The sequence below is a fragment of the Uranotaenia lowii genome, chromosome 3 (assembly GCF_029784155.1).
Source record: "Uranotaenia lowii strain MFRU-FL chromosome 3, ASM2978415v1, whole genome shotgun sequence".
Lineage (NCBI taxonomy): Eukaryota > Metazoa > Arthropoda > Insecta > Diptera > Culicidae > Uranotaenia > Uranotaenia lowii.
The window spans coordinates 366,778,507-366,900,402 of NC_073693.1; the positions used below are offsets into that span (position 1 = coordinate 366,778,507).

At 36.7% G+C, this 121,896-nt stretch overlaps 7 protein-coding genes across 11 annotated transcripts; 4 read left to right on the forward strand and 3 right to left on the reverse strand.

Moving 5' to 3' along the window:
* The first annotated feature begins 28,166 nt into the window (after positions 1-28,166).
* On the forward strand, positions 28,167-49,881 carry LOC129755477 (uncharacterized). Of its 2 annotated transcripts, XM_055751991.1 has the most exons (4): positions 28,167-28,365; positions 28,447-28,992; positions 29,052-29,207; positions 46,515-49,881. In XM_055751991.1, the coding sequence occupies exons 1-4, from the start codon at positions 28,222-28,224 to the stop codon at positions 46,959-46,961; spliced, it is 1,293 nt and encodes a 430-aa protein (XP_055607966.1). In that variant the 5' UTR covers positions 28,167-28,221; the 3' UTR covers positions 46,962-49,881. The 2 variants fall into 2 exon arrangements, with proteins under 2 accessions (XP_055607966.1, XP_055607965.1); XM_055751990.1 differs by having other exon boundaries at positions 28,167-28,992.
* An 8,779-nt stretch (positions 49,882-58,660) lies between these two features.
* On the forward strand, positions 58,661-92,451 carry LOC129755538 (uncharacterized). Of its 2 annotated transcripts, none has more exons than XM_055752085.1 (4): positions 58,661-58,679; positions 80,520-80,961; positions 90,270-90,553; positions 90,631-92,451. In XM_055752085.1, exons 2-4 carry the CDS (start codon positions 80,712-80,714, stop codon positions 91,423-91,425), a joined length of 1,329 nt encoding a protein of 442 aa, XP_055608060.1. In that variant the 5' UTR covers positions 58,661-58,679; positions 80,520-80,711; the 3' UTR covers positions 91,426-92,451. The 2 variants fall into 2 exon arrangements, with proteins under 2 accessions (XP_055608060.1, XP_055608059.1); XM_055752084.1 differs by lacking the exon at positions 58,661-58,679 and adding an exon at positions 58,784-58,887.
* Positions 92,452-96,693: 4,242 nt separating this feature from the next.
* On the forward strand, positions 96,694-99,485 carry LOC129751729 (protein Pixie). The gene is made up of 5 exons (XM_055747395.1): positions 96,694-96,842; positions 97,104-97,317; positions 97,380-98,710; positions 98,775-99,009; positions 99,076-99,485. Exons 2-5 carry the CDS (start codon positions 97,105-97,107, stop codon positions 99,124-99,126), a joined length of 1,830 nt encoding a protein of 609 aa, XP_055603370.1. The 5' UTR covers positions 96,694-96,842; position 97,104; the 3' UTR covers positions 99,127-99,485.
* Positions 99,486-100,294: 809 nt separating this feature from the next.
* On the reverse strand, positions 100,295-102,451 carry LOC129754523 (signal recognition particle subunit SRP68). Its single transcript, XM_055750649.1, has 2 exons — positions 102,230-102,451; positions 100,295-102,160 (listed from the first exon to the last, which is right to left on the reverse strand). The coding sequence occupies exons 1-2, from the start codon at positions 102,348-102,350 to the stop codon at positions 100,446-100,448; spliced, it is 1,836 nt and encodes a 611-aa protein (XP_055606624.1). The 5' UTR covers positions 102,351-102,451; the 3' UTR covers positions 100,295-100,445.
* Positions 102,452-103,259: 808 nt separating this feature from the next.
* On the reverse strand, positions 103,260-104,935 carry LOC129754720 (hsp90 co-chaperone Cdc37). The gene is made up of 3 exons (XM_055750934.1): positions 104,764-104,935; positions 104,070-104,696; positions 103,260-104,003 (listed from the first exon to the last, which is right to left on the reverse strand). Exons 1-3 carry the CDS (start codon positions 104,794-104,796, stop codon positions 103,539-103,541), a joined length of 1,125 nt encoding a protein of 374 aa, XP_055606909.1. The 5' UTR covers positions 104,797-104,935; the 3' UTR covers positions 103,260-103,538.
* Positions 104,936-108,853: 3,918 nt separating this feature from the next.
* Positions 108,854-114,020, forward strand: LOC129754515 (gustatory and odorant receptor 24). 3 transcript variants are annotated; one of them, XM_055750638.1, is made up of 7 exons: positions 108,864-108,962; positions 109,023-110,016; positions 112,020-112,197; positions 112,254-112,403; positions 112,461-112,901; positions 112,957-113,397; positions 113,836-114,020. In XM_055750638.1, the coding sequence occupies exons 3-7, from the start codon at positions 112,027-112,029 to the stop codon at positions 113,941-113,943; spliced, it is 1,311 nt and encodes a 436-aa protein (XP_055606613.1). In that variant the 5' UTR covers positions 108,864-108,962; positions 109,023-110,016; positions 112,020-112,026; the 3' UTR covers positions 113,944-114,020. The 3 variants fall into 3 exon arrangements, with proteins under 3 accessions (XP_055606611.1, XP_055606612.1, XP_055606613.1); XM_055750636.1 differs by lacking the exon at positions 109,023-110,016 and having other exon boundaries at positions 108,854-108,923; positions 111,876-112,197; XM_055750637.1 differs by having other exon boundaries at positions 108,858-110,016.
* Positions 114,021-114,746: 726 nt separating this feature from the next.
* Positions 114,747-116,147, reverse strand: LOC129754063 (uncharacterized). The gene is made up of 3 exons (XM_055749924.1): positions 116,131-116,147; positions 115,337-116,066; positions 114,747-115,163 (listed from the first exon to the last, which is right to left on the reverse strand). Exons 1-3 carry the CDS (start codon positions 116,145-116,147, stop codon positions 114,747-114,749), a joined length of 1,164 nt encoding a protein of 387 aa, XP_055605899.1.
* Positions 116,148-121,896: the final 5,749 nt, after the last annotated feature.

Genomic DNA, 121,896 nt, shown 5'->3' on the forward strand with positions numbered 1-121,896 from the left:
CGGTTGCGCCATTCTTCGGCATTCGGATGTCTACGATAATGTCTGTGGTGATATCGGATGAATCAACCCATAGTCATGGTTCAATGAACGAACGACTTAACCTCTCGTGACCAATTGGCTCGTCGCTGAAACAGCTGATTGGTTAAGTGGTTGGTGGAAGAAAGAAGATGATGATGAGCCTCATTTGAGTGGCAATGAATCGGTGATATGATGCAAGTGAACCACAACAATTTCATAATAACTATTTTCACATTCAACCCGTTGGAAATTTCCCACAGCCCGTAGACAAACGAAGCGGGCCACTACTAAGTAACTTAGTAAATCCTCCCCCGCAGTTGACTTTTAACTCCTGGGATCAGCCAGTCAACGGAGACTGATGATGGAAGACCTCAAGCAGCAGCTTCCTTCTTCATCCGGTTTCGAGCGATTTACCTCTTCCATGACGGGTTTCTTCAGTCTTATCCATAGCGAAGGAAAAAAAAGACGAAGAAAGATCAACAGCAGTAAAAAAAACCGGCTCAGATGCTGCTTCGTCGAAGATGACATATCAAAAGCGTTCGCTGGGATTGACTATAAAATCCGCACATGACAACATTAAATTACTCAACCGAGCGCTTGAAGTTTTGAGGGTAGGATGATGGAAGAAAGTGAAAGTGATATCCGTTTTTATGTCGGTGTTTCTTCAAGTGATTTATCTATTCTGGGGCTCTGCTGCTGGAGCGGGATCAGATTTTTTTTCAACGCTTCACTTTTATATCGTTTTCTGATCCAATTTTGATAGCTTGCATATTTCGAGCAAGGTAAATGGATTTTTTTTTCGTTTGTTTTAAATGGTTTTATCAATTTGCTATGATTCTAGGTGAACCAGTTTGCGTTCAAAACATCTAAACGCTTACTATTTGTTCAAAAATAATTTTATATCGTAAATCTGATAATTGATAGATTCTCAGGGATATTAATTTTTGCTTGGTTCCAATACTCAAACCTTCTGTTCAGGGCCGTAGGAAGAACAGACTCATGGGGGGGGTTTTAGTGACTGATTTTTACATATGATTTTTTCCCCAACAATGCACGAATACAAAAAAATAACACAAATTATGTTTGTAACTATATGATTATTAATATTTATATACTTTTACATTAAAAGTTTTCGAATTAAATCGTAACTTTAGAAAATTGGTACTAGTTTAGGACTCCTAAACCTAAAAAGTGAGCTTAATTCGATCGATGGTTGAAATCTTTAAATTTTTTCAAGAGTTCAGTAGATCAAACTTTGTTGATTTGAGCATGAAATTAGTTTTTTTTCGTTTTTAAAATTCAAAGATACTACACTTTGATCAAAATAAATCCTTTTTTTTAATGCAAGAGATAACTTTTTTTTGGATCAAATCTGCATGATGCAAATTTGAACCAAATCGATGATTTTGATTTGCAATTTAACTTTAAAAAATATTGCAATATTTTGTGGACCAAACACGAGATATCTCGTTTTTTCGCTGTCCTCAATAAAAAAAAGCATAATTCAAATGTTTTGAATCAAAAAAACGATACCTCATTCTACCAAACTTAACTCAACACTGTTCGTTACTCAAATATATTGAGTAAGCAGAATTTTGTCAAATGGTTTCTAAAATATAAATTGCCGAATTTTGGTGCCTGGGGGCTCAGATTTTCTCGCGGCCCTTAATGTGTTAATTATGTTAAACAATACACTGATAAAATATGGAATTTTGTGCACATTTTTGAGGTATCATCATCAGGTACATATTTCTATAACATCAAATATTTTGCATAAAGAATCAAATCCATAATAAAAATCCTGTCTATGATTTTTTTTAAATAAAATTTGGGTTTTTTGAACAAAAAAAACAAAACTAAGAACATTAACTCAAATTTTACTTTTATTGTAATTTTCAGCTGAACTGTGTGTAGAAGCTAATCTTGGATGAAAATTTGAAATCTAGAAAATTGAATTGACAGGTTAATCTTAAGTTCACGATATCTTGAATTCCTCAACAATTTATGTAGATTGTAAAATTTATTTACAATCTAAATCTTTTTCTGAATTTTGAATCTACATTCTGACACTGAATTTGGAACCTGAATAAAAAATTGAGCTATGAATCTGAATCCGAATTTCTAAACGATTTCTGAAATGTACAAAAAATACGATTTCCAAATATTAATTCCAGATTAGAATTTTATGAGCCAAAAGCCTCCATTTAAGAATCTTTTATTTAAATTCGATAGTTTAGGTTTAATAGAAATTCACTTATTAAATTATTTATTTTAATCTGTATTGTGAATGTGATTAATATATGAATGTTATATGATGAATCTGAATCTGGATTCAGGATTCAATTTGGGTTCGACATTTCGAAAAGCTTTAAATGTTAGAAGAATTAAGTATAGGAACTTGAATTTGAATATAAAACAAAAAATGATTCAAATTTGTCATGAAATTTTTTTCTGGAGTTTTGTGTTATGAAATGCAAAACTCAACTTGAACCAGGATTTAAAAGCAGTTTTTCATTTCTAACTTTTTATGATTATTCGAACTGAAAATCAAGAATACTGAACTGGATTTTGGTTATGGGAATCATAAAATCAGAACCTCCTAAGTGGGTTTGATTTATTTTGAAATTTAATACTCAGACCTAAATTTTCTGCACAAGTGAGAAAATTCTGAAAAAAGTGTGGCAGAATTTTGAACTTGGGATGGCTTTTTGGCAATAATTTTAGTTTAGATTGTTACTCTTGATTAACCTTACTCTATTATCATAATTTTTTTCTAAATTTAAAGTTTTGAGTGTAAAGTAGAATACCTCGCTTGCTTTTTTGGATCTTCATGGGGGGGGGGTTTAACCCCCAAAACCCCCCCCGTTCCTACGGCCATGCTTCTGTTGTTCTCCTAAGCACACAATTTCAATTGACCGGAATAGTCACAGCAACTAAAAATCAACAACATATTATCTTCATTACTCTCCCCAAATCAAGGCTTTAATATGCGCAAAAACTTTGCACTTTAATATTTTTTTCCTTTTACGGCAATCAAAGCATGCTGCCGAGCTCTTCGCGTCAAGAATTTCAAAACAAACCCATGAATAAAAATCAATTTTTTCGTAGAATAATCACATGGTTGCAACTTAACACTTTTTTTAACATAGATTCTTTCACTGCATCTGTGCACATATATTTTCCATTTGAACCCACCTAACACGGGAATGTTTGAGAAAATGGTTTTACCAAAATTGCTGCGAATGCCATCCCCAAAACCATTTGTTTTCAATGTTTATCTTCACATTTTATACTTTTATTAATCGCGAACCTAAATTGCTGAGTGTCAATTTTATGTCTGAACGAGATCTAGATTATTGAAGGAATTTTTCCGACCTCGCAATTTTCTCATTTGTTTTCGTGAAAATACAATGATTCTTATCTGTTATAAATATAAATCAACCCATGCTGTCTCCTTCCCTGATCGCCTATTAATGGACTTAGGTGAGATTGTTTCATTTTATTTTAATTATATTTTTACATATTTTGTCAATCCTATTTGCCTTGTAGGATTTTCCACTTAAACATCCCTTCCCATTCCTTTCTGAAACAGCTTTATGGGTCGTATGAGTTCTCTGCACCTAAAGAGTTATTTTTGCTGTTTCAGATAATCCCTTCTATGATTTCATTGACTTGTCACGGTGTGCATCATGCTACCACACTGATCTTCAAGAGCAGCACTTGAAATGAATATTGAATCCAGATACTCATTTTGGCATCTTGCGTTGCTCTTGATTATCAGTTGTACCTCGTGTATCAGCCAATGCAAGATGTGTGTAGTCACCCTATGCTATGCTATGGTATGCTATGCTTCTTAATCGCGATCCTAAATTGCTTTCACTGCCCAATTTTCCGCATATCACACCAGGCAAGAAAAAAAACTCCTTCCCCACAACATCGGATATAATGTATTATCAGAATGTGTCACGTTTACCACTCTACCTAACCAGGCATTAGTATTCTTAAATACACCAGGAAAAGCTCTGGCTAATTTCACCGATCACTTTTCGAAACATTTATCACTTTTATTTTGAATTCATTAAACTTAAATTTCAATAAAATTGTAGACGAAGGAAAAGAACAAGTTGTGCGTCGCCAAAAAGTCATGGCTTACTTCTCCTCAGAACTTCTAAATTCAAAGCTTGAAACACAGACTCAAAACTTTGAATTTTGAATTTTCAACTCGGATCTCACATTTCGAAACAAGAAACTCCGTGGTCAGAATAATTTCGAGCTTAGAACTCAGTAATTGAAACCTAGAACTCGACATTTAAAATTTTGAACACCGAACTTGAATTTCGGATCTTGGAATTTGCATGATGGAACTTGAAAAATTGCACTTGGAATTTCGAACTCGGACTAAGAACTTGAAACATAAAACTTGGAACTTGGAATCAGGAGCTTGACACTTTTTACTTGTTACTGGTAATTTGAAAGTTGAAACTTGGAACTAGAAGTTAGAAACTTCGAACAATAATCTTGGAACTTGTAACGTTTAATATGTTCGTATTCACGGAGGTTAATTAAACACTTGTTGATTGTATGAGGATTCACAAGGCAATGCCCGCATCTTTTGTGTATTTCTATGTCTTCTTAAACTCGGGCTGTTTTAGAACACAGTGTGCCCAGTTGGACACAACAACTATGACATCGGAATTTGAAATATGGTACTTGTATTGTAGCTATAAGCTATTTAACTTTTCTTCGATTTCCCCAAATGAAAACACTTTTATTCACGTTAACAAATGTCTTCAATCTGGTTTTTATTTTCCAAGCTTACTATGACTAGGCAATGCAATTTTTCTTCAAACTTATTGCTATCTCTTTTCCTTTTCAACTGTCCTCATTCCTAAAAGCAAGTTCACCCGTGTTGGAAAAAAGTGGTAGGAATTTCGACAGTTGTAGTACAGATTGGAATTTTTCTATCTTGAAAAAGTGACCAAAAATGTTGGCCGTCCACCGGTGTGATAGAAAACGGAGGTATACATAGAAAGCAACCAGCGATGCCAAGTGGATTTAGTTTTTAGTATTTTCACTGGTTTATTTGTATTTCGAATTAACCGTTTGAAAATTCAAATAAAATTCTCTTTATTTGATCATCATTTTATGTAAATATTATATTCAATTGTGAAAATCTCGGATTTATGTATGAGCGCATTACGTTGTTTTTCGCGCACTCGGGCTTAACACTTAAAGCTGGCTTGTTGCAGATGGGCTTCGAAGCAACTTGGCGCTTCTTGCTGAGCGAGGCCAACTTCTGGGACAAATCCGAGCAGGAGAACTCCTTCGGTTTGGGCGTCCCGCCAGATCCTTGCTCTTGAGCGCATTCGATCGGCCTTTTCCTTTTTTGCTTGAAGATGAAAACGGGTGACTTCTGATACCAGGCTGCCTCTAGTTGCTTTTTTGCCTTGGAACGTGTGCCCTAATGATGACCTAAAATTGAAAAATGTTATATGTTTTTAGAAAATTTTTACATTTTTTCAGCTAAGTTCGGTTAATTTACTTGACTTGCTGTGAATAAAGTACCAGTTTCTCTGATCAACACTGGCTTCCCCTAAAACGCGTTGTTCTCCCGCAGCGACGGATACCGGTAATCATCTGTTGCTCCATCATTGTTCCCGACGATAATTTTTCCGATTCCTGTTTCAATGAAATTAATCAATATCGCAATGTCGTGAAGTAATCCAGCTATCTGGCATCTCTGCGCCTCAGAAAAGTTATTGTGTACGCGATTGGCTATGGTATCAAAATAATTGACTGTAAGTTTTAAAGAGTTGATTTTTTTCTTTGTAATTAGTATCAATTTAAGTGATGAATGTATTTTTTAAACATAAATATACCATTTTCTTTTAAAATCCTGAAATAACTCAATTTATTGTTTTTCCCCGTAATCGAGATTTCAAACATAAGAAAGGTGGCAGCACCGAAGCGTTTCACGGACGAATACTGTTTTGCAACGCCGGCTCTATCACTCGGTTCGGTGTTGCAAATTATTGTGTTTTTCTATCACCCTCAGCCAAAAAGGGTTATACGATAGAAATTTTGCAGCGCGAAACTGTTAGAATATCAGATTTTCCCAACACCGGTGTACGGGAAAGTGTTGTAAACCTTCAAAATTTCCAACTCCATATCAACCAGTGAACTTGCTCTTACAATTTCCGTTCGATATGTACTCGCTTTTCCATTTCTTAGATTGCATCGTAATTCAAACCTCGCTCGGCTTGGTGATTTTCAGTTTTTTCCCTCGGGTATTTTTGTTCTACATTATTGCCCAGTTTAAATCCTACAGAACTCAGAATTCAGTATTTCAGTAACTCTGAACTCAAAACTTATGATTGATATTTTAGAACTATGAACTCAGAATTAACAACTCTGAACTAATAGCGCAAAAAATCTGAACCCCAGCTCAGAACCTAAAATTTGGAATTCAACACAGAGCATACAGAAAATGGAATTGAAAACCAAGAAATTAAATCACATAACATAGAACTCGAAACTCCAACTAGATATATTCCGATTTTGAACTCTGAACTAAAAACTCCGGTCATAAAAACTCAGAGCTAGGAACTCAAAACTTGGGACTAAGAATTCAAAACTCAGTATTTGGAATTAAGAGCTCAGAACTCAATCTCAAAAACGAATAACTCAGAACTTATAATTCAAAATTCGTAACTTCGAATTCAGATCTTAAAACTCAGAACTCAGTACTCACAGCTCAAAACTCACAACTCAGAACTTCGAACACAGATCTCAAAACTCGTTATCCACAACTTATAACTCAAAGCGCTCAACTAGGAATTTGAAGCTCATAACTCAAAACTCGGAACTCGGAACAATGAGCTCGAAAATAATCTTACAATGTTTTGTTTTGGTTGAAATTTTTCTAGATTTAAATATAGAACCGGTTGATCTATGATTCCATGATTAAAAAAAATATTCAATTGAAACACACGCTTTTTTATTGGATACAATGTATTATGAGTTTGGTTCTAAAGAAAAAATTTGAAACAAAGGATTTATCGTTTGAATTAAAAAATACTTTGAATCAAAGAATTTGTTTTAATTTCAAAGGGGGAAAATTCTTTGAAACAAAGGAAAACAAACAGGAAATTCCTTTGTCCCAAAAAACTTGTTCGCTGAGGCAATGTGTCAAAAAGATCTAATAAAACGACGAAAAATATCAAAAGTCATACAACAGCTTACAGACTTTTTTTTAAATAAATACAAAGCTCGAAAATAAAATGTATTTGGTAATCAAAACCAAGATTATTAAAATCTTGACGAATCCAACCACAGAACCTTTTAATAAATAGTGTCAGGCCCGTGCGAAGGGAGGTTTTTGAAATTCAAATTTAGCCAAAAATAATAACAATACCAAAAATACACTATAAATTAGGAAATTGATTTCTAACCTCATTTTCTCACTTATAATTATCACACATACTCAAAAATTAAAAATTCTACTGATAAATCAAATCAAAATTTACAAAACATATCATAATGAAAGTTTCGAATCAACGCTATTTCCCGTTAGTCAATAATATATTTTTTTATAATGATGTTCCTTATTCTGAACTAGAAATTTGCTTCAAAGTAAATTCTAAGCAGACTAGTTTTCAAATTTGCAATAAATGTTTTCAAAACACAAATATCCAAAAATTCAAATTCTAAGAAAAAATGTCAGATCAAATCAAACATTATCCAAGATTAAAATTTGCTAGAAAATGATAATAATTGTTATTTATTATTCATCTTATTTTACATGTCTTTAATAAATTTCCAATTGAAGGGTTGATTGTAAAATTCTACTGGAATATTTTGAATATGAAAAACAATCACGATTTGATGATGTAGTTGATGATTGAATTAAATTTGATAAAAAGAAGAAAATATTTTATACTACTTCAATAATGTTAGTGATCAATGCGAGAGATAGAAGCTTTTCGAACCATATAATTCTTCCAGTTATCAGAACAAAAGGTATACAAGTTCATTTTTGGAGTTCAAAATAATAAGTTACTGTTGATTCTCAACACTGTCGGTCGCTCTAGAAACGAACGTCACACCAATCTTGTAAACAACGCGCGAAGCGTTTGTTGTTTATTTTTTTATTAAGTGTTGCCAGTTTTAGCTTTAATTGTTCGTTTTGTACCACAATTTGCGCGCGAAGAAATGTAATAATGACTAAAATTGACTAGACCTTTTAAGATCTAGTAGTTTTCCAATACTACAGTGAAAATTTCACTCGGAAAAATCTCCATGCGGTGGGGTTTAAACCCCTTAAATCTCCCCCGTTGCACAATTCCAAAAATTAAGTTTTAAATTTGATTGGTCAAAACTTTTATTAGACATAAAATAACGGCATCAAACTCGTTCAGTTGTGTTATTCGAATTAAGATAATATTATTTCAATGAATCAAAAATGCTTCTAATTTGGAAAAAGTCCTGCATTAAAAGGTTAATTTTCATAAATTTATGCCATATATTATGTTTGTTTGGATGCTTTAAAAATACTTTATCACATTAAAGAAAATAAAAATGTCAGAAAATTTTAATCTGGGTCATGCAAACATTAGAACCCATTATGTAAGGAAGCTAAAACCAAAGCATCATCTAAAGGCGAGATGAAGTAACTTAAAAGTATGTTAAACTTTCTAAGTAGCGTAATTTGTTTACGTCATCGGAAGATTCCTATCATTACCGGAGTCTGCTTGGAAATGACTGAGATTCTACGAATGGCACACGGATAAATTATCTCTCACGGTCTTTTTTCCTCCATCTGGCTGCCTTCAATGCTATATTAGTAGCTTTATCGCGGCTCATCTCCGTCGTTCGGTACCTATTAGCTTCTGTCTATCTGTAGCCATGACTGTGAACTTGGAACAGCACCAGAAGGTAAGCTCATGGATCCCTCAACGACTAAAACAACATCAACAAACACGTGCCTAACGGAGCCCATCTCTCGAGTGTCACGGGCAGGTGAAAACTCTCACGGAGGCCTAGGGCCTAGGCGATACCTCAGATGAAGATGGGGCTGATGATGCTGATGACGATGTTGATGATGATGATGCTGCCGTTGCCGTTTGTCTTTATCTCTTCGTCTCTGATATGGGTAATTTGAGGGTGATGCCAAGTGTAAGTGATGACATTACGCGCGCGCTTGCTCGGAGATTTTTACGAGTAATGGCGTTTGGGGAAATGAGCATGGGAGGGGGGAAATGTTGTAATGTCTCCATAAGTGGCAAGGTCTTGCGTTTGTCATGGGTACGGTTGTTGGGTCGTTTATGGATGTACACATTCATTGACATGTCAGTACTATGTTGAGCAAATGTCATATGGCGAGAGAGAAGGTGGAGATTAAATTACAATCAACCTACGGATTAACAATGAACTTTGGAGATGCTATTTTTAGCAAATCTCTGTTAATAGATGAGCTTAATGTTGTTTTCTTCTGAGTCTAATTTTCTTCGAAAACTGGTCTCAGGGGTAAATCTTAACTCGCTAAAATAAAACAAATTGGGGGTTAATTTGTAAATTCACTTATCTTTTAATGCTTAGTGTTTAACGAGTAAGATCACTAAGGAAGTATATGCATAACTATTTGGTATGATTTTTCACCTGCGATTTTTTTTATTTAGAAATCAGGCTCTTAATAAGTTCCGAACACGGATACCGTATAATTTTCTAAGCTCCAATCTATCACACGGATTTTCAAATTGAACTGAATTAATGCCAGTGAAAAGTTGTTTTATTTTTTCACAATATTCTATGAAATTTAGCTTGAAGCTAACATGAACATATTCAAAATGAAAAAAATAACTTTTTAATTCCTATTAAGAAATTCTGAAGAAAGCATAATCAACATTGGATTAGGATTTTAATTCTTTCCATGTTTAGTATTGATGTTGGTGCAATCAGGTGAAAATGAGTGTTGTAGCATTTTGTATTTTGTACAAATATTTCCGAGCACTAATCATCTTTTATTTTCGAATCTTTATACTTAAGAATGCATAACTGTTGCCAATTAAAATCCAACTCAAGTAAAACTTCAGCTTTTCTTTCAATTTACGTTCTTATTTTGTACTGTCAATTTTTTTTTTTTCAATTTTACCCAAAGTTACATGTTTTTGATTATGAATCACAAAAAATCCTCGAATATTTTTGGTTAAAAAAATCCATTACGTCGAACTAAGGAGTGTATTCGAAATTAAAAATGCTACACTTGGTTTTGTGAATAACTTTTGATTTGAGATTTTGAGATAACGTTTACAAAAGAGACTTATTGACAAAAATGTTTGGGCGGGGTCGAGCAAAATTCAAGAAAATCTCATTAGGGGACCCAAAAACAGCTGGATTCCAGCTATTCGACCAAAGTTGATATGGTAAATCATTTACCCTAGCGGATCTAACAGCGAGCTAAAATTTGAATAAAAATGAAGATGATTGATCCCATGATGTTCAGGAATGTGAGTGGTTTTATAGAGTGAAATCTGAAAATTTCAATGAGTGAAGTGATAAAAAAGCTAAATTATTCCAACTGGTTCATCTAGCTGACTAATAAACAGGCCTGCCTTTATTCCTAAAAGGTAGAAAAGCTGCCCACTGAAAAAATAAACAAAATCCGGTGGTCAAGCCGTGCGCAAAGTATTTGGACCGCTAGTGTGGAGATATTTTGTTAAAAAAATGTAATGGAAAGCAAAACGAACTCTTAAGCCGGAAACAGAAACTTTTCGTTGACAAGTCTCGCCTTTATTTTCCGGAGTTAGACAAAGAGAAAAAAAAATTGAAAAAAATTATGTCTAGTACATTATGTCTGGTACAAAGATGTACCAAGACGAATTCATAACATTAGTATTGATTTCAACAGAGCAACACCTCCCTGTGTAACTGGTCTGCTCGAAACCTTGAGCAACACTGATTGCTTCTTCATCTGACTTGACCGTAAGTAGCGGCAAACCCGAAGCAATCGACCATGTGCTCGCTCGGCTAAAATCCCGAGTCGATGAGTAATGATCAGAGATTTCAATGTTCCATATTTTCCAGGATTTACTGATTTTTGAAGGTCCAGCCTGATAACCTGATAAACCTAGTTTTTTTCCCTGATTTTGCCTGCTTATTTTTTGATTTTCACATAAAATTTGTACATATCTGTTCAAAATTCATTAGAAATTCAGTGCTTGCTCGTCGTCACTCCAACCTTGAACTTCACACTTCATTGGATTCAAATGTTCTTTCAATGTAATATAGCTAGTTTCAGAAAATTTTGGCGTCCTGAACTCGACTTTTTTGTCAGATTTTGTCTATCGCATCCAATTTTACTGACAAGATGTTTTAAGAAAAACAGTTTTATGATAAATCATTCATCTCTAATTTATTGTTTACTTCTTTGTTGAAGACTGCAAAGAGTTTTAACTTTTATTTGGAAAAATATCTTGTTACTCATTTTGGTTTGAAATTTCACAGGAATTCCATTTTAACAGAGCGGAGAAAATGAAAAACAAATAAAATTTCTATAACTTCAAAGTCAAAATAACTTGATGATGATCATTGCGTAAAAACTTTAATTTTTAAAATCATGTTTTATTCTACAGTTTTGCCGAAAAAGTGCACAGTTTTTTTTCATAAATTTTGACCTTCTTTCTAAAGTAGTTTCTAAAATCAGAGTTGGTAGAGAAAAAAAATACATATTAGCATATTTATTAAAATGTCGTCTCCAAATAAATCAAAACATATTTAAAAATTAAAGGCTCTCAGTTCGATCATTTGATTTTAGCCTGATTTTCCCTGATTTTTATTTTCAATCTCCCTGAATTTTGGAAAAAAAAATGTTAGCAACCCTGGTCGTGATAGAGAAACAAAAGAGGTCAAAAGTGTGAAAGATGACATGCGGGATCATGATGAATCTAGATATGGTGGTCTCACTTTGGCAAAAAGTAGACGAGGGTTGGATGCGGCGGGGGCGAAATGCAGCCGAAATTTGACAGCTGGCTGTTGGCTTTGCTGCTGACTGGCTGGGATGCCAGGTGCTATGATTTTTGTTAAACACGGAGTTTTGCCAGTCATCAATATATTGCTCAGATAAAGATTTCGCCATGATTTTTGCAAATATAACCCATAAAAGCAAAAAAAATCTTCCGGCTAAGTTCCGGGCTGGTAAGCAAAGCTGGAAGACGTTTAACCAATAGACGACGGTGTCAGTTTTGTCGGTAGCAGGGAGTAACATTAATTATCCATCACTTATAACATATTTATGCTTATTCAACACTATTTTCTTCCAAGAGCTGTCTGGAAGCAGCAGAAAGTCATCGAATCGGATGGTAACTTGGCGAGGTATGACATTCCATCGTCCGAGAAGCGGCTGGCCTGCCTGCAGGAACATCTGATCTTCATCGAGATGAAACAGCTGCTTCAGGAAGACCCCCGTCTGTTGCCATCACTGCTCCAGAAGATCCAATCGAGTAATCCGGATCTGATGGGTATCATTTGGGAAAACCAGATGGAGTTTTTGGCCCTTTCGAACGAGGGAACCGGTGGCAGTGTCGTAGTGCATGATGTAGTCTCGACTGCCGCTTTGATGGTGAACACCCTGAGTCCGACCTTGATACTATCAATCGGACAAGCAACATCCGGTTTAGGAATATGGTTCTTTGGTGCACTCTCAAAAGATCCTTCCTATTATCATGGTTAATCACAGTTATTTTGGAGCATCCGAAAAGCGCTGAGTGTATTGTAATTAAGGAAATAAACTAAAACCCAATTTGTTTTTAAACCTTTTGATCTTTGGGTCTACGACATGCACAGACATAAATAGACTTTTTTTTCTTTGATTTTGTGTTTCAAACACCTGGCATCCCTGGACCCCCTTTTTCGTAAACACTTCAGCCAGCTGTCAAAACTTTTTTCAATATGACTGGACGTGCGATTTGACATGTGAGACCACCATACTAGATTCATCATGTGCGGGATATACATGCAGGGTTGTCAACTGTTTTTGGAAAAAAGTCTGGAAGCTTTTGAAAAAATGTCTGGAAATGTCTGGATTGCCAACTTTTGCAGGTGGTGACCTTTTTTTTGGTCGCCAGAAGTCAATGTTACAGATAGCCACTAATCGTATGTCTCTGTCATCATCAGTTACGTTTCCTGCCTGGCTCTCAATTTAACATACATCTTCGAAGCATTTTCCATTATTAATAGCTTTCAAACACTTCTAAATTCATAATTCATACATTTTTATCATTTCCTACCTTTTTTCTATATTACCTTTTTGAATTTTCATAGTTTCTCAAAACAATTTTAGTTCTAACCCAAAAGTCTCGAATTGTCTGGAAGAAGTGTCAAAAGTCTGGAAGTCTGGAAACCTAAAAAAATGTCTCGCAGAAGTCCAAAAAGTCTGGAAGATCCAGACAAAATCTTGAAGGTTGAGAACACTGTATACTTGGTGTTCCGATAAAAGGTCCAGCAGTTGATCGGTGGAGCTCGACATGAATGCTCGTGTCGGTCGATTTCATCATGTTTTCCGTGGTGAAATTGGCTAACGCGTCGTTGTACTGAAGCGGAGATTGCAGGTTCAAGTCCTACCGGTGAGCCGTTGTATCTTTTTCGAAAAAAATATGATATTTACGGCTTATGTTCATTCTTTCTTTGATAGCTCATGTTTTTCTAATTCTTTCCATAACCTTCGAAAATTTGATGTTTACAAAGTTTTACAATGTTTTTCATTGTTTATGTGTTCAATATTAGAATCATTGTGTTCAACAATTGCGACCAAAACAATTTTGAGTAAAAGGCATAAACAATGGTTTTAAAACCAATTTCCACGACAAAATCGTATCGATTCAAAGCTGCGGAACAAGCTTAAGCTACTCTATCGAAATTTCACCAAAAAATTCTTTCGTTATTTTAAATTGGCCACGAATTCTCCGAATCCCAAAGATGGTGTTCAATATATAGTGGTTTTACCCTATTTTAACATCCCACGAGTACTAATTTAAAATATCTCATTTTAATACGAAAAAAAATTTATGTCAAAACATCTCATCTTGAAAAAATTTTGTTTTTCTCTTCTGATCGGCATGGTATTCGGAAATTGTCACTGATTTAACAAAATTTCAAATATTTTCTATTATGTTTCGTAAATTTAAATATTTAAAATTTATTTATATTTCTACTTACCGATTGAAATTATATTTTTGGATTTTGATTCATGAAAATTTTATGAAATTGTGATTGTTTATCGATTTTAAAAAAATAAAAATTGATAAACATTTAATTTGCTTTTTAGGTACCTACATATATAAGACAATTTTCGCAGATTTATTATCGCCAAATTAAGCAATGATAATATTTTTAAACAAAACACAGATTGTTTTTTTTCTAAAATGATACAAAGTCTTAAAAAAAGGTGAGATGATGGTCAATCGAAGAATAAATCAGTTCTGGTCAAGGTTCCGAGCACATCGGTCACACAGAGAGGTGTTGCTCTAATCAAATCTAATGTTCTGATTCTTTTTGGTACATTTCGTACCTGAAAATAATCAAATTTACAAAGATGGTGGATTGAGAATTGAACAGCAAACTGCGCGTTCAAGACCCGTCGGTGAGCCCCGTTGTATCTTTTTCGCACAATCTATTATTTTACGGCTTATGTTCATCGCTACAAAAAATATTTCTGTGATTTTTTGAGACTCCTCCTTCTGTCCAGCGAAAATATGGACAGGAAAAAAGAGGAACTCATACATATTTTTTGCATAACTCGTGAACTTATCAAGCAAAGAATTACGAAAAAAAACTTTTATATGTATGACCCCATTTGTCATAACTGAGAAGTTAAATGCATACTTTATAAGCAAATAAAGCAAATAAAGCAATTATGTGGAATTAATTTACAAATAAATCAAAATGTATCCAGTTTATGGAAGGTGTAGCAAATTACTCCGGGTCCGCTAGTTATCAAATAAAAGTAAACAAGTTGAAAATGTCTACGATGATATATAACAAGTTCCATCCTCGTGATATCAACTTTGAATGTGTCGCTTTTCGCTGTTATGATGGCCATTAACAAACCCTATCACAGATAAAATATTTGAACTTTCATTGAACTAATTGAGGTTGTCTTAAATCACAACTGCAGTTGTCTCTAATCTTTGAGTTAAATATCATTCTGCGAAAAATGAAGATTAAATCTTGTTCTAATGAAATTGGTGAGCATAACGCGAAACCGTTTAATTGAGGTGTCATTAGCACAAGCGCCCTCTGGAGGTATTATTAGAGTTGCTAGAACGTGATGGTATTTCCGAGTTTAACTCTTCGAGAAACCATCGTCACCGACAACAATCAACACCACACGAGCAGCATGAGACCCCCGGCAGCCACTATGAGTAAACAAGATAATGGAAGCAGCTATGTATAACATCATCATCTGCAGTTAGTTAGTAGGAAGAAGGTATTTGATGACTAAAAGCACCCCCCAAGAGCAAAGGGCGCGCTCGCTTTAGGTGTCAATAACCACATCGAGACCACCCGGGGCGGCAGATCTTTCTCCTCGCTGTTAATGGATCCTTGTTAGACAAAGCTGCGCGCCAGTAAAATTTGTGCTTTCCCATGCTCCGGGTTGATTTTCGGAGAGGGGTCGATTTCAATTGGCTGACGATGGCTGATAATGACGTTGCTACTGGTGTTATCCCTGACATGACAGCATTAGGCACATCTCATTATGTTTGGAACAAACGTGGTCTCACTGGAGATCCCTGGGGAACGAATGGGAAGGGAAAGATGTCTGGTTGTCATCACATCAACGACCGAGCTAATGACTACGACTTGTTCATCCTGCTTGGTGGAAATTTTTCCCTCATTCTTGTTTTCGATGTTTAATGTAGTCAGCAGAAAAAAGTTAGTGCACCCCAAATCAGTGTTTGTTAACAACGTTCTTGCGAATCATCTTATTTTCCAATGTGCGCTATTAGTTAAAATGAGAATATTCTTTCAAGAATTCACTGTTTTGTTATTTGCATTGTGTTAAACAAAATCTCATCATAAAACTTCCCAACCAACACGTTGTGGTTATAAGGACGTGCTCATGAATAATAAGCTGTCTACGTGAGTATTTCTCAGAACAGATGTTATCATGACCATTACAGCCCAAATTGTTCGCTGCAAGCTTTGAAATAATTTTCAGATTCCCTACCCACCAGGTGGAAAAACAGCCAACCAGAAATTAGATGTTTCCACAAATTCCAATTAACACAAAGCGCTAAGGGTCGAATTTTGGGGATGACGAGAACGAATGCAATTCACTGACGAAAATTTCTGATGCTGCTGATAGTAGTTTGGAAGCTTCCCAAATTTACCGTCATACGAGCGAATGTTATTGCAATCTGTTTACTGCATCTGCCTTTGTTTGGCGTTTAGTTGGACTACAACCAAAACCCAGCAGAAAAAAACTGTCACCGAACTAAATAATCGAGTTTGGAAAGGGTTGTTCTTTTTTCATTCAACCTCATCCCCTAAGCTGGTGGAAAACTTTGGCCAATTTTCACCGAGCTGGGTGAGGTACACAGATACACAATTTGTAAATCCCATTCTGCAGCAACCCCGGACAAACGATGCAAATGTCATGTGGGACGTTTAATCGAGCGTATAGCGGAACGATGTTGATACAATTACCTACGTTTATCTACAGGCGACACCCTGTCTGGTAGAACTGATCGAACATGACATGCATCGACTATTGAGGGTTTAAAGTTTTTTTAAACTTGTCTGGATACTATCCAGTCTAATTGGAAAAGCACAATCTAGCAAAAAAAAAAGCTGCCATCAATATTCATTCGGTCATGTCTATGAAAGTAATCCGGAAGCTTATTTTTGCATGTCTTGCAAATAGGATTTCTCCTCAAAATTACTTCAAAATGGCGTTGAAATGAATCTAAGTATTATCATGATTGGTTTTTTCCGTCTCCGGAGTAAGACCACGCATTTTGAAATTTAATCATAATATTTTTCATGTTATTACGTACAGAAATGTGTAAACAAAAGGACGCAACCAGTAGAATTCGAAACAAAATCGATTCAAAATGACCATTAACATTAGGTGTACTTAAAATTCCTGGAAAAGTCTATATACATAATGAATTATTGTTCAAATTTTGGTGGATATCGACCAACTGGTTTTGCTCGTCAGGTTAAAATTTACCTAGGTCTGAAATCCATTTTTTCCTGATTTATCAAGTGAGTTTTTGTATGTTCAATAATTTGAAAAGTTTTCATTATTATGCTCAATAAAAAAAAAGTTGCTATGGAAGTCAAGATCAAATGCATTGTTACAAAAACTCATCATATCGATAAATAAAATTGTGCAAAAAAAAGTTTGGTCAAAGGCCGCAAACGGGAGTCGTCCATATGAAAGTACTAATTTTAATTTGATAAACCACCCACGTAGAAGATTCACTTAAACCAGCAATGTTGATTAACTGGTTAATCGCCGCGATGAATTGTTTGTTGTTTTCATTGACTTTTTTCGGCGAAAATAAAACGAAAATACTTGCCAGTTGGTCCAAACGTTTCGAGCTACTTTTGGCGTTTCGCTCCTCCTCAGTGGACTTTATCTAAAGCATGGATCACTACAAATCTGGACGCATTAAAAAGGGGTCTATCTCGGAGCTATATAAACGAAATAAAAATGTTTTGTACTTGAAATGTAGGGTGTTTATTGCACTTTAAAGGAAAAATAATAAAAAAAATTATTCCGATGTTGTTTTGATGAATTTTCGAACTTTTGGTTGAGTATCACTCATTATAGTTTGAACACCCTATTCGCTGACCTCAGCGGCCATTTTGTTCCACAATCTCTTCATCTCTGTTGCTTCCCGAGTCGTCCTACCATTCTTCTTCATCTTCTGCTTGACAATTGCCCAAAATTTTTCGATAGAGCGGAATTGAGGGCAGTTGGGTGGGTTGATGTCCTTTTCGACAAAATCCACCCGTTGGCTCAATACCACTGTAGAGCCTCCTAGCTGTAGTGGCAGCTTGCCAAATCTGGCGAAAACTTAACTAGTACTTTGTGAGATCTAATGTACGAAAAAAAAAGTTTTTCAGGCATTCCTCCTTGTAAATTTCGGAGTCCATGGTCTTGTTTTTCACAAAAACCGGAATTTTTCGTGTCCAAAACCCAGCACCATTGCTTCGTGTGATCTGTTGCGGATGTTAGTGTTAGTGTTTATTTTGGATGAATGTTTCAATAATCTCCAAAACTGGTTCTAAATTCATAAACTTGAAAATTGTATAAATTAACTACAGATATTCCGGCATCCGTGTACGTACCTGGCCAGTTTGCAGAATACTGATTGGGCAAATTTGGAAAAAAAATCATAGGAAATATTCAATACAAATCTGCCCGTCTGTCTGTCTGTCTGTTTCCTATACACTCGAAAACTACTGAACCGATTTGAGTGAAACTTGGCAGATGGGGGTTCTCTCCCTATCCCCCCTCCCTATCCCTGGAAGGGGGGAGAGGGTCTCTCAAATAAATGTAATAAGTTTTCATAATTCGAGAACTGATCATGCAAATAATATCTAGGTACGAGGAATGTTTCTATGATTGTTTGGTACCCCTCCCTCCTTCCAATCGGAAAATAGGAAGCGGGGCTCTCATACACATTTTTGAACAATTCAAGAATTAATCAAGCAAATGGAACCAAATCGGGTATGCGAGGGTATATGAGTAAGAAGAATATTTTAAAGATGGTTTGAGACTCCTCCTCCTTTCCAGTGTGTTTATAGAAAAGGGGGAGGGGTCTCACATACATTGAGAGATGTTGTCATACAATATTTTTGGATCGCTTGAGAACTTATCCTTCAAATAATATAGCAGAGGGTATTTGAGTAGATTTTTTTTCTATGTTTGCTTAAGGCTTCTTCCTCCTTTCACTGATTAGATTGGAAGGGGGAAGGGGAGCTCCCATACACTTTTTTTATTAACCTGAGTGCTAATTTAGCAGATGGAAACAAATTGGGAAAAGTATCTCAATAAAGAAATATTTATAAGATGATTTGGTTCCCCTCACAGGATAGGAAAGAAAAGAGAGGTGTCATACGTATGATTTGATAAATTCAAGAGCTCATCAAATAAATTTAACCAAATTTTACAGGGGAGAGAATAAGGGTACGAGAAATTATTCTATGGTTATTAAAAACCCCTTTTCACCTGCCAGTAGAAGAGAATGGAAAAGGAATTCCGCAGAATTGTTTGTATTACTTGAGAACTTATCCAACAAATGAAACCAAATTTGATAGAAAAAGTATTCGAGTATGAAAAATGTTTCTATTTTTTTATGAGAAATTTCATAAAGTGCATACAGAGTCGGGAATGGGAGAGGTTTTATCGCATAGTTTTCAAAACTTTTCAAGCTTAAGAAACCATATTTTACATGAGAGGTTTTTCTTAACATTTAAGAGCTTTCCCTCTTCCAGAGGAGAAACGGGAAGAAAGAAAGTAAGTTTAGCTGGAAAACTTATCCAGCAAATGGAGCCATATGTAAAATTTGATGTTAACTGGTTACAAAAAATGCTGTAATAGCAGTTCGTGAACCCTCCCCTTATTGCAGGGAAAAAAGGATAATAAAAACGAGTTCTCAATATCAAATATAAAACTATTATTAAAAAACAATTGCAGATTCAGTTAAAAAAAAATCATTTCAAAAAATCTAATTTATATGAAAGATCTTATTTTACAATATCGAAAATTAATTCATAATAAAATGATTTTCACGCAATTTATTGATTTTTAGAAGGTGTAGCAAAGCACACCGGGTTAGCTAGCCAAAAACTAAAACGCTTGAAACATTCTATTTTTTTTTTTTTCAAAACACATAAATCGATTTTTAATTGCATTTTTTGTTCGTTTCTGCAAATAAAGTGAAAAAATCCGGGCAATATCCGGACAGACTGTTCCTAATTTTTGTCTTAACCTTACCTGAACCAGAATAATTTTCATGAATCTTTAAAAAAAAACAAGATCACCACTTTTTGTTTGACAACATTTCGGGGAATTCAAATTGGAATTGACTTTCCGAATGTTGCAATAGACACTTCTGTAATTTTTATACTTTTTTGTTCTTAATGGCCTCACCACTATAGCAATTATTCTCACACTGCGTATAATTTTTTTAACACTTTTTTTTCTTCACTGCCTTTCCTCCGGAAAACCACAATGTACCAAAATGCCCTTGTTAAAAAAAAATCATCTAACCTTAACAGATCTGGTACCCCTTTTTTGTTAACGTATAGCAAAGATAGCCCTTATATTTGTTTTAAATTTTCGGCTTGAATTTCTCCAATTATGCGAGCATTTCTATTAAAATCGCTATACAACGTGTGTGAGCGTCAGGCGCTTTTCGGTATTTCTCTATTCCCACAGTTGACTCGTATACCACAAGCTTGCCAAAATTGGATTTTTTCAATTGACACGAAAAACCATGATCAAGCTCGATTCCACAGAAGAAATACAAAATTTGGCATTCAATTTTCCCATAAAAGCCTAAAAGTTTAATTTTACTCATGTAAACATAACTTAAAAATTCTGCAAAAAATCATTGATCAATTTTGAACCAAATTGAAGATTTTTAGACTCCATGGTTTGAGAAATTTCAATACTGATCCCAAATCGACCCAGTCCAATGTTTATGCATCGTCTCTGTGCTAGTTGAAAATGAATGAAAACACTAAAAGTAAATTCACTCATTACCTATTCGGTTTCAACTTTTTGGTTTTCGAACGCCAAAAACAGAACAACATATAACTAAAAATTGCATGAAAGTAAATAGGAAACAAGTGTTACAAGGAAACAGGAAACAACGATAGCGTTATTGATTTCGTTTAATTTTACTTTTGAAATATCAAAAATTTCTGTTTTGCTTTATGGAAATAAAATGGACAACAAGATTATTAAGATACAGTTCTCGAGCGTGTGTATCATCAATGAAACGGAAGTTTGTATTCACGAGGTGAATGATATTTCCATTATAATGAAATTCAACTAGCAATCATGAAAAAAGCATCAAATTTGAGAAAAACTTCGAAACAGAAGGGAAGCACCCTCCAAATTTACCGATACGAAAACAAAAATAAAAACATAAAACAACACAGAACTTCAAACTTTCAGTTTGGAGTTCGGAGTCATCAAAATCGTGAATCGTGGGTTCAATATTGGAAGTTTAGAATTCCCAATCCAGGTATCCAAACGTAAGTTCAAACAATACACTATTTTGTACACAAATTGAAAGCAAATAGGACTAAACGAAAAGCCGCTCTCTGAAAACTTCTCTGTTGTCCTTCCGGCTTCAAACTTATTGTTTGAACTGAAATAAACTGCAGCCCTAGTTTTACTTCGGCTTTGTTCCTTGCTGCTCGCTCAGTCATAAATCGCGTAGATGAAACTGCTGCTCGTTTCATGATTTAAAGTTCCCTACTTATCCTTTCTGCTAAGCTTAACTTCTGTGCCGACTTTCGAGTGGGTGGGTTGGTGCTTCTGTTTCTGCTACTTTTATATGCATCTCGTGCCACTTGAGAAGAGATGTGAATTTTCCGAAAGTGACTTGTGTTTTATTCCAGATGGTGAGAGGAGGGGATGGAACGGCATGAAAACTGGAACGAGCAGGATCAACGACAGTCGGATGGAAGCTGAATTAAAGCCAAACAATTGAATAAACATGATGCAGCTTTGTGCTGTTTCGGCCTGTTCGTTGTTTTGCAAATATCCGCCAATCGAAGGCACCCAAAGCTCAGAAGTTTCTTTCGAAATTCTGGTTAATTTTTAACCGTCTTCACATTTTTAAGTTTCAAAGCGTTCATGTTTTGATAATAGTTCACACACAGTACAGGAAAACAATACCCCAATAATGATTTTCACAGCGTGAGTGCAAAGAGGACATATTCTGAAAAATGGAACCGGATGCTGTTCCTAGTTTGGGTGCATGTTGCCATCAACGAACATCCGGGAATCGCGTCGCTTTGACTCGAACTTGGAACAGGAGAAAGCAGGCAACAGAGTATCTACTAGTTGGTAGTAAGCTTTATAATCGTTTCTTGGCACTTTATCTTCGGGCAGCTAGTCGGCTTCAGGTCTCGCAAATCTGCTCCTTGCTCTATGGAGAGGAACGGATACTTGAAAAGGCTAACGTCCTCGGTCGCGGTCCTGGCTTTGATATGCGGAATCAAAGAAACAGGAAGAGGTGCAGACACGGGGTGAATGGTGGCAACCGGCATGGCACTTGAAACACAGCTTTCCTACTGTGAATTATAAGCCATGCAGAAAGCGGGATAATGTTTCTCCTTCTCGGAATACCTACTTATCATTGCTTCTAGTCAGAGAAATAAATTGCAATAATTTGACTTTTTAATTCAAATTGTTGTTCGAGATCATCTCAAAATTCACACTAAAACATGATATTTAAGATTTTATTAAAGTTGATAACAGAGAATTATGAATTAAGAATTGAGAACTGAAAATTAAGAATTGAGAATTTAGAATTGAGAAATGAGAGCTGAGAATAAATAATTGAGAAATCAGAATGACAAAACTGATAAAAATGACAAAAATGACAAAAATGACAAAAATGACAAAAATGACAAAAATGAAAAAAATGACAAAAATGACAAAAATGACAAAAATGACAAAAATGACAAAAAGGACAAAAATGACAAAAATGACAAAAATGACAAAAATGACAAAAATGACAAAAATGACAAAAATGACAAAAATGACAAAAATGACAAAAATGACAAAAATGAAAAAAATGAAAAAAATGACAAAAATGACAAAAATGACAAAAATGACAAAAAGGACAAAAAGGACAAAAATGACAAAAATGACAAAAATGACAAAAATGACAAAAATGAAAAAAATGACAAAAATGACAAAAATGACAAAAATGACAAAAATGACAAAAAGGACAAAAATGACAAAAATGACAAAAATGACAAAAATGACAAAAATGACAAAAATGACAAAAATGACAAAAATGACAAAAATGACAAAAATGACAAAAATAACAAAAATGACAAAAATGACAAAAATTACAAAAATTACAAAAATTACAAAAATTACAAAAATTACAAAAATTACAAAAATTACAAAAATTACAAAAATTACAAAAATGACAAAAATGACAAAAATGACAAAAATGACAAAAATGACAAAAATGACAAAAATGACAAAAATGACAAAATGACAAAAATGACAAAAATGACAAAAATGACAAAAATGACAAAAATGACAAAAATGACAAAAATGACAAAAATGACAAAAATGACAAAAATGACAAAAATGACAAAAATGACAAAAATGACAAAAATGACAAAAATGACAAAAATGACAAAAATGACAAAAATGACAAAAATGACAAAAATGACAAAAATGACAAAAATGACAAAAATGACAAAAATGTCAAAAATGTCAAAAATGACAAAAATGACAAAAATGACAAAAATGACAAAAATGACAAAAATGACAAAAATCACAAAAATGACAAAAATGACAAAAATGACAAAAATGACAAAAATGACAAAAATGACAAAAATGACAAAAATGACAAAAATGACAAAAATGACAAAAATGACAAAAATGACAAAAATGACAAAAATGACAAAAATGACAAAAATGACAAAAATGACAAAAATGACAAAAATGACAAAAATGACAAAAATGACAAAAATGACAAAAATGACAAAAATGACAAAAATGACAAAAATGACAAAAATGACAAAAATGACAAAAATGACAAAAATGACAAAAATGACAAAAATGACAAAAATGACAAAAATGACAAAAATGACAAAAATGACAAAAATGACAAAAATGACAAAAATGACAAAAATGACAAAAATGACAAAAATGACAAAAATGACAAAAATGACAAAAATAACAAAAATGACAAAAATGACCAAAATGACAAAAATGACAAAAATGACAAAAATGACAAAAATGACAAAAATGACAAAAATGACAAAAATGACAAAAATGACAAAAATGACAAAAATGACAAAAATGACAAAAATGACAAAAATGACAAAAATGACAAAAATGACAAAAATGACAAAAATGACAAAAATGACAAAAATGACAAAAATGACAAAAATGACAAAAATGACAAAAATGACAAAAATGACAAAAATGACAAAAATGACAAAAATGACAAAAATGACAAAAATGACAAAAATGACAAAAATGACAAAAATGACAAAAATGACAAAAATGACAAAAATGACAAAAATGACAAAAATGACAAAAATGACAAAAATGACAAAAATGACAAAAATGACAAAAATGACAAAAATGACAAAAATGACAAAAATGACAAAAATGACAAAAATGACAAAAATGACAAAAATGACAAAAATGACAAAAATGACAAAAATGACAAAAATGACAAAAATGACAAAAATGACAAAAATGACAAAAATGACAAAAATGACAAAAATGACAAAAATGACAAAAATGACAAAAATGACAAAAATGACAAAAATGACAAAAATGACAAAAATGACAAAAATGACAAAAATGACAAAAATGACAAAAATGACAAAAATGACAAAAATGACAAAAATGACAAAAATGACAAAAATGACAAAAATGACAAAAATGACAAAAATGACAAAAATGACAAAAATGACAAAAATGACAAAAATGACAAAAATGACAAAAATGACAAAAATGACAAAAATGACAAAAATGACAAAAATGACAAAAATGACAAAAATGACAAAAATGACAAAAATGACAAAAATGACAAAAATGACAAAAATGACAAAAATGACAAAAATGACAAAAATGACAAAAATGACAAAAATGACAAAAATGACAAAAATGACAAAAATGACAAAAATGACAAAAATGACAAAAATGACAAAAATGACAAAAATGACAAAAATGACAAAAATGACAAAAATGACAAAAATGACAAAAATGACAAAAATGACAAAAATGACAAAAATGACAAAAATGACAAAAATGACAAAAATGACAAAAATGACAAAAATGACAAAAATGACAAAAATGACAAAAATGACAAAAATGACAAAAATGACAAAAATGACAAAAATGATAAAAATGACAAAAATGACAAAAATGACAAAAGTGACAAAAATGACAAAAATGACAAAAATGACAAAAATTACAAAAATTACAAAAATTACAAAAATTACAAAAATTACAAAAATGACAAAAATGACAAAAATGACAAAAATGACAAAAATGACAAAAATGACAAAAATGACAAAAATGACAAAAATGACAAAAATGACAAAAATGACAAAAATGACAAAAATGACAAAAATGACAAAAATGACAAAAATGACAAAAATGACAAAAATGACAAAAATGACAAAAATGACAAAAATGACAAAAATGACAAAAATGACAAAAATGACAAAAATGACAAAAATGACAAAAATGACAAAAATGACAAAAATGACAAAAATGACAAAAATGACAAAAATGACAAAAATGACAAAAATGACAAAAATGACAAAAATGACAAAAATGACAAAAATGACAAAAATGACAAAAATGACAAAAATGACAAAAATGACAAAAATGACAAAAATGACAAAAATGACAAAAATGACAAAAATGACAAAAATGACAAAAATGACAAAAATGACAAAAATGACAAAAATGACAAAAATGACAAAAATGACAAAAATGACAAAAATGACAAAAGTGACAAAAATGACAAAAGTAACAAAAGTGACAAAAATGACAAAAATGACAAAAATGACAAAAATGACAAAAATGACAAAAATAACAAAAATGACAAAAATGACAAAAATTACAAAAATTACAAAAATGACAAAAATGACAAAAATGACAAAAATGACAAAAATGACATAAATGACAAAAATGACAAAAATGACAAAAATGACAAAAATGACAAAAATGACAAAAATGACAAAAATGACAAAAATGACAAAAATGACAAAAATGACAAAAATGACAAAAATGACAAAAATGACAAAAATGACAAAAATGACAAAAATGACAAAAATGACAAAAATGACAAAAATGACAAAAATGACAAAAATGACAAAAATGACAAAAATGACAAAAATGACAAAAATGACAAAAATGACAAAAATGGCAAAAATGGCAAAAATGACAAAAATGACAAAAATGACAAAAATGACAAAAATGACAAAAGTGACAAAAATGACAAAAATGACAAAAATGACAAAAATGACAAAAATGACAAAAATGACAAAAATGACAAAAATGACAAAAATGACAAAAATGACAAAAATGACAAAAATGACAAAAATGACAAAAATGACAAAAATGACAAAAATGACAAAAATGACAAAAATGACAAAAATGACAAAAATGACAAAAATGACAAAAATGACAAAAATGACAAAAATGACAAAAATGACAAAAGTGACAAAAATGACAAAAATGACAAAAATGACAAAAATGACAAAAATGACAAAAGTGACAAAAATGACAAAAATGACAAAAATGACAAAAATGACAAAAATGACAAAAAAGTTAAAGACTTCCAAGTTCTGATTTCAAACTTCTCAAATTTGTGTTCGAACTCTTGACTGTTATTAGTGTTGAAAATTACCACCCAGAAAGGGGCCTACAAAAATGTCTCAGATGGGTATGCAACTCGAGATTCTGATTCCGATTTGCCATTCCTTGACAAATGACAGCGTGCATAGGAATAAGGAAAAAAAAAGCTCCTGCATAAAAATGACAAGAAGTCAAGTAGCAATGATGCACCACACTCTTTCCGGTCGTCAATTGAATGTGATGCAGGAATGTGGGAGGGCTGCTGGGCTGAGGGTGGTCCTACACCACATCACAATTTGTCTCATGTACTCATCCTTTTGCTGTCGCCATCGTCGTCGTTGTCGTCTTTAGGTTAAAGGATCCTCCTGGATGAGGATGACTGTCCTCGGATTGCAGCTGAAAAAGCATGGTGGATGGCGGCTCGCTCTCGGTTGAAAGTGAACCTTGCAACAGAAAAACCGTTAGATAAGAGCCAACATTCTCTGACTGACGACGACGATGGCATACGTATAGAAGAACGCTGAGCTGAGCACTTTGTTACCCGATTATACGGTGCTTTATGATAAATTTCGTACCAAAACGAGTGACAGCTTTATGATGCTGCCATTTTCACCTTCGTTAGCTTAATTATCCTGGGAACAAGTGGAGAGCCTGTTTGCCTGAATGTGACTCTGTTTTAAGGAGATATTTATGCAGACGAACGATTTTGTATAAAAGTGCACCTCTGCTGCTGACGATGCATGCCGGTGGAGTTAGAATCGGAAGGTTGAAAAATTTATGACATTTTTATTCACTTTTTCTTGGAGACTTAATTATCTGTGCCTTTTTTCAGGGTTCATTCATTCACATTGAATGACTTGATGCGCAGTTTAAACTTCCATTTGGTTTGAGACTCTTGAGAATTTACACATTTGACTTACACTAAAGCTGCAGGACAACATATTCCTTGAAACTGTTGAAGCTTAAAATAAAAATAAAAGCTTTTGATTGGCTTATTTATCCTAGAGAATTTGAAACCTACCTTCCTTCTCTATTTTTGTCAAGAAAAAATATTCTTCTATTCTACATTCTAAGCTTCAATGGATCCTTCCACTGTGGAAAAAGTTTTGAACAGTTTCATGAAGTTGATTAAACTGAATTTTGCCTGCTGAATATTCATCCTTCAAAAATTATTCCAATCGTTTGCTGCTCAAAGTCAAACTTTTCTCTCCTCATTGAATATTATGTTGATGAGGACGATGAAGACGATACTGGTGATTTGTTGTCCATTTCAGTTCTCGAAAGAAGGGAAAGTTTTTTGAGGAATCAAACATTAATTTTGTTGAAAGAGGGTGGAGAATGGAGCAGCACGAGTATGGATTATTTCTGGCTAGTGGAGTAGTTTGAGCAATACATTATTTTGTCTCGATGATTTTGTCTAATCAGTTTCATATATTTTGAGTATAAATACACATGTCGAAAATTCGCAGTTTCACATGCTCTTCACATTCTTTCAACTATAGATTCAGAAATACTAATTTATCATCTCCTTCCATATTTTCCAGAGCACCTATCAAGCCGCGATACAGCAAAGCCGTCCAGTAGCCGTTACAGTACGTCCAGTGATGAAAGTCGCTCCCAATCCGGTCCCACCACAACGACCGACCGGAACTCCCGGCTATGTATCGCCAGCCGCACAGCTGATGACCAAGGCAACCTCGCTTCCGCTTGGTGTTCCAGCCTTCAAACCTCTGCCAAGCGTCGAACCGGTGAGATATGAACCGACGGCGACCGCTCAGACTAGCTTTTCCCCTTTCATAACCCCTGAAACCCCTGACATCTTCTTCCAGAACCAACTGATGAATCAGACATCCTCCTTCCATCGACCTTCTCGAATCACCGCAGCCGCCATTCCCTCAACCGCATCCACCGCTCCCAATCAACACATCATCTACAAAGACTCGGCCATTTCTGTCCAGCAAGTCCCCGCCTTCCACGCTATGCCTGAATCGGTCTCGCGAATCTCCACCGGCCCAGTGATCCAAATCGATAACAAACTATCATCGGAACCGACCATCAAGAACTCCATCATGACTATCCCACCACGCCATGACGTAACGAAGGGATCTACCGTCGTCGATGGAGTCGACCTGCAGGGACATACGGTCGAGGAACTAGCTGCTGCGGCCAACGTCAGCGTCGAAGTCATCAAGGAAGCCATCCGGGTACGCAAACAGGAAATCCTCGCTCAACAGCAGTACCAGAAGCAACAGGCTGCCATTGTCCAAGCACAAATTCAAGCAGCCAAGAAGACCACTCTAACGACACCAACCACTACAACGACCACCACGACCACTCAACGACCCCGAAGGTATCCCACGCACAATGGTCACAAGGTAGGTTTAGTTCCTTTTTTAAGGACTCTTTATCTAAACAAGGTGATATTGAATTGCAGGTCATGAATGCCCCCAAGGAGTACTATCCGGTCGGGTACGATAAGAACTTTGATGATAACTTCACGTCCAAGGTGGATCTGCCCTACACGACGTTCAACTGTGGCGAGCAGAAACACTTCCCTGGACTCTACGGAGATGAGGATCTCGGGTGTATGGTGAGTAGCGATAAAATCATTTTAACAGAAATGTAGAATGATCAAAAACATAAAGTGGCTGAGCCTGCCGTGTTCCTGAAAACGCAGAGATATCTGGAACACAGGAACAGAAACAACGTGGACCACCAGTACCATATGTTTCAAATGGGCAGTATCGTTGGAAGCATGCTAAGGAAAATTCTTCTCTATGAAAAAAAATGCATTAATTCATCAATTTTCAGGACCATTCTTCAACGGCTGGAAATGATTTAAACTGTTTTTAAACTGAAATCACAAAATTTCTATTGCTAGGAATTTTCAAGAATTTAATGTAATCTACCATTTTTTTTTAATTTAAATGCTTACTTCTTTGCGTTTGATTGTTTTGGATTTCATCATGCAATCATTTCTGGTCATCGACCAAGCATATAGCGCCTTTACTCGCTCTTGGGAATGATAAGAAAAACGGAAAATATCAATAAAACATACACTTATTTGAGATCTGTTTAGAGCTCGGAAAGTTTTTCATAATATAAAAGAGTACAATAAAAATTTACTCGTTAGATTACCTTCAAACTGTTTAGTTGAAAATCGATAAATTATTTTGAAAATTGCTTTTTTAACCGGTTTAACCCTTCGAGCATCTTGAGTACAGCCACCACAAAACCTATCTCTTTTGAAAAATTGTGTGGTGAAAACGATCATCATGATCAGTAAAAATAACCTTACGACAATTGGCTGACCGATTTAAAACATAAATGATTATGTACATATAATTCAAATGAAATTACAGTTAAAGTAAGGTTGCCAGATTGCTCAGTTTTGCCAGATTTATGTACAAGAAATTATGAACAGTTCGGCCTGTCCGGTTGTCTGGATTCCGTTGAAAAATGTCCGGATTTTCTTGGATTGATTCACTTTATTTGGCAAATCAAACAAAAAAATGTTATGTAAAAATTTTTCATTCATGCCTCCATAACGAAATTTTTTAAGCAGGTTTTATAAAAATAATAATGAAAGATTTTTTTGAAGCCTAAAATACGATTCAAAATCTAGTTAGTCCGCTAACTTTTTGTTAGTGGTTTTATTTTGCCGCCAAGTTTTGATTGATCTAGCGAATTAAAAGTTCCGCTATTTTTTATTCCGCTAATTGAAGACCGCTAACTTTCATATATTTGTATCAATCTCTTACATTATTAGTGACAGAATAATTTTTTTGTTATTTATCAAGCTGAAGTGACATTGGGCATCATCCTGATTGCTTAATTGGATAAGTTGGAGGGATGTGTACTCGAGTTAGAGAAAAGATGTATTTTGTGCTAATTTTCTCTCTTTTAGCACTATTTTCGCAAAATTTACAGAAGAAAATAACAATAAAAGGTGTTAAACGTTATAACACAATATTTAACATCCCTTCATCAACAACTGTTTTCAAATGGTTGAAATATTTACTTTTCCCAATACAGTTTTAAGAGATTTTACAGATCAGTTCATATAAAATAAGATAAAATTACCATTATAGCCTTCGTTTAAAGTTCAAATACAAATTGTATATATGTTTACGTTTGACAATGCTCCTGCAAGTTTGGAACAGAGGAGAACAGTTGAATGATTTTAAATGATGATAATAATGCAAAAAACAACAAAATGAAATGAATTGCACAAAAGATTGTTTGCAGCGAAATTGCATAGTATCTACTTTGCACAAAACCGATAAATCGAGTAAATTTTTAACCAAAATTTAAATAAAAAAAAACAGATATCTCCCATCTTCCACATTCTGTTCTTTTGCTCTTGTAATTGTTCGAAAATTCGTTTTTTTAAATAGTAGAACACAGAGAGTTGTTAAAATTCCCATCTTTGACAGTTTTTGTTTTGCTCATATAATTGTATGAAAGTTCGATCAATTTATCTAATTTTAAATTAAATATGTAATGTTTCAAACATTATTTATTCCCCCTTATTCCTTAGGTAGTTGGAAAAATCGAAGGGGGAGCGGCGTGACAAAAGAAGAATTTGATATTTGTTCCGGCCTTTATGTTGGCCAACAGTTAGTGATTAGCGATTAGCGCATTAAACTTAAAGCGATAACTTTTTCGGCACATTTAGCGTATTTTATTCGCGACCGCTAACTTTGAATGAGTTAGCGATCTAATTAGCGGCGCTATTTTTTCAGTTAGCGATGCCGAACACTGCTTTAGCCTCTTATGAAACCTAAACTTGGTCTAGTAGCCTGCTATAAAACTTTAAATGTTACTTGGGGTTATTTCTTGTTCTCCATCCATTAGTTTGCGAAACCAATAGGTATTGCAGAATAGAATTTCAAAGTAAAAGTTGCTTTTATCAAAAATTTTACGAAAAATCCGTTAGACATCCTGGTGCTTCTGGTGGAATTTCAGACCAGTTATCTGGGATTAAATATCAAATATGCACTGTGATTTTTCTTTACTTTTCTGTCTTAATCCTATCCAAAAACAAAAGACTTTTACAAATAGTTTTTCCATTTTGATGTGCTTACTGCCGATTTTTTTTTCACAAATATCACTCAAATTTTTCCACAACATTTTGACCACTTTTTTTATCAAAACAGTAGCAAATTATTTCTAGATTCATAAATTTTTGAAAACACTTCACGCAAGATTGGGAAAAAAATCTCAATGCAGGGATCTGATCCTCGATTAGTGGTTTTCCTCACAGTTCACAGGAATGTATTCGAAAAAAATGCAACACTTTGTTTTGCAGAAAAATTTTAAATACAATGATGAAAATTGATAAAATTTTCAGTGAAGCTACCTAGTAATGTATTGTATATGTGTACAAAATTTTTGTGACAATTTTTCATGTGGTTTTTGAGATAGGTTCCATCACGGAAGTTCATTGACAAAATTTTTAGGGGCAGGATCGAGAAAAATCCAGAATAGTCTCAGTGGGAGACCTAAAACCAGCTGGAAATTAACTATTCGACCAAAGTTTATATGGTAAATCGTTTTGGAAGACCAAAAATATCCAACAGTGAGCTAAATTTTCAAAAAAAAAGTGACAATGATTGATTCCATGAAGTAAGCTCAATCCGAAAATATGAATAGAGCAGGTTATAAAAAAAGTCATTTTTTTCGGACTGGCTCGTCTATCTGATGTATAAATTGGTATGATTTCATTTCTAACAGGGTACAAAAGTTGCCCACCAGTAAAATATACAAAATACGGTGGTCTAATCATGTGCAAAACATTTGGATGGCTTGTGGGGAGATATTTTGAATAATTTCATAACGATCAGCAAAACGAACTCTTAAGCGGTCACCTGGCAGAATTCCAACCAGAAACTTTTCGTTTATAAAGCTTGCCTGTATTTCCCGGAATTAAACAAGGAGGAAAAAAAGAAAAATTTAATGTCTAGTACATGAAAATGCAAACGACCTGTGGAAACTCCAAATAACTCATGCTTTCATAAAATTCAAAAAAGACTGCCTCCAAATGCGACCGTTTTACCTGAAAAGCACTTCAATAGGTCTCACAAAGTTTAAATATAATCTGTTTTAGTTGGATATGGAATCGTGCTATTTTTAAAAAACGATGGTGGAGTGATAGAAATCGAAATATGTTCTTTTGTGCCGAAGGAGGAGCATCGGCCAAATTTGTTATAACTTCGATCAAATTCTAATTTTTGAGTTGTTTTGAAGGTCAAGCTTCGAAAAAAAGAAAACGTAATCAAGAAATAGCCTTGATTTGAAAAAAAAACGGTGATTCATTGTATGCATTATAGATGGCGCACGTGTTGCCTAAAAATTATGGGAACAAAGTTTCTTAATTGGACGCTAACTCAAAAACCACTGGCCAGAACATCACAAAAAATTACAAAAGTAAACACTACATTACCAGGTAACTACACTGAAATATTCATAAATTTACATTCATGCATTCAAAAGTTATTCACTAAAAAAGTGTTGCATTTTTTTTTCGAATACACTTCTTAATCCTAAAATCACCATTTATAATTTATTTTTCGATAAAATTTTCCTTCAATGCAAAGAAAATCGACAGCAGCGAATAAAAACACGACCGCTTTCCACCAAGGCTTGCTTAGATCTTCGCGAGGTTCCCTGGTTTTACTATGCTGACTTCGTCTATCTTTGGTAAAGTACGTCTAGAAAAACCTTTTTTATAGTTGGCCGGCCTTCGACCAGAACGAACTGAGCGCCATTGGAAAATTTAAAAACAACAGAAACTAAATCTCGAGTTATTCATATCCTAGATCGCAAAACCGAATACAAATGATCAAAATGAATTCCTTGAATTATAAACTATTGATTCTAGCTCATAAAAATCGAAAATTTTGTTTCTAGATGAAAATATTTGCACATGAAGTTCAAGTGTCTCGAAAAAATGCTGTTGGCGTTCAGTTCGGTCTGGTCGAATCCCGACCAGTTGTGAAATGAAGTTTAGCCTGAATCGAGCAAAAAAAAGGTTACAATTTACCTATAAAAAAGGAAAATCCACAAAAAGGGAAAGTTTACCTGAAATTAGTTAACTGATGATGGTACAATTCACCTTTTTCGTAGATGAATGAAAAAGGGTTAAAATTTACTTCGTGAATTTTTTTTGCAATATTGGGGATAATCACTGACGTTTAAAATTTTCAGTGATTGGCTTGTGAAAGCTTGAAACAAAATATTCGAAAAAAATGTGAATAAATCCGTCAAAGTTTGTTAGATATTTCAATTGCAAAAAAAGATACTGATTTATAGATTAAGTTTTATAATGTTTTTGCCTCAATTACTTGTGAAGTTGTGTACATATCAACGGTATAAGTGCTATTATTATGTAGAAAAATTTGATAAGCATATAACGTATTTTGTCAGCAACTTGCGTTGTTGTTGCTAATCACAATATGAAACAATTCTTAAATTTTGCGTCGATTACGATTACTTGAACTACATATAAGCTATAAAAAATGGATGGAAAGCGATGGTCCAAATATTTGCCACGAAAATGATGCAAATTCGCGTGAGTGTTCTTTTTTATCTATATTAAATTAAAAGATTTCCAAAATTGTATCTGTCAATTAGCTTAGTGCAGCTATGTTAACTTCCTTGATCATTTTTTCGCTAGCAATCAGAATTCTAAGCTCAGGAAAAAAATTGAAAAAAATCATAAAAAGAGAAATAGATTCCAAAATTTGTAAATTATTTCTTCAATTACAAAATAAAATAGAATACTATTCAAAAGTGGAGAAATGAATAGGAATCTATGTATATAAATATTTATATGAGTTCAGAAATGTAATTCTTACCAGTAAATAAAATCAACACATTAAGGGCAGCAAAGACATCTAAGCCCAAAAACACCTAATTCTGGCATTCTCAATCTCAGATACCACTGAATAAAATTCTCTGAATTTTATTTTTTTTATTTATTTAACAATCTTTGCAGATGCTTCAAATTATTTACAGAGATTAAACTAACTTATCCTAGATTTAAACACAGATTTCGACAAATTAAAATCAAATTCACTAGCAATTTCGTTAAATTTTGCACAACATACATCTAAAGGATTTTTCTGACTATATAGAGTTCGTCGGTGAGAAAGTCTTAACAATTCCTGCGACCGGGTCGTTCTTAAAGGAGCATTAAACGGCAGGAGCGACAACAATTCCGGACAATCCACGTTATTCTGAATGATGTCGAAAATGAAGAGGCGTTGTAGGAAAACGCGCCTTGATTCCAGCGTCGGTAGATTTAGTAGTAAGCACCGTATTTGTGAGCTATCCAATGGAATGTGTTGTATACAATTTTGTAGAATGAAGTTTCTTTATAAAATGTATCACATTTGAGTTATGCTTCTCAGATACCTATCTAGTATTTGGTTTGCAATCTATTAAGATAAGATAAAACAGCCATAGCCCTTGGACAAATAATACAAAATCAGATTCGAAAAAAGTTTTCAAAAATTGAAAAAAAAACACAAACAAAGAATTTTGAGCTAAAATTGATGTTATGAGCATTACGTGTTACAAAAACAAATTCAAAATACTTTTTCTTTCGATTCAAATTTCATCGATTTGGGTCATTCTTCTTCACAGCAAAAATACGATGTGTTCCGATCAAGATTCAAATTGTAGAGTGGAGATCTTTTTTTTGATTTTTTTTTTAAGTTGATTTCAGACATGGATTGGAACAGTTTATGAATAAATTAAATTTAAATAGAGTTAAATTTTTCTCGAAATGTAAATCCAGTGACTCTCATAAGAATACCTAATGCTATTTCAGTCCTACATTATTTTTTATTTTTACTCGTTTTTATCTGTTTTCATCTGAACATTGTCTCATTTTAAATGTCTTTCTCTGGTTTGCTTTTGTCTTTTTTTTTTGTTAAATGTTGAAGTATTTTTTCTCATTTTTTTTCACATTTTCTAACTGTCTTATTTTTGTCGTATTTTTATCTTTTCAATTCACTTACTTTTATTGCTTGTGATACTCCCGAACTAAGTTAAGAAAGAGTGCTATAAATTTTAAGCATTGTTGGTTAGTCAATCTACTTTTCGGAAAATAAATATTTTTTCCTTATGAATGTTTGAAAAGCAAATAAAAAACGTTAAAGTTGAAGCGATTCCATATGTTTTAAGGTTCAGTTTGGTCCTCCGGATTTAATATAGTGAAAGATTCTTTGTAAATTGTCAGAAAATAACCAAATACAACCACTTTAATATTTGAACAAGCAAAACGTGATATCATATTGTTTGTACAATCGGCGAAATGAATGGTTTGTTCCCTTTATCTTGTTTAATGTTTCACACAGCTTGCCAAATTGTTATAATCGGGAGCTTGAAAGCAGGCAAAGTTTGTTCAGGGAATAGAAAACGTACACGGTCAAAATGTAGCAACAGCCGAAAATAAATCAATTTGAACTCGAACTGTTAAAAATCTACGATTTCATAGATTCAACTTTTTATCAGAAAGGTATCAACAGTTAATCATATTTTTCAATCTAATTTTTGAACCATACTGTAAAGTTTTCGGCCCCGAACAGTGTGCAACCCCTAATGAAAACAGACAAGTTATCCCACAGCATAAACGAAAGTCACGTCCTCTCGTAAGCAGGGCAACATTCTCGGAGATGCACCACGAAAAAGCATCCAGCACCAGTTTTGGAACCGCATTCCGAGCTACCTTTTCAAGAGGGCGATTTAAGAAAAAAAAATTGAAAAATAAACTTCATTAAATTTATTCAAAATTTAACTTTTATCTAATAACACCATACAACAAAGTTTTTTGAATTAATTTTTTTTTCAACATTTTTTTTCAGAAGTTTTTAAAACTGCTCCTCGCACGTTCTGACCACAGAATATTTTCCAGGAACGATCAAATAAAATCACCTCGAATGCATCCGGTCGAAAATGTGACACGACCCCAAAATGGTTTGCAATTAGTGGAATTGAATTCAACTTGGGACGAAATTAAATGGCTTTTGGTGTGAAAATCGCGTTTTGGATCTGTTTTTCCTGCGATAATTAAATAGATGGTAGTGTATTCGCGGTCGGTTGAATTACTTTCAAATAGGAATGGTTTGTGTTCTGACCAAAAATGGCTTTCCAAAACATAGAATTTTTCCAAAAAGAAATTTAATTGAAGAATATGAGATTCTTAGTTATTTTTCAATGTTCATTAAAATTTCCTAGCTATGCTGATAAAGCTTCAGCAGCAAAAGTTTCAGGACGCAGTCAATAACTCAAAAGCTTTGATGTTTTTGCCCCCGAGGTAATTGGTTGTATTGCTTCACGCAACTTTTTCCTCTTTTCATAATTTTATGAGAAGAAAACAAATCCCACCAAGTTGAATAGCCAATTTCCCGGCAGGGGCAAAAACATCAAAAAGCTTTGATTTATTGGCAACGTAATGAATAAACTCAACAAACCATAAGCAAATCGCCCGAAGCGTAACGTCCAATTTCGGAGAGCTGACCAAACGCCTAAAAGGAAAATTCAGCTCGGAAGAGGTTCTCGAATGAAAGCCTAATTTCCCTTTTGGCTCGGACGAATCGGCCCAGGCGGAAATTAATCGAACGTAACGTGATCGAAAACAGAACGAGCGATGACGACCTCTTCTGACCTATGCTGAACCTGATGCTGTATTCTATTTGCTTTGGGTTTTTTAGGATTCCATCATCCAGCTATTTTTTCCTTTACTTCACTTTTTGACAATCATCTCTAGGACATTGTGTTCAGATTTTCCAGGAGCGCTTTCATCTTTTTCTCTCTCGCACTCCCACTGTTAGGCATATTGGAAACTCATTCCGCGAAACATGGGGGAAGCCAATTTTCCTGACGATGGCCTGTGGCCTTGGGAATGTTGACCGTTTGAGGGCTTCCTAGGGTTACCAATTGGGGAAATTGTTAAACAGAAGGCCTGATTATTTTCGCTATCAATCAAATCCAACAGCCACGGTATAAAAAAGCAATAAGCGAACGTACTTACTAAGGCTTATTTAACTTGAGTGTACTCGAAAGAATGAAAGGCTGATGAAATTTCAAAGCGTTTTGAAGTGCTATTTTATGATTTTCAATTGAAAACTGATATAATTATGTAATTGAGAAATATATTTAAAATAAAAATTTGTGAACACTTATGTACATCTAAGAAAATGGAACCTTCAAACCTGTGCCAAAAATCATTTGTTTTAAATCGTCAAAATGAACGAGAATTATTCTTATGCTAAAGCGAACATATTTTGTGTTAAGTAATGAAATTATTGAATTCAGAGCATTTTTCCAGACTTCGTATTTACAGTAGAAATTTAATATTTAGTATTGCTTCAAATGTATAACATTTTTTATGTTTTTTACAAGCTATTTTGGTACTTCATTTTTCGAAAGTATTCATGAGCTAAGGATGTCCACTAGACTGGTCAGTATCGGGTCAAAAAAAATTAAACGGGTTTAGGTTCTTTTTGGGCCCAGTTGCTGCTGTAACTTTTGAAGCTTGTTGTGTTCAGTCAGGGCCGTAGGAAGAACCGACTCATGGGGGGGGTTTTGGTGACTGACTTTTACCTTTAAACTCTTTTGCAAGTTCCAAGTTTCTCACTTTTGATGAAAATAAATAAAATTTTCCCAACAGACAGTAAGAGATAAAAAATCGGATGAAATTTGCTTGATGTAAACTTGAACTTAAATTATGTTTTAATTTTGAAACTTGGCTTTTAAAAAACTGCAATATTAATAATGTTAAAAATACACCGTGAAAATATTAGAAAAATACAGCGAGAAAATATAGAATTTTGTGCAAATATTTTACGTGAAGATCAGGTACACATTTTCTTAACAGCAAATATTTTTCATAAAGAATCAATTCCATTATGAAAATCGTGTGGATGATTTTTTTTTTAAATATTATTTGGGATTTTTTTCATAAAACAAAACTTAGAAAATTAACTCAATTTCTACCTTATATTTACGATCTTTTTTTATAGATGTTTCTCGGTGATCATTAGTAAAAAAAATAAAAGGAAGGAAAAGGATCATTAGGAAGTGCGGTGATCAAAACAAACAAAAATAAACATTATACCTAATTGTGATTTTATGATGATTAAAAAACTCATTCATAAGCTAAATCTTTTTTTTAAATTTTAAACCTGAATTCTGAACCTGATTTAAAAATTGAATCTATTTCCGAATTTCTGTACGATTTCTGAAATGTACAAAAAATACGTTTCCGAATCTTTATTACAGATCAGAATTTTTTGAGCCATTTTAAAAGCACTCATTCATGAATCTTTTATTTAAACTCTGTTGAGCACATTTAATCTTCATTCATTATTTCAATTATTTATTTTTAATCTGTTTTGTGAATCTAAATAAGAATGTGAATTTCAAATGATGAATCTAAATCTAAGTTTTCAATTTCGGATCGCCACTTAAGAGCTTTAAAAACTTCAAATTTGAATGTAAAACAATTTTTGTTTTCATATTCGGAAATCTATTATCTAAACATTGAAAATGCATACGATTTTCAACATGATTCAAATTTGATATGAAATGCAAAACCAAATTTGAACCAGGATTTAAAAACAGCTTTTCATTCCCAATTTCTTATGATTATTCGAACTGAAAATCAAGAATCCTAAAATTGATAAAGAATCCGAAATACGAAAATATGTATAAATACAATTTTGGCTGTGGGGATATGAAACCAGAGCCTCAAAAATAGAAAATGGGTTCAATTTAAAATTTAGTATTCAGACCTGAATTTCTAAGACAAGGTTGCCAGATTGGCCAGTTTCAATCGGGTTGGCCTGGATGATTAATATAAAATTAGGGAAAAGTCCGGTTCGACCCGGTTTCCCGGATCACATTAGAAAAGTTCGGATTTGGCCCGGCTTAAATCTCATTCTCATTCTCAAATCAAATAAATAAAAACAAATTGTGTTTTAATTTTTTCCATTTATGCGTTCAAATTTTTAATTTCTTCATCTTTTTCTTTCTTCTTGATTTTTGATGAGTAATTCCTAGGTTTTGTCCAAAATTGCCCGGATATTGCTCGGATTTTGGTCGACAATTTTTCAATCCACTACCCGGATTTTGCAAGGTTTTTATATAAACTAGCCCGGATTTATCTGGCCCTAATACGTGATGAAAAACCTGGCAACCTATGAACAAGTGAGAAAGTTTTGGGAAACTGTTGCTGAATTTTGAACTTGGGATGGGTTTTTGAGGTTTTGGCTATAGGCTTTAGTCTAGATTGTTTCTCTTGAAAAACTTAGCGATATTATTATAATTGGTAATTATTTGTAATTTGGAGTGTAGAGTGTAATACCTCGCTTGTTTTTTGGACGCTCATGGGGGGGGTTTAACCCCCAAAACCCCCCCCGTTCCTACGGCCATGTGTTCAGTGCAACAGTGAGGCTGAAGGATTTTTTTTAACAAAACAATCACTTTTCAATACAAGTTTGAATTATTTGCTACAGATAATTTCAAATCCTAGAGCCACCAAAATTTGCACAGCTACCAAAAGGTCCCCCCCCCCCCATGTTATCCTCGTGATATGTGTACGGCCCCTTTTCTTTTTAACTTCATTAGTGGCCTTTCAGTTTTGTCACGAACGAACAATTCTCACTACCAAAACCATTAATTGACAAACAACGAGAGTTTGATAACGAATGAATCAATTCGATACACAAATTTTGATGCAGTTTTTGAATATCTTGTCCCAGAGATCCATTTTTTACGTAATCCACGCACAATCGAATCAAATTACATCTAGGTTTTTTACACGGTATTTTTTACACGGTTTTTGAGAGAAAATATTCTAAGTCCTTTTCAAAGGAAAACACTTAGAATCTTTTTGATGTTGGGAAAATCTTAGCTTTGAGACTAAGAACGTGAAACATGAGACCTGAGACCTGAGACCTGAGACCTGAGACCTGAGACCTGAGACCTGAGACCTGAGACATGAGACTTGAGACCTGAGACCTGAGATCTCAGACACATGTCTCATGTCTTATGTTTCATGTCTCATGTCTCATGTCTCAGCTCTCAGGTCTCAGGTCTCAGGTCTCAGGTCTCAGGTCTCAGGTCTCAGGTCTCAGGTCTCAGGTCTCAGGTCCCATGTCTCAGGTCCCGTGTCTCAGGTCTCAGGTTTTGTGTCTCAGGTCTAATGCCTCATGTCTTAGGTCTCATGTCTCAGGTCTCAAGTCTACGGTCCACCTGCGGCCCCTCCTGGTCAATGGCTAATGGTTGCACTCCGTGATTAGTTCGAGATAATCAATTTTGCACAATGAACCAAATTAAAGATGACTGGGAACAAACAAAACAATCTCACTTTTGAGGATTGTCTACTTTAAAATGAACCAATAAAGACGCCGGCCAAGTCCAGCACACGTGATGATTTGATTTTTCTCAGATTGTACAGATCATGTCAAGTATAAATTCTAGTTGGCGTTCATGTTTGAATCACTTTACCAATCGCAATAGCATTTTTAGATATTTTCACCACACACACACCATTGAGTTTCTGAGAACAAAATTTACATAGCCGGAATAACTCAACTCTGCTTAAAATTATATGTTGAGGTTGAAGATAATTCAATATTGTAATTTTGTTATCTTATTTTAATCGCCGCCGGGATATATTCTTATTTAATTTTTGGCATTTCGGCGAGTTGTGAAAATTCAAGGTAGAATATTTAGAAAGAACATGAAAGTATTATAGGTGGAAAGATCAAAGCTAGAGCGCTTTGGGTAGAAGAAATTGAATAGTTATTTGATTATAGCTTTGATCTTTCCACCTATAATACTTTCATGTTCTTTCTAAATATTCTACCTTGAATTTTCACAACTCGCCGAAATGCCAAAAATTAAATAAGAGGATATTATGATTTTAGAATGCAAATATTCTATCAAATACATTGGAACGAGCTCACCAAAGCAGGATAACAAGATTCATTTTCAGCGAACATTCATCATCCAGTTCCATAAAGTGTCACAGCGTCAATGCTCAATTAATTCAAAACAGATACACTTCTTGAGGGAATGTTATCAAATCTTCATATCCGGATTGCTAATGCCCTTCAAAACGAGAAAAGAAAACTTTCGAGAAAATTTTTGCGGAGCTGTCATAAACACGGTCGGTCACTTTTTTTTCATGGCCAACCACAATAAGATGGTTCGGCTCATTTTCGCATTTCAGTACAAAATGGTCAAATTTCATATATTAATCGCAGCGCCCTAAATTGGACTGCGCACTCATGACAGCGACATTTGTGCGAACTTGTACATTCATGCGACCTGTCAAATCAGTGTAAAATCTGTCGGAGTTCTACACGCTAACCTCTTTTCAGTCAATCTTTGCACGGATAACTGCGACTGCAAATCATTGCACGAAATCCAATGTTCAATGAAAGAGATAATAACAAAATAAAAAATAAAATTCACTCATGTAAACGTTACTTCAAAGTTTTGCTACAAATCATGGATGAGTTTTGTGGGGCCAACCTTGTGATGTCCCGTCCTGTCACGGTCGCCAAAATGTGGGGCCGCTCCGGAGTCTATCGGAGAACCCGCACGACGATCCGGATTCCTTTAGTCGGATCCACCGTATTTTGGTTGTTCGCGGCGTGGTAAAAGCGCACGACTGTTCTGGCGCACGACAGACGAACAGACTGACGACGAGCCGACCGGGCCTGTGACCATGCCCGTTGGAGGGAATGAGAGGATGGGGGCGAGAAAGATATAATTCATGACAGATCAACAATGCTGGCAAATACTGGTGCCAGTTGTATTGTTTGACCTAAACTAACATTTGACACATGATTCCTTTTCTCATATCCCATAAGTTTCAACCAGAACGAAGCTTTTAAGACCTCCAAATTTGAGATATCCGAAAATGACTATAAATTGACTCAGTCTATGATTAACTTGTACCGTCTAGTTTCTTTCCAGAGTCTGGAATAATATGGTAAAAAAAACTTTCAGCAAACAATAATCCTTTATTTTACACCCACTAAACTTTTACACCCACTAAACTTTTACACCCACTTCGTGAAATGAGAAAATAAATCTCTGAGCAAAATTTGCGCAAAAAAAACCTCCAGCACTTAAGCGCCTACAACTCTAGGAGTTGATGTGCTGAAGTCGCTTTTAACCCGGACTGGGAAGAACCCAGGGGTGGGCTTCCAACGAAACTAAACAAAATGGGGTTGGCGAAATGAGAGTAGGTCGTGCCGGCTGGGTTGTCAGGTGCTCTGATTTTTCTGTAAAACTTTTGACCCTTCGTTCAGATATTGATCAAATACAGATTTTTTCCAGATGTTTTCAAAATTGAATGATGAAATCAATATTCATGTATCAGATTTGATCCATAAGCGCAGGATTTTACTAGAAATCTCACTTATTTGCATTGGTATTTCACAATTGTTTATTTTTATTTATTTAGTTTTCCGTCTCACGACATAACCTGATGAACAATATTCCTCCAATTCACTCGGTTCATGGCAACCGTTCTTCAATTTCTCGGACATCCCACATTCGCCAGATCACGCTCCACTTGGTCTAACCACCTCGCTCGTTGCGCCCCCGCTCGTCTTGTTCCTACCGGATTCGTAGCGAACACCTGTTTTGCAGGACAGTCGTCCGGCATTCTAGCAACATGTCCCGCCCAGCGTATCCGGCCAGCCTTAACCACCTTCTGGATACTGGGTTCGCCGTAGAGTCGCGCGAGTTCGTGGTTCATCCTTCGCCTCCACACTCCGTTCTCCTGCACGCCGCCGAATATGGTTCTTAACACTCGTCGCTCGAATACTCTGAGTGTGCGCAGGTCCTCCTCGATCAATATCCACGTCTCGTGCCCGTAGAGGACAATCGGTCTAATGAGCGTTGTGTACAGGTTATGTACACTTTCTGCGGGGGCTAAAGACCGCCTCACAATAGCCCGTCAGACGTCGCGTCGCGTTGACATTTTGTTGTGGGAATATTATTTTCCGCTTGAGCCACCACAATGGTGCGTCGCGTCAGTGGAGGCATCGTACTAAAACGCAAAACTTGTTCTAAACAGAAGCGTTCTCTAGCGTCGACGTCCTGTTTTTAAAAATATTCAAAATTGTCGCGCGTCAGCAAATTTCCGAATGATCCGTCTCTCCGCGGCTGATCGCGATCGGCCACTGAACATTCGCAAATCGACTGGAGGACGATTTTTATGATATGTTGCATACCCTGAAACAGAAGAGAAATGCATTTCTAAAACTTAACTTGGTTTAAAATTCTCAATACTATTTCAGATCCCTCACCTGTAACAAACAGCATGCTGTTCGTTTCCCATTTGTATTAGTTTTTTATAAGTACATTTTCCTCATCCACAGGTTTGGTTCGATTGGCGTAAATCTATCCTGCCAAGTCCTCAGTCGTCGTCGCAATACTTTCCCTTTGGAATTTCTCCATGCAAACCTTCCTGCTTTCCGATGTCCTTCAAGCAGCAGAAATTCTGGGAAAATTAAATTCGGGTGGTACCGTTTCGTGACAACAACAACAGAACAAAAGAAGCGAATCCAAACAAACTTCTGGTTGCTATGATTCGTAACGTGGTATTGTGATGCAAAAATCGTTAGGTGCGTCGCTTCAGCGTTTTAGTACTTAACGACGGCGTTGACAGCTGACGCGACGCGACGTCCGACGTGTCGTTGTTTGCGGTCTCCGGTGAGCCGCGATAGACGAAGTCTTCGACTATCTCCAGCTCGTCGCCGTCGATCGTGACCTTGTTTTTACTGGACAAGCGGGTTTAGTCGATCTCGGATCCGCAGGCCAGTATGTACTTTGTCTTGGACGTATTTATCATCAACCCAATCCTTCCTGCTTCGGGTTTCAGTTTGCGGTAGATCTCCTCCACCGCCGCAGATGATCTGCCGACTATATCAGTCTGATCAGGTTCCCGGAAAAGCCGTTCTCGTCCATGATTTTCCATAGCTCTTTTCGGTCGATCGTGTCGTATGCGGCTTTGAAGTCGATGAATAGATGGTGCGTAGGGACTTGGTGTTCAGGCAGCAAATCCGAATTTTCCAGGAGAAAAAGCGCCGTCTGGAGGAGGAGGAGCTCGAGGAGCTGGAGCAGCTGCATCGTTCCCAAGAAACACGAAAGTTCTATCAGAAACTCAACGTATCCCGCAAAGGCTTCGTACCGCAAGCCGAAATGTGCCGGGATAAGGACGGGGGCATCCTGACGGACAATCGTGAGGTGATCAAAAGGTGGAAGCAGAACTTCGATGAACACCTGAACGGCGCACATGTAGGAGATCAAGACGGTGGAGGAAGGAACATCGCCGGCGTTGCCAACGACGTAGAGGAGCCACTCCCAGCGATGAGTGAAGTTAAGGAAGCCATTCGCCAGCTGAATAGAAACAAGTCGGCTGGGAAGGATGGCATCGCAGCTGAACTCATTAAAATGGGCTCGGACAAGTTGGCCGATTGCCTACACCGGTTGATAGTCCGGATTTGGGACATAGAACAGCTACCGGAGGAGTGGAAGGAGGGGGTAATATGCCCCATCTACAAGAAGGGCGACAAATTTGACAGTGAGAACTACCGAGCGATCACTGTCCTCAATGCCGCCTGCAAAGTGTTGTCCCGAATCCTACTCCGCCGCCTAACGCCACAAGCAAACAGATTCGTTGGGAGTCATCGGGCCGGATTCATGGAGGGACGGTCAACGACGGAACAGATATCCACATTACGACAAATCCTCCAAAAATGCCGTGAACACCAAGTCCCTGAGTTAAACGTTATTAAAATGAAACCACGGAAGAAAGGGCCAGCGCAAACCGGAAAATTTTAACTATCTAAGCCATATAAAACTTTATTGTAAATATTACTTTTGGGATCAAAAATTGACACGTTGAGTCAACCTGCTTTCTTTACTAGTGGATCCATCAATACTCCAATTGGTAAACTCCAAGTTGCTACTTCGCTACACGGAACCAGCTGACATTACCATATGGACTTCCAGTGTTATCGATATTCAACTTGGTAACCCTACCCCATATCCGCAACAGCAAAACGCGTCTTTTTCCATGAACCATGGTCCATGACAGACCAAACAAGCAATAGGTAGGCATACCTATAGTTTGGTCCATTCTGAAAAGACCTCAATAACGACGACGACGGCCAACAAGAAGGATGCCGGCTGACGAAAACATTGACAGGACAAATCAATCCTATGGGCCTTAAAAATTGGCCCCAACTCGTCATTCCACCATCAAATCCCAACACCCGAGTTGGTTTGGTCAGGATTTTTTTAGTTTTTTGCTTTGTTCTGTATTGGTTATGTTCCGTTCGTAGTTAGATGATGCATGCCAAAAACCGACCGACCAACAAAATGGCCCCACACACAACAACCGGAACCGGCACACATCTCCACACACTGATTGAGGGGGTCCAACTTTCGAATGATATCCGAATGTATGTATGATGGTTGAAAACTTGCTGGAAAAATTCTTCTGCATTCTTTCGACTATCGAATTTTAAGCCAGGGAACGAATGATGACAGTCAGGTCATATGGATATAGGTCCGTACGATGATGGTTTTGGAAGGATTATTTAAGTGACGAGTCATGTCCTTTAATGAATGCATGCATGGACTGGGAGAATTTTTGACTCTTGACCGAAATTGGACATTCGAGTCACAATATGAGCATTTCGTATGCATTTTTCGGATTCAATCGAAAAGGAAAATTTCATTAAACACTTTTGTCGTTTGAAGCGTAGACAAATGTTGGAAAATTCTCAAGAGGCTTATTGAAAATTTTCTATAGGAAATCATAATTCAAACTTCCTCTTTTCTCTTCCTTCCTCAGGTGTTCCACGTGTGTGCCCTCACCGACGACGGTCTCATCATGAAATCGTTCTTGTGCCCCGAGAGCACCCTCTTCGATCAGACCATCTTGAAGTGCAACTGGTGGTTCTACGTGGACTGCAAGAACAGCAAGGGCCTGTACGACTCGAATCTGCCCGTCTCCAAGAGCTACCAGCTTATGAAGGCCCTGTCCTTCTTTTCGTCCAACTACAAAAACCCCCAGAGTAGCAACGGCATCGATGGCGTTGACGTTGAGGCGCTGAAGAACAGCGTCGGTGGATTGGGGGCGCTCACGGCTTTAAGCAATAACAGTACTAGCAGCAGCATAGCGACGGAGACTGGTCGATCAGCGTCGTCTTCTTCGTCGACGTCGACGTCAACTTCCGGTACCGTGGAGATTGACGGAAAATCGTCATCCTCAGTTCAATCGACGGCAACCAAAGCGTAGACTGGCGGGAAGACAAAAAACACGCGGCCACTAACCTACCTTGAGGAAGGAGCCGTTCTCAGGCAGTGAAATTAATCTGGGGGGAAAATCAAGGGGGCGCAAGGGTACTTGAACTAGTTTTCAGCTAGAGTATTTAGTTTCTATATAGATTTATCGAGAGTAGGGTTATTGAATTTTTAATCCGTAAACTTCTAGCCTCACTTCTGGTTAGATCCCATATTTTTTGTTTCTGTTTATTTTTAGTTCATAGCAAAACTTCCTCCCCATAGACTAGTAGTTTGTGTAGTTGTGTCCTACTCTGTCATATTTCTTCCCATAAGCTTCCGCTGGGGGAGGGGGACTGCGGAAACTGCGCGCCGAGGACTTTTGATGAGATTTCTCTCGCGAGGAGAAAGATAAACGTATTTCCCCGGACTAGAACGGAAGGAAAAAGTTATTTATTATTATTAGTTTCTTTTGCCTCAACTCTCATCCCCTTTTTCGGAAGGTGCGCTCAGTGCTTGGGTGGATTGCTAAGGCGTGGCGGAATATCGTTGGTTCGAAAAAATCTTAGAAAATTAATTTTTAGTAAACATTTAGGCGATTAAATTATACTTGAATTTTCTATGATTACACTGGGGTCATAAAAGCGCCTGACAGATATGCAATAGTGTAACCAAAGGTGTCTTCATGTCCTCGATGAATAAATTAGAGTTCCGTTGAATTTAGGATTTTGTTTTTAAAATTCAGAACTTCAAATCCTTATTCGAAAACTGAATTCAAATAACAAAATTCAAAATGGGAGTTATTAATTTTTTTGGTTTGTGAAATTTTACTACAATATTTTTAAATCAGATACCTATTAGTATTTTGAACACACGGCACTTCAACTGTTTCGAATCGACATGCCCTAGCTTTGAATGCTTCCGCTAGCCAACTATTTATTAAAATTATTCGGTTAAGGAAGAAAGACGTCCATATTTCAGTCCAGACAAGTAGCAAAAGAAAGAAAGCAAAAGAGGAGGGTAGTTTATGAAAAAAAAAAAACGTGGATCGCTGAAGGTGTAGAAAAGACGAATAAGCAAGAAAAAAAATACTAAAGTCATAACTTGATAATGAAAAGAAAAGTACGCAAACCACCTCTGGAAGAGATAGAACAGTATAACAACAACAAAAAATAAAACGTAGCTAAATCTAATTTAAATCTTCATCTCACACTCAATCTCTATCAATAGTAGAAGTAGGTTCACTGGCAGTGGCCAGGCATTGTGGGGGGCCGAGGCAAAAGCTACAATCTGTGTGTAAACTCAGATGGAAACTGTAGCGGCGAGCGACCCGCATTTAAACGCAAAGAAAGACGAAACAAGAAAAACAAAATCAGAAAGGGATGAATTCCACACAAATCCACCCGCTTCCGGGGAGTTAAAATAGCAACCGTTAGAAGCCGTTCTTTGTTGGGTGCTTTTGAGTTTAGATTTTTTTTTATCTGTTGTTGTTACTCAAATGAAATGGACGGAAAAAGATCAATCCGGTTACTAGGACAGAGGTATTCTGTTGGGGATTGTACTCCCATTTCGAACGAACTGATAACCAGATTGGGATGTTTCAGACAGAGCGTAAAAAATTCACCGTCATCAGTCATAAAACTGTGACTGTGAAAAAGTTAAAGCAGTCGCATTCATAACAGACGCCTTCAAATGAGTAACCAAGCAAACAATCTTGCCTCAACCTTCAGTCAAATGAAGCGTCGGAATAATCATAGTCGCCTTCAGCCCGTCGTCGTCTTTTTGACTGTGACGGAATAATGTTTAGATAAAAAAAAAAACATCTTAAGACGACGCCGAAAAACACAAGTTTCGTTATGGTCGTAGCTGAAAAAAAATCTGAAAACAACGATCATCGTTTCCGTTTTTGGAGATAAGTCCAGGATAGTTCGGGACCGGGACATTTTCCAACGTAACATCAACTGTCACGACGGATGTGAATTCGCAAGGGACTAGAAGGACAATATCAACTACGCGTAAAAAAATTGCCTTTCATAATTATTTATACAACAATTCCTTTACAATATTGTAATTCCGCAATTGGTAGTATTTTTTTAATCCGAATTTTATTTGTTTTCGACACTGGCAAATCGCCCAACAAGCAATCCAAATATACAAAATTTTTCGAATCATACATTAAAATGCTTTGAACCGACGCCGTCAACTTGCTTGACGACCGTCGTTTGAAAAATAACATCCGTCCCGTGAACAGAAATCCATGACGATAGTCAAGCTTTTCCAGTCCCTTGAAGCTTGACTAGTAGTCAAATGAGATTTGAATCGTGACGATGAAGGAAAATCAGCAACCATGTCAAGTATGATGCTTGAAAAATGTCTGCTCTGGTTTCAGATACGATTGTTCAGTTCCATTTATGGCTCAAAAGAAAAGGGAGCCAAAGTTTGAAGCAAAAATTTTGTGAAAGGAAAGCTTCGGCCATGAAAGCGCCCGGATGGTATGCAACCGTTGAAACATGAAGCATATGGCGAGATTCTATCTTAGTTGAAGACAAGTTCAAACTACTGAAGCCAGTCGTTTAATGAAGATTTATTAAACAACGTGTATCAGTTCAGATTCAGAAAACCACCCGGAAGTGGAAAACAAATAACGTTTTTTCCAGGATTTTACACCTTCCAGCAATTCATCCTTAAATAACAAATAATGAGATTATTGCAATTTTTTAAAACTATAGATATAAGTTCATTGGAATCACATTTGAAGGCGCCACATTTCAGTCTTGAAAAAAAAAAATTAACGAAAAACCCTTTTGGAAACGAAAAAAAAAAAACAAAAAATAAAGCATTCCTATTAGAACTTCTCAATTTGCCAAAATGCACACTTTTGGGATGAGCAAGAGTGCATTAAAAGAAATGAAAAAAAAAAACACACAAGCATGCATCTACATCTTCCCTATTAGACTGTTTAAGAATCAAACTGGTTGGTTTAAGCACTATTTATTTCTGTACACTTAAGGAGCGGTTACTAGAAAATGATTAGTAGAAAGTGAAAGCGAGCGAGCGAGCGAAAGAGAATTAATCAAAAACGGTGGAAACATAAGTTAAGTTTACTAACAAAACGGTCATTGTGAAAACGGATTCCCGTTTCTTATTTAAAATTATAAAGAAAAGACTTCCAGTGTTATGATTTAGTTATGTTAGAAAAAAAATAGCAACTAATCTCTGCAACTGTGTAGAACTTGAAATTGTTTTCGTCAGATCCGGGTATTATATTTGTTACAAAACTAAGGGTTATGTAGGGAAAAAAGTTTAGCTAAATAAAATCGGGTTTTACAGTTCTTAGAGCCAAGTTTAAGCGAAGTAAAGACGAAAAGATTTTGAAAATATGTAGAAACTTATTAAATGAAAAAGGGAAAAAAACTAAACTGATACTAGCACAAACCTACAGTAGCTCATTAGCAGACTCATCAAGCACACCTAAAATTTGCTCATTGTTTTTTTTTTAAATAACTGTTTTATGTTTTTCGTTTTCTAATACAGCAATATGCATTTTGTTGCTCCGGGTCAACTCGAAAAAGGTTTGACTGTAGTTTTTTTTTTGTTTTTCAAACCAAACATTGCTGTTGGATTCAAGTGAATAAAAAACTGTGTAGAGGAAGGAAATAAATGAAAAATAAAATGAAAGCCAGTTGTGTTTTATTCATTACGAACATCCTGCAAAAAGAGTTTGACATTGGTATGAGGGGTATTCGTATTAAATTATTCGTTGCTTAACATAATTTAGAAATTGTTAGACTGCCTAAACTCGACAATCGGGAACGTTGGTCTTAAAACAGTCTACAGGACTAGAAAGGTTATAACGAAATGCAAAAAATCTGCTTGTGAAAAATTGTTTCGAGAAAAAAGTAGGACCATCAACGTTACGAACGATGCTATTGCCTACAAACAGGCGTTTTTTACTCCGAGACCGTAAGCAAAAGCTACAAAGCGCAGCACCAGTGTGCCATGAACTTTAAAGATTTTTTTTTATGAAAGACGTTTACACGAAAGAAAATTGATCTTCGAGGGACTTTTGGCTAATTAACTCCTGAAATTCGTGATTATTTCTGACAAAATTGTCAAGAGCCTGTTCCGAGATTGAGCAGAAATCTGTCCGCTGCCTGAGTGCCATGTGAGTGCTTTCAATTTAGTGTATAGATACTTACAAATTTTGTTTTTGTTTTTAGGATAAATCTTTTACCTTTTTTTTTAAACCTTATCAAATTGGAGTTACCAATGTTCATCGCGGCTGGTAGATTATTGTTTCAATGACAATTCTTGATCCAAACTACTTGGAGATTATGAAAACTCAACTTTTAGAAGAATTTGATCTGAATTAGGCTACCTAGCTGTTAATAGATGGTGAAGAAACGATCCGAAGATGTTAATGTTTTGCAAACATAAGCTAATCAACATGCAACGCAACGAATTGATGAAAAACTTCAACTGTTTCAACATATGGTACAAAATAACACGTGGTTCGGAGCTTGAACAAAGCACATGGGAAGCGCACAAATTCCTGAAAGCACATGTTCAACGACAGATAGCACAGAATGGCTCAGACTGTTTCGTAACAGTACAATTACCTTTAATTGCTCTAAGAACAAATAGCAAAACATAAAAAAAGACCGGAACCCAAAATAAGTCGCGCTCAAAACAGCTTCTTATCATCACTGACACCTCGAAAACCCAAATAAAAAGCACAAACAAACAAAAAAATCCTCCTCCCGAATTGCAGCATCCTAGATTCGCCGTTCAGCGTCCTACTAGGTCGCTGCAATCGGGTGCGTATTGCTCGCTGCCTGCCTGTGACATCATTTTTGATGTTCCAAAATATTGCCAATACGATTTATGAATGGAAACACGCTCGATGCTCCCAAAACGACCGAAAAATGATCAAATTGGGGTCCTGTTATCAAACGTGCTCCAGATTGGCCTGTTCGTTCGAGTGATACTATTTTTCTACAAACTTCCAACGAGACATACCTATCAGTGCAATGGCTTGAGCTAATTTTTGGTTCAGGATTTTGAACTCACACGTCCGTCGTTATCGGAAAATTTTCAGTTGGATGTCATTAATAGTCAAATGCGATGACATGATTCTGCAATCCAAGCTCCGCAGCCACATTTCGAAGCCAACAAAAATCACACTGCTTTTAAAATTATTTTCAAACATTGTTTTTAATGATACCTACTTAACATATCTTGTCAACTTATTTATGGGAAAGTAAGCTTCGACATTGTTACATTTTCAGAAAAAAAAATTAAATCACATATCAATCATCATTTCATCAAGAGAAAACTTTTGATATCAAAAAAATACGCTTAAAGTTCTGAATATATACAGGGTGACAAAAAAGTCCTGTCACACTTTTTTTTGGAGTCGCCTGTAGCCTATACGTTGCATCTCTCGGGTGCCATCTATATGTCAAATGAAAGGGCTAATTTTGCTGCAGAGTTTCGTTTCTGTGCAGTTTGTGTACATTAAGTTGTGAGTGGCAGAGTTGAGAGCAGCTGTTATCGCTGAATATGTGAGAAAGTCCATAAATCGATACCTAGAGACCAGATGCACCGAGGAGACACGATCTGGACGACCAAGGTCGGTGAAAACTCCAAGGTTGAAAAAGATTATACGAGACCGGACGTGCGCGCCGCTTGCGACGACTTTCCGAGACGTCTGAAGCTGGTTCGATCAGAGGAAGGTGGTGTAATTCCGAGATATAATCTGTGAAGTATCTTGATGAGTTACTGAATAAAGCTATGAAAGTCAGATTCTGATATTCTTCTTATTCTTTGAAATATTGAGATTTTTCTGTGTGACCGGACTTTTTTGTCACCCTGTAGATATAACTTTTTGTTTCGTACGGAATCAAACGTAAATTTTATTCACGATTTACTGTAAAATGGTCTGAAAATTAGCTTAGATTGCGATATTTTGCCAATATGATGAATAATGAGGTTTTCATAAACAAACTAATGAAGAATCTTTAAATTTGGAAGAAAGACTTTTAAAAAGTTTGATTGTTTCAATTATTCAAAATTGGTTTTAATTTTAGTTTTCGACAGTTTTGCTTGTTTTGTCTTAAAACCACATAAATAAATTAATGGACTAAAGTTTTTCATTTCAAATATGATTGGTTCTATGAATCAGACTTTTTTTCTTTATTTTCTACCTTATTTTTTAAAAGTCTCAAAACAAAGTTTTTATTATCTTTTAACTTAAACCTCTCTATGGTTTAGTTTTTGACATTCAATTTGAGTTTTCGACACCAAAAGTATTATTTTCGACAATAACATTTCTACTTTTTTTGGTTGCAATAAAGTATGAATACTACTAACGTTTAAGTTAATAAATTACAAATAACTACTACTAAAACTACTTCACGGCGTTTTTACACAATGGAAACAGTATAAACATTAGACTGCTGCAAGCTTTGTAGGGATTGTAATTTCTCGAATAACTAGATTCGCTTGCACATTTTTCGACCGTCAAATAATTGTAAAAAATCTTCTTCTCACCTTGTTTTGTATGTTCGTGAATTATTTGTTGACAAATGTCCCCTGAAAACTTTAAAATGTGACAAAGTTTGCTTCAAGAAATTTCGGCCGCGATATCAATCTGTAGGAGAGAGTGGGGATACTTGACCCCCTTTTCTTATTTTCACCATATCTTTTAGGAAAAATTTAGCAGCTCAAACTCTTTTACATTTTCTGACAGCGTGTAACTTCAAGTTTCTATGCTCCTAAAATTAGAACGATACTGGAACCCGTAGATGAACTAGAAGCATTTTCGTGGGAGTCAAAAAATTGCGATATTTTTGAAGTTAAGGGAGACTTGATCTTTTATTCAGGAAGCCCTAATCCACGGAAAAAATCAAACAAAACCCCAAGATAGAATGTTAATTGACTATTTTGGTCATGTTCGTTCTCATTTCACAATCTATAATTGTCAGAAAAAAATTCTATAGCTTATTCTCAACCCTTATGACATTGCATACTTACGGGCGCAATTTTCTATAAACAAGAGAAAATCAATTATTTTAGCCGTTTTCTTCAGATAATTAATGGATGAACATTAGCTATTGGATAAATATTAGTGTAGTGAATTTGCCTAAATATTAAAACTATGAATTAAAGAGTTTTCTTCCGATTATTGAAAACACAACTTTTCGTGTCAACAAACGTCTTAAATCTGATCTTTTGTTTTCAAAGCCTCCTATGTCTACCAAGAATATTTTCCTCATGCTATCTATCTTCTATTTCATTTTCACTCCTTTTTTTCATTAGCTATCAGTTTCAGTAAACACCGTTATTATTTTTTGCCATCTCTTTTCCACATAAACTGTACTCATTTCTAACGGTACATGTTAGTTACGTTCAAACTGTACCTGTAATTCATTTTATTTTTGCATCTCAATTCAAACTTCGCTCACTGTCTTCCTCGATTTCTTTCTTTCATTTTCTATTCATTGATTTTTCTAAATACCTTTCCAACCTACATATCTTCCCACTGCATGTTTTATGTCATTTACTAGTGTTCTCTACAATTAGTAATCTCGTAATCAGCAATGACCACGATCCATTGAGAAGAAGAATATACCAGGATCTTCTGTACCCATATATAAGGGCTCAATTGTACCCATAATCCACATTTTAGAAAACTTTTTCTGAAGAAGTTGGGAGTTTTCCATCGCTTTGAAAATATCTTATTTTAAGTTCATATTACACTCGAAAGATTGGTGAATTGGAATAAATATTTTTGTTATAATATTTCCATATTAGGAACATTTTAAAATGATGAAACAAGATCTTCAAGTCACATTTTGTGAAATATTTCAAACAAAGTTCAATAACCCAAAAACTTATTTTGTTAAAATTTTTTGAGCTTCAACCATTGCTGTTTTGTTCCATTTGGCACATTTTTTCTAGAAAATTTGATCTTTGTACGACATTCCAGTTTCGAAATATAGCTGAGGAATCAAGTATCCCCAGGGATCAAGTATCCTCATTCTCCCCTATCCATTTCAAATGAAGACATTCATAAAAAAAAATCAATCTGTATCCACCGCCCGCCTTTGCGTTAGCCGATGCTAAGTTGATAACAAAGTAGTATTTCAAACAAACAAACAAAAATCCGCGTATTTGTAATGCAATGTTTGATCATGTTTGAGTCAATTTTACGAAAAAGTAACAATAAATCCATATAAATTCAATTCTATCGTCGTATTCCAAGGACCAAACGGTATAAGAAAGTTTTTCAAAACCGTAAAATAAATATTCGAAATTTGTTATTTCAAATGTTTTATTATTTCATCATTTTACCAAACTTCCACTTCCGGTGTGGATTAACACAATCTGCGAGCTCTTGAGGTAATTGATTTAGATCTGATGTGGTTACTCGAAGAGATCTACGTTTAAGGAACCATATACCTAAAGACCCACCATCACATTTGGGAGTGAAACTAAAATACGGTGCTACTTCCGAGTTTCCGACAGTCGGATGACATTTGCAGGGTAGTCAAAAATCAGGTATCAGATGAAGCCCTCTGTTTTTATCCAAAGAACCTTTCCTGGAATGCAAATGTTACTAAATAGTGGTCCATAGTTCAATTTAATGATACCTACCCAACATTTTGAGCCTAGATATGAAAGTTTTTTACTTGTTTTCGTCGTAAAATATTCTTACTTCATCCTTAGCACACACTAAGATTACAATTTTCCGGCTCGGAATAATGACTGTCCGAATCATAGGGAAATTGCTTAATTTTAACGAAAGTCGAATGGAAATCTTCCCGAATCACGTGACGCTTCATGAATCCTGTAATCCGGGATAAAATTCTTACGAATGCACAGGAACTCGAACAATCGTTCTGAATTCGGGACAGTAATGACCTTTATTATACGTGGAGCTCATCAGCTATCGCGCGTTCCTTGTCGTATCCTTTTCTTTCCATCCTTTTCTACCGTGTGAGAACTGCCATGTTTACTTTGCCTGTTCTGGTAGTTCTGGAAGAAAAAAAGTGGCGTCTAGCAAGATGATCGAGTTCTCCATGGAAATAAGCTTGCGGAAGTGTAGTGTTGAAACATTTTTCAGTTAAATCATTTGACACAAGGCCATCGTCTTGTACTTTTTGGAAAATGGAGCTGGAACTTTATCTGAGAAACGTGAATGGTGTTGGCACATAAACTATATCGATCAGCATCGGTTAGAGACAGTCGGTTCTTCTCTTAAAGGACACCATCACCCGAGGGAAATGCCGCTGCGGACTATGCAAATTTGTATTGAAATGTGAAATTTTTATACTTATTGTGAGTTTGATTACGTAAAAATATTTGTGTTGCATAATAAAATAAAATTATCAAAGTATATCTCTGTGTTGTTCATTTCATTGAATTAAATACATTTGAAATTTGAAAAAAGGAACAAAAACAAAAAGAGGAAAGCTACTGAAAAATCTTAATTTCCTGTAAATCTCGCGAGGAACCCGTTTCGAACTTACAGGACAATTTGACAGTTCGTTTTCCTGAGCTGTTTTTCTGTCCCGAAATCGTCCTGTAATTTCAGCTGTTGAAAATACAGGAAGAAATCGTTCCGACTACAGGTGAAAAGATTAAGTGTGCAGTTTGTTATTAAAGCTGAGAAAATTTGATTTAGTCATTGCCTACCAAGATTGCCTCGAAACGTATTCAAGGGGCGTACTAATATGACGGTGAGAGAAATAAGCGAAATAGTAGAGCGAAATTTGAGATTGACGAAATTTTGTGTGCAAACTCTAGCGCGAAAAGAAAATCACAATATTTATTAAAAATAACTTTTAGCATGAAATTCTTAGCAGCTTGTCATGTTAGCAAAAAAAAAAAAAGAAGCTTAAGAATAGTCAAAACAAAAAAAAATCAAAGATCAACTTCATTTCATGCTTATTTGAATTTTCTGGATGATTTATTGAGCAAAAATTTCTTCTTCCATACAAATTTCCATACGAAATTTAAACGCGTTGCGTTAACTCAGGAATCACCCAAATAATCTCCAATTTTACACTGATGCTTGGTGACCCAAAAGGCATCGAAAAAACGTATGGGAGCAAAAAGTTATTTACTGCACCAGTCTAATAAACATACACAGGAAGATGGGTGTCAAAAATAGAATTTTAGATTAGATTAGATGAATTTTCAGCTCTAGTTTTCAATATGTTTAATATACAGTTAAAATTTCTTAAAATGTTAACAAAAATATGAAATTAATACTGAAAACACTTGATTCAGAAACTTATCCATCCATTGATTCCTTATATGTTGGTTTTATTCGAATGAAAGATGAAGTTTTTAATGATTTAAAATCATTCTTATTTAGAAGGTTACTTTTGAATTTATGATTAACTACTGTTAAATAACTTATTGAGAAAACAAAAATCATATTCAACATATGTTTAACTGGGAGCGTAAAAATAGAAAAAAAAATGAACATATGCATATAGCTTGAGCAACCAAATAGAATGATAAGTCTTTAAATAAAAATCTGCCGAAATCTAGACATGCACCAATGAGAGGTAGTTGGTATTTTTGGCCTAGAAATTCAAATAGTGTTCTTTAAATATTTTTAAATCTAAGAAAAAAAATGATGAAGTGTGAGAAAACTTCACTCGAAAAATTAGGTCTGAAAGTCATGTTCCTTAGCCCATGTGGTTATGCAATATTAAAAACAAAATTTCAAATTTCCTTTCTAAGTGGTAAAGTTTCTCGTTGAACAAAAGTTGCTTAAAATCTGAAAATAAAGCTTCTGTAAATTTATCAGTGAAAAATGGGGTTATTGAGGGTTAATTTTCCCTAAAAGATATAATGAAAACAGGAAACGAGAATTAAGTTATATAACGCCTGATCTACTCTCCAAACTATCATGTGAATTTTATCCACATCCAATTATTTGAAAAATTCTAAGATTGTTCAATCTAACGCAACATTAAAAGTTGAAATCGGTTATTATTTGACGAAATGGCATGCATTTCAAATTGAGTGATGCGACGACGTTCGTGGTCGAGGCGTGGCGAATATCATCCTTAAAAATGATAGCCCAATTTTGAAGCCTATTAAATTTTGAAAATGCGGTCTTCGGATGAAATATTTGACAATTTAAGGTTAAATAAAAAGCATATACAAAAGAAATTGGAAGAAAAATAATATTTTAAAAATCATTCACAACACGCTGGGTAACTCAAAAGTATTGTTAAATTTGGTCCATTGCTTACATATTAAATTTCGGATTACCCCCGATTGGTTTAATCCTTAACGTGATAGACACAATTCTAGTTCATCAATATAAAAGCAAACCGGCATTTTCATCAATATTATTAGGTGATTTGAAAGCTTCGCTCTAATACATCCTAAGCTTACGCGAAAAGCACTCACCCGGCTTAGCTAGTAGATTCACAACCACTGAGACACCCGATGAGTATACTCGTTTGTTATGTTGTTTTTTTCCTGCTGTTCTCCTACTCTTAGAATCCGAGAATGACTTCTTAAGCGCCGACTACTGACTACTAAGTTCAGTAGTCATCGATCGGTGTTCACGAGCAGCGCCAGCCAGCTAGTCTGTGCGCTCTCTTCATCTGCGGCAATTTGTTCGCGTGCTAGGCTCGAGTTCTTGTTTCTGTACGCTTTCGTCGTGAAACGTCGTCGCTTTAGGTGGCTACTACAGCACTGGGTGGTTGGTTGCTAAATCTAGTGCAAGTGCAATCATCTTCTTCCCCTGAATTACCCCTACTGGTAGGAGATTAGGCGGCAAGATAAGGGGTCGAGTGTTCAAAATCTGGAACAAACGGATTACGGCCCTTGGCTTGAGGCTGAGTGAGCTGCTCTACTGACCTAGAATATCTTGTGAATAGCGTTGTGTCCACGTGAGTGAAAGGGGGCAGGTATGAGTCGATTGTCGGTCAAAAGTGTGCGCTCCTAACCATCTGTGCACATATAGTGATAACGATAGCACAGTGATAGTAGAACGCAATCATAACAATACCGCGCCTTTGGTTGCGGACAAAGTGGACTTTCCCGCCTAAGACCGGTGGCAAAAAAGAAACTGTGAATTGAATTCTTAGCCGCTGTATGGCTAAATCAGGGACATGTACCAACGTTATGTGAAAGGAATCTGTTGCTGATTGGGTGCAATTTGTGCGTGTTGATTTGGCGGTTAGTTTCTATCGCCCGCGTCGCGCTTGACTTTGGCTTAGATGAATCTGGCAGACGATGCCTACGCGTTGCGTTGAATTAGGATCAAGGAGAGCAGTTATGCGTTGACTAGATTGATTAATGTACCCTCAAAACGTCGCGGGAGCTCAGAAGATTTCAAATCTTTGACTCGTAAATTGAACGTTTTACTTGTCTTGTGGTATGTTTAAGTTGTTTTCTACAGTTGTACATCGAGCTCGAAATGACATCTTTCGAGAGCAAAGCAAGATCCTTATGATGATCAATATTCTATTGCCAGTTCTAAAATCTTTGTTTAAGTATACAGAGGCGTTTAAGGTGCAATTATTTTTAAAGCTCATGTTTAAGTGAAAAAAGCTTTTTAAACGAGAATCAATTTTCGTAGCTGATTGATTGCTTGACTTGTTGGCAAACTTTTTAAAGAACCGTTGCGCTGTCATATTAGAAACTAGCTTTTTTCGGCTTGTAATGAAAATAAAAAGTGAAAAAAGTTATTAACTACCTCTTTACAAATTTTCAAGAAAAATACTGAATGTGTTATTTTCTACAGCGTTGTTCCAGTGATGCAATTTTAAATCAAGTAAGGTGAACTTTTGCTTTCTACAGTATGACACAAAAAAATGCGAAAATCTGTCATCAAGGTTCAAAAACACTGATTCAATTTTATTCAATCATTTAGGCATATAGATAAACATATTAGGAAACAGTTTCTTGATGAGTCCACTTTCGTCCTCAATTTCTCTCTCCCGGCGAGATCTGAATTGTGAGCAAACTTTCGCAATATAAGCATCTGACATTAAAGCTCACGCCTCAAATATAGAACCCCTCAGGGAATCCACACTTAGGTGAGAGAATTCACAGGTTTTTTTTATGAACATTCGCCCAAATCAAATATTATGCGCCAGCACTCAATTTTACTTCGGAAGTCCGGAGACTTCCGAAAGACTTCCGACAAAGAAAAGTGAAGTACTAGGTAGATTGTCGAAAGTCTGTGTTTTGTTGTCAGTTCACCAGCGACATTTCTAAAAATTTTATTGAAATTCACAATAGTCGACGGGATTCAAATCCAGGCTGCTAGGAGGCCAAAATTCCTTCATACAAAATAATTTAGAAATAAGTTCTACGGGATTTTTTATGTAAACTATGTTGTTACATCACATCGATTTTTCGAGTGTATTGCAGCAACTCCTTTGCTTCTACGTAACTAGTGCATGATGTTCACGTAAAGTCTAAGTGAATCCATTTTTTGCATCATTTTTAGCGTGCGAATGTAAATACTTATTAGAAAAGGCAATTGTCAGCCAGTTGATTTTGTTAGCTGTCGTGATAAAAGTTTTGTCTGTTGACAAACGGATTTGTTATATTGTCCGGAAGATGAACCGTATTGCCAAGAAGGATTTTAAGCTAGCTAACCTACATATAAGAGAGGCTACATCTGAAATACAAATTTGAATTGATACAAAATAACTCTCAAAATCTATTTCAATTGATTTCTATTGTGATTTCTGTTGTATTTCAAGCAAATAATTTTTAAGCTCGTCATATGAATGTATGATTAGGAGCAATTTTTTTCACTGCTTTTTTCACTCCTGCTGGTTCGTATTCGAAGTTAGAAATGTATCTTACCAGAACCTAGGTCAGGTAAATTGAAATTTTGCTGCAGCATTTTTGCATCATTTTTTACTTTTCGACAGAAAAATGAGCACTTTTTGAAAACATTTGTAATCGTTTATGATAAAAGTTCGTGCCGGAACCAAAAAATATCAACAAAGCTGTTGTTTCATAGATGAGGTATGCTCAGTTTGGTGAAACTTGTAAACTTGTCCAATGCAAAACTCTCTCTACGACTTAAAACAAGTTTTAAGTATGTTCATTCCAATGAAACAAAAGTTGATGCCTGCTCACTGGTCGATGATTTAATCAGATCAATTTGATTTGAACGCTTTTTTGTATTTTTCTTCTGTCTCCACCCCTGGACCAGAACCAGAGGCTGAAGCCTTTTACGCTAAGACGTAGACTACCGTTGCGTCAGCTTATCTAGGCCTTATCTAGGAGTGGCACAAGAACAAACACGTTGGTTTTCCAAATTTCTTGGCTGTTGGGAAACACATCTGTCTCGCATGAACGCCGGAAGAAAAAAAAGAAAGCCAAGAGTCAAAAACCCTTTTCGGCGCGACACTCCTTCCTCCATCTTCTGCATTCAAGTTCTTAAGGGCGTGTTATTGCACCTTGCATGCAACCTACATGCATTCGACCTTGCAACCCGTCTTGGTTGCAGACTTGCTGACGAAAATACCACACACCCAACTTAAATCAATCAATAATTGTATTTATTAAAATCTATCTTCTAAACATTTATTTAAAATTTCTCTAATAATAACTTAACTTAAGATGAGAAAAAACAACAGTTCAACACAATTAACACAAAATGGAAAAATCATCTAAAGACTTTGTAACGACTGTTACATAGCTCATCAAGGAGAGAACGTTTCACGCTGTAAACAGTCCCTAAATAGATTAAGGTTGCCAGATTACCCGGATATTTGACACCAAATTCCCGGCCAGCTAGGTTTTCCGAATTTTGTTGTAAAAAGTCCGGATTTTGTCCGAAATAATTTACTTTATTTGTAAAATCTAACAAAAAAATCGAATGCAGATATAATTTTTTTTTTATTTTTACGTCCAAAAAGGAATATTTTATTGCAAGTTTTATCCAAATTCCCATTTGCTGATGTGTCTGGTCAAAAAAAAAATTACAAGTGTTTTTTTTTTAGATTTTTACTGAATGATTCCGTGGTTGACCAAATTCGCCAGAATTTTACGTTGAAAATCGTCATATCAAATGCCTGGATTTTGCCATGTTTTTGGATATATTCGCCAGGTCCGGATACGTCTGTAAAAACCAGAAACTCAAAATTTTTCCCATAACATTTTTGATTGAAAAATACATACACGATAAATAGTAAAAAAAGTGACTAACTAAGTGTATCACATCATTCGGATTTATGATCTTTTATATAATTAGTTTTCCATTTAAAATCATTGATTTCGAAAATAAGTCCTGAAAGGTTTTTTTTTTAGCTTTAAAAAATAAATGAGGGATCTTGAAGGCTTCATTTGAAAGAAAAACTTGTTTGGGGTTAAAATCAGATTTTTTTTTTCAACTCTTTTAAACTCGATACATTCAGATTTTAGTATAAATCTTTTTTTTTAAGCATCTACAATATTGAAAATATCAAACAAACCAATAAAATATATTTCCTGCTGAATTTTCCTGAACTTTAGGATTAAGTACGAGTTATCAACAATAAATTAATATTAATATTTTATTTAATTATAAAAATCCTTTAAAAAAATTGAAATTGGAATTTAGATTTTTCAAAGAAAGCAATTTAGAAAATGAGTTCAGATTTTATTTTATAATAGTGGTTTTCATATGTTTTGCGTTTTGTTTTGGGCACTTTTAAATTTTAATTAACCTGATTTAAAAATTCAAATTCCTTATTTGAAATCAATTTCTGAATCTATATTCCAAACAAAAATTCCCAATAATTATGAACAGAACAGACAAAATCCTTAACCAGAAATCTTTTATTTGAATATAGAATTTTCGATTTTTTATATGAATTTTTCTTTCAATTATTTACTTGTAATTCAACTAGTGAATCTGAATGAAAATTTCGAATGATGATACTCTGATATTTTATCTGGTTCGCCATTCTAGAAGTTTTTCAAATTTCGAATTGTTCATTAGAATTAAGAGTAAAAATTTAAAATCTTAAAAATGGTTTGTTATTTAAATATTGTCTTTCAATATTCCGGAATGATGAGTTTCGAACATGGAAAATGAATATAGTTTTAGTTTTAAATGCAAAACCAAGATTCGAATCAGGATTTTGTCTCAATGATGAATCGAACTAAATATTCAGAATAATAAACTGGATACAGATTCCACAAACTGGCCACAGGCTACAAATTTAGATTTAAAAAAATGAAACCAGAACATCGGTCATGATTCAAATCGAAGCTCTCCAGATCTTTTTTCCAAAGGCAAATCCGGTCGATTTTATCTAAAACTCTTGTAAAATCCGGGAAAACGATTTCAAAGTTAACAACCCAAAATCTGGGCAATATCCAGGCTAATTTAAGAATTCTTCAATAAAAATCAAGGAGAAAAAACTCGAAAAGTTGTTTTTTTTTTGTTCATCAAAACACTTTAGCCAGTTTATTTGGATACACTATGTTAAGAAAAATTGTTTTGGACGCAAAATACATAATTTTTATCACACAATTTAAACATTCGAGCAAAGTCCGAGCAATCAGGCAACCATAGTGAGTTTAATGTTATTGAAAATCGATATTCGAGACTAAGGCCTGTACCCAAAATTCATGCACCAACTTCTTTTGTGAATAACTTTTGATAGCGTTTTTTTGAGTACAGTCTTTAAATATCTATCAACAAGTGAGAAAATTTTTGAAGACCTGTAGTAGAATTGTGAACCTGGGATAAGATTTTGAGGTTTTGGCCTTAGTTCTGAGTCGAGATCGTTACTTTTGATTAACTTTAGTCGTTCATCAAAATTTTATTAAGAATTTGAAATTTAGAGTTTAGAGAAGCACATTTTGCTTGACATGGGGTGGGGGGGGGGGGGTACATCTCTCAAACCATCTGCCCCCCCCCGTCCATGACTGAGATAAATATAGATATGAGATAGCAACGCAGAGCCTTAGGAAATTTCGAGGGTTTTGTTTAATTCATAATTAGTTCATAGATTATTTACACTAGTAAAAGATGTAACATTGTTACAAAATGATAGAATGTTTTAAGGTTTGTTGTAAATTTCTTTACGGCAAACATTAGAGCTTTCTCTACGTTTGGTTGGCAAACTTTCTCCTTGGAACATTCAAGTCGAGACATAGTTGCTCAATTTATAAGCAGAAATTTCAGTTCCGTCGTAGTTAGTATTTGCGCCCCTAGTGGTGGGAGTTAGAACCACAATTCAGTAACTGATCGCCGTCCAATCATTCAGTTCACCGGGTTAACGGAAATTATGGTCAACTCCGATGATGATGGATCGGATAATACTTTTAATGTATTGTATGCCCAATCATTACGCTGGTTGCATCAGGTGAGCGTGGAGGGAAATTCAGCTAGGCTCGCGCGGTGGGCGTTGAAACTCCAACAACACAATATGATCCTAGAATACAGAAAAGGAAAATTAAACATTGTCGCAGATGCATTATCGAGGCTAGAAAAACCAGTAGACGTACTGACGATCGACCTGCAGTTAGAAGACTTGAAGAAGCATATTGAGGTCGATCAAATGAAGTATCGGGATTTTAAAGTCGTGGGTGAAAATGTTTACAAATACGTCAACGATGGTAAGCTTAGAGATTCGCGTTTTTCTTGGAAGCTCATTCCTCCAAAATCCGACCAGTTGAAGATTATCGAAGCAGAGCACGGCGTGGCTCATTTCGGCGCGAATAAAACGTTAAAGAAAATCCAGGAGCAATATTATTGGCCAAAAATGAGCGTGGACGTTAAACGTTATTGTAACGGGTGTGATACTTGTAAAAGCGCGAAATATCCAAACACTGCTAGAACTCCGCCTATAGGTCAGCAGAAACTTGCCTCAATGCCATGGCAGGTTATTTCGATGGATTTTGTAGGGCCTTTTCCGCGATCTCGAGATGGTAATACAGTTCTACTGGTAATTACCGATCACTTCTCCAAATTCGTAATCATTCAACCGATGCGAGATGCCAAAACAACAGCAATCGTAAAGTTTGTTGAAAGCATGATCTTTTTGCTTTTCGGAGTCCCGGAAATACTCATTTCGGACAACGGTCCACAGTTCAAATCCGCATTATTTGCCTCGTTACTAGAGAAGTATAAAGTTACTCATTGGAGAAATGCCGCGTATCATCCAGCTAATAATCCAACTGAGCGAGTAAACAGAGTTATAGTAGCAGCTATTCGCGCGTATCTGAAGGGTTCAAATCAAAAATGCTGGGATGAGAACATAAGCAAAATAGGAATGGCAATCAGAACAGCAGTACATGATTCAACAGATTTTACTCCGTACTTTATTAATTATGGAAGAAACTATATTAGTTCAGGCGAAGAATACGGAAGAATCCGCGAGAGAGGTGGAAATACTGAGGTTAAACCGGAAGAGCTAAACAATGATATGAAGAAAATATTTGAACAAGTAAGAAACAATTTAAAACAAGCATACGAACGATACGGAAAATATTACAACTTAAGATCTAAAGCGAAACTGCCACAGTTCAATGTTGGAGAAATCATTATGAAGAAGAATTACTTTTTGTCGAACAAAGCAAAGAATTTTAATGCTAAACTGGCGGAAACATATTCACCAGCCAAAATAATAGCAAAGAGGGGTTCAAATTGTTATGAATTGGAAGATTTGAATGGAAAGCATTTGGGAGTATTTAGATCAGCTGATTTACAGCGGAAATAAATTGTATACGGTGAATGGGAAAAGTCCTACCGTGGATGTGGGAAATTTTAGGAAATTTTTATGCGAGATATGATTCAAGGCCTCTCTGTTTAATGTTGAATCCGGAGAAATAGATTAAGAATCTATTGAGAAGGAACAGTAACAAAAGTGAAGGAAGTGCGAGTTTGCAAGAGGCAGTAAACGTTGACCAAATTGAACAGAAAGGATCATATATTAGCATGGGAAAGAGTACAAAAATTTCACCCTTAATGTTGAATTTGCGATAACAAAATTTGTAGTAATTTGCCAGAACATAATGAAAAAAAAAATTGGTTTTAAAAATATTTAAAAGCTATGAAATACAACACAAGAACAAAAAAAAACACCAGTTGGTATCAAAATCTGAATTTTTAATTTTATGAACTAGGTTCCAATCATCAAAGTATGATTGAAGGGTTGATTTAAAAGCATCAACAGTCTGTTTTAAAAATGAAACATTTTTAATAGCTATGTAATAATACACAAGAACAAACAAAAAAAAACACCATTTGGGATCCAAATCTAAACTTTGAATTTTACTATGTTCCAATCATCAAAGGAGGATTGAAGGGTTGGTTTGAAAGCACCAACAAGTATTTTGAACACTCTAGAAGCACTTACAAAAAAAATCAAATGAATAGGTTTCCAATCATCAAGCTATGATTGAAGGGTTGATTTGAAAGCATCAACATTATTTTCTAAAATTTAACAGCTATGTACAAAACCAAAATCAAAAAACCATTTGGGAATGAAATCAGCATCAGTTACAAAGTAAAAATAATATATAGTCGGTAATCAAGCAATGATTGATTGGTTGGTTTGAAAGCACCAACATTTGTTTTAGATATTTTTAGTTTAAAATTAGCGTTTTAATTGATTGGTTGGTTTGAAAGCACCAACAGTTATTTTGGGATAATTTTAGATTACAATTAGCGTTCATTCGAATGGTTGGTTTGAAAGCACCAACAAGAATCGCGTATCTTAGTTAGTTAATGAAATTAAGATTTAAACAAATACGAAATTGTCATTTATGAATAATAAAATGGTTGGTTTGAAAGCACCAACAGTTGAATGTAAGACCAGAACAAAATTGGATTGGTTTGAAAGCACCAATGAAGAATTAGAATTTAGAAAAATTGGTTTGAAAGCACCAATAGCGAATCTAAATTTGGAAAGAATTGTAGAAAAATGAAACAAATAGAAAAAATCCTTACCAACCATCGAACAGCTGATCGAAATCATTAGGTCAATGACCTGATTCTATATCAGGGAAAATTCCACATCAGGAATAATAAAAGTATCATCATAGACAGTCTGTGCGATCATCATCATCAGCTGTTCCATCTTCGACCGTGAACTTGAAATAGCCCAAGCAATCCTCGTGTACATACACAATAGCCCCAATAGCCTGAAACTCAAAAAAAAAAAATTAAACACACTTGTGCCCAACATTTTTTTACAAAAACAGGTATTTTTCATGACCTGTGAGTAATAATTCGGTTGTGTATTTGTCAGCAACTGCGTAAGTGGAAGACCGGCACTAATTTTTAGAATATTATATTAAATTAAACACTTAACTTTACGAATTTTTTTTATTAAGTTTCGACCGAACACTTCTCGAGACAAAACCACGACGAGACTGATGTTGTCGGTGTCGTGGATTTTGTTTCGAGAATTGGTTCGCGTCGCGGAGTAGTAGTGATAGTAGATGTAGTATTCGACCAGGCAGATTTCAAGGCAAACCGGCGATCAAATCCATAGAAATTGTGTCGTTTGTTTTGGCCCGGAAATTTGGCCTAGGTCGCGGTGAAGCAATAGATGTGAGAACGGTTTGATAGGTATAGGAGCGTACCAAGGGTTGTACCACTTTTTGATATAGAAGGATGAGAAATTGGAGGAGTAGTTTATGGAAATAGTAGCACTTTGTTCGGGTGGTGATCTGAGCGAGAAACTGTATTAGTTTCAGTTTGGATCGGTTCGCGGAGGTAGAACCTCACGGGTTTTTTTTGTAGCCAAGTAGTAACTAGGCAAGGAAGCAAAGCTTCAGTATTTTTCGTTGCGTTCGCCGGATTGTGATCTGGATTTGCTTTTAAAGCAGTGGGTGGGTTGTTGTTCTTGGAGTGCCAAGAAGTTTTGGTCGTTGAACCAAATTAAATAGTGTAAATGAAAAGTGGTACAAGAAATGAAAGATGGATGTGGTACGCTGGGTTAGTTGTTTATGGGAAACAGAGGAAGAAAAAAAAAAGTAACGGAGAAGAAAGAAAAAGGAAAAATAGTAAAATTCTAAAAATAGAAATGTCGATTTACAGATCGATATACAAATGTGTTTGTTGTTCCGTGAGCAATCGAAACGATTGGCCAAGTTAAACGAATCAAAAAGTATCGAAAAAGATATTATTTGGCCTTAATTCTAATGGAGCTGTGCTTAAATGTAAGTCGTTAAAGGTTTTTATTTTAAATTTTATGACATGTAAATATTTAGAAAAAAAATATTCCTACGTCTTATTTTTTTTTTGCGTTAGTAGGGGTGTAATGTAACATTGTTACAAAATGATAGAATGTTTTAAGGTTTGTTGTAAATTTCTTTACGGCAAACATTAGAGCTTTCTCTACGTTTGGTTGGCAAACTTTCTCCTTGGAACATTCAAGTCGAGACATAGTTGCTCAATTTATAAGCAGAAATTTCAGTTCCGTCGTAGTTAGTATTTGCGCCCCTAGTGGTGGGAGTTAGAACCACAATTCAGTAACTGATCGCCGTCCAATCATCCAGTTCACCGGGTTAACGGAAATTATGGTCAACTCCGATGATGATGGATCGGATAATACTTTTAATGTATTTATACATTTCATGTATTAGTGGGCTACGGTTAAAATTAGACTTTCCGGGGGTCAAGAACCTTCATTTGCCAATAATTTGTCTTTCTCGATTTGTTCGGCAGGCAGTTGAAACGTTAGTCAAGTGTAAGATTAGCCAAAAGTAATTTGTGCGACTCCAAACTGTGATATGTGATCAATATTGAAATTCACAAAGTGAGCTACGGTTTTTTTTAGAAAACTATTTTGATTGCGGTGCTAATTGAAATCAATATATAGTTACAGAAACTAGTCGAGAAAAAAATACGGTTGAGTGACAAAAGCCACGACATCAACGTCACTCCATTTATTCGGTTCGGGCGATCTGCGTCCAAACTCCACGTGAGTAGCCATAAGTCCCGCTAAGATTCAGATTCTGTAAAAATTACTCCTTTAGTGGCAGGAACCGAAACCGGTTGTCCTCGTCGACGACCTGGCGAGATTTGTTGCGGTTAGGAAATCGTGAGTCATAAGAAAATTAATACTTTGTGAAAAAAACTAATGTACAAAAAAATCTAGGGTCAGGTGCTGGAATCGAACCCAGAACATCCAGCAGGGTGAAGATCCATCGGTTTTCATCCAATAAGGTAATTTGATGAAAAATTAGCTTAATCTATTTGAATTCTGATCTCAATGTCGGTTTGGTAATTGGTTCGTGTATCTATACTTGAAGGAATATCCTTCAAGCGAAGGTGCTACTGGTGGGTGCAGGAAGTGACGGTCAGCCAGATTGCCACTCTCCAGGGATTGGTCCCGTTACCCTAGGGTCAGTGATCAACCTCCCGCGCATTCACGGGCCCAGGTGGACACGTCTGTCCACTTACGGTCATCAGGTCGTCAATTGCCTCGTGATCTTCAGGAGCCCGAATCCCGTGGTGCAAACTGTTGGCGAAGCACAGTCAACCAGACATCGCAGTTAGCCGAGACACACCTTCACCCTCGGAGAGAACTGACAGCATCCAGCGTAGCAGTCACCAGGAGATATCTTGCTGCTCAATTAAGGTCAGATCTTTCTGTATTGTGTCTATAAATAGCTGCGGTCGATAGAGAAGCACCACATCTGAAGTATTTTTGTACACTTGGCTAAATCTAAAAATATTCGCCGGTGCGCCGGTAATACAGTTCGAATTCGATAGGTGGGATCCCAAAGAAAATGTTAAGGCCTAGGAAGCAGGAAAATAAATTTTGTAACTTCTAATTTTCAGCTGTTTGTCGATCGAAGAGAGAAAGGAAAATTATTGCTAGTTTTGCGACGCGTTTTTGGTTGGTCCCGTTGGAATATTTTTTCCGTTAATTCGGGAGTAATTGGGTCTTGGATAGCGATTGGTTCGGGTTGATTATTTTTGAAGGACTCGCCTTGAGGAGTCTAGCCGGGCACGAACGGAAATTGCTGCTTCACATACGAGTACGATTGTCTCGGCTCGTTTGGCGCTAAGTGAAGGCAGTTGATCAATCGGACGATCAGCAAAATTCGAGAACCGTTACAAAGATAGGAAGATTCAATAGAAACTGTGTATAAAGTATGCTCATAGTCAAATGTAGAAATACAAAGCCCTTCAACGATCAGAGAGATGGATTCTTCAACAAAACTGTTACTAGGTTGCCGACAAAGCCGCAGCCTACTACTACTCGTCTTTCGAGCAAATAAATACACCTCACCCCTGCTTATAGCTAACCGCGAGTTGAATGACACCGATTGAGGCGATTAGTGACACACGCCAAAGTCGACTCGATATAAACAACGCCACACCACAACAGGTACCCTTTACTACTAGCTCTACTAAGAATAGTTTCTACTCCTAGCGTTGAATTGTAAAACCACTTGTTGGCTTATCAGAGCGGTTACAGTTGCCTCTCACTGAAACCGATCATTTTGATTGAATTTAAACTGATTGGTGTCACGAAAACGAAAATTCACGATGCACCGAAAAAGCGGAAACGGATTGAATCGTCTGCAAAGTGTTGTTTCCAAAACGAAAACATAGTTTTATTTTCCCAGGTCTAATCAAATCATGGGTTCGACTGTACCAACTCCACTAGCGAAATCAACGTCCAATTCACCGACTAACCGGTAAATACGATAAACGCGTTCAATGTCAAGCTGAACAACGTACTACTAGGCGGGTACCTAGGTACTACCTACTAGATAGATACTCTTTAACTCAAACTGTAATCGGCTTAACGAACTGGCTGAGACGGCAGGAGGATAGACCAACAGAGAGACCCCGGGAGGAGGGAGGGTTCGTGAACTTGTGAGTCGGTAAGATGCGATGCACTATTTTCATTAGAAGCCTTAAGGCTAAACTGAACTGACAACTCTGAATGGTGGTTGTTTTGTTGCGTTTCTATCGAATAGATTTTTTTGTTGCCTCGAATCAAGAATCGACGCCCCGTATGACAAATGTCTTTTGATATCGCACATGTGCGTCGTTGTCGCCGTCGTTGTTGGCTGTCGTCGTCGGCTGAGCATTTCGAATTTCAAGGTAAATCGGTTGCGGTGGCGTTCCGAGCAAAATGAACCGTTTTAGTGGGAAGAGCACGAACGTGCTACGTGATTTTTCGCCACTGCTGCTGCTGCTATACATGCTAGTGATGTTTAAAAGGTGATTTTGAATGGACAGAATTCACCGTTAGGCTACCGTAGAAGCGTCGTAGTAGGATTTTTTTTAATCTTTTGTGTTTACTACTCTGCCAATTTGCATTCGGACAGAGTTCTAGAAGATGTGATTCAGGACTCGGTCCAGGCTGGAAGTTGGGGTCAAGATTAGGATAACAGAATGCATTTATGGCGAACATTTGCATCGGAATGTTGAATAAACATTCGGGCTATTGAACTTCAAACTTGATTATCTTGTTTGGAGTTCAGTAACTCTTTTTTTATTGGATCTTGTTAAATTAACATATTCATGAGCTTAGGCTTAGCGCCATAAAACTGGTTGAGACTGTATGCTTCAAAATCCAACATTCTAGGGAAAAGAAATCAAAATCATTTAAAAAATTTGGGTTTTTTTTATTATGTTGATCAAGATAATGTGAATAACTAGAACAAATGATCCAAATTTTCACTGAGCATTGCTTGAGTGCATTTGGAGGCAAAAAAATGATTCATCCTAAAGGATGAAAATCCCGGGAGAAAAGGTAAAAAAACGTAGTAGTCAATTTAAGTATCTTTGTCCTACCAAAGCATACAAACAATTATGCATGATAACGACGCTTCTATATTTGAAATACTCCTGAAAAAAAAACACGCTATGGCAGGGACGCAGACTGTCAGTATTCGAGCGTCTCGATAGTGATTGCCTTCCTTGATGATTTTCAACCTCCTGGAATCTCAACTGATGTGTAGATTAGACTGAGTCGATGTGGGGTCATTTTGGAATTTCTCAAACCCTGGGGTCTAAAAAGCTTTGTCTTGATCCAAAACTCATCCATGATTTTTTGCAAAATTTTTAAGTAACGTTTACATGAGTAAATTTGAAATTTAAGGTTTGTATGGGAAAATTGAATATTTTTTTATACTGAAAAATCAACATCATTTTTGTTTTGTCTGTGGAACCGAGCCAGCTGATGGTTTTTATGCCAATTTATAAAATTCCTAAAGGAAATTTTCCGCTGAACAACTTTGTCGAAGACCGTAACTTCGTATTTTATTAGGACAAAAAGTTATAAACTTTTTAACAGGGGTATGTCTTTTCGCATTGATAACCAATAAATTCTATTAACATCACTATTTGAGCCTCGCGAAGTGTTACATAGAGTCCCGCAATACCTTGCTAGACACCCTGCAGGGATGTCAGTTGAATTTATTGTTTATCAGTGCGAAAAGACATACCGCTGTTAAACAGCTTATAACTATAAACGGCCAATTTCGCTTCTGTGTTCGATCTCCAAAATTTTTGAAGTACTCATACATGGACGCATGTACGCTGCTGCCAAACCATTGATCTCCGATTCTCAGCACGGTTTCGTTAAAAAAGGTCAACTGTCACCAATTTAATGTGTTACGTGAGCTCGTTGAGTAACAATCTGGAGAAAGGTTGTCAAGTTGATTCTATTTACATCGATCTCGCGAAGGCGTTCGACCGCGTTCCGCACAAGATACTAATAGCAAAGATGGATCAACTTGGCTTTCCAATCTGGTTGCTCGAGTGGATTTCGTCGTACCTATCACATCGCCACGCTTACACGAAGCTAAAAAATACATGCTCGAAGACATTTGCCACCCCGTCAGGAGTTCCTCAGGGAAGTCACCTGGGACCGCTGCTTTTCATCATTTTCGTGAATGACTTGTGTGCCACGCTTCAATCCGATACGCTCCTGTACGCCGACGATCTGAAGCTTTTCAGAAAGGTCGTCAGTGAAGTTGATTGCCTTGCCTTGCAAGCCGATATTGCTAGACTTGATAACTGGTGTCATCTTAACGGAATGCTGGCTAACGCTAAAAAATGTAAGGTTGTCAATTTTTTCCGTGCACGTCGTGTTATCAATTTTGAATACCAACTTTGCGGAGAAAGCCTGGAGAATGTGTCGTCTATTCTGGACTTAGGTGTAAAAATTGATAACAGGCTTACATTTGCCGAGCACATCGCGCTTACCACAGCTAAAGGATTTGCAATTCTCGGATTTCTGCGTCGAAACACTTGTGATTTTGATGACATTTACGCTTTGAAAGCCGTCTATTGCTCTTCGGTACGTAGCATCTTGGAGTATGCTGCACAGGTGTGGGCTCCCTATCAGAGCGCACAATGCTACCGCCTCGAACGTGTTCAGCGTAGTTTTATTAGGTACGCTCTACGTCGCCTTCCTTGGAATGAACCGCTTCGGTTTCCACCATATGAGCAAAGATGTGCCTTAATAAACCTAGCCACACTCGAAAAACGCCGAACCGAACTGCAGCAAACCTTCATATGTGATGTGTTAACTTACCGCATTGACTCAGCATACATTCTCCAACGGGTCAATATGTATGCATCCACTAGGACACTCCGACAACGCCAGTTTCTCTGGATACCTTACCACCGTACTACTTATGGAAGAAACCATCCGATAGATAAATGTTGTGAACGTTTCAATTTAGTGTACCATCTGTTCGATTTTAACATGAGTAAGCGTAGTTTTAAATTAGTTTTAAGCAGATTCCCTTAGATTTTAAGATATAAGTCTGCATGGTAATTTAACCAAAGACCAATCAATAAAATAAACTGGACAATATCCGGGCAAATTAGGTCAAATTCCAGGAAATTTTCAACAAAAATCAAGATGAAGAAAAACATAAAACTTTTCATCAGAACACACCTGCAGATTTCAAATGGTATGTTAGGCCTTCAAGAAACCGATCATGATTATTTTGATAAAACTCGCTAAAAAAAATCGTTTTTGTATGCAAAAATCATAAGTTATATTAAGTATTTTTTTAGTTTTTCGTTGGATTTTTGGAAATAAATCTGGGCATTTTTCAACGAATATGCAGGCAATCGGGCCGAGCTTGTCAAACTTGGGTGGTTTTTGTTTCTTATTCAAATGACCTTAAAAAGTAAAACAAATTTAAGCTTTTCTGAAGGTTTCATAATGGTTAGAAAGAGGAATAAGAGAGTGTTTTTGTATGCCCCCGTCATGTTTGTAAATTACTACTTTCCTAAAATCACAGGTTAAATAGAATAAATTTATAATTTTTATCATTGAAACTTCGAATCTAAGCTTCAATTAACATCTTTAAAGAGAATTTAAGATTTCAAAACAGATTTGATAAAGTTTTTCTTATTGATGAACTGCCTCCATAATATGGTAACCCTAACTTATGTTTCATTCCATAAAATTATAAAAGGCAAACATTTTTATAAAAATTCAGCTTTATCGTTTGAAAGTTATCAGTTTCTAGCATTTTCAATGAAATTATACCGAAACATTGCCAGATAAACAGAAACTTTGCACAAAACATAAAAATCCGCATTTATCCCGCACGGTTTCAGGTTCGGCATCTTAGACAACAATTAAATAAAATCGTTTTCTCGAAAAATGAAGGAGATTTTATCATAAAAATTAATCCAATATATATAAAACAGATGCCCGATCATGTGTATATAGTTTTTGTATACATATTCGACGTAATATTTGGGAAAACCAGTATTCTGCTTAATATGCGCATATTGCCTGCTTCTTCCCTATTTATCAATTCCTCCCACTTGTTGTCATTGGAATATATTCTACGCTGCAGGTTTGCCCAGAAATTCTCGGTGGAACGCAACAGGGGATATTTTTTGGGCTCGCTAACCAAAGTTTCTCTTCTATATGCAGCCTCCTACGATCGCTTTGTGGAGCAAGCCAACACCAGATCCGGCAGAAACACAGTGTTTTCGGCTTAACGGTATTTTTGGACTACATAAGCGATTTCTGGCTGGCGTATCATGCTATTTATATTATCGTTCATGACCAGTACGGAGTAAAAGAAGAGTGGTTTTGGCGTACCTTTCTTGCTGATTGTCATCTCTACAGTAACTTGGGATCAAGTGAATTTTACTTCAGAAACACGTCTTTTACATGGGAAGAAAAATTCGAAGTGCCCCGCCGGTCATTACTATACTGGGAGGGATAGGATCGCCTATCACTACCGCCATGATGCAATTTACCGAGAAAATTGACTTTACCAACTGCATGTTCCCTAAGGTGACCCAACAAAAGGGGGTGGTCCTGAAATCAGAACCTTGGGGCTGAAACCATTAGTTAAAATGCAAAATCCTCAGTTCTGGCTTTAACTTTTATGCACAAGCACCGATTGCTTGACAAATTTGATTTTCTGAATTTAGACATAATTTTTCATTGTTATTAAGATGAGAAGAGAGACAATTGAAGCTCTTTGCACATTTTTACACGCATGTTTTTGACTGCCATAATGAATGTTCCTGTTAATTGCTCGAAAGTCACTCGCAGAGTGTGTGGATGTGTAACTAATAAAAATCCCGCCAAGCTAGCTCAGTAGCAAGAAACTCCTCGAGCTTGGTCTCAGAGTCGGCCCAGAGAACAGAGGTCTGTCCCAGAACAAAAATGAGCCGAAAACTTGTGTAAGAATTGGAATTCAAATACGTTAGTTCAAATATTACTCAGCATATAGCTACTAGATGGTGCTGATTGCTAAGTGAACGAAAACTAAACGAACTGCCCCGTTACTCAACAGGGGTGCCAGTTGTTTTTTTTTTTTTTGAAAAACTGCTTTCAGTCTTTTGTAACTCCCGCCCTCCTACGTAACACATTTTTATCAGATTTTCTATCAAAAGTTCACAAACCGTAACAAACTGCTATACCCCCTTCCCCCCCCCCACCCCTAAAACGTGTTATGTAATATTTTAATGGTCTCTAAGACGCAAACAATATCATAATTAAGTTATTTTATAGAGGGTTTTATAATTTCGATTGGAATTGGAATTCGATTGGATGTGAAATCAAAGAGGGTTTTTAACAAAATGCAAAATGTCACATGATTAACCTTTCCAAAGCGTTTCCTGGCCGAAAAAACCCGGTCATTTTTACCAGCAATCTTTCAAAATCCGCGAATTAGAATTTAATATTTTCAATTAAAAAACCGGGCTAATTAGTCCAGTTCGGTTTTTTTATAAAATTTCAAAAGTTGCAAAATGTAAACATGAAAATTTTTTTTTTCTCGGGACACCTTAGTGGCATTGATCTTATTTGTAATTGAAAACAATGGTTATAAGTACAATTTGATGAAACAAAAATCGTTATTTGACGCAAAAGTCATATATCGTTAGTTTTATTGGAGCTTTTGGTTTTGATTTCACCAAAATTGTGGATATATCCGGATAAAAACCGAGCTTTTTTCCTCGAAATCCAGACCATCCCAAACCTCGCTTTTCTGTTTTTTTTTTCTTTGAAAATCCGCGTAAGCTCGTGAATAAAACCAGCCAATCTGGTATCATTACACTAGATACCATTTCTTTAGAGGAATTCATAATCCCAAAGTAATGTAACTCGAATTTTGGCCCAAGATTTTTAAGGAAATAAGAAATTTTCATCAAATTGGCATCCCATCCATCAATTTTTTGTCCTACGATCCAAAACATATTTACAAGTGTCTAGTGTTCTGAATTCTAATATTGTAGCGCTTGGAAAATGCTAAAATTCATCAATTTCTAGTAAATTAATCATTAGTTACTGATAAACCAACACTTCTTTATGAAGAAATACTAATTTTGAATCAATTTATTATCCTCTAATCTATTAAGGTATCTTTATTTTTCCTAGATGTTGTAGTTTCAAAGGATTATAATTCTCCAAATTTCATACAATTTATTACAAAATTTGACGTTGCGTGGCATTTAAGTCTACAAATTTTTTTCAAGGATTTCTATTTTGCTTAAAAAGTTAAAACTTTCATCTAGAAAACTAGAGCCCATAGAAGAAAATACCAAAGACGCCTCCAAATTAGTCATTACAAGGTCTTGAACTACGTGTATCTCGGAAAAAGTAAATTTGGTAGACATATGTTATCAATACCTCTGTAAATTATATGGGAAATTAATCCCTATGTGGATAGGCTAAATGCCAACTTCGCTATTATAAAATCGTTTATTTGCCCTCATTGTAGCATCCTGGTTAGAACATTTTCTGATCATTGTAAACTCAAATCTCCTGAATTTTGTAGTTGTGAATCAATAATGTATGATTCATTTTAGCTCATATATGCCTGTTTTTCATTTGCCAGAAAGCTTTTATGTGCTCTTGCCTATCCTGTTATAAGTGTATCTAATTCTAAGAATTTAAACTAAAATAACAATCTGTCGTTTTTCACCCAATGTGGTTATAAGTTTCAATGCTTCGAAATCCCTACGTGGATCGGCTTTATGCCCTAAATATGTACTTATTTTCTTATCCTTTTATGGTTTTCAGGTTTCTCAGGTACCTATGTATATGATGAAATCTGTAAAAAAAGGCTAGGCACAATTTTCCCGTTTGTTTGGATAACGTTCCGCTATTAAGCCTACCCCTTTTCTGATACCTGATACCTGAAACAATCTAAAACTTTGCCGTTTATGTACATAATGAAACTTTTCTATTATTTAATTTAATTTCATAAGTTCATGGTATGGATGGTTAATACTAAATAACCATTCAAAAACGTTCAGACAGGTTGTATGTATATTAATGCTTGAAAGTGATTTTTACCTTAGGTATATATAACTAAAATAAACAAATCTTCGTTAAGTTTGTTTTTAATGACATCTAGTGGCTATATGCTTAATTATTTTTTTCTTTAAAATAACGGTTGGCATTTTTACACAAGATTTTAGCTCCAGCCCAACCTCTATTCTCATTGCTACTGGGTAATCGGAGGACCTACGCGGACAAACTTTTTACCAAATAGGTGCTATCACAATTCTTTCACATAAATTTGAACTTTCCTAGGGCAAAACTTGATTAAATAAAATGCAAAAGAACTAGACCTCAAGCTTGCACATTTTATTTTTAGCGATTTGTATTTGATTCTCGTGTGGGTGTGGTAACCGGTACAACTTTTGCTAATACTGCTCGCTGTCGAAGTCGTCTGCGTTGTCCGCTCGTAGCGAACACTCGGTGTGTATGTTGCAACTGTTTGGTGATCTCAAGGTGGGTATTCTTGGGTGATGATGGGTCCACAGCCTCAATAACTTGCTGGGACAAGTGGCTGTAGCTGATCCTTCGAGTTTCGCTACCTGACTATATTAGTGGTTGGAGCAGAATCAGGTAACAACAGGCGTTTTCTCTCGTTGGCACAATCGGTTCGGCCTAGGATCTGGCCAGAGTGACCGAACTGAGAGAGGAATGTTCTCCTTAATGCTTATTGCCCGCAGGCCAGACAACTCGATGCTCCTTTTCCTTTTATTTAGACATATCAGATACAAGTATCTGCTAGGCCGAAGCGTGTATTATCCTTTGAAAATCCAAGGATGGAAATACAAGGGATTCTTACAGATCCCTCAAAAAGCCACTTCCGGTTTCACAACTTACTCGATAAATGCTCCTGTGATGTTCAACACACGCACGCCTGAACTCGAATGCCCTTTTTCCGGACACAGCTCTTCATCGCCTCCTTTCTGGCTAGGGGCGAGGCTGGTTCAGTCGGTAGTCGACTTTACGCCGAAGGCGAGATGTTCCATCGATAGTCGACTTCACGGCGAAGGCGAGGCGAACACCCACTAAGAATGGACTGTTATCTTATCCCCACCCCCATCATAACTGTTGTACATTTTTATTTTTACAACATTATACAACAAAATTAAAATCAACAAAATAATTAAATTAAAAACAAAATAAGAATCGTGACAGTAACCACAAACAAGTAAAACAAATTGCACCCGTTAAAAAAACAAAAAAGCTTTGTTACTGGACGGTTACAAGTAAGTTTATATTATTACCTTCTATAGCCAAATTACAGAACTGTTAATTCACAGAACATTTTTTATTAAGGGCACCAGAACCTGTTGTGGCTTTTAGGTGCGTATTTGTTTGTATTTTAAAAACGTCATATCTCAAAAGAAATCTCTGACAATTTAAAATGAAGTTTTTAAATACTTCAATGATAAGTAATCAAAACTCTAACTCAGGTAATTTTTATAGAAAAAAGACTATTTTCAATCATTCAAAATTCAGCTAGCTCCACCAATTTCCCCGCTAATTTCAAATGAAAATGCTTCCGCTGATCAATGTACCAAAAATCGCTCAAGAAAAGCAATCAGGATTCGTTTCTACGTTTTTCTGTGTTGCTTTCCATCGACTGGTTTTCCGACATTGACTTTGAGACCTGCTGCTTTGGAGCTTTCGGTGAGGTCTGATGCAGACACCGTGGTACATATAATTGGTTGAATGTGAATAAATTTGAACCAGCATATGTGAAGATTGTCAACTCAGTAAGAAATGGTAGATTGTTGAAATTGGAAATGTATTGTTCCACGTGATTTTACGGGTTTTTTTTATGATTTTATGGACGATTCGCAATATCCTTATATATTTAAAATTCTTCAAACAGTATCAATTCATAGGATCTGTTTTCTTAGACAGTTAAGAAATAAATTTTGATTTGTCTTTCAACCTTCCCTGAAAAAAGTCGTTTTTCATTTGTACTCCAAATTAAACCACGTTGGAATGAACGTGATAGAAAGCTTTCGTCTAAATTCAACCCCCAAAAGCTCCCATTCTGTTTGGCGCGCAATTCCTGTGAGCTCCAACTAGTAGATAATGAACGTTGCTACTGCTAAACTCAGACATCCGAGTATAAACAGAGAGTGAGAATCAGACCGGTTTCTTGTTAGCTCTCCCCAGTTCGTACAAATGAACAAAAACAAGACGCCCCACCGGGTCCCCTCAGAAGGAAAATCGAAACGTCTTGTGAGAAACGCAAACACGACCTAAACCGGTGTGAGTGTATGCCATGTGGTGGCGTTCCACTCACAGACACTGCCCTGGTCTCGCTGGCTGCAATTCTACTCCATAACTGTACCAGTTGTAATCCGGACGATTCGTGAAGGACACCGGTACACTACGAAAAATCAAAAATTAATTGTGAAAGTTAACATTTTATCTTCAAATAGCTGACTTATGGTACAGCATCTACTTAGAATTGTTTAAAATTTGTTTATTTGTACGGAATTTTTTTTAGTTAAGTCGATTTTAACTCAAATTAACAGTGTAGGGCCACCCAACTCAGCTATGACAAACTTACAAAGCCACCGGCAGGCAACCCCCATATCGGTGAAATGCATTCTCGTCAACGTGCTGATGATGATGATGCACTAGTACGGTACCCACCACCATCTGAGTCCAAGTATTGGTGAAGTGTGTATGGAAGAGGGAAATTGATCTGCTGCTGGGCGCTGCATTTCGATCCATCCTTGCAGTTGCCGTTGGACCACAACCGTGAGAAAAACGTCCCAACTCAAAGGGGACACGAACAATCTGCCTCCACTTTTGAAGAAAGATACCGTTTTAAAAGTGCTCAGTTGGGGAGTGTTTCAGTTTCAGCTCAGCTCGTCCCGCATAAGAAGTGATGTGAACACTGAAGAGGAAAGTTGCGCTTTTTGGTGAAACTTGATTTGACTCCAAATATGGTCGTAGTGGGAACTTGGTGAAACAACTTTTCAATCTTCACAACACGCAAAAAAAAATTGCGCGTTCCAAAACTGTAAACAGCAATGAAGAAGGTGACTGAAAGTAGTGACGAATCGAGGGAGGAGTTTAACAATGAAGAAGAAACCTGCCAAGAACGGTTGGAAAGTGTTGAGCGAGTTTTGAAATTATCGGAAACGGATTCCCATCTCCTGACGACGGTGGACAGCATCGAGTGTTTGGCTGGAAGTCAGCAGGGTGATAATTATATGTCGATCATCAAGCGCATCCTGGTGCGGGGAAAACGGCAAGCTTGGAACAGCGACAAGAAAAAAGGTGAGTTTTAGTGAATTTGTGTTTTTTTTTTAAATTTGGGTTAAAATTAAGAGTATTAGTTGTAAAATTTTAAAATCGATCAGTTAACCTAATTTTTCCTTTAAGATAAGATTAATAGAATTTATAATATTTCAGGTGCATCAATGCTTAATTTTGAAATTTAGCTCTAAATATCGCACTCTAGACAAAAAAAAAATTCAAACACGAAGTACAAAGCAATAAATTTGGATGTTTATTTCTTCCAATTTAAAATATTTGAATATTAATACAGAACAAAGCATATCCTTCAGTTACAATTTTCTCACTTTTACACTTGTAAAAAGGACCATTTGAAAGACTCTTTCAAGGTTCTCAACATATACATAATCGAATCATCCACAAGGGTATATGCACCTGTATTTAGCTATTGCGACACCCCAAGTGTGCAAAATTGCAAATCGTATGTTCTCATTTACAATCCAAGGATATGTCACCAATTTATATTCTATGCACCTACTTTCTAACCTTCAGCCAAATTTTTGCCATAAACGTTAGAAGCCCATGAACAACGATTACCCCATTTGTGATAAAAAAAAAAGAGAAAAAAATCTACCTTCTTTTCACCCACTCTCTCAAATTCTTTGGATCAACCGCTCAAAACTCAAACGAAAATTCACCACCACCCCATCATGGGGTGGTGGTAGCATCATTTCCGGTGCATAGTTTGAGTGCAAGTTTACTCTTGACCTAGTTTTCCAAATCAGGAGAGGGACGGAATTGGTTGGCGAAACCAGTTGACCGGCCTTGACATTTGCAGGAAGGCTTGCCCTTCTTCCTCGCAACCGTTCTTTTCTCCTCGTATTGGTCATGAAACTATCGATCGGGCTATGTGTATGATGCAAATAGTGAATGCATCAATGAGGCGGCAACGGTTTGTTCCAACATTTTGAAATAAATTAAGTCGACGGGTTCATTGAATTTTACAATGTTTACATGTTCTATAAATTCTGTTGGCTCTGAGCGGGAGCTTTTCGCAGCTACATTTCTCGAGCCGCTTGTTTCAAGTCAAGCTGTTTCAATATGCTGAAAACATTCATAAAATCTGCTGTTATGTTTGTTTATGTATTTACGGCTGACAGCATAGATGTTCAATCATATTATGCTAGCAAACATTTATCAAACAAAAAGACATTCTCCTCAGTACTCTCTGGAGCCATGAACTTGATAAAATAAAAAACAATAGACCTGTCGTAGTTATGAGGAATAAACTTGTGTAATTTTTATGGTTCTATTGACTCAAACAACTAAAAATCTATCAACTGAGCTGTTCCAGTCGGGTTTGGGCCAGTTTTCAAGTGTTTCAATTCAACTTACTCTCTGGAGCCACGTTTTTTTATAAATTTTAAAAAGAAAATCTATCAAGAAGCTTCAACTGCTGAATTTTAAAATAGACTTTGTTCTGTAGTAAAAATGGAAGAATTCACGCATTACTATTTTTAGCCTTATACATTCACAGTTCTCAATAAAAGTTATACTGTTACTGCTTTTCTTGAAAATTTCTTTTGAATAATTTTTCCATTAAAAAACCAACAACCAAGCCCGTTGTGATATTTGTTTCTTGCATTCAGAGCCAGTTGGACGGCATAAATACATATTCAATTATTCCAGGAACAGATTATACGAACAAACATTTCCAGCAAGAAGTCACTACTCTCTGGAGCCACTAAAGCGTTAAGAGTACAAACCATAAATCGTTAATTAGAATAGACTACGCGCGTGTCTTTATTTAAATAACTATGAACAATATTACAAAAATCTCATTAAAAACATTGTACTCTTTGTCACATTATCTAGATTCTACTCTCTGGAGCTGCCATATTTATAAATTTATGGTGGAATTCAATTTAATATAAATCTGAGAAGAGCTTAAATTGATGACTTAAAAACGATTAAAAAAAATTTTAGAATGAAGCAATACTTCAACTTAAAATCAACATATCACTCTTCTGGTGCAATAAAATTTCATATTGAAATGCAGTAAGGTTTTTTTTACACTGATATACGTACCGCGTAAAAAAAAACGTGTTAATTCCCGAAAACCGTGTAAAAAAAGACCATTAAAATTCTGCAGCTCTGAAGTTCTGACACTTAAGACCTGAGACCTGAGACCTGAGACCTGAGACCTGAGACCTGAGACTTGAGACTTGAGACCTGAGACTTGAAAATGTAGACTAGAGACATGAGACCTGAAATCTGAGACCTGAAACTTTAGACATGACACCTGAGACCTGAGTCCAGGGACCTGAGATCTGAGACATGATATATGAGACCTGAAGAATGAGACCAAAGACATGGGACATTAGACTTGAGACCTGAGACTAGAAACCTAAGACATGAAACACGAGACCTGAGACCTGAGACATGAGACTTGAGACTTAAGACATGACACCTGAGACCTGAGACTCGAGACATGAGAATTGAGGCACGAGGCATGAGACCTGAGACAAGAGACATGAGACAAGAGACATGAAACATTAGAAATTAGACATGAGACCTGAGACATGAGACCTGAGACCTGAGATATGAGACCTGAGACCTGAGACATGAGACAAGAGACATGAGACCTGAGGCATGAGACAAGAGTCATGAAAGATTAGACCTGAGACATGAGACTTTAGACCTGAGACAAACTACTAGTGTTATTACCGCGAAAAAATAGTTTAGCTCCGATTTCAACTTGCGACCCCTCTAGTGAAAGGGGTTGACTTGTAGGTGGCGAAAAATAGTGTCGCGACTTCGCTAGTACAAGTTTCATGGTTCTTATCTCATGCCTCAGGTCTCATATCCTAAATCTAACTTCACGGTGTGCCAAAATTCGTTTTAAAAAAAAAATGACCACCAAAACGGCACGCGGTATTCGAAAGATATAGTATTCAGGCACCCATCCTGCAAATTTGGAAATGTTTCATCGGGCTTTTTTGAAATTAGAGTGATTTTAAATTTCAAGTCAATTTGATTTAGATTTCCAATGTGGTTTTTCGACCTTATGATCTATGACCATGGATTCTTCTGACTGCATATTCCATATGATAATCACCCAGTTATACCTTTTCCTAAAAGCTATTGATCTTCGTCTATAATTCTTTTTATTTTCATATTTCCCTATCTATCTTCTTTTTTCTTTAAAAGTGAACTAGATATAAGCACACAATTGTAATCAAACAAAACGAGTTTGGCTCCTTAAAGCCTAAAGGTACGAGCCGTTTCAAATAAAGAATTTACAAAAAAAAAATCACCCAGTTAATAGAACCTTGTTCGACTAAGCACATTTTGATAGTTGAAGACCCAAAAACGATTCAAACTACGCCTGGAAAGATATTCGCTTTTTAGTGAAGCTAAATTGAAAAAAAAAACTTAAGAAGAATGGAAAAATTTCAATCAGTCTAATAAAATTTTAGAAAATTGCCAATAACTTTTCAGGATCAACTCAAATCTTTTTCCAGTCTTCAACAAAGTTGTCGGGCATGAAATCTATATATATAAAAATGGATTTCTGTCTGTCTGTCTGTCTGTTCCCTATAGACTCGAAAACTACTGAACCGATTTGCGTGAAACTTGGCAGGTAGAGGTATTGGAGGCAGGGGAAGGTTCCTATTGTGGTTTGAGACCCCTCCCTCTCTCATGAAGGGGGGGAGGGGCCTCCCAAACAAAAGACAATTTTTTGCATAACTCGAGAACCAATCAAGCAAATGCTATCAAATTTGGCATGAGGTGGTATGTGGGAACGGGGAATATTTCAATGAATATTAGGTACCTCTCCCTCCCTTCAGTGGGGTGATACGAAGGGGGGAGGGGCTACCTTACAATTTTTCATATAACTCGAAAACTATTCAAGATATTGGAACCAAATTTGACATGGGAAGGTATTTTGATACGAAAAATATGTCAATGATTATTTGAGACCCCTCCCTCTTTACAGTTGAAAGGGGGAGGGACCTCTTTCATATTTTTTAACATAACTCAAAAACTAATAAAGCAAATGGAACCAAATTTGGCATGGGCGGATATTTGGGAACGTGACATGTTCTAATGATTGTTTGAGACCCCTTCCTTCTTCCAGCGGGGAGAAAGGAATGAGGGAGGGAAGTTTCATACAATTTTTACTGCATAGCACAAGAACTACAACAACAAATGGAACCAAATTTGGCATGGAATGATATTTTGGGACGAGAAATGCTTCTATGAATATTTCGTATCCCTCACTCCTTCGAAAAGGTGGATGAAAAGAGGGAGAAGAGGTCTCCCTTACAATTTTCAGTATAACTGGAGAGCTGATCGAGCAAATTGAACCATATTTGGCATGTGAGGGTATTTGGATACGAGAAATGTTTCTATTATAAATTAAAGCCCCGCCTTTTTTCAACGGAAAGATATAAAGGGGAAAAGGGGTGTCCATACATTTTTTTTGCATAACTCGAGAATAAATAGAGCAAATGAAATAAAAAAGTTTACACTTAACTTTTTTTCCGAGAAATGGACAAAACATGAAAAATCATGTTGGTATGATTCTTTGGTTATCTGATACACCATCCTCTTTTCAGTGAGTGTACATAGGAGGAGGGAGGTGAGCCCAATATCGACAATTTTGTTAGCATAAGTTCTTAATTTATGCTAACGAAGCCAACAAATGGAAACAAATATGGCATGGAAAGGTACTTGGTTACGAAATATGTTTCTACGATTGTTATAGACCCTTACGCTTTACAGAGTAGAGAGGAGAAGAAAGGAGGGGGTTCCATATAAATTTTGTTGTAAAGCTTAAAAACTTATCAACCAATGGAACAACATTTGATACATGAAGACTTTTGGGAATAAATAAAATGGGTATGATTATTAAAAATCAACCCCCATTCAACAGGAAGGGAAGGACGGGGGGAGGGGCTCTCTTATCAGTTTTTAGCATAAATCCAGAATATATCAAGCAAAACAACCATATTTTATCAGTTGGATTGTTTGCGTACTATTTATTTGAGACCCTCCTATTTTAGGGCGAAGCTTAAGAAACAGATTAAAATTATCAGATCTTTCACACAAATTTATAGATCAAGATTCAGAATATAAGTTTAAGTTATTTTTGGATAGCAATCCGATACTCCAGCTGCAGCTCTCATTTGATAGCGGTTGCTTATGAATTATGTTATAATTTGATTTAAAATAATGCCAACAACACAATAAAAATTTGAGTAAATTCTACAAACATCATTCGATTTCTAAAGGTGTAGCAAAGCACACCGGGTCAGCTAGTTTTATATAAAGTCATTGAACTGGGTGATTATCGTATGTAATATGTAGCCAGAAAAATCCATGGTCATAGAACATAAGGTCGACAACCCCCATTGGAAATCTAATGCAAATTGACTTGAAATTTAAAATCGCTCTAATTTAAAAAAAAAAACCCGATGAAACATTTCCAAATTTGCGGGATGGATGCCTGAATACAATATCTTTCGAATACCGAGTGTCGTTTTGGTGGTCATTTTTTTTTATTTTTAATAACGTTTTTTGGCATACCGTGACTTAAAATGGTGATCCAAAAATACCGATGAGTCCTGGTTATAAAATCTTGGGGGCAAGATTTGTTGAATAGTATTTTTTTTCACTTTTGTTAGAATGATCATAAAAATCCATGCAAACTTTAGTCTCGTTAAACGATGCTCTAAGGTTGAACGAATGAGCTGAGATTTACTGAGCTGAAAAATTCCGTTTCACGACAATACTTGACCAACATAATTCATAAAACTCACTCGGTCCATGGAAACCGTTCTTGAATTTCTCGGACATCCTACATTCGCCAGATCATACTTCACTTGGTCTAATCACCTCGCTCGTTGCGCCCGTTGCGAAAAATGAAAGATATAACGAATTCACGTGTTAAAAAAATAAATTCAACACTTCTTACTAAATACCCGATATTGAAAAGATACACCACTAAATCTTTGTCATTTTTTAATTTTCTCAATTTTTTAATAGTATTTCTTGACGAACATTTGGTCTTACAACATCCTGATTGAAATCGATGGTACTATTCGTCATCACTTCAATTCAAAAATCTTCTGGAGCTTACCACAGTGATAACCAAGAGTGTTAAAAATATATATGTATCTATTGAAAGAAATCACCGTCTTTTTAGCGTTGGACGTTGAATCACTAATTGATTTCTGTGATTTTCAACAATCATAACTCCTCAAAGCCTATTTTTTTTCCTAAAAACGGTTTTTTAAATTAAAGTTCAATATTGGATAATTGCATTGAGATGTTGAGCAATATTGTCGAAATATCAGAAAATGTTCAATTTCACATATTTTTAAGCAACTATCTTCAAGACTACATTCTTGAATCTAGATTTTTTTTCAGATTTTTATAATTTTTCATCTTATATAGATATCATTGGCATAGGGTTTCCAAAGCTTTATTTATCCACTAGGAGTAATTATTCAAGTTCTTGCTTGGATGATGAATGTTACAAGGCAATTGAGTTTGATCATCCGTAAGTTCTCTAAAAATTTTGTTAAAAAATAAATATACTAACAAAAATGTAGCAAACCAATAAGCGAAGTGAAATAACTCATTTGATAGATGTTTGTTATAAATTTTCTATCAAATTTCTCATTTTTCAAAATCAAAATATCTCAAGAGGTTTTGGTTTTTTTTTGCCAGTATTCGAATACTTTTTTGCCTTTTTGTCGAGTTGGATATAATAATTTAAAAAAAAAAATCTGCTGAGCATATTTTCTGTCACACAAATTTATTTTTGCTTGAAACTAATATAATGACTTCATACCTTTGATCATGTGTTGCTTCCGATTTTTTGGCGGTTCTTCCGACTCACTTTTATGGATTTTGGTTTTCAAAGTAATAGGAGTTAAATTGTTGGGAAAAACGTATGTAAACTCCAAAACTACGTTATGCCAATAAACAATACTGCATTTATGCCCTGAACAGAACATAATAAATGCCTAAAATGTTAGAAAAAGTTAACAATTTAACAATTCATCATAAAAATTTTCCTCACAATCCATTGCTTGTAGAGAAAAGTTAAGGCATAATCATTTGAAAAAAGCTTCGCGGGCCGCGATTGCTCATCCCTGACCTAAACTATACATTAACTAAGGGAAAAAGTTGAACTCTCACATAAATGAACCTGTTTGCTCCTAAATGCTTTGATTTCATCAGGAAGGGTGTTTGTTTCCGAGCCTTTGAAAATATAGATCCTTAAAGATTTTGAAATTGCATTTTAACTTTCAAAACAAACCAAGTTTTTCCCAATTTGAAACTCAACTCATGGGATTTTAAACGCAGAAATCTTTTTCCAGACATTTTAAATTTAGACTTAGTTAGAGCAAGTTCACTGGTGTTGGGAAAAAGTGGTAGAAATTTTGACATTTTGAAAATTTTACCATGCAAAAATGTTTTCAAGATCTCTGGGTGTTGTATTTTTTTAAAGCACTGTTTCTATTTCAGCCGTATGTGATAGAAATATTGCTGTTTTTGCATCACAGTATGCGGAAATACAACACGTGTTGTAAAAAAACTAGAAGGCGACAGATCTTGAAAATGTTTTTGCATGGCAAAATTTTCAAAATGTGCAAAAAGGGACGAAATTTCTACCACTTTTTCCCAACACCAGTGAACTTGCTCTTACTGATGATGATGTGGAAGAAATTCATGTTGATCAAAGTTACCCCGGTCTAATTTGTATTTAAGGGGGGGTAGGGTCTAACGGGTATAAAAAAACACCATTTTCACGATTTTTTTCTAGAGCTATCGTTCAAACAAATGTATTCAAATTTTTTGCATTATACAAAGTATTGTTAAAAGAACATTTTGTGATTTTTTCGTAGAAAAATATTGAAAAATGAGCCGGTGACGGAGCATTTTCGAGGATGCCTTTTAGAAAACAGGATTTGCGGTGGACACTGTATCTCAGCACAGAATCATCTGAAGTCAAAAAATCAGAGCAAAATATGTTTAATAGATGTTTTTCTGGACCCCAACGTGTTTATTTAACTTAAAAATATTTTTATGAAATTTTTGTGGCTGTTTGAAGTAAAAACTACGATTTATCACGAAAAAATCCGCCATTTTTCACCTCTAAAATCTCCCCAAAGTAAAAAAATCAAAAAAGAAAAACGTTGGGGTCTGGTATTTTATATGTAGAAAATATGTTCCAAATTTGAAAAGAATCGGATAAGTAGTTTTCAAATGACGATGTCCACGGACTTTAAAAATGTGCTTTCGAGAAAAACGCGTTTGAAGTTTCTGCTCCTGCTTTCTTGCAGTATAAGATAGGAGGAGATAAAGGCCTATAACTTCTACAGTTTTGCTTCAATTGACTTGAAAATTTGACACAACATTCTTGAAATGTTTTACAATAAGAAAATAAAAAAATAAAAAAAATCGATTTTTTGAAAGTGTTAGACCCTACCCCCCCCTTAAATGAACAGATTGTTTTTTTTTCATCTATTTTATTTTGTTTATTTTTCCTCGATCTATAAAAAAACGGCAAATGGGGCGGAAGAAACTTCAAACCATAATGTATCTTTGACGATTTTCATTGAATAAAACAAATCGTATACAGTCTTCAACAAAGTTGTTAAATAATAATCTTTAGTTGTGTCAGATATAGTTATAATATTATTTTATACAAGTTTCTAAAAATTGTAGTATTTTTCTCAAAGCGTTGTAACTCAGAAACTAAAATATCTAGGCGTTAACTGAATCCTGGTTTAAATGGAAGATAATAATTAGATTAACAATCAGTTTTTGTTTTTCATGTAGGCTTTTTAGCTCATCAGTTATTAATGATTTATTTCACATCAAACTGAATTATTTTAAATATTTTAAAAGCCATATCACAATAACTGAACGGTGCTAGACAAAATCTGACGAAAGATAAGTATCCAGGATTCAATAACTCAGGCACGAAAGACAAAATTTGTAAACATTTGTGTGGCTCCAGACAGTGGTGACATCGAAATTTTCAGCAGAACGGTATCCTTGACACAATTTTTAACAAAAAAACTGGTTCCTGTTTTTTTAAAATGAATTCGATAACAGATACCAGAAGATTATGGTCGGTTGTAATATGGAATAGGCGACTGCAACAGCCTGGGATTTCGATTTAAAGAAATCTTTAAGGTTGTTGCTCGAAAAAGTGGCTCCAGAGACAACACTAATTTTTATAATTCTGGAAAATTGTTTCAACCAACAAACACAAAAATATTGTTAACATTGTTAAAAAAAACTTTTCAACTTTCTCATTCCAATAGATTTCTTCATTTCACTAATCTTCAAACGGCAAATCGTCAACCTGCAGCGACGGAAGTTGTTCCGAGCGGACGAAGCCTTTGCCAATGAAATCAACACCTACACCCAGCTGGTTCCGGTTTTGAGAAAATTTTCCCGTGATCGACTGCCATTTCCTCGGTGTATTTATGCTGGCAAAGATACCGAAGGTGATTTGATCGTACTGGAAGATCTCCGTTGCAACGGGTTTCGCATGATGGACCGCAGACGAGGATTAAGTTACAGGCAATGTCGAGTGGTGGTGCGGGTAAGTTTTTTATTTCTTTTTTTATATAAATTATCAGCAGATGATTGACAGACTTTTACTTTTGTCTTCAATATCAGGAACTGGCAAATCTGCATGCGGTATCCCTGGCGATGAAACAGGTCCAACCGGTAATGTTTCACACCATGAAGGAGAAGGTAACGGAGATTGTCTACAGCGATTCGGCAGCCGAATTTTACACACACTGTTTGGAATCGTCAGTGAGTGGAACGCTGGAAAGTTTGAGCTTCAGCAATAGCAGCGGGTGTTTGGACGGGGCCATCAAAGCGATCGAACGGCTGAGTGGCCGCCTTTATCGGATCATGTCGGCTACAGTACGACACAGCTTCGAACCTTGGAACGTGCTCAGTCATGGGGATACCTGGATCAACAATTTGATGTTCAGTGAAAATCACGATCAGGTTCGATTGATCGACCTGCAGGCCATGCGTTACACTTCACCTGTGATTGATATTCTCCATCTGCTTTACACCAGCACCGATTCTAAGCTTCGAGAAGTTCACACCGACGATCTGATCCGATGTTACCAGGAATCGTTGATGGACGCATTAAGAGCTTATGTCCCGGCTCAAAAACGATTCGTATTACCAGTGCTGGAGGCTACCTTCACCTATGAAAATATACGGAACGAATACGATTCGAGAATTTTGTACGGGCTGGGCATAGCCATGTGGTTGCTGCCGGCGGTCACATTTCACCCGGATCACATTCCGGACTTAGACGATATAACTATGAGTGATTTCACCACCAAGAACAACGAAAAAATTCAGCAAATGTTCTCGGCTGATTATCACAGCAGGATGCGCGAAACGGTGCTAGAATTCTACCGGAGTGGTCTTTTGGATGAAATTTGAGAGGGATGGTTTCAAGCACGTGGTCCCAACGAACTTTAGCTGGAGTATTAATAGTAAGGTTAAACAGGTTTAAAAATGCCATTCCAAATAGCTAGGTACGATTGCTTTAGAATAAAGTTGAAGAAGGAAATATTCATAGTGAGTCGAGTACAAAATTGAATATTGAATGATTTATAACTAGAATTCGAAAACAGTTACCAAAATGATTGATACAAGAATTTGAAGTTCCACTAATAATTCAACATTTTTGCACACAAATCTGCCCATAAAGCTGACATCCACTTATGTAACACGCTTACAACATCCGTAATCTATTGGTGTACTACAAACTAATTGCTGGAGTAAACATAGTAAATCCTTTACACTTTCTTCCAATGAGCATTAGGCGGTACAAGTCAGCAAAAATAGTGTTGCCCCAAGAGATAGTGAGGAAGTAAACAAATCGGCCGGCTTATCGCGAGTCTAATCAACAGCGCCGCCGGCCGGCATATTAGTGCAGAATTATGAATTTACACGTGCCACCTGGAAGGGACTTAGGAAATCAAGTATAACCATACTTCCATAGCCTAGGACACTCACCCGGGATTTAGCAAATAAAAAATATGACTAACTAAAGCAATCTCATATTTTGTAGACAACAATAATCGGATTAGGTTTAGGTCAGCAATAAATCGATAGTTACCAGTTGATTATATATGGCGTAGATGTCTATATTTTTAAACTTCTATTAACGCGAAGGTTTTACACAGGTCGAATGAAATTGATACCAATTATTGGTGCTATGTAGCTGAATGTTGTTATATTACATGTAAGTTAACTTTTGTAAATAAAACAGGAAGCACTTGATATTCTATATATTCTATTGTCACTTATAGCACAATAACTAACGCAATTTTACTCTCAATATTTCTAGTAAACTGAACCGTTACATTTTTATTGGAAATCGTTCAGCAGAACGAGAATTCGAAATGTAATCGAACAAATCTTAAAATTAATAAAGGACTTAAACATTTGTTTGTGTTGCCTACGCTTTTGAACTATCCGAAATGCTGAAAAGAATATTTGTTCCGTTGCCAAACGTAAAATTTCAAATCTTGCAATAAAACGAGAATCATCGGAATTGAAACTTTATGAATAAAAAATACATTTTGATCCCGAAAACTTTAGCATAAACCCATAAACGAAAGACAGCATAAGATTTTCAACAACCATGTTTAATGGACGTATAGTTCTTATTGTTTCAAAGAATAAACACTTTAATTGCCTGTTGAAATAATCAATCAGAATAAAAAGTTAAGAGTTTAGAATCCGGTTCTGTTCCAATTAAAAATTATCTAGCAGTGTCTAGCACAAAAACATTCATCCTTTCATACTCCTCTCGCTTAATTATAAACCTTTGCGTATTATTTGTCTACTTTATCCGCTGTTTCGAAGCTGCGCTGCTGCCATCTGGGATAGTACGAAGTTGCGTGAGCAACATTCCGGGTGAACGATAAATTATAGACGACTTTACATTGCTTCGAGTTAAGTTTTCATAAATCCAAATCATTATGAAAAAAAAACACTCCTTTGAAAAATTGGAGTTTGTTTCCAATTAAATTAGAATAAATTAGCCTGGTAGAAGAGTCAATTCTATCTGATAGTTCCGTTCTAAAATAGTCAGTCGTAAATTTTTTAGTTTTTTCCAATTATCTCTATTTTTATATCATATCTTTATACTAAACTTTATGCGCTTCTCGTTGGTCTGTATGCATGAATGATTTTTTCGTTGTTACTTTAAACTATAACTACCTATTGGATTTGGTTTAGTAATTACATTTAATAAATATGTTATATAAAAATTTAAATAGACAATCACCCTAAGACAGTGTACAATGTTAAATTTTAATTTGAAATTTTGTACGGCTAGTGGTTGTATAAATTTAATTGTCAATAAAATTTCCCAAAAAAATTCAGATCATAAGGTCCGATAAAAGTACAAAACATGATATAACCATTGAACGATGTCAATTATGAATAGCATCAAAGTAAACTTACATTGTGTAGTTATTCAAGGATATACTTTTTATTAATTTCAACCACCATCAAGTATACAAGTCTGCCTTCCAGCTTTACGGCGTCTTCGTAAATTGGTGTTTTGGGTGATGCATCGATTTTTTTGGTAGATGTCAAATCACCTTCCAATACTTTTGCATACAGTTTGTTTAATTTACGAACGCCAGCATCGATAGAAAAAATCACTTCGATAGAAAAAATCAATTTACGAACACGCCGTTAAAATTATTACGCCTGATTGTATGCAGCTATAGGAGGAAACCTAATAGAAAATAGCAAAAATTTAAGTTTTTTCGAGTAAACAATTCTAGCTTATCAATTGTTGGTTCTTTCCCAAATTTTGAAGGAATGTTAATTGACTTCCCTTTTAACAAACTGCAATTGAAAATGTGCATTTGGCTTAAGTTTTCATTCAAAAATATGTGAAATACTCAGAAGGGTTTTTGGAGTAGTAGGAAATTGACATTTTTTATTGTCGATTTGCGATGCTTCACGGCACATACACAATTTTTCCTATAGCTTACAATAATCTCTGAACCTTCTACTTTAAATTTGTATCTATCATTTTTTGAAAATCCCAACGAAATCAGAGAAAATAATGATTTATTACGAGCTAGTATTTCCACCTGATTGTTTACATTTTTTGCACGCACATGATCTGTCAAAAATTAGCTTCGAAATCGCGAATTACTAGTTTTTCAATTTCAATTTTACTGGAATGAAAGAAAAAAGAGCAGTCTTTCTAGGCATCGTTGCCCCTGGATTTATGCACGAACTTAAATCTTTTCTGGAGCATTAATGTCGGAAAAAATGAAGAATTTGGTGAAATAAAAAAAAAACTTGATAGAATAAATGAAAAACTTTGCTCTGATACGAATGATGGAAATTTGAATGAACGGGTTTATTTTGATTTGCGGTAAATAAGTATCTTTATTCACGGATGCCTTAAAAACATAGGATGATATTTTTCTAAATTTGTTTAAAGTTATTTTATCTTTATCCATTGAATATACAATTTTGATCTACCCGTGGCCCGTGGACTGACAGAGCTGAGTAGGACAGAAATATCTCGAAACATGCCGGAGACTATTTATATTAATTTTAACAGCATTTGTCAAGTCTCAAGTCATCTTGTTTGGGCAGACCATAGCGGATCAGGAAAAAAGAGCAACTTATTTCGGGAACGTTCGAAACTTAAAAGAAATTTTATTTTGCCTCCATTTATAATTACAACTTTTTCCGCTTCAAATGTACATACATTTCACAATAGAATGAACTTGCATCATTATGGCAACGGTGGACAAACTGTTCAGATGGCTAGTATAAATTAAGGCGGCATTCCTAACAGGGTGACCAAAACAGATAAAATCGAACACATCTAATCAATACAATAAAAATATTTTCAAAATTTGCATGGAATTCCGATTTATGGTTTTGAAATCACATTCAAAATATAAATCCAGAATTTAGTTTAAAATCAGATTTCAATTTTATTTTGAGTATTTCGATTCAGTATTTAAACATGTTGATTACTCAATCAGTATTTAGACAGAGATTTCAAATTCAAAAGAATGCCAAGTCCCGAATGCCATGAAGATGATAAAACGACTATAATCTAATATTAAAAACTGCATGAACTAGACTCATCCAAGCTTCCGCATTATTCGAGCACCCGGATTCATAGAAGATTCCCACATTTACCGAGCTATGCGCCAGGAAGATAAGCAAATCATGACAAAAGGATAGTGTTTTCCATGTACAGTAGAGCCCCCTTTATCCGGAAGAGTCAGGAGCGTCAGGAGACCCAGTAGACCACCTCGGATAACTGAAACTCCGGTAAAAAGGAAATACAGGAAAACTTTATCCAGGCAAGTTGGATCTTTCTGGTCTTAGCCGTCTTAGGACAACCACAAATAATATTAAAGAAAAACTTTATCCTTCTGCTCCGGATTTGAATATCTTCCGGGCGCATAGCTCGATTAATGTGATTATCTAGTATAAATCCGGTGACTCGAATTACGCGGAAGCTCGGAAAATCGAAAATCTACTGTAAAATTGTAATATTTTCATAAACAAGTTGTCTGTAAAGCAGTTATTTGTGTGTGAAACAACATAAAACAATTTGATTTAATTTGAATCCTTTGAGTTAAGCTTCTGAGCGCAGCGCATCAGTGGTATATAAGCGAAAAAACGCGAATTCCAGTATTAGGCACGGCAAGTGTTGTTAAGATACTTGACAAGGATCAGCAAAATGTATTTCGTCTATCTCAACATCAGACAGAAAAGTAAGTAGTTTAAAATTCCAACTTTCAATTAATTGTTAAGTTTTGAAACAAATTTTTTTCCTATTAATGCAAATTAGGAAACACTGACTTCTCTCAGAACAAAATTTGTTATAATCGTGGCCGATCAGGCATTCCCACACGCTCTTTTTTTTTAACTCAAAATTAAGTATGACCGAGGTTCAAAACATAGTTCGATTCTATGAACTTAAAGTTAAGTACCCTTTTTTCCCCCTTGCTATGGATCAAAACGGAGTTCGAACTGCGAACTCAAAATTGATCCCTTTTTTTTCCTTCGGCGAGGGATCAAAGCTGAGTTCGACCTTATAAACTAAAAATTGAACTCTCTTTGTTGGACTGAAAACACTTAGCGAGTTCAGTCCGAACCGGAACACCAACCAACGAACACGTCGCAAAATTATGTCGTTCCGGAACAATTACCGGAAGACTATGAAGGAACTTCATAATGAAATGCATGTTCACCGTGTCAGGGTAAAATTCTGTCCGTCATTGTCATCATATGGTGAGCGGCTTGGAATGTCCGGAAACTACCGGATGTTGTTTACTTCCCGTGGGAAGTAACATCCGGAAGTTTTCTTTGACCGGGACTTTCCACCGCTCTGTAATTGCAATGCACAGCAACATCCGGGTATAACCAATTTTAATCATCATTCAATTCCCTGAAAATAAGCTACCCTCGAAAAAAAGGATAAATTCGAGTTCGGCTGCCGAACTTAGTATTGAGTATGCCTATCAGAACTTAATTTTGCTATTGCCCAGTCAAACTCAAAGTTGAGGGAAGCCACCGAAGTGCTGTTTTGAACCAAAACTACTTAATTTTGAGTTTAAAAAAAAGAGCGTGCAAACGTCACTCTTCATGCGTCAGTGTTGGTGATTTGTTTTCGTTTCTTCGCACCCACACCAACGCACAATCAGCTGTCAGTGGCTGCTTCGTTTTTCTGGCGCGTGTTCTTTCCTGCTAGCTCGCCCGTTTGGCAGTGCCCTTTTTGCAGCGAAAAATTCGCTTGACACGCACGAACTTTTCATTCGGTTCTGTCCGAAATCCGTGAATTTCGACAGGTAAGTGGTTCTGAATTGCTTTTATTTTCGGTAATTTGTTTAGTTCCTTTATCAGGGTTTTCAAATATGTATAGTTTATTTGTCAATGGATCAGAATACCTTGGTAAACAATCCGTTTTCCCCTTGAATTGCATCCAGAGTTGAGGTTATATTTTTTCTATTTATTTTTCTGTCTACCTGTCCAGCTGGCTATTATCTTTCGAGTCAGTGCATTAATATTCCTTTCACTTTTCTGTTTTTTGCTGAAACTGGATCGTGCAGAATGTCTCGCAATCGAGCCGCCGAAGAGACTGACAAGCAGACTCGAATTGCCATTGTCAGTTCGGACAAATGCAAGCCGAAGCGATGCCGTCAGGAGTGCAAGAAATCCTGCCCGGTGGTCCGGATGGGCAAGCTCTGTATCGAAGTGGCCATGGACTCGAAGATCGCGTCCCTTTCGGAGGAACTGTGCATCGGTTGCGGTATTTGTGTCAAGGTAAGAGATATTTTCAAATTAACCCATTTAGTACGAGTCTAATAAGATCTTTTTTCCCGTAGAAATGTCCCTTCGAGGCCATCACCATCATCAACATCCCGAGCAATCTGGATAAGCATACCACTCATCGGTACTCGAAGAACTCCTTCAAGCTGCATCGTTTGCCGACTCCTCGTCCGGGTGAAGTTCTAGGGCTGGTTGGACAGAACGGTATCGGAAAATCAACGGCCCTAAAGATCTTGGCCGGCAAGTTGAAACCCAACCTTGGTCGTTATTCCGACCCTCCAGATTGGACGGAAATCTTGGCCCATTTCCGTGGAAATGAGTTGCAAAACTATTTCACCAAAATTCTGGAAGATAGCTTACGCGCTCTCATTAAACCGCAATACGTAGATCAGATTCCGAAAGCCGTCAAGGGATCGGTTGCCGTTCTGTTGGACAAAAAGGACGAGCGAAACAATCAGAAGGAAATCTGTGACCTGCTTGATCTGACCCACATTCGGGATCGTGAAATTCAAGCATTGTCCGGAGGAGAACTGCAACGTTTTGCTTGCGCCATGGTGTGCATCCAGGACGGTGACATCTTTATGTTTGACGAACCGTCCTCTTACTTGGATGTCAAGCAACGTTTGAATTGCGCTTTGACTATCCGTTCTCTGATTCATCCGGATAAGTTTATTATCGTTGTTGAACACGATCTGTCCGTTTTGGATTATCTATCCGATTTTATCTGCTGTCTGTATGGAGTCCCAGGTTGCTATGGTGTCGTTACTATGCCCTTCTCAGTTCGTGAAGGAATCAACATCTTCCTGGACGGTTACATCCCAACGGAAAACATGCGATTCAGAACCGAATCACTCACGTTTAAGGTATCGGAATCGGCTTCGGAAGAAGAAATTAAGCGCACCTGTCATTATGTGTACCCGAACATGAAGAAACGGCTTGGAGGTTTTACTCTCACCGTCAACGATGGACAATTCAGCGATTCGGAAATTATTGTACTGCTGGGTGAAAATGGAACTGGAAAGACCACCTTTATTCGTATGCTGGCTGGCAACTTGGAACCAGATGAGGAATCTGAGAAGCTTCCTTGCCTGAACATTTCCTACAAACCGCAGAAAATTTCACCCAAGAGCCAATCGACGGTCCGCTGCTTGCTGCATGATAAGATTCGGGATGCTTACGTCCATCCACAGTTCATCGCCGACGTCATGAAACCGATGAAGATTGAGGAAATTATGGACCAAGAGGTACAAAATTTGTCCGGAGGTGAATTGCAACGTGTGGCGCTGGTGCTTTGTCTCGGTAAACCGGCTGATGTGTATCTTGTCGATGAACCCTCCGCTTACCTAGATTCCGAGCAGCGTTTGATTGCAGCCAAGGTTATCAAGAGGTAAGTTTGGACAATTTCTCTTATATTTTACCATCAATTAACAATTTTTCCTCTTTCCGACCAGATACATTCTGCACGCCAAGAAGACCGGTTTCGTGGTCGAGCACGATTTTATCATGGCCACCTACCTTGCCGACCGGGTGATTGTATTCGAGGGTAAACCATCGGTCGACACTACCGCCCACACTCCGCAGTCCCTGTTAAACGGCATGAACCGGTTCCTGGAACTGCTTGAGATCACATTCCGGCGGGATCCAAACAACTTTAGACCGCGCATCAACAAGCTCAACTCGGTTAAGGTAAGTCACTTCAGTTATATCTTCTCTATCATTGTTCAATAACCTCTGAAATTTACATCACCATAGGACACGGAACAGAAACGTGCCGGACAGTACTTCTTCTACGAAGAGTCATAAGCTGGGGAAAGCGGTTTAGCGTGTTTGTTCTCTTCTAGCGCTTCGAAAGGGAAATGAAAATTGTATTCACTTTTTACTTTACAATCAGCTCTAATATTTTCGCTACGACGGAGTTCCGTGTGTTGGTTCTTCCTGTCAGGACATCGTGTCAGGTTCGTACGAATTTCAAATTTTAGTCTCGCAAAAGAGTATAGGTGTATTCTATATGGTACTGATCAAGTATCTTTGGGTATCATCAACGATGATACGTTTGGGGTTAATACAGTGAAGTCTTTAAAAATTTTCTACAGAACTTACCTACATAGTTGAGCTGTTCAGCATATTTTTTCCAAAATTGGTTAATAAATTTTTTAAATTTATGATATGACTGCTGCTTTGAAAGAACGCCTTTTGACTCTAGATTAAGGACCTAGTTAAATTTTGGCTGAAATACAAACGGCATCCAAAAGCATCGATCGAACAAGCGCCAGGACTCGATTGCATTTCTGCTGGAATGCTCTAAGCCGACTCTGCCTTGATAGCATTTATAGTGTATCGTTTTTTTTTGTGATATCGAGGATATTGCAACATTTTTGGCAAACTGGATGCAGGATTTCCTTATTTTAGGTCACGTAAAAGGAGACATAACAGATGGCTTGGCATAACTCTAATTTTACGACTCTTCAAAATGTTCCTAAACGGGATTCATAGGAAAACAGTTGCTACACTCCGACGGCAGTAAACTGGATTCCATGCCAAGCAATCATGGGTGGATCAATTACTGGAACAGATCAACGAATTCCAGTACTCTCTTCTGCTGGTGTTCGTTGATGAACCATGAACACATTTAACCTGCACTTAGATGAAAAGAAATCTCAAAATGCTACTCCATTTCATCGGAGCACAGAACGAGACATTTTCGTCCAAGTTTTTGCTCGATGGTTTCTCGTCTGATTCAATTCCGGTAACTGTATCGACTAAACCGAGGATTGCAGTGAAGAATCCTTCGACAATGGAACAGCTAAACGATCTTTACCTATATAATTGCAATTTAATATCTCGGTAGACGTTTCATTAGGAAAAAAGTATATCTAATCTTGAAAGTTTTTCACATATCGGTTTTTTATTTTCAACCGAAGTGGCTTCTAGAGAATATGCTTTCGATTCAGTAAATAAACACAAGAAACTCTACATTCTAAACACAATGTATAGGTAAGCTTTATTGACGCTCTTGATTGAAATGTACTTTTTCGCGACACAATCGTTTATTGATTTTCTTGAAAATTTCAATACACATATAAAAAACATGAAGTCACAAAAAAAAGGATCCCAAATGCAGTTTACTTTCCACCGCTACCTCCCCAACTGAACAGACCCTTAACAAAACCGGACATGCCGGCCTTCTGCTTGTCGCCGCCCTTCTGTTCAATCTTGTCCTCCAGCGAAGGGAATTCAACAAAGTTCAGCGCCAGATCGAAGAAGAGCGGCTTCGCTGGGATCGGTTGCATTTCCGGTGTCAGTTTGTAGACATTTGGGTTGCGGGAATTGAGCGAAGGATCTTCCTTATACATCGATAGTCGTTCATATAAGGGTTTGGAAGATTTGGTAGCCTTTCCATAAAGCACCGAATCCTCTTGGGTGTCTTCCTCGAGAACGCTGTTGGCGTGAGCCGAAAATTTACAGCTTTCGATGGTTTGGACAAGTTTCTTAAGCTCATCGCGTAGGTTAAAATCTGGGCTAATGGCTTTGGAGGCGACGGCTTCGTTAGCATATTTGGTGGATCTTTCGTACATGGCCACTGCATCACGCCAACGTTTCAGAGCCAACAACGTTATGGCAATGTAGTAGCAGCGGAAAGATTTAAATGACTGGGTAAGGGTTTCGATTTCTGCTTGGTAGACTGGATCTGCTTCCATTCCCTGCAATTGCTGCATCTCGGAAACATTCTGCAGGATAATTTCGTACAAACGTGACAAATCTTGAGGTTTGGTCTTCTTGCCCTCGATTTGTACTTTGTCGGGCACATTCGGATCGTCTAGGCTGAGTTTTCCCTGAGCAACCATGAACAGATTACGTTCGAGTGTAAGCTTCAATCTTGTATATGACAAATAAGTGAGCAAATACTGTGTAGCTGTCATAGTGCCGGTATCTCCACTGGATCTTAACTTGGGGTCTTGCTTGATTTCATCCTTAATAGCTGAAACGGCATCTTTACAGTCTAGAAGAACGTTTTCAAGAAGCTCTATTTTTTCCGGATAACCTTTAGCTTTCTCGATACTCTTGGTCAAATCTTGGATGCTCAGCAGAAACAGACGAACCTTCTCTGGACGAACCGTAACTTTACGACCACGCCATTCAGTTGTTTGAAAAGCTTCCATACTTTCCGTTTTCGTTTGAGCCACCAAATGGCTCAGATTGTCCAGCATTCCTTGACCACGCATTTCCAAAAGATCGTTCATCGATGCATTCTCTCCAATGTTGTATGAGCAATAGCGTAGACTAGGATTCAACTCGTCTACTTTTGCCTTATAAACAGCTTGTTCCTCTTCCGGCAGTGCCTGAGCCAAATTCTCATAAATGACCTGAGCTTTCTTCAAATTTTCCGCTGCATTTTTCCAGAGCGACAATTCGAAATGCAGAGAACCATGAATCCAGGCAGAATAGGCTTCAGCCTCCAGCTTTGTCCTTGCATCGCAAAAATCAGAATTGCACAATTCCTGCAACTGCAAGGCATAAACCGTGGCCTTCCTCAATTTACCGACCAAATGAAACCGTTTCCTCGGCTCTGTATTCGATTCCTGTCTTAGCTGCATCGCATAAGCCCAGGCTCTCTCAGCCAACATCAACGGAATATGTATCAACCGTTCATCCGAACTGTCCCTCTCAAGATTGGCCAACGTAACATCACGTTTCTTGTAGTGCCGCTTATCCCCCTGGGATAAATTTAAAGTTTTCCTCAAGCGCTTCACCCTACGGGAACAATATCCCCGGTAACGTTGATAATCTCCATGGCGCAGACCGTGCTGCTGCTGTAAATCCTTGATGACCCGAAGAACTAAAATGAAATCCAGAAAAACAGGTTTAACAAATTCCAACAGCAACAACAAAAAAACACCCCACTCACTTTCGATGTTGAACACCTTTCCCGGGTTCAAGTCCTCATCGACATCCATGTCTTCGTCCTTGATGTCGGGGTTTATGTTTTCCTTGCCGATTTCAGCCTTTTCCGACTTGGATTCAACCATTTTGGTGCCGATTTTCCGATTTTTCTAACGATGGTGTTGGCACTTTTGCCTTCCAATTTTCCGTCCCTGCAACGATGGCCGTGCGCCCCTTTGACAGTTGAGTGTCGTGTTGACAGAATTTTTGGATACGGGCTTTGAGAGTGTGTGCGTGTACTCGAGATTTACCTCATCGGCTTCGCATTGTTTTCATAACAAAACTTGTTAGCAGCTTTGGAGAAGGGTTGCAAATATCATGGAATTTCGAACAAATGGATAAGTTTTGTTTCAAAAGATCATTTAATTTTCGTTTATGGTGGAACATGTAGATTTTGCTCTAAAACTTTCATCATTGAAGATCAACTTTATCAAAGCACGTAAAATTCGAGATTTTAACAAGCTAATTGAATCGATAGCTGTGTCCTTATATTAGACAGCAAGAGAGCGCCTGCATGTCGATTATAGTTTAGGGTCGTGTGTTATGTGTATAATCAACGGCATTAAATTTTAACGGTCCTTAAAGAAATTTCTTCAACAACTTAACGAAAACCATAATCGAAAATCGATTAGCAAATCGAATTCTTATTTGATTCAAACTTGAGATAGTTCATGTAAAAAACTAACAAATAGCCTAATAGAGTTGTTTTTGACATTTCATACGCACACTTGCTGAGCGTGTACAGATGAGACGGGACAATTAACCTCAAAAACTCTCGGTACAAAAAATGAACAGCCGGTCAACGAACATGGTCGTTTTTAAGGTTAATTGTCCCAAAACTGAAAAGTGTTGGTGGAACAACCAGCATAATATCACGAACACTATCAGCGGCAAATAGGACTATATCGATCACAAATAATTTTGGATATATTATTTTCAAATCCTGGTCTCGTACAATGATGTTTCGTTCGGGCAAAGAAAACCGATTCAACCCGTTTTGTTACTAATACACGAGATTTATTCAACATACATTAATAGAATATTGCTAGTATAAAATGTATGATTCAGACAGTATTTGTTTGTTCAAATTTATAGAAGACGGTGCTGCTAATCTTTCACATGTGGTTGTTTGATGGAAGGAATTTCATCCGAAAAGAAAGCCAATGCTCAAAATTCTTTTAGGATTCAGAAATGATACTGATCAAGTTATTTCATACTATCCCTGCCAGAAGGAAATACATATCTAAAAGTATGTCTCTTCCTTAAATGTTAAATTATATGGCTGCCGGTTTGTCTGCTTCTGTAGTTTCCTCGGCGCTGGCTTCCCCTTCGGCTTCCGCTTCCGCACCGCCCTCTTCGCCTTCAGCCTTTTTGCCACCATCTGGCACCCACATGCCCGAATCAACGCAACGCTTCAAATGATAGCGAGCTTCCTCCTCCGGCATCTTGGCAATAACCTCCTGCAACATGGCAATGTTACGTGACTCGAAGCAGTCCTGCATCTCCTTGGGTAGCGTATTGAACACTTCCACCGGATCCAAACCACCCGGTCCCAATCTGGCCAGTCGTTCTTCTTCTTCCTGTTCAGCGATCGCAATCGCAATCTTTTCCTCGGCCCGCTTTCGAATGCGCTCCTTGAAGGCTTCAATCTCCGCAATGAACTGGTTCTTGTACTCAGCATCGGCAACCTGGATGCGCTGGAAAAACGAATCAACGCAGGCTCGCGGATCAACATCCAACTGTAAGACAACACAAGAAAAGGTTATTCAAATGTTTTTACATTACTAAGCTTCCAATCGACTCACTTGTTTTGCAATATCAATGATGTACTGCATACAGATGCACTGATGGGCAACGTGAGCCATCAGTTCGTGTTTTTCCTGCATCTCCAGTTCGATACACCAGATAACCAGATAATTTGCAGTATCCTCGCAAACCAGCTGATGATTGTCACGTAGGAACTTTTTGGAATCTTCATACTTCTGCATCATTCCGTATTGCTTCAGTATTTTCTCGTACTTTTTGATGAAATCCTTCAGGTTCATCTCCTTTTGATCTTCCGTCAGTTCCTGCTTTTTGTTAATAGCACTTTTGTTGATGACCGTCTTCTGGAATCCATCCTTACTAATGGTATCGACATTCCACGGCTGCAGTTTTTCCTTCTTCTTGAGCTCCTCTTCCGCATCCTTCATGCGTTTCTGTTCCTTTTCCAGCTCCTCTAGGCTTTTTTTCAGCTCATCCAGATTTCCTTCCTTGTGATCAATTTTAGTCTTCAACTCCTTCAACTTCTGTTCCGTGGTCTTTTTCTTTTCGGTAATTTTCTGCTTCTCCTCTTCCTGTTCCTTCATCCGTTCGACCCGAGCCTGATGACGCCATCGGAATAGAGACGGGGTGTCGATATTGGGATGAGTGTCATCTTCATCATCCGAAATCTATGCGGAAAATCAGGAAATCGTTATTTATACTTCTCGAGGTATTTGTCCACAGAAAACAACTCACCTCGATATTTTTCCACTTGCTGTAGTCGACCATTGCTTTTGTTTGTACAATTACTGTGAAATTTCGAAATTATTCGTGAGAAAAACACGAGATAAGAAAATTTTGTAGCGTATCCTTCCGTTTTTTTCTAGAATGTTTCGATGCGAATACAAAACAAAGCGTGAGGTTTTTCAATTTTTTGTTGACAGCTTGAAAATTTTCTCACGTGCAAAAATGCACTGAATAAAATAGCCAACTGATTTTGACGACATTTTTAACAACAGGGTGAACAAGATTGTTTGTTAGGATGCTCGTTTTGGAAAAACTTTTTTTTAGTATCGAAATTTTTCCATAAGGAAATGCAAATTCAAAATATAAACAAAAAATGGCAAAAATGAAAACACTGGTCGGCTATTGCTAATCCTGATCATTTTAACTTTTATATGTATACGTATTAGGCCGGAACAAATAAATTCCCCATCGATTTCTCTGAAAATCCAGAAGGGGGAAATAGATAAAGTTTAAGGTATTTTATTGAAAATTTGATAAATTCATCGAAAATTCAAACAGTTTTAAGGACAAAAGTCAAACTGTAGACGGTGGGAATTGTATCACCTTTGTATTTGAAATATTTTCAAATTTTCGATCTAAAACAAACTCATTTTTTTTTTGTGCAATTTAGATTGTATGAAAGTTTGTTGCATGCTAGCTTTTGTCCAATTTGTTCCACTTTATTGAAAATTATTATTGTTATGATGTTCCAACTCCAAGTGACAAGAAGGATTTAAAATTTGTTTCGACGTTATGGAGAAAGGAGATAAACAGTACGAAAAATCTTGATGGAGAAAAGAGTTGCACCAGATGCACATACAATGCTAAAAACACTCAACGCCAACATTCTCAAGACAGTGGCAGTTTCTTGCACGCTTCTGTGTACACGATAAATTTGCAAACCTTTTTATATGTTATATTATAAACTGTTTGAACATAAATGTGTTTCCTTTCATCGCTAAATTTTTTCTGTTATTTCATCTATCCTCTACAGGATGTAAGCGATTAAATGATAGTTTCGCGAAAACGCGCTTTGAAGTTGTCGAGATGCTCAATTTATCATATATTTTTTATTAGAGCAGTTTTAATTCAATCAAATAAGTGTTTAAAAAATTAAAAAAAAAACTAAGTTTGCACCAGATGTGAATTAAGAAAAGAAGAATCGATTTGTGTACCTAACTCAGAATCGATGGTTTTGGAACTTACATCCTTGTGGTTCTTGTTAGAGGTGCTTGTAGAATAAAGAACAACTGTTCTATTGAATGGTACAAACTAGAATGATTTATTTTCTTAATTTCTCCCCCTTTTATACCCTCCAACTGACGTGTGTTGTTTATTTAAATGATTGCTTGGATGTACTCCATTACTCCTCCTCAGCACATGTTGGTTGGAGTCCCATCTTCGCTCGCAGTTGTTCCAAACGGACACGGTTCAACGGTTTCGTCAAGATGTCCGCCAGCATCAGTTCTGTTGGCAATACTCAAGAGAGATCACCTTTCGTTCCGCCAAGTTCTTGGTGAAGTGGTACTTGGTTTCCACGTGTTTGGACCTTTTTCCGCTACTTCTGGTTACCAATTTGATGCAGCTCTGATTGTCTTCCTTCATTCGAGTTGGACCTTTCACCGATTCCCCGAAATCTAGAAGCAGCTTCCGCAACCACAGTAGTTCCTGGCACCCTTGAGCAAGGGATATGTATTCCGCTTCGGTTGAAGAAAGAGCCACGCATGTTTGTTTCTTGGCTCCCCACAGAATGGTACCGCCACCGAGCCGGAACAGGTAACCTGAGTTGGATTTCCGGTCTTGTACCGTGCTTGCCCAGTCTGCGTCGGCACATCCTTCTAATTCACCTGAGCCACCTCTCTGATGAAGCTTGAGTTCCACAGTTTCCTTGAGAGCCATCAGCAGGGAGCACTTTCGGAGTGGAAAGGAGATAACAAACTAACTGTTTGAAGGTTAAAACTGGAATGACTTTATTTTTAACTTTGCGTTCTATTTATACTAGTCTGTTCCCCAGAGATTCATAGGGAACCATAGTTACAATAATTTGTTTGTTAATGATAACACTAACATGCGTGTGTTGTTATTCATCTCATCGATTACTTCGATGAGACGAATCTCAACACTCCTTTTCAACACACGCTGTTCGCCGGTTAGCAATGCACCGCGCCGGACCACATTCATCGCCTTCAGCTCAACGACCCTCTCCAGGTTTCGTTCGACGACCATCCTTCGGTCTTTGGTTCGCTCGACGACAACCTTCCGTCGGCTTGACGCTCCTAGTAGTTCGTAGCCTATCCTCAAGGCTTTTCGCCTTCCCAGCGGCTCGCGACCCTCTTCGGATTCCCGGCTCGACAACCTTCCATCGGATTTCAGGATCGACACCTCCGGACGGATTTCCGGTGTGACTGTCTTCCAATTGGATACCAGGCTAAACCACCTTCCAATTGGATCCCTGGCTCGACACCTCCGACCGATTCCAGGTTCGACGCCTCCGCATGGATTCCCGGCTCGAAGCCACCACATGGATTCCCGGCTTGGTTTTCCGTTTCGACGCCACCGAAAGGATTCCCAGGTCGATCACCTCCGAATGGATTCCCGACTCGATGCCTCCGAACGGTCCCAGGCTCAACGCACTTCCAATCGATTTCGAGGCTCGACTCACTACCAAACGGTCCCGGGTCGCCCTCCTGCCGCTGCCGATTCCACTTCTCTCCTCCTTTCCACCAGTGTTCCGAAAATCAAATTGGAATCTCACCAATGAGCGATGCATACGGCGAATCATGTTGGTCTAGGATCAGGAGTGAATGGTTCAGGCAGTGAGTGAGTGATACATGCAACCGATCATTAGCAAATGTTGTTTGATTTTAAACGTAGCCAATTAATAAATTTATTTGATTTTACAGCGTTTTTTTACACCAGTAATAATAAAATCAAATTGTAGTTGTGTTTGTGAGGGAAAGATGTTCACTTCCGCCGTGTTTTCAATTTCAAGGAAACCAGGCGGATACTGAGTGAGTGACATTCAGAATGGATCAGTTTGTGTCTCACTCATCTCCGATATGCGATATGTAGTTGCAAAACCATATGACTCTGAAAGATGCGACTCGGTTGGCATTGCTGAGTGAAGTGCTGATCGAGATTGCATACCAGTCGGGCGAAGCAGTTGCGAGAGGCGCTTTCCTATTATACAGTCAGAATGTTTCAAATAAGAATCGTATCCTGAGTGTTTATTTTGATTGATTTTCGGAACTCTGCTTTCCACTAGTGCTGGGCCCATAACCTGTTGATACTCAGCTTCGCTGGATGTTGCGACCAACATATCGTCCACATATACGATGATGTAGGCCAGCTTTCCGTTTTGATTCCGAACATAGAGGCATGGATCCGCTTCCGACGGTTTGAATCCAGCTTTCCGCATAACATCATCCAGCTTGAGATTCCACATTCGTGCCGACTGCTTTAGACCGTAAAGACTTTGGCAGATGGCACACTTGTCCCTTTGCAGCAGAGATACCAGGCGGGGGCTTCATGTAGATGGTTTCATCTAAATCACCGTTTAGATAGGCCGTCTTCACGTTCACGTGTTTCATCAGCATTCCACGACGAGCAGCAATTGTCAGTAGTAAGCGTAACGTAGCTTGCTTAACTACCGGAGCAAAAACCTCGTCGTAATCCAAATCTTGGCGTTGATTGAAACCTTGTGCCACCAAACGAGCCTTGTACCGGATCGTCCTTCCGAACTCGTCTTCCTTCCTCTTGAAGATCCATCGACAACCAATGACCTTTTTCCCGGGAGGTAACGCAGCAAGTTCCCAGACACCGTTCTGATGTAGTGATTTGAGTTCGACGGATATGGCTGCTTTCCAGAGTTCTCGGTTCGGACCACCCAAGGCTTCCTGATAATTCTTGGGATCAGTCGACGATTCTTGAGCGACCACCACTCGAAACCGCTTCGGTAGTGTAGAGGCGTGCCCAAACGTATTGTTACTCGCTATTAGAAAATGAGCCCATGCGACATGTTACATGAGACTAAGGAACGGGTAGTTATGACCGAGCGTGTGCACGGGAAGGTTTGTTGACACCGGCGCGGAAGATGAGTGTGGAAAATGTTACGGGAATTCAGAGACGAGGTAAACGTGATTTCGATCCGATAAACCAGGTCTCTACAGGTAGGATACCCTTTGTTGAACGTTCGGAACGCCGCTTTCTGCTGTTCACAACCTTTTCAGTGGATTTCGATTGCTCCTCCTCAAGATCGAGTGACTCCACCTGAACGTCAAGTTCCTACTCCTGAATTTGGCCATTCTCGTCTGCAAGCGGACCATCACCATCGCCATCGGTATCACTAAAACCTCGGAAATCGTTGTCTTCATCGATGCGTTGTTCTACGGTGCCAATCGGATTGAGGACCATCGGTGGCAGCTCTTGGACCTCGGTTTTCTCAGATTCCAGCCTCTTCGAAGAACCATCTTGTGTCGTAAGGAACCGCACATCTCTGCTGAAGACCACCTTTTTAGTTTTCCTGTCGATGAAACGCCACGCTTTGTGTTGCTGAGAATAGCCAACGAATGCCAACTTCTTCGCCTTTGGCTCCAATTTCGATCTGGTTTCTTTCGGGATCAGCACAAGCGCATCTGTACCAAAAACTTGCAGATGCTCCACATCAGGCTTGCTTCCATGCCACAGTTCGTATGGCGTCTCACGGATCGATTTTGTTGGTAACCTGTTCTGGAGATAATTGGCCGTGTTGATGGCCTCACCCCAGTAACGGTACTCCATGCCAGCTTCCAAAAGCATACACTTCGCCATCTCGACCAGCGAACGTTTTTTTCGCTCAGCGACATCGTTCTGTTGAGGAGTGTATGCCGTTGTAATCTGAAGCAGGATTCCTTCGCTTCTGAAGAACTTAGCCATCGCATGCCCTCGGTACTCGCCACCTTGATCGGACCTGATCACCTTCGGCGGCCGGCCGAATTGCGTCTTCATCTCAGGGACAAAATCTTGGATAGCTTCCAACGTTCCAGACTTCTTACTCAGAAAATACAGCTTAGTGTAGCGGCTGTAATCGTCGATAAGAGTAAGGAAGTACCGTCACCCTGCAGGCGTCGCCGTGTTCATTGGCCCACACAAGTCGCTGTGAACCAGATCCAGAATTTGTTTCGGTGACCTCTGCGTCTTCGGAAAAGGTAGCCTCGCCATTTTGCCGCCGAAAAAACCTCGCAAGTAATTTGATTGCCACAATCGTATACTTCCATGCCAGAACTCAGATTTGCCAACCGCTTGATGTCGTCAATGTTTCGATGACCCAACTTGCGATGCCATTCATACACGCAATTTTTATTACTGCACTGGTCCGAGACTGCATTCACCCGTTCCACCAACTGGATGTGGTACAACCCGTTTCTGTGTTGCGATACGACTATTTTTCGAAATGGTGCAACCATCTTGATTGAAGAATAGCTCGGCTCCTTTCTGCACAAGCTTGCCAACCGAAACCAGGTTCATATGGAGATCAGGAACGTAGAGGACCTCGCCCAATGTCAAAGTATTTTCGGTACCTTGGCTACCATAGCAAAGCATTTTGCATAAGCCAACTCCTTCGACCACTGCTTGCTTGCCATCAGCAACCGTCACCGTCCTCGGAATGCTTTGGTTCGACTCCATCAGTTCTGAGGGCTTCAATTGCACTTACCTTTCAAAATCATATACCCACTAGACCGCTGCAAAAAATGACTTTTTGCTCCCATATGTTTTTTCGATGCCTTTTGTGTCACCAAGCATCACTGTAAAATTTTGGATGATTTGGTTGATTCCTGAGTTAGAAGAAATTTTAGCACATTAAATCATCCCGAAAATTCAAATAAGCTTGAAATGAAATCGGTCTTTGATTTTTGGTTTTGGCTATTCTTAAGCTTTATTTTTTGCTAACATGACAAGTAGCAACAAATTTCATGAAAAAAGTTATAACCATTTCAATATAAAAAATCTGAATCTATTGAAAAATATTCAAAAATGACAGACTTTGCTTGCTAGAGCTGTTAATAATTGTAAGAAATTAATCACATTTTCGTAGATGACGGAAAGAATTAAAGAAACGTAAGCTATCAAAGAACGAAAGAACATAAGCCGTAAATATCATGAATTTTTCGAAAAAGATACAACGGCTCCCCGGCAGGACTTGAACCTGCAATCTCCGCTTCAGGTTCAAGTCCTGCCGGTGAGCCGTTGTATCTTTTTCGAAAAATTCATGATTTTTACGGCTTATGTTCTTTCGTTCTTTGATAGCTTACGTTTCTTTAATTCTTTCCGTCATCTACGAAAATGTGATTATTTTCAGGTACAAAGATGTACCAAACGATTTCATAACATCAGTATTGATTGTAAGAAATTTTTTGTAAAGGCTATAAAAATCAATAAACTCTCTGGTAATGTAAAGCAGTTTTTTGAGTTTTTTTATTTCCATCCTACTTTTACACAGCTTTCAAATAAGCAGTCAAAAACGATAAAGTTAAAAAAAATATTTTGAAAACAATTTTTTTTTATAACATTGAATATCTTTTTCGGGATACAATTTAGGTTTATGTTTTATTCACATGAAAAGTACTGCAAAAATCAAGAAACATTTTTCATCCAAAGATATATTTTTTGGAACTTTCAGATCATCTCTGGCGATTTTTGAATGAAAATTTGTTTTTCCCATACAAATTTCCATACAAAATTAAAACTTGTGTGCTAATTCAGGACTGGATGGATCGCTTCCAAAATTTTTATTGCTATTTCTGGCAGCAAAAATACCCAAAAAAAGTTATGGGAGGTGTAAAAATTTAAGAATTTGAAATTTCCATACAAAGCTTGCAGCAGACTAATGCCCACGTGTAGTATCGAACTCATGTTCTACGAAAAATACAAACTCTAGAAAAGAAAAAGCTAGTGAAAGACGTTGTCCCTGATAATAAACTCTCTGGAAATTCAAAAGCTAAGGTTCATGGAAAATAAGTTCTCTACGACCTGCAATTTTCCTGCAATTTTGACTTGCAGAAGTAGCGTTGAACTGACTTCAACTTTCTGTTTAAATTATGCAGGCTGATGTGAAAAGTTTTCCTTGACCTTCCCGGCTGTTGTCGGTTTTAGCAAACTGATTGAGAAAATTTATATCATTGCTGATTGGATTATCGTTGGGATTGGGCGAAATTCCAGCAAGTGCTAGTAATGGCTCTCCACTTCAGCCAGGACATGCTCCGCTACGAGGGACTAGATCCAACCAAATCGATGCGACCGGTTTTTCTGGATGTGAAGCCAGTTTATCCAGAACTAAAACCTCCGGGTTCCAATGGATTCGGCAATCGAGTCGGATTCCCACCGAGAACTGCACGTGAGGCTTTCGGAATCGAAATTGTTAATACGGTAAGAGTTATTTGTTATATTTTTAAATTTTTTTGATAAAATTGTTCTTTTCAAAGGATATCGTTTATGATAACACAAAATCTATCTACAATGTGCTACGGATTTTGGGAGTGTTTCCGTTTACGAGACCTTCTCCTGGAGTGACCATGTGTGCCTTCGCGACTCCGGCCATGATGTATTGCGCTGTATTTTTTCTAGCTTTAGCGGTATTTTGAATCAACATCAAGTAAAAACTTCTCAGTTGATCTCATCCGTATTTTTAGGTTTACGTGGGCTTTATTCTGGTACAGCGTATAGTAATCGTGCGTACGATTGAAGGACGCTTCGAGGAAGCTGTGATTGCGTATTTGTTCATCGTTAACATTTTACCAATTTTGATTGTTCCTCTTATGTGGTACGAAACTCACAAGGTGTCCAATCTGCTCAATAACTGGGCCGATTTCGAAAGGTTATACCGTAAAATATCCGGACATGATTTGGAACTGGAGCTGAAAACTAAATCCTTAGTAATTGCTATACTTCTGCCAGTGTTATCGTGTGCTTCTGTGATCATAACTCACGTGACCATGGTCGAGTTTCAGCTTTTACAGGTCATTCCGTACTGTTTTCTGGATACACTCACCTACATGATGGGAGGCTATTGGTACATGACTTGTGAAATGTTGAGCACAACGGCCAACATTCTAGCGGAGGATTTTCAGAAGGTAAGAGTCTTCGATACATCGTAGGTCATCTTCTAAATGGACCATCTTCCAACAGGCCCTAAAACACGTTGGACCAGCAGCGATGGTTTCCGATTATCGTTCCTTGTGGCTGCGCTTGAGCAAACTCTCTCGGGACACCGGATTCTCCACGTGTTACACTTTCACATTCCTCTGCCTTTATCTGTTTTTCATCATCACGCTTTCGATATATGGTTTGATGTCTCAGATATCGGAGGGCTTTGGTATCAAGGACATCGGTCTGGCCGTGACTGCTTTTTGTAGCATTGGGTTGTTGTTTTTCATCTGCGACGAGGCGCATTATGCTTCCTGGAACGTTAGGACAAACTTTCAGAAGAAGCTGTTGATGGTTGAGCTTAGCTGGATGAATTCGGATGCGCAGACCGAGATCAATATGTTTTTGCGGGCAACGGAGATGAATCCGTCGAACATCAATTTGGGCGGATTCTTCGATGTCAATCGGACGCTGTTTAAGTCGGTAAGTAGTTCTTACTTACCAAGTCTGGAATTTGAAACCTCATTTTGGCATTGAAATTGAGTATCAGAGTGGAGAAATTCAATCATAGAAATTCCAAACAATCATGTGCTATGATTTCAAAGTAGTCGAAGATTCAATCTTCGACTACTTTGAAATCATAGTTTTATTCAGCTAAGAGGTTCTTTAAACCTTGGTTTATTAGTGAATCATGTGCTGTTTTCCCCTGATAATCAATTATAGGATAAAATTTCATGGATGTTGAAGTTTTCCCCATGTCCTTTGAATTCTCGGAAAAGTTGAACTTGACTTTCATTCTTCCAATAAATAATTCACACTGATATGTAAAGTTTTCTCTACAAGATCATTCTTCTGAGATCACATCTTTCTTATTGATTTTATGAATTTTAAACATCATCTAATGTTCATTTTCATTTTAAGCTCCTAACTACAATGGTGACTTACCTGGTTGTGCTGTTGCAGTTCCAGATCAGCATTCCGGATGACCCCAGTGCCATGCTGATACGCAATTCAACTTCAGCTAATTAAAAATAAAATACTGCTTTAGAATTGATCACAAAACTATGACATTTTCCTAATATAAATTGCTGTTATTTTGACATTAAAGTGACAAAACTTAAACCAGCTTGATTCATGATCGTGATAGTTATCACAGTCTTTTTCACAAGCGTACCAAAATCAAACTTTTATAAATATATTTTTAATTTTTTCGGTATTTTACCTTTTAATGCATGACTTTTTTGAATGAGAATAGCAATTATTGATACTGTTGTTGCCGCGAAAAAATACACCACCGTTCCGTCAGCGAAAATGGTTTATTTAGGCTACAAAACTGTAGATAATATTTAGTTTTTGGATTAGGACACATTTTAGGTTTTGAAAGAAAAAAAAAATACTCACGGCGTCAATATAAATTCTTGGCGCACAACAATCAAACTCGAAACATCAACGTGGTTGAATTTATGCTTTGGCAAACAATTGCTTTAGCGATTACAATTCTGCAAATTTTATGTAATTTCACAATGCGATATTGGCAACGAAATCTAACGATTTTTTCCAGTTGCTGTTACTGTTGAAAACAAATCGTTTTTAAAGGCAATTCACCACTTCAAACTTAACTAAAATGTTACAATTTACGAGGAATATAAACTCCGGCTGAACCACGTTGATTTTTAGTAAAGCAGTTTTCTTCTCAACTCTTCTGACTTCTGACTATCTACTTCCTTCTTCTATATCTGACAATCTACTTTAAATATTCTTTTCTATCCTTTACTTCCTCTTCTTACTCATTTCACCTCCTACACGCTCAGCTTCTAAAACCAACCGATGGTTTAATCCGTGGTAACATCCTCCGCCCCGTAAAGATGCTCCGGATCTGCAGCTTTACCCGATTCTCTCACGTCTACGATTGCCAGCTTCGCCACCGGTCTTTTCAGGATTCCCATGTTTCCAGTTTGGACGAATGCCTGACGCGTCCTTCCATCTTTCCCTGGAACTGTACGTACAACCTTGCCACGGATCCAACGGTTACGAATACCATTATCAGCTATGAACACAAGGTCACCGGGTACTATAGGCTTCACGTCATCGTACCATTTCGTCCTTCGATTGAGTGCTGGGAGATATTCTTTCACCCATCTTTGCCAGGATGTATCCAGCAGCTTCTGACACTGATTCCAACCGCTGGTCAATGCTTCTCGTTCGCTGGTTGGACGCTTTTTGGATTGTTTGGCACCATGGGAATCAAGCTGCAAAAAATGGTTGGGTGTCAAAGATTCCTGGTCAGCTGTTTTCAAGGGGAGGTGTGTCAACGGCCTGGAGTTAACGTAGATTCTGATTCACAAAGAACAGTGATAAAGACTTCGTCTGTCGGAGAACGTGATTCATGTAAAGCATTCATTGCATCCTTCAGCTTACGCACCATCCTCTCCCACGCACCGCCCATGTGAGGAGAACAAGGGGGATTGAAGAGCCATTCGGTTTCCGCGTTCGTGAACGTCGAAGCTAACCCTTCATTCAGCATCTTAATTTCGTCCCGGAGCTCGCGACTCGCGCCGACAAAGTTCGTGCTATTGTCACTGAATACCTTCAGTGGGGGTCCACGGCGTGCGATGAATCGGCGTATAGCACGCTTACAGGCTTCAGTTGACAAAGATGTGGGCGCTTCCAGGTGCACCGCTCTCACCACCAGACAGGTGAATAAGGCCACCCACTTTTTGACGTTGGATCGCCCAACCTTGATCGAATATGGACCGAAGTAATCGATGCCTACTACGGAAAACGGCCTTCCTCTCGGCGTCATTCGTTCTTCCGGAAGAGGCGCCATTCGTGGTGTTTCCGGTTTCGCCTTGTATACCTTGCACCAACAGCATCTATTCGCCACCCGACGTACAACAGCTCTGAGTTCAGAAATGTAGAACTTTTGCCGCAATTCGTTCACAACGGTCTCACCGTAACTATGCGCATACTTCCTGTGGTACCAATCTACTAGCAACTCCGTCACACGATGGCATTTGGGCAAAATGATGCGGTACTTGGCAACATACACAGCAAACGGCGAATACTCGGTTCTGCTCTGCATTCTAACGACTCCCGTTTCGTCTACAAACGGCGACAGCTTACGGAGAGGACTGGTTTTCTCTAGTTTGCAGCTTGAGTTTTTGGGATCAGACTTGAGTTTTTTCAACACGATGATTTCATCCGGATACGCCTCACTCTGAGCAAGACGCCATAGAGCTCTTCCAGCGTACTGAAAGTCAATCTGACTCAATTCGCCTACCGTAGTTTATTTTTTCACCTGACCAGTTTTTCTAACGTAATTCCTCCAACTGAACATAAACGACACGGTTCACAAACGACGTTCCCACTGGGAAAACTTTCCTAAATCGTACAACTGGTCCTTCATTCTCGATGCGCATGTACTGGTCTCAGTTCCTCGACGATCTCAACTTGCTTAACCACCTTCTGTGGCCATTCCGCTTCGGCAAGGTACAGGAACTCTGGCCCGATGAACCACCTGCTATCCGATTTCAAACAAGGACCTTTTCCCCATTTTGTCGCCTCGTCCGCTACGTTTTCTTTGGTAGGGACCCAGCGCCACCCATCAACGTTGGTCAGTTCTTGGATTTCACCCACTCGAAACGCCACGTACGGCCGGTACTTCATGGCATCCGACTTGATCCATGACAATACTGTGCTGGATGCGCTCCAAAAGAACTTTTTCTTGATTGGAATAGAGTGTCCTTGGATAATTGATTTAGACATTCGGCTACCGATTACTGCTGCTTCTAGCTCCAAGCGGGGCATTGATAACGGCTTCAATGGAGCCGCTCTGGCCTTGGAAGATACTAAAATACATCGAGGCTGTCCACAGTCAACTATCCGGAAGTATGCTGCATCGACAAATATGTGCATTTGCAACGTCTGATACTTATCTTTTGTATAATTTGGGAAGTAGCAACGTGGGATTCCAACCACATCCATCTCTCGGAACACATCCAACTATTTCGTCCATAGTGATTCGATCTCCGGTGGAACTGGATCATCCCAGCCCACATAGTTTCTCCACAAAGCTTGAATCAACACCTTGGCCTGTATCAACAAATGCGCAAGTAAACCTAAAGGGTCAAACAAACTCTTGACGAATTTCAATATCATTCTTTTCAGGAGAACTACTTTTCCGGCAATCAATTGTTTCAAATCATCCCGTAGCAGAACTCTGTAGCCGAACTGATCGCTGTCTGGGTACCAAGTCATACCAAGTACGCGTTCGCTTTGGTACACTGTATTGACGCTAAATTGCTTCGGTTCCGTAACACATTCTTGTCCAAGTTGGGAAAGAACTTGACTCGAATTCCAATACTTCACGTGCTGCGCCGAGCAGGGTGAGATCGTAGCACTGAATGTGGCCACGTCCATCACGTACACTTCCGGTCGCGAATTCGGTTCCTTGGACCACATAAATCTTTGCGTTTGCTGATCCTCCCGTCGAATTTTTACCTGGTGGTACATTTCTCGTAACACACACTTATCTTTGTCGGAAACGGTACAAAACAGTCGGCAACGCAATTAACATTTCCGGACCTTTCAGGAGCATATCATCCAACAAACGTTTCCGGATTTCGCTGCCGCATCCCAGACGATGCGTAGTTTCCCAGGCTTCTTAGGGTTGGTTACCACGCTAATCGGAAGGTACCATGTTCTGTAGGGGTCTAACTGATTTAGCTCCTGTTCGCTAGCTTTATGAGCGTACCCTTTGGCTAGGTAGTCTTCTATCTGCTTATTCACTTTCACACGTAACTCGGGATCCTTACTCAATTTTCGCTGCAGACATTGATATCCACCGCCCGTCGATCGATTCCTGATTTCCTGATAAAAAAAGCATTATTCGGGTTTTTGTAACAAGTTTCCCATCAAAATTTCAATTTATCGCGTGGTTTCTAAAATTAAAATATGATCTTGAGTGGAACCATCTTTGATCTTGAGCGGAACTACTAGCTTCCAAAATAAACCGCTAGGTGCGCTGCCTTATGCCTTATGTCTCACACGGGGTTTTTACCCCTTAATATATGCAGCACCTTTTATATATCAACTTAAGGGACAGAAAAGATGTAAAATTAATTTCGAATAGAACCAAAAGTTACAGCGTACTAAACCAGGCACACAAAAAATAATTCTTTCTTTCAGAGGGACGACGGGAAGGAGAAGGAAGGCTTTCTACATATTTTTTGTCATAGTTCGAGAACTAATGAATAATAACGATTTGATTAATAAATAATAATATTTAACGATTCACTTAGTGGCCTGTATGCGGTTCGGGCTATGACTTCCGGAATCGCCTGACTATCGGTCCTTATCCCGAGCAATGGACTACACGCACTTGATAGAGAACTTCTCCCGATGATCACTGCCGCTGACTGACTGACTGTCCGATGACTGGTGATGCCAGTTCATCAGCTCTATGAGTGTTATAACATCATGACAGATATGAGCACCACACAGCCTGGTATTGATGTTTCATGCTACACTTGAGCTCGAACTCATGGAAATCGGTTTGAAAATAATTGTTTTATCAATTGAGCTAAATACCTAATGTATCCATATTTTTAATACAAAAATTTTTTTATCGTGATCCATAAGAAACTGGAACTTATTATAAACTATATTCTTTGAAAGAGTTGTTTAGAGCAAGGTTGCCGAAATCTCAGAAAAATCTGTATCACAGAATCTGTGATAAAAATCAATAAATTTCGAAATATTCAAAAACTTCACAGAATTCTTAAATTTTGAATGGATTTCCAATATTATTATTTTTTTGGTCAATATGAAATTTCGGTTTCTTAATTAGAATTAGAAAAGTATGAAGAGATTTTCAATGTAAACTGATTTTTCCCAACTAAAATGTAAAAAAGACCCAATTTATCATGAATTTTCAATGAAATTAATAGAATTAATTTTTGATTAAGAGAAATGTACAGTTTTTTTTTAGCAAAATCTATAATTTACGGCATTTACTTTTGTATTACTGACTTTGTCGTAACCTGCGAAATTGTTCGAGGCAATATGACCCTAAACGCGCACATTCAAAAAGTCATTTAAATATACTTACGAATTTAATTTTTAGATAAAAAAAACTAAAATTTGAGTTTAGAGAAGCGATTCTTTCGAAATAAGATACAGTGAATCAAAGTGAAAATTGTATATCTTTTTTGAAGTAAGATACGGATATTTTGATAACAACTTTGCAAGGCTAAGTTTTTGTTATTTACGTGAAAACACTAATTTTTGAACTTTGAAATCTTTAAAGATGAAATTTAGTTGTAGTTTTCACAGCTACACAAAGATTAGGAATGAGAGCTATTAAATAAATCTTTCAGTACAAAATGGTTCCGCTCAAGATCATATTTTAGTTCCGCTCAAGATCAGCGTGGTTCCGCTCAAAATCAGAATTCTTGCTTCAGTAAAACAGATCTAGAGTTATTAGGATTTACACTAAAATATTCTAAAAATCATCATTAGAAAGCAGAAACCAAGATCTATCCGCTGAACTAAAAAAAAATCGTTCGGATATAACCCCTATCCATACCGCTTGGTCAACTGTTCCGAGTTGCATCGAATTGAGCCAATTAGTTCCGCTTAAGATCATTTACCCTACCTTGCAAGTATATTCTGCGAGCAGCAAACGGAATTCAATTCCTACGGGAATTGGAGCAAAACAACAAGTGTGTTGACAGCTTGGAGCACATGCAGTTTCATGTAAATGTCCTTTAGAACATGCTTTCCCATTGAGTTTCTGCGTGTTTTGCACGCATTTTCATGTAAATTTCTTTGCAATTGCAAAGATGCTATAGCCTTTTCCATATGTTTTTCAGAAATGATGCGGAAACGTACATAAGTTCACTTGTAAAGTAGGATTACATTTTTTTCTGTGAACGGATAAAAGACCCAGCCAACAATTTGGTAGGTATATCAAAAGATATACGTACATCTATGTCGATAATAATCATCGTATAAGACGTTAGAAAAAAGCATATACCTACCAAAAGTGGAGGCGATATACATGCATATTTTGATTATTTTCTGATTTACGACTTCAACAGCACCATATAAGATTTCATTACGATGTTTGATACACTTTGGTACTTTATGTTGCATTGATGATTTGTTGTACGTTACTTTAAACGAGTCGATCACTACAATTTTACGATTCCGGGCGGTTTGACATTAAGAATCACACTTTATACGATGTGTGTAGAACTCTTGTGCGATTTGAATCAATCCGACGATCGATTGACGGTTTAAGTCACCCTTTGGGCGAGGTGTGTTGCGGTCTTTTACGATGCTCAGAGATTTGAACATCGAGTGACTATTTAAGTAACACTGTATAGGAGGTGTGTTCACCTCTTGTACGATGTGAAGCAATTCGACAATCAGTTCGTGTTTTATACCCCACTTTACACGAGGTTTTTTATAATCTTGTACGATGTGAACGATAAAACTATTCGGCGAACCTCTGTATGTAGCGTGTTATGTGTAATACTGCGAATAAAATACGATTCCACAAAAAGTATACAAATGGCTGATGATTTTTGAAAATAAAAAAACAAATACAAAAACAGTTTAGGAATTCATTCATTTTTATTCTAATGAGCTTACATATTTGTCGTAGATGAACATGTTGTGAATTTTGTCACCTTTATTGTTTGCACTTAACACAATGTACTGTTGAAATAAGGCCAATATTCGTCCCTTGTGTCGGACCGGATTTTATTCCTTTCGCCGCTGTCCCGATTGTCGATCCCATTATTTCCTACATAAAAAAAATCAAATAGTAAGAAACGATGATTGAACCGTTTTTATAATCAGGTCAGGTATTACCAACTCCTGTAAAAATGCAGCATGCAAATCATCGATACCCGCCACGAACAACCGCACGAAAAAGTCGAAAACAAACAAAACAAATTTCAATCATTTTATGCGATGATGATTGTACGGTCAAACACCGTTACTCATTATGTGACACTAAAATACCTTGATTTGCCCCTTTATGCGATGATCGTTTACTTTACACAAAAGTGATGATGAACGAAGCTTATGTGAGATTCTTTACGATTATATCTGTAGTCAATTGCGATTTCGATACCAAAGGAATTTATGAACGAATAAAATGTGACTTAAGAAATCTTACACGAATGTTATGAGATTTCATTTGACATCGGTCGTACTAAATACGACTTCATTCAACATATCGTAGCTAAATCGTATTTCATTTGGTTTTAACATCTACTACGACGAATATACGATAGGGTCGAATGTTAAGTGTACACATTTACGAATTCGATTTGAGTTGCACCCATATAAGAGTTTGACGATGATTTCTTTTACGATTTCATGTTGGCTGGGGAGGGTCATCCACATTAAATGTTCAATGTGTTTTTGCAATAACTATTATTTTTTTTTAGGTAATAATTATGTCAGTTTGCATCGAATCAAGATGAAAATTCATACATAGTGGTTGTTTAGCATGGTCTATTGATTCCTGATTGCATATTTAGTAGCAGACGACAGAAAAAGTGTACATACATATTTATTACATGTTCAACATTTTTGAAATTATTGCTTAATCAGCTACCCAGTGAACATTTTGGTCTGTATATTTCAGTTGTTTCTGAGATATACACACTTTTGTACAATCTGAAAAAGTTGTATAGAATATTCTATATGAGCCTGTACGTACCAAAGTGGAGGCAATATACGGACCAAATTTGGCTCACCTTGAAAATATTAAACTTAGTATTGCGTTTTCAACAATTTGACAGCAACTTTACTTTGCATACAATTTTAGGATTGTACAACTTTCAACTTTACATTGCCTGTCTTACAATTTGATTACAATTTCCTTAAGCAGGTAGCCTGAGGTTTGTACAACTTTCTTCGCCATTTAATACAATTTATTGTTACTGTATCCCAAAGCAATTATAT

What these genes read in the sequence shown, in the direction of transcription:
- LOC129755477 (XM_055751990.1), top strand. Translation starts at nt 28,222, where the DNA reads ATGAAAGTCGCTCCCAATCCGGTCCCACCACAACGACCGACCGGAACT. An exon ending in CCACGCACAATGGTCACAAG is followed by an intron (nt 28,993 to 29,051) that starts GTAGGTTTAGTT and finishes ATTGAATTGCAG; the next exon opens with GTCATGAATGCCCCCAAGGA. An exon ending in ATGAGGATCTCGGGTGTATG is followed by an intron (nt 29,208 to 46,514) that starts GTGAGTAGCGAT and finishes TTCCTTCCTCAG; the next exon opens with GTGTTCCACGTGTGTGCCCT.
- LOC129755538 (XM_055752085.1), top strand. Translation starts at nt 80,712, where the DNA reads ATGAAGAAGGTGACTGAAAGTAGTGACGAATCGAGGGAGGAGTTTAAC. An exon ending in GAACAGCGACAAGAAAAAAG is followed by an intron (nt 80,962 to 90,269) that starts GTGAGTTTTAGT and finishes TCATTCCAATAG; the next exon opens with ATTTCTTCATTTCACTAATC. An exon ending in AATGTCGAGTGGTGGTGCGG is followed by an intron (nt 90,554 to 90,630) that starts GTAAGTTTTTTA and finishes CTTCAATATCAG; the next exon opens with GAACTGGCAAATCTGCATGC.
- LOC129751729 (XM_055747395.1), top strand. Translation starts at nt 97,105, where the DNA reads ATGTCTCGCAATCGAGCCGCCGAAGAGACTGACAAGCAGACTCGAATT. An exon ending in GTTGCGGTATTTGTGTCAAG is followed by an intron (nt 97,318 to 97,379) that starts GTAAGAGATATT and finishes TTTTTCCCGTAG; the next exon opens with AAATGTCCCTTCGAGGCCAT. An exon ending in ACAAGCTCAACTCGGTTAAG is followed by an intron (nt 99,010 to 99,075) that starts GTAAGTCACTTC and finishes ACATCACCATAG; the next exon opens with GACACGGAACAGAAACGTGC.
- LOC129754523 (XM_055750649.1), bottom strand. Translation starts at nt 102,350, where the DNA reads ATGGTTGAATCCAAGTCGGAAAAGGCTGAAATCGGCAAGGAAAACATA. An exon ending in AAAGGTGTTCAACATCGAAA is followed by an intron (nt 102,161 to 102,229) that starts GTGAGTGGGGTG and finishes ATTTCATTTTAG; the next exon opens with TTCTTCGGGTCATCAAGGAT.
- LOC129754720 (XM_055750934.1), bottom strand. Translation starts at nt 104,796, where the DNA reads ATGGTCGACTACAGCAAGTGGAAAAATATCGAG. An exon ending in GCAAGTGGAAAAATATCGAG is followed by an intron (nt 104,697 to 104,763) that starts GTGAGTTGTTTT and finishes TTTTCCGCATAG; the next exon opens with ATTTCGGATGATGAAGATGA. An exon ending in TCATTGATATTGCAAAACAA is followed by an intron (nt 104,004 to 104,069) that starts GTGAGTCGATTG and finishes GTTGTCTTACAG; the next exon opens with TTGGATGTTGATCCGCGAGC.
- LOC129754515 (XM_055750636.1), top strand. Translation starts at nt 112,003, where the DNA reads ATGGCTCTCCACTTCAGCCAGGACATGCTCCGCTACGAGGGACTAGAT. An exon ending in GAATCGAAATTGTTAATACG is followed by an intron (nt 112,198 to 112,253) that starts GTAAGAGTTATT and finishes TTCTTTTCAAAG; the next exon opens with GATATCGTTTATGATAACAC. An exon ending in ATCGGACGCTGTTTAAGTCG is followed by an intron (nt 113,398 to 113,835) that starts GTAAGTAGTTCT and finishes TTTCATTTTAAG; the next exon opens with CTCCTAACTACAATGGTGAC.
- LOC129754063 (XM_055749924.1), bottom strand. An exon ending in GCGGTGCGTGGGAGAGGATG is followed by an intron (nt 115,164 to 115,336) that starts GTGCGTAAGCTG and finishes CATTTTTTGCAG; the next exon opens with CTTGATTCCCATGGTGCCAA.